General features: G+C 40.8%; 3 protein-coding genes across 4 annotated transcripts; 2 read left to right on the top strand and 1 right to left on the bottom strand.

Annotated features, from left to right (window-relative positions):
* The first annotated feature begins 4,213 nt into the window (after positions 1 to 4,213).
* On the top strand, positions 4,214 to 32,938 carry clip2 (CAP-GLY domain containing linker protein 2). The gene is made up of 18 exons (XM_055226427.1): positions 4,214 to 4,340; positions 10,351 to 10,545; positions 11,861 to 12,348; positions 12,650 to 12,774; positions 12,871 to 13,084; positions 14,121 to 14,318; positions 15,738 to 15,841; positions 16,228 to 16,288; positions 18,158 to 18,451; positions 19,589 to 19,892; positions 22,587 to 22,945; positions 24,729 to 24,786; positions 26,089 to 26,172; positions 27,107 to 27,263; positions 28,368 to 28,512; positions 30,169 to 30,357; positions 31,187 to 31,243; positions 32,864 to 32,938. The coding sequence occupies exons 2-18, from the start codon at positions 10,428 to 10,430 to the stop codon at positions 32,873 to 32,875; spliced, it is 2,967 nt and encodes a 988-aa protein (XP_055082402.1). The 5' UTR covers positions 4,214 to 4,340; positions 10,351 to 10,427; the 3' UTR covers positions 32,876 to 32,938.
* A 4,178-nt stretch (positions 32,939 to 37,116) lies between these two features.
* gtf2ird1 (GTF2I repeat domain containing 1) lies at positions 37,117 to 64,695 on the top strand. The gene is made up of 27 exons (XM_033978460.2): positions 37,117 to 37,483; positions 41,257 to 41,384; positions 41,838 to 41,979; positions 43,561 to 43,728; positions 44,682 to 44,868; positions 46,291 to 46,592; positions 47,113 to 47,205; positions 47,299 to 47,382; positions 48,349 to 48,532; positions 49,145 to 49,170; positions 49,261 to 49,384; positions 49,805 to 49,848; positions 49,961 to 50,035; positions 50,348 to 50,467; positions 53,192 to 53,245; positions 54,025 to 54,105; positions 54,208 to 54,391; positions 54,474 to 54,529; positions 55,613 to 55,681; positions 56,141 to 56,408; positions 56,478 to 56,506; positions 56,594 to 56,641; positions 58,350 to 58,427; positions 60,696 to 60,885; positions 62,128 to 62,165; positions 63,427 to 63,533; positions 64,222 to 64,695. Exons 2-27 carry the CDS (start codon positions 41,259 to 41,261, stop codon positions 64,288 to 64,290), a joined length of 2,946 nt encoding a protein of 981 aa, XP_033834351.1. The 5' UTR covers positions 37,117 to 37,483; positions 41,257 to 41,258; the 3' UTR covers positions 64,291 to 64,695.
* A 1,659-nt stretch (positions 64,696 to 66,354) lies between these two features.
* dtx2 (deltex 2, E3 ubiquitin ligase) lies at positions 66,355 to 76,786 on the bottom strand. Of its 2 annotated transcripts, XM_033978584.2 has the most exons (9): positions 76,212 to 76,786; positions 75,081 to 75,915; positions 74,901 to 74,959; positions 70,731 to 70,961; positions 69,302 to 69,369; positions 69,069 to 69,236; positions 67,912 to 68,073; positions 67,748 to 67,837; positions 67,001 to 67,670 (listed from the first exon to the last, which is right to left on the bottom strand). In XM_033978584.2, the coding sequence occupies exons 1-9, from the start codon at positions 76,519 to 76,521 to the stop codon at positions 67,440 to 67,442; spliced, it is 2,154 nt and encodes a 717-aa protein (XP_033834475.1). In that variant the 5' UTR covers positions 76,522 to 76,786; the 3' UTR covers positions 67,001 to 67,439. The 2 variants fall into 2 exon arrangements, with proteins under 2 accessions (XP_033834476.1, XP_033834475.1); XM_033978585.2 differs by lacking the exon at positions 70,731 to 70,961 and having other exon boundaries at positions 66,355 to 67,670; positions 76,212 to 76,785.
* Between the last annotated feature and the right edge of the window lie 43,601 nt (positions 76,787 to 120,387).

Below are 120,387 nucleotides of genomic sequence, written 5' to 3'. Positions count from 1 at the left end.
GGGACGACATGGCAACACCAAGAAGAAGAGGAGGCGGTGATTCATGTGTTGGACCTAGAGCACCCCCGGGTTCTAACCAGGTCCTAACCAGGTTCGGATCAAGTCTATGGGACCTGTCTGAGCATCTTGACTCGTTTCCACTGCAGAACAGGGCAAGTGGCTAGTCCCTTGGTGTAATCCCTCAGTCGTTCAGATAGTTTCCATAGCAAAAGAAAATTCAATTCTGTCAACTGGATAAAAATTTAAGAGTGAAGATGTTCCCCTCCCCGAACCGCCACCTTAACGTGGTGGAGGGGTTTGAGCACCCGAATGATCCTGGGAGCTATGTTGTCGGGGGCTTCATGCCCCTGGTAGGGTCACCCATGGCAAACAGGTCCTGGGAGACGGGTCTGACTAAGAGCGGTTCAGAAGCCCAACATGGAAAGTAAAAGATCAAGGCCAGTTACGTCGCCCGGACTGGCGTTACCGGGGCCCCACCCTGGAGCCAGGCCTGGGGTGGGTGCTCGGCAGCGAGCGCCTGGTGGCCGGGCCTTTCCCCACGGGGCCCGGTCGGGCCCAGCCCGAAGAAACGACGTGGGGCCGTCCTCCCGTGGACCCACCACCTGCGGGAGGAGCCATGAGGGGCTGGTGCGGAGAGATCCGGGTAGCAGTCGAAGGCGGGGACCTCGACGACCGGATCTCCGGACATGGAGACTAGCTCTGGGGACATGGAATGTCACCTCGCTGGGGGGGAAGGAGCCTGAGCTTGTGCGGGAGGTTGAGCGTTACCGGCTAGATATAGTCGGCCTCACCTCCACGCACAGCTTGGGCTCTGGAACCCATCTTCTTGAGAGGGGTTGGACTCTCCATTTCTCTGGCGTTGCCCGCGGGGAGCGGCGGCGAGCTGGTGTGGGCTTGCTCATTGCCCCACAGCTCAGCCGCTGCGTGTTGGGGTTCACTCCGGTGAACGAGAGGGTCGCGTCCCTGCGCCTTCGGGTCGGGGACAGGTCTCTCACTGTTGTGTCGGCCTACGGGCCAAACAGCAGTGCAGAGTACCCGGCCTTCTTGGAGTCCCTGGGAGGGGTACTAGACAGTGCACCAACCGGGGACTCCGTTGTTCTCCTGGGGGACTTCAACGCCCATGTGGGTAACGACAGTGACACTTGGAGGGGCGTGATTGGGAGGAACGGCCTCCCCGATCTGAACCCGAGCGGTGTTTTGTTATTGGACTTCTGTGCTAGTCACAGCTTGTCCATAACAAACACCATGTTCGAGCACAAGGGTGTCCATCGGTGCTCATGGCACCAGGACACTCTAGGTCGGAGGTCGATGATCGACTTTGTTGTCGTGTCATCTGACCTCCGACCGCGTGTCTTGGACACTCGGGTGAAGAGAGGGGCTGAGCTGTCAACTGATCACCACCTGGTGGTGAGTTGGATCCGCTGGCGGAGGAGGAAGCCGGACAGACCTGGCAGGCCCAAGCGTATTGTGAGGGTCTGCTGGGAACGTCTGGCGGAGCCCTCTGTCAGGGGGGTCTTCAACTCCCACCTCCGGGAGAGCTTCTCCCTGATCCCGGGGGAGGTTGGAGACATGGACTCCGAGTGGGCCATGTTCTCCACCTCTATTGTTGATGCGGCTGCTCGTAGCTGTGGTCGTAAGGTCTGTGGTGCTTGTCGCGGCGGCAATCCCCGAACCCGGTGGTGGACACCGGAAGTAAGGGATGCCGTCAAGCTGAAGAAGGAGTCCTATCGAGCCTTGTTGGCTCGTGGGACTCCTGAGGCAGCTGATGAGTACCGGCAGGCCAAGCGTGCCGCGGCTCGGGCAGTCACAGAGGCAAAAACTCGGGGTTGGGAGGAGTTCGGGGAGGCCATGGAGGAGGACTATCGGACGGCCTCAAAGAGATTCTGGCAAACCGTCCGACGCCTCAGGAGGGGAAAGCAGTGCTTCACCAACACTGTTTACAGTGCGGGTGGAGAGCTGCTGACCTCGACTGGGGATGTTGTCGGGCGGTGGAAGGAATACTTTGAGGATCTCCTCAATCCCACTGTCACGTCTTCCGAGGAGGAAGCAGAAACTGGGGACCCAGAGGCGGACTCGTCCATCACCCTGGCTGAAGTCACTGAGGTGGTTGGCAAGCTCCTCGGTGGCAAGGCTCCGGGGGTGGATGAGATCCGTCCTGAGTACCTCAAGTCTCTGGATGTTGTGGGACTGTCTTGGCTGACACGTCTCTGCAACATCGCGTGGCGGTCGGGGACAGTACCTGTGGAATGGCAGACCGGGGTGGTGGTCCCTCTGTATAAAAAGGGGGACCGGAGGGTGTGTTCCAATTACAGGGGAATCACACTCCTCAGCCTTCCCGGTAAGGTCTATTCCAGGGTGCTGGAGAGGAGAATCCGACCGATAGTCGAACCTCGGATTCAGGAGGAGCAGTGTGGTTTTCGTCCTGGTCGTGGAACACTGGACCAGCTCTATACTCTCCATCGGGTCCTCGAGGGCTCATGGGAGTATGCCCAACCAGTCCACATGTGTTTTGTGGATCTGGAGAAGGCATTCGACCGTGTCCCTCGTGGTGTCCTTTGGGGGGTGCTCTGGGAGTATGGGGTCCGGGGCTCTTTGCTAAGGGCTGTCCGGTCCCTGTATGACCGGAGCAGGAGCTGTGTTCGCATTGCCGGCAGTAAGTCAGACCTGTTCCCAGTGCATGTTGGACTCCGCCAGGGCTGCCCTTTGTCACCGGTTCTGTTCATTATATTTATGGACAGAATTTCTAGGCGCAGTCAGGGGCCGGAGGGGGCCTGGCTTGGGAACCACAGGATTTCATCTCTGCTGTTTGCAGATGATGTTGTCCTGATGGCTTCTTCGAGCCAGGACCTGCAGCAGGCACTGGGGCGGTTTGCAGCCGAGTGTGAAGCGGCTGGGATGAGAATCAGCTCCTCCAAATCCGAGGCCATGGTTCTCGACCGGAAAAAGGTGGTTTGCTCTCTCCGGGTGGGTGGTGAGTCTCTGCCCCAAGTGGAGGAGTTCAAGTATCTCGGGGTCTTGTTCACGAGTGAGGGAAGGATGGAGCGTGAGATTGACAGGCGGATCGGTGCAGCGTCTGCAGTGATGCGGTCGCTGTATCGGTCCGTTGTGGTAAAGAAGGAGCTGAGCCGGAAGGCGAAGCTCTCGATTTACCGGTCAATCTACGTTCCTACCCTCACCTATGGTCATGAGCTTTGGGTAATGACCGAAAGGACAAGATTGCGGATACAAGCGGCTGAAATGGGCTTCCTCCGCAGACTGGCTGGGCGCACCCTTAGGGATAGGGTGAGGAGCTCGGTCACACGGGAGGAGCTCGGAGTAGAGCCGCTGCTCCTACACGTTGAGAGGAACCAGTTGAGGTGGCTCGGGCATCTGCTCAGGATGCCTCCTGGACGCCTCCCTAGGGAGGTGTTCTGGGCATGTCCCACCGGGAGGAGGCCCCGGGGAAGACCCAGGACACGCTGGAGGGACTATGTCTCTCGGCTGGCCTGGGAACGCCTTGGGGTCCCACCGGAGGAGCTGGAGGACGTGTCCGGGGTGAGGGAAGTCTGGGAGTCCCTGCTTAGACTGCTGCCCCCGCGACCCGGCCCCGGATAAGCGGAAGAAAATGGATGGATGGATGGAGTGAAGATGTTCAGTTCATAACTGAAGAAGCCACCACTGTTGAACCTTATCGTTATTTGTTTGGGATTAGCCACACAAACTTGGCAAATCGATCTTATCTTTTTATTTGACAATTTAAAGGATTTAAACACTTTTTCAATGAACCACAAAAACTACGTTGAAATTTCACAATTTATTCATGTTTCAATACAGAAATAAATCATTTCCAATCCAGCCTACATTTTGAAACAGTAAAATGTCTACAAGAGTGTCCAGACTCATTATGGTAGACCTACTTTAGCCCCAATAACATTTTCAGTGTGTTATTAGGTGAATTACAGTTCCTCTTACGATATCATTACAATGTCATTTTTACTTTTTCAATCATCATATTACAACAAGTAAGTTTTAAGTGCATGGAAATGATATTAAAACATATTACAGTCTCAACAATGCACATTACAATAGAGGCTAATTCATATTTGTAAATATGTGTATATTTGAGTGTAAAAAAGAGAGACAGACAGAGACAGAGGATGTAGTGTCCGTGAGAATCAGAGGGAGGAGGGAGTGAGGGCCTGGGTCTGCGTAAACCGCATGCGCTGGTGCTGTGCGCTGCTTCCTGTGCTCCACTCTCTCCCTTTGTTCAAGGCTAACACGACTCATCCACACACCAGGAGGAGAAAGCTAACCACATTAGCATGCCCATGTTCCGATGAATCACGTTTCATCATAGCAAGGTAAATAAATGCTTGTATTTGGTCTAGAATAATGCATTTTACATGCCACGCCTTTAAGTTTTAGCGCATCCCCGTGAGCCGGTGTCCCGGAGGATCGTCCGCATCCGCCTCTGCTCTCTCTGCTCTCTCTGCTCTCCTCTGCTCTCACACTGGCCCTTGTTGCCTCTGTCTGCGCTGCTTATCCTTCTCACTTTTAAGTATCCATATTTGCATCTCAGGGTGTGGCACCCGTGTCTGTTCGAAGTGGCAGAGAAAGAGAAAGTTGAACCGGTCGCTTGGTCAAATGTGCGTAAAGCTTAAAACCTCCAAAGGCGACATGTTTGTAGCTAAATCACAGACCGTGCTCTGAATGTGCAACTTTCTGCTGGAGTGAAGGGCAGACTGGTGCTGTGTCTGCAGCCCGTGCCGCAGTACAAGCGTGTCAAATATATGTGTGGGGGATTATTCTGGACCAAGAGCCTGTCTAAGATTTGGTGGAGCTATGAGGAGATGAGAGTCCTTTGTATTAGGCTATTGTGTCTAATCTTGTCACAGTATCTGGTCTTGTGCTGCTGCTACAGGGCTAATGTTGGGCTCTTCTGTACAATTAGGGTTTGGGGATGACTATTTTTTAAAGGCACATAACCTATTTTTGTCTCCTATTATTCAGCTTACCCGTGGAGGCTCTGCATGTGGACAGATCAGTTTGAGATTCTACACATATAGGTGCAGAAATATTGGACATAAAATGAAGGAAGCCTTATTTAGGCCTAATCAATAATGAGAGTAGATCTGTAGGAGACTTGCCATGTGCTGAGAGGAGGTTTTTGTCCTCATCATCACAGGGTAAGTCATTTAACAGGAGGCCTACAAGAAAGACTTAGGCTATATGTCTGGTTTTAAAGAAAAAAACCCAAAACATTCTTTGTAAATATATGTAAATATCTTGTAAATATCTATTAAGAAGTCCTCATGGGGCCATAGTTGTAGCTTCATTTTAATACAGCAACAACAAAACCAGAGTTTTTAACCATGTTATAGTTGCTTCCTTCTCATTTACCCTCTCAAAGTTGTATTTAGAGTGATTCATGCATGTATGAGTAACCTTTATTCTTCTGCAAGACGACACTGCTCATGACAACACTCAAGAACTCCTCTAGTGTAAACTGAGCTGGAGACAGATCGCATATTTGTTGACCTGGTTTATGGTGAATATCTCTGTAATTACTTGGCCTATCCACATGAAGCAAAAACTGGCACACAATTCAATGTCTTTTCTGTCAGTATAAATAAATAAAAGTTTAATTATTTTTTCACAGTAGCTTCAGAATGTGCCATTATTCAACCCAAAATATATTATTGTTGTCAGCTGAAAGGACTGTGAGATGAGGGGGACAATAAATGATGATATCGAAACCAAACTATAAAGCATGATTATCCTCAAAAAGTGTTCTAAATGTACCATATTGTTAAAAAAAGGTGAGCTCCAAAAATAAATAACAAAATGCAAAATGCAGTTAGTTATAATGAGTCATAAAAGTTCATAATACAACATTCTACAGCTCAAATCTTATCATAGTACAGAAAATTGACCAAATATTTCCCAATCGTACAAAGAAAAAGTTCTCATGATAAATACCGACCCCCAAAAGTGATCGTTCCGTCTGTTATGTGTTGAACGATAAGTTGATAAAGTATTTTTCTTTCCCCAGTACTTAACCCTTTTTTCTCCCATCCAAAATGTAAACAAATGTTTTTTCTCATGTGTACACAATGTTGTGGCAATTTTGTCTCACGAAATGTTGTGGCACAAGATCTTGTCCCATTCCTAGTATTCACATAAGAAATATCCAAAAGATAAATACACAAATGTTGAACTTGATCATTTTTAATCAGTGACCAGAACCTATAAATAGAGATCAACAATATGCTTTTTTTCATGGCTGATACCAATGCAGAGGGTTTAGAATCCAGAGCAACCGATGGCAGATCATTTTTGGATTGTATATGGTCGATTTTGATTATTTCCCTCAAATTCTATAATGTCAGTTTACTACAAAGTCATTTAAAGTTGTAGTACAAACTGGATAAGAGAGCTGTGTAATCATATTTTGTGCATTTATCTCTTTACATTTAAAAGTTCAGATAAAGCTTTATACATTTTCTTTAGGCTTCTGCTTGGCCCAAACAAAATATCAGCCTTTCTTGGTGATTGAAGGTCAATAGCCGATATGATAAAAAGACCAAATATTGGCCTGATATACTGGCCAACCTATATATTAGCCAACTGCATTCTAAACCCGGAATAAATCAGGCCTAAATTAGTGCTGAAATCTAAAATCAGACTGAACCAGGTCTAAAAGGAGACTAAACCATGGATAAGATAGTTCTAAATAATAATTAACCCAGAGGACAAAAGCATTTATAGATTTGTCTCAAAAATAAAACAATACTCACATTGCAGAGATCCCCTCATAACCATTTGTACTGGTACCACAGTTTGAGAAACACTGCTATAGTTTATACTGACAGAACATGTTGAACTTTGTGCCTGTTTTTGTTTCATGTGGATAGGAACAGTAATGACAGATATATTAACCATAAACCAGGGCATTACACCTGCATCATATAAAATTCTAAAATAGATAATAAATAAAAGTTTCCTTTAAATTTTCATTTTCAAAATTGTTATCTAAAATTCACAAATGTTGAACCTTATCATTCAGTAAGAATATTGGCACCTGTGATTAATATGTGAAAAGAAATGAGGGTTGTCAAAATTGAGAGTCACATATTAATCGATACAAAAACTATAATCTAAACCAGACACTCATTTGAGCAGGTATCAATATGAAGTCTGCCACAGGACAGAAAGGAATAGCTTTAAAATGATCTTGAGCCGTATGAGAACAAGTATAAAACACATAGACTAGTACACGCTCATGGGCCACTATCACTACCTGGACGATTGAGAGATCACACAGATATAAGGACACATGGTCATATGAAAGAAAGTACTACTATTTAACGTCGAAAATCACAATCTATTATATGAATGCGTGTTTTTTTTAATTTTTTATTATTATCATTGTGTTATCAGAATTATCAGTCTATTCCTTATTATCAAAATCAAGTTTGAAATTGTAGTATTGTGACAACACTATTCCAAATGACAGTAAACTATATGTAGAAATGTGTTCAAATCTGTCAGTAAATATATTGGTTGAGGTACAAACATTGTACAAAAATTGATGGCTTGTAAATAACAGTGCAGGAATATCACTTTAACACACTTTTTAAAAATGTGGTTGCAAGTTTTTCGTTATTTTTAATTTGGAATCAGATCCCTTGGCACCTACGTTAAAATAAAGTACTTTTGTCTACAATACAGACTTACTAATATTCAAGTTATGCATATCTTCAAAATGTTCATTTAATTTACAGTTTGGAGATTCCACACCACTCTCTCACTACCAAAAAAAAAACAAAAGTTCCAAATACAGAGATTGGTCTGTACATAGTGTCCTCTTTGGCATGTTTACGGGTTTCAGATGACATCATTCTTTAGGCCAACCATATTTAATACAGATGAGGGCAGCTAAAAATGCAGATATGTGTTGTAATATAGTGAATTATAGTTTATACTCTCTAATGGAAATGGCCAATATTTATGAAATAACCTTTTAGATATTTCATAGCAAAGTACAATGTAATCTATCGGGTAAACTGACTCTTGCCTCTGTCTGGGATTATGACATCTTCACATTCTGAAAATCACCAGTAGCTGAGTTTCTATCTCTGTTTCAGATAACATCACAATTTTCTATGGACCAATCATATTTAACACAGATTGGAGGCAGCTAAAATGTAATACAGTGAGTTTTAGGGTCTGCTAAAAAAAAAAACACCCAAAAAACATCATTTTTAAATTTACCTTTTGGATATTTTATAGCCAAGTAAATGTCATCCATAGGAAAATATGTGTCTTGCCCCCCATCTGGGATTATAACATCATCACATTCTCGAATCTGAAAAGCACCAATAACAGCTCTGAGTCGTCTCTTGTTACTGCTGATGAGGCTGCAGAATATAGAGCCAGAGGCTGTCAGAAAAGTGGCTCAGAAAAGTAAAGCTCGGCTGAGCTAAGCCCAGGAGTCTGTGCTTAGTCTGATTCCTTTCACTCAGGGATGTCCTTTTCAGAGTGAACCCTACTATAGCCGGAGTGAGGGTAGATGAGGTCAGCGCAAAGATGCAGAGCTGCCATTCAATAGTCCATCATAATCTCTTTAAAGGCAGTTCATACTTGATTTGATTGAAGTGAACTCTGGTACATTATCAGCTGAGTACACTTTGTTTATGGAGATGTGGTGTGAACAGAGGTCTCAGTGCAGTATACCTCCACATCACAGCTCTCCTGCAGGGAGCGACTTGTGGGAAATCGCCAAGTACAAATATACACACACATGTAACAAGAGAATGTCAGGAAATAGGATTACACATGAGCAGATAGTTTAGAAAAATGCATTTTGCTTACATGTGGCACTATCAAACAAATGACCTTAAATTTTGAATTTAATCTTCTCTGTATTCACAAACCTGTTTCAACCCTAAAAGCCACACATGATGAATACTGAGCTGCAAAGAAATAGTTCCATGTCTCATTTATTGAATGATAAATCCATATAGTTATTATGGCAGTACTGGACATATCCCCATGAGACACAGCTAAATTATCTCAGAATTCTAACTTTATTTGAAGTAAAGCTAAACTAGGGATGGGCAATACTGACAAAAGTTAATAGATGGACATTATTTAGGAGTAACCTGATAATCAGAACAGGTTTGAGAGATTAAAACACAAGTTCCGTTTGAATTTTTAATCAGCTCTTTTATTGCCAGTTTTAGTTTTTTCTCATTATAAACAGTTAAGATTTTGCATAGGCTATCTTCCAAACAAACTGGTATTGGATATTGGCGCTGTTTGTGAAATATTGCTAGATCGGATATGAGCTTCCACATATCGGTTCAGCTAACATACATGACCATTCACACAGACAGTGGCTCGATATTTTCTTCCTCACTCGAGGAAAAACTAAAACTTAAACACAACTCTGCCCACACAAGTCCATCTTTCCCACAATCAGGGAATAATTTAGCTCCATAAATCTATTGTCACGATTGGGCATTTAAATTGATGTAATAAGACTATTTACTGGTCGTAGTTGGTCCAGAAAGTCTCATAATGTTTGCATTTTCATTTACTAATATTCATCATTTACAAGTTAATTTGTTGTTCTGAACAGAACAGAAGAACAGCTGCATAAAGTGTCTGTGTAATCCCTCAGTCATCCAGGTATGATCCATAATAAAAGAAAAATTTAATTCTGTCAACTATCAGCAAAGTTTCTGAGTGAAGATATTTCGATGCTCATCCAAGCTGCTTCTTCAATTCTGGTCAGATCACTGGTGGACACTGCCTTATATCTGGCTGAAGTGAGGAGCTAACTACACAGAAACACACCTGTTGTTTACAGTTTCTGTTTGTTGGCTTGTTTTCCTTGTTTTGATTTAGGTCTGAGGATGGAGTTATAAATAGGAGCTAGATGATGTCTAAGGCCCCCATACCAGTTCAAAGATGGTTTTCCTAACAAAAAATGCCTCTTAACTCCCCTCACAGGCACAGCAATTGTGTAAGGAATGGTTACACCTTTTCTTCTAGGTTTAGATTCTCTGTTGTCTTGTCAAAATCAGAACAGTTGGATCCGGTGCATCTCTAGCTGATACCAAATATTGTCTAGAGGTGGCTGTACCACTGTGAGAATGCTCACTCTGGTTAGTACTGTCAGAGCAGGCCAGTGGGAATTACCAGATGTTGCAGTGGATCTTATGCATCTAGTACTTACTGCCATTACTTTTGGCAAGACTCTTCACCCACCTTGCCAATGTAATAATGTGAAGTGTGTGTGCATGTAACTGATTTGTTTTGTTTTTTTTACTGTTGTCACTGACCATTAACTATTTTGTCTTGCAGATGGGCATGGGCTGCTCCTGTCACGGTTTAATCTAGTGCCTTCGTCATTGAGCCTTCACCCCTTCCCCTGACCTAAGATGATGAACACAGTCAAGTCCAGTGGTCTGAGAATGCCTGGCCGAGCACCCAAACACTCCGGCCAAGTGGTTCGAAGCTCCACAGGGGGCTCGTCCAGTCCTGTGGTCCCTAAAGAAAGTAAGTGTCTCTTCTGTTGTGGTACATTTGTGCCATCTGTAAATGACAAGGAATTCTCTGTCAATAATAGTGTCATATTTTTACTGGTTTGTCCTGTTTCGTGACATTGTAGTAAGGAGAGAAGAAGAGATTTTACGGTGTCAAGATTTTGTTTTACAATCACTGGGAAAAACAACCAACAAAATAAAGGATGCAACTAACAATTATTTGAGTAGTTGACTTGTGATTATTTTTATATTAGTCAAATGATTCATTTTATATTACATTTAGATTTTCAAAACACATTTTTAACCATATAAAGGTTAAAATATGGTAACTGAAGGCTTCTAAATAGAGAATATTTATGAATGTGTATTCTGAAATTCTTTTTGGACATTTAGATTTAATATTGCCACTGTCTTTATTATAAAAAGGCTATTTTGGCATTTGTTTTAGAGTTTGTTTAGTGCAGTTTACAATTTACAATTCAGTTCACAATTAAGATTATCAAAACTTGACTACAAAATACGATTATTTGCGATTACAATATGATTATTTTTACAGTTGATTAATCACGATTAGTTGGTTTATTGTTACAGCCCCGAAAAAGATAACGGCAAGATTCAATTGAACACATGGCTGCTCTGTGTCCCTTTCGTACTTCATGCTCACTTTGTACATTTAGCTAAACTGTACGTGTGTCCATTGAAAGTGTTTTAAAGAAATTTATAGGCATTTTTAGTAAGTATATACATTCAATTTTTTATTTATTTAATTAGTTATTGTTGTAGAATAATTTGTACTAGCCGAGAGTTCAAGAGAGGAGGCATGACACTGGACTTCTAACGCAGAAGTTAATTTACCATTGGCATGGACCCAGCACCTGGAGACATGAATCCTCTAGACATTGTTGTAGGGAGTATTATACCTCTTATACCCCTCAGTACAGCACAGAAATTGACTTTTTCCAACATTTATAATGTATATCACAAAACTTTGTCAAAAGAAAGCTTAATTTTTAATTGTCATCTTAAGATAACAATTTGCAGTGGTGGATAGCGTCCAAATGGTGACAGAGAGGGAGAATTTGGGTATACTCTGCCTTACATATAAATTCACTGTGCCCTAGTTCTATTCTGTCTAAATATTGCTTTGCACGAACTCCTGTGCAGTTCAAGTCTTGAGGGTAGTTTGAGTCACTACTTTTGTTAACTTGAGTAATATTATATTTTAAGTGTTGTAACTGTCCAAATTTGAACTGCTCTACTCTCCTGTGTTTGTGATAGAGCTTTTCAGTGTGCTTGTTTTGAATGTGCATTTACTATTCGGTTCACAGGTACTCCACTGAAGCCCCTCACACCGCCTAAGTTCTCAGAGGAGGGAGATGATGTTTTGGGGGACTACACAGTGGGCGAGTCGGTCTGGGTCAATGGTGTCAAAGCTGGCACCATTGCATATCTTGGAGAGACCCAGTTTGCTCCTGGACAGTGGGCAGGAGTTATCCTCAGTGACCCTGTGGGCAAAAACGATGGTTCTGTGGGCGGTGTGCGCTACTTCGAGTGCCCGGCTCTTCAGGGCATCTTCACCCGACCCTCCAAGCTGACCCGACAGCCTGCGGCCGAGGGGCCAGATGGCCCCGACCCCACCCAGCCTCAGCACGAGACCAACAGCACCCCATCTGCCCAGCGAGTGGTGGTACCCCTCCGAGAGGGACTCCTCAACAGTGCGGTCAAGACAGGCAACGAGTCTGGCTCCAATATGTCCGACAGTGGCTCAGCAAAGCGAGGAGGAGAGAAGGATCTGCGTGTGGGAGATCGGGTTTTGGTACAGCTTTAGTTCTTTATCTACTCCAGCGGCTTTCAAAGAAAAGTTTTGTGTATCAGAGTACCACCAGATCTAAACCAGGTCTAGAACCAGACTATTCTAGGTCTAATCTAGGGCTGAACCAGATCTAAAAGTGTGAAATACTAATCCCAAGATGATGAAAAACATATTTAAAATTGAATTAAAACCACAATAATGCATAATATGTGTTTTGTGATTGTGATCAGTAATTTTACATATATTACACAAGATATTCTTAGTATAAGGTTGTGTCAATACGCAGGCTTTTGTGCTGTCTCAGGTGGGTGGTTCAAAAATGGGAGTCATCAGATACATGGGTGAGACAGACTTTGCCAAAGGAGAGTGGTGTGGAGTGGAGCTGGACGAGCCTCTGGGCAAGAACGATGGAGCTGTGGCAGGGACCAGGTAAGCACAAGTAGCACACATGTATTTCAAAGTTTGATCATCAATTATAAAATAGTTGTGTAATACCTAAACTGCGTTTGCCCTTTCTGTCTCCAGATATTTCCAGTGTCTTCCAAAGTTTGGCCTGTTTGCTCCAATCCACAAAGTGATCCGCATCGGCTTCCCATCCACCAGCCCAGCAAAGGTGAAGAAGAGCAAGCGCATGGCCATGGGGGTGTCGTCTCTGGCCCACAGCCCCAGCAGCTCTTCCATCAGCTCTGTCAGCTCTGTGGCCTCCTCTGTTGGGGGCCGGCCCAGCAGAGCAGGACTGGTATGACTCACTCTACACATCTTAAATTCTATAGGACTACACAGTGTAAATACAGGGATCATGTAGGCACCAGACAAGGTTTGTAATAGGGATTTAGTCGACTAAAGAAATTCTTGTTCGAATGCCCTGCCGATCGATTAGTTGACTAAAAAGGGGGAGTGGCAAAAGCTGTCAAAAATATTACATATCTCTGTGTATCTGACCAAAACTGCACTCATAAGACGGCACAGGAGTTCATGCAAAAACAACTATTTATGCAGAAAAGGTTCTAGGAAGCAATGTGTTTATATAAAGAGAGATTAAAAAGGGGGTATTATGCAAAATTGATTTTTTGAGCTTTCTATCATGTTGTTCCCTCAGGGTTTTAGCGGGTTTTAGATGTCATCCATGCATGTTTGTCTATTTTAGTGATCTCTCTGTTGACTAATATTAATTTTGGTCAACGAAGACACCATCAGCTGATTCATCAGTCAAAGGACTACAGCCCTTGTTTGCCATATTAAGTGTTGTCAAATGATAATCACAATTAATCACTTTGCCATAGGATAGGATTTGTAATAATGAAGAATGTTCCCTTAACATTCTTTGTTTGTTAAAAAGCTTCAAATAACCTAAGTCTATCAAAGCTCACAAGCGCCTGTCTCATCAATACCGTAATGATTACAGAGCAGTTTGTCACTGTAACAGAACGGCATCATATTACATAATTATAATCATTTGTTTTATAGGCATAAATAATAAAATAATTTGAATGAATAGTAGTAAAATAGTTTTTATAGCTGTTGAATAATAACATCATACATCCTTCAGCTTGTTATCACCTACAAGAGCTGTTCCATATCTTAGTGCCAGCCTATGCCGCCCCCTTCATTTTATTAGGGCAGGGGGTGGGGCTAGGCGGAAGGGCTATGAGAAAGGGGTGGGGCTATGAATGAGAGTTAGTTTTGAGCCTAGAGCTCCTTTTGATGAATATAAAAATAAAATGCTTTCTGACGGATGTTTATGTGCTCAACCTTTGTTTGCCTGTCTGCCACAGCTGACAGAGACGTCGTCCCGGTACGCTCGTAAGATCTCAGGCACCACGGCTCTGCAGGAAGCTCTGAAGGAGAAGCAGCAGCACATTGAGCAGCTGCTGGCAGAGAGGGACCTAGAGAGGGCCGAGGTTGCCAAGGCAAACAGTCACATCTGTGAAGTGGAGAAAGAACTAAGCACGCTCAAAGCCTCACACATGCAGGTACTACACCTGCCCCATACTGTCCTGTACACACATGCAGGTACTACACCTTTACCATACTGTCCTGTACACTCATGCAGGTACTACAGCTGCACCATACTGTCCTGTACACACATGCAGGTACTACACCTGCACCATACTGTCCTGTACACACATGCAGGTACTACACCTGCACCATACTGTCCTGTACACACATGCAGGTACTACACCTGCCCCATACTGTCCTGTACACACATGCAGGTACTACACCTTTACCATACTGTCCTGTACACACATGCAGGTACTACACCTTTACCATACTGTCCTGTACACTCATGCAGGTACTACAGCTGCACCATACTGTCCTGTACACACATGCAGGTACTACACCTGTACCATACTGTCCTGTACACACATGCAGGTACTACACCTGCCCCATACTGTCCTGTACACACATGCAGGTACTACACCTGCACCATACTGTCCTTTATACACATGCAGGTACTTCACTTTTATCATACTGTCTCTTACCCACCTCCTCCTGTGGCAAACTATGCGCTGTGCATAACTGTCTGCCACCTGCTTTAACTGTAACACCTGAAAGGGCCACGCTCACACTCACACACAGACATGTGGACACATACAACAACAACAACAAGCTTCCAATGTACTGCTTTTGTAAAATTCTGTATTAACCTCATGTGCAGTGAACATTACTAATATTCTCTGGTATAAATAGGAACTTAACTCATTAAACTGTGCCATGGTTGTGGTGTCTCTTATTCCAGAGTGCATAAATCAGCCTTTTGTGCCATCTATTTAAGGTGCACACCAACATGCTACCATAACCATGAGCCCTAATTGTGGAATCTTGGGTGTCATTAAGAGAAAACACATGCTCCTCTGGATGTGTTCTATTATCTTTGTGCTTGTGTCTGAATGGAATACACTTCTATTTGTAGCCATGGGCTCCATCTGCATTCGCTCTAACAAGTACCTTCTCATTCATACACCAGTGTACATTGGAGGCAAGGTGGGCGTTGTCAAGATGGTAATGACCTGCTGTGTCCCAAGTGTGGATTTAGCTGTAGTTTGAAAACAATATAATTTGTAAACAAATCTAAAATAATTCTAATCTAAAATTGTATTGTTTCTGTTCAGTGCAATGGGATCTATGTCTCAATATTCTGTACTGACTTTGTGTACAAATTGTCCTATAAACTTGCCTGGCCAATGGGAGTTAAATGTCAGCTCACAGCTTCCATATTAATGAAATCTCATTCTGTTAACAGATAAATTAAAGATTAGTGGGTTTTATTGGGATGTTCAAAGTGAAGATGGGTGAGAGGTCTCTGCTCCACTGGAAGTGCAAATTTAACATAACTCATACATGATGTCACATTGACCTGCGAGAGTAAAACTATCTGTTTGTCTTTGCAGTATGTAACGGACAATGAGAGAACCCTGCTGCAGGTCCAAACTCTTCTGGCCAGTACACAGAAAGACAAACAGGAACTCATCAATCAGCTTGAAGAGGAGAAAAGGTACCATTTAACAAAATGAAAGGCATCTGTATTTGAGTGCATTGTTTATACTGTATATCTAGTTTGAAGAAACTGACCTATTTTTATAGACAACTCTTTAATTTTAGGTGTCATGCACATCTGTGCCCGACCCACACAAGTTACATAAACAGAGGACTGCAGACCACTACAGACAGAAAACACACACATATCCTTACAGATCACATACAGGTCATACTGGGTACAGTATGTGTGGCCATCTGTCTGAAGATGCAGACTCATCTCACCTCTCAGCTTTATCAGCTTTATAAATGTTCTTTTGAAAAGCCTTTTACTCTGTGCCGAGTTAGGGTCACGCAAGTGAACTCAAAGCATCTGATGGTCTTTCTGTTTTCTCCTCTGGTCAGAAAGGTGGAGGACCTCCAGTTCAGAGTGGAAGAGGAGTGCATCTTCAAAGGAGACCTGGAGGTACCATTTTCAGTCATATGAAGTGATCCTTATCGACCTATATGCCATTCTCTTGTATGTACTTCATATTATGTACAACAGACACTTTTGAGTTTCAAATCATTCAAAATAGAGTTTCTGAGCATTCTGCCATGCTATAATGTTGTTCCTTCCTGAAGATGTTTTAGTCGTCATCCAGGCATGTTGAGTATTTTAGCAAACTCTCCTGGGCTCTATTCAAACCCTCCTTGGGGTTAACTGTAAAATTCTTTGCAATGCTCAGCCCAGAAGCCTGTGTCATTCAAGCTCCCACACCACCACTGCTGATTGTGTTGTGATAGCGCTCTGAAGGGTGAGTGACTTAGTGTGGAGAGCAAAGGAAGGGGAGACTCAGAGTCTCAAAAAATGAGTAAAAAGTAGAAAATGTCAATATGTTGTTTTCTGCGAATACAACATTTCCCAAACAATAAAAGGTAACATGGTGATCTAATAATAATAATAATAATAATAATAATAATAATAATAATAATAATAATAATAATAATAGAATATAGCAAACAGTATCTGAACAAATCTTGATACTGTTTACTACAGTGCACTTTGTTTTATTACTTTTGACAACTACTATACTCACCATTGTGATCTGTATAGCAAGGTGGGCTGGACCTCACAGCAGATTTATACACACCCACATTTTAATTTACAAAGTTATACTAGTAAAACTTCCACAGTGTCTCACCTCCCTGATTCAGTTCTCATAATTACCATACCAGGTCTTTGGAGAGACTGACCTCAGCAGTACCACAAATCTACACGAAGCAACAGAAAACTGGTTTTAGATTCTATGGCCCTTATTTATGGAACTCTCATAAACCAACTAAAACTAAACAGTGTAATTCCCTTAAGTGAATTTAAAAACGCATCTTTTCACATCTTTATAATTGTTTTAACTGAAGCCTATATATATTTAAATGAGATGAGATCCAATCTCAATGGTACTTACTGATTAAAAAAATAAAAAAATAAACATGAAACTCTCTAAAATAGAACTCACTACTTCTTGTAATTTTCAATATATTTTTCAACTTTTTTACAGATAACTTCTTGATTAGTGTGAAACTGTACTTTGTATTTACAACAGATATTATCCCACCAAATGATGTCAAAAAGAGACAATCATAAAAACCTGTCACTACGCACTTTAACCTACTCTGTGTTTCTCACAGAGACTCAAAGTTCTACCCTTCTAATGACAGAAGTGGATGAAGTATCCACCTCATATGGAAAGTGTTTAACATGTCAGTGACATCCTCCTGCAGCTCCGTCCACTGTCTGATCTGTCAGTACTTGTTGATTTTAGTGCATCTCTGCAAAAACCTCAATAGAAATATCATTAGAGCAGAAATGGTTATTAATACTACTTAAGCAACCAGAACTAGCCAGGTGCTATTGAGTCAATAGCCAATAACCCTAAACCTAACAGTTCTGCAGTGTCCATCTCTGAATAGAAGTGGGTGTCTAAGGTCGAACGTGTTGCCCTTTTACAACTCCATACTCAGACCCAAACCAAAAAACAACAGGGATAGCCAGTATTCTAGCATGGTAAGGAGTTAGATCACCTATTGAACATTATGACTCAGGGACAGTTCACACATTAGGGTAGGTCAATGGAATTAACTAATAATAAATACTACTTACTGTAAACAATCAGGGACTTAGTTTCAGTGCAGTTAGCTCCTCTCTTCAAGCAAATATAAGGCTCAACAGAACACTGTCAGAAATGAAGAAGCCTCTTGGATGAGTGGCCAGACACATTCACTCCAAAACTTTAGTCCATTTGACAGAGTTGAACGTTCTTTTTGTAGTAATGGATTGTGTTTGTCTCATCAGCAAACCACGGTGGAGGAGCAGAGCCGTATCATGCAGCTTGAGAAGGAGCTGGGTCTGAAGAAGGCCGAGCTGGAGCGTGCCCAGGCTCAACTCAGAGGGCCTAACCAGGAGCCCAGAGACCAGGAGGAGCCCAGTGACCAGGGGGAGCAGAGAGCCAGCAGTCCCAGGACAGACACACAGGAGTTGGCCAATCTGCGTGGGCTGGTGGCCAGACAGAACCAGGAGCTCAGTGATCTGAAGCAGAAGATCCAGCAGGTCAACAAAGAGAACATGGACATGATGGACACCTGGAAGGTACAGAGGGCCGCTCTCTTTAGGACTGCTTTGGAGTGGGTTGATGTCATTGGCACTGTCCAAAAAGGTCCCGTTGGCTCTGGTATTGAAAAATACCCTTTGTCTCTGTATTTCCCTAGTCAAAAACATAACATGACTGAAATGACTGATGATGAGTTGACCTGTTCAGGTGTTTGTTTTGTATCTTTAGAAGTCCTATATTAAGCTATTTTCTGATCTAAAAATAGCATAATATAGGACCTTTATAAAAACATATATGAAGTTGTGTTTTGTTTCATTCACACATGCTTAACACACACCTGCATATTTAGTTTTTCTCTTAAACTGAAAACACTGTTCCACCTTATGATGTCATGTGGTAATACTTGCTTATGTGCTCCACTGTGTTCATACACCTTCACTAGAATCATTTGGATAATTTCAGCCCTGGAATGGCCAGTCTTTGCTGAACAAAAGGTAAAAAGTAGATGTTAACATGAAAACTACCGCTTTGTAACATGGTGGAACAAAGCGTATTTAGCTGTGTGTAGTATGTACACAGACAGTAAAGGGTTACTTAAACGTTTGTGAGTAAAACAAAACACAACGTCAGGTATGTTATTGAGGAGGTAACAACATTCTAACATGGGTAAGAGCTCACAATAGTCAATTTTGCATAATATAGGACCTTTGTGTTTATAACAAACTGAAACTCTGCAGATGGATAATGTAATTTTTATTTTTATTGTTTGGTCAATATATAGCTCATTACAGTCTAATATAAGGGGAAATCTGCAATTATTACAAAACTATGCTTAAATTGTATTTACTTTATCTCGGAGTGAACATTGCCTAATCTTTACAGTTTCAGAAAGACTTAAGAGTTTAAGGTTGTGGTATACTTTTGAACCCACACCTTATTGAAACAGGAGTGCTATACTCTCAGCCACCGTGCCACTTGTTCAAGAGCATAAAGCAGTTCACTTATTGCACTCTCAATGCTGGACGAACACAGCCAGGCACGCTGACCATCAGAATGTAATTCTAGAGTTTAATCTCAACTCAACAAATTCAAATAAAATATGTTGTTTTTTTCAGAAATTACATTTCACCGGGCTGTGTTAGGAAATGATCTGTGTACTCTTCCTTGTATTCCAGGTCAAATTTAATGCGCTGGCAATTGATCATGAGAAGTCTTGGGAGGAGCTGAAATCCTCTCTGAAAAGTCCACCCAGTGCTCTATCAGGACAGGAGCCAGATGCACAGGAGCTCCTGGTGTGTGTGGAGAGCATGAAGATGGAGCACCAGCTGGAGATGGAAAACCTCAAGGCTAAGCACAAGATTGAAGCTGCCATTCTGAGCAAGGAGCGGGATGACTTGAGCCTCCGACTGCAGGAGGCCTGGAAGCAGCTGGAGAACAGAATCACAGAGGGAACAGAGGAGGATCACACAGGACAATACAGTGGGTGGACAAAACATCAACAGTTATTTCAAAATTCTCTCTCTCTTTCTCTCTCTCTCTCTCTCTCTCTCTCTCTCTCTCTCTCTCTCTCTCTATATATATATATATATATATATATATATATATATATATATATATATATATATATATATATATATATATATATATATGCATTTGTTTTATGCATGTCTGATGTCAAATCAGGGGCTATGAAATAAACTTCAGATTTAAAAAAAATTATAAAAAAAATTATATAAAAAAAAAAAAATATATATATATATATATATATATATATATATATATATATATATATATATATATATATATATATATATATATATATATATATATATATATATATATATATAATTTTAGACATTATTTTAAGTTCAAAATCATGATGCCAAAGCAAAAGTTCTCAAGAGCATATTTTAAAGAAGAATATTGTGCTTGTGTTTGCTATATAGTTAATAGTTATAGTTCTATGACCCCCATGTATCATTACTGGGAGCTGTTGTCACTGTAAGCGTCATCATAACAAAGAGCTGTGCAGTCGGCCCTTCCGATGGATAGCTGCACATCACAGTGGTGACTGGAAGATTTTTTTTTTTTTTATTCGTGCCAAAATGACTATGTAATGCAGCAGAATCCTATATGTGTTACCGATTAAGAAAATAAAATTGGAGAATCAAGCATGTACGTCACTGTATGTGTGGACTAGTGGCAGTGAAAACGGGGGTTGATCGAAATACAGGAGAATAAAGATTACTCAAACATGCATGAACCACACTAAATACAACTTTGAAAGGATAAATGAGAAGAAAACAACTATAACATAATTAAAAGCTTTAAAATGTTGAATTTACATACCGTAAATTTCGGATTATAAGCCGCTACTTTTTTTCCACGCTTTGAACCCTGCGGCTTGTACAGCAGTGCGGCTTATTTATGGATTTTTTACTGGATAACGGCCCCTGGGTTTTATTTTCACGGACAAGCCTTCTACACGTGGCAGATAAATATGGCAAAAACAACTTAAGTGCTTTAAAAAAATACAACTCACCAAACCGCTGCATCAGAGGGAGCCCTGCGCTGATTATGTGATTATGTCTACTCTGCTCCGCAGTTTCTTTCAAAAAAAAAACAAAAAAACTCTAAAGGCGTATCGTTTAATCCCAGGTGCTTATTCTCCATGTGCCAAAGCAGTTTTGAAGGTTTCATTGCCTTATTTGCTTTTCCCGCATGTTACGCAGAGCGGACTGTGCGTGAGAGTCACCTGCAGCGACAAACCCAGATTTTAAGTAGACATTGTCTGTTAAATTTATCTTTCTTTTTCTTGGAGGTCGTAGTCTCCTCTTCTGGCTCCTCAGTTGTCCTTTTCCCCTTTGTTAAAAGCTCCCCAAAGACTTTTGTTTTGGCTTATTTTCACTCGCTTGTGGCTCTAGTTTTGTGCGTCGTGTCTGATGTGTTATATGTGATACGTCATCGCAGAGACAAGAGCAGATAATAAACTTGCTACAACATCAAATAGATTTCTGTGGCGATTTCCAGCAGGATTTTCATGATACATCTACGGACGAGCTTATTAGTGTGTCATTAGGGACGGGCGAAAGTTGCTCCTGACCCCTGTGCGCACAACGTCTGAAAATCAGGGCTCTTTACGCAGGACTGTGAGCTGTGTCAGTGTCTGTGTCTGTGTGTGTGAGACGTGAGCGGTGTTTGTTTTGAACATTGTTCCGCGAGTGTGACGCTTATTTTGAGCAACGAAAAATAAGAAAATATAATTTTATTTTAAGATCATAATAATCTTCCAATTTAAACTACAACAAAAAAGAGCTAACACAAATAAAATACACTTCAGCCACGCAGAGCCGCAGTATAAGGCTGAAAGAGGCGCATGCGGCTCCGGAGCCGCGGGTTGCAGACTCCTGAAATAGAGCCACTGCACGTAAGCTCGACATCAATGAATCGACAAAAGACGACAAAAGTTTTCAGAGGAAATAAAAGCAGATTTTCCGTTTTGGTGCAGTTTTATTTTCTAAACCTGCAGATGTGTTCATCCCGTGTTGATGTCGTGTTGGTTCCAATTTTCAGGCACAGTTTAAAAAAAAGCGTGTCAGTGCACCGTCTTTCTGTGTAAATATCTCATGTTACAATATGAAAACCTGCGGCTTTTATTCAGGTGCGGCTTATATATGTACAAAATTGATTTTCTCTTCAAATTTAGCTGGTGCGGCTTTTATTCAGGTGCGCTCTGTAGTCCGAAATTTACGGTAATAGGTCAGCTTTAAGGCTACTAATAATACAATGCATAATATTTGTTCTTTAAAGTAAAGTAAACCGATAATGAGTTGTCCAAGTACCAGCTGAAGGAGTTTGCATAGCACCAGTGGTACATGTACCACAATTTGAGAAACACTGTAACACTGTAATAAGTTATAACATTATTGGATGTTTTTAATATCTTTGGTCTGACTTTTGTCTGATGTAATGTAATAACTGCAGCCAATAATGTAGAAATTTTTGTCAAGATAGTATTAGATTATTGGCTTGTTATTGGACTATTAACCTGTTATTACATTTAAACTTGGCCAAAATGTTTATGTTATTAGCTGTTATTACATTATTGGCCATTATTGTGTTATGGGATGCTACGAGCCTGTTAAAGTCTAATATTTTTTGTCGTTTGTGAAGTCTTGAAGCAGGCTCTGAGTGACACTCGTGAGAGGCTGCAGAAGGCTGAGCAGCAGCTACAGGAGGGGAAGAGACTACAGGAGGAGCTACGGGAAGAAAGAGAGAGGAGCGAGGATGTGCTAAGAAGGAGTCTGGACCAGAGGAGCTCTGAGCTGGAGGCGCTGCAGCAGGCTCATACCCACAGTCTGGACACTGTGCGCCGACTGGAGCAGGAGCTAAGTGAGCGGCTGGAGAGCCAGGTCCTTCCTGAGGACTATAACCACAGCAGGGACACGATCCACAGACTGGAGGAGGAGCTGAGAGTGACCACCAACCAGCTCCAGGCTCTGCAGGCTCAGCACACGTCCCAGGAGGCAAATGTGAGTAGGGCTGCAATGAACCATTATTTTAGGAGGGGATTAGTCGGCGATTATTTTTTTATTTCGACGGTTAATTCGATTGTATATATATATATATATATATATATATATATATATATATATATACCGTAAATTTCGGACTACAGAGCGCACCTGAATAAAAGCCGCACCAGCTAAATTTGAAGAGAAAATCAATTTTGTACATATATAAGCCGCACCTGAATAAAAGCCGCAGGTTTTCATATTGTAACATGAGATATTTACACAGAAAGACGGTGCACTGACACGCTTTTTTTTAAACTGTGCCTGAAAATTGGAACCAACACGACATCAACACGGGATGAACACATCTGCAGGTTTAGAAAATAAAACTGCACCAAAACGGAAAATCTGCTTTTATTTCCTCTGAAAACTTTTGTCGTCTTTTGTCGATTCATTGATGTCGAGCTTACGTGCAGTGGCTCTATTTCAGGAGTCTGCAACCCGCGGCTCCGGAGCCGCATGCGCCTCTTTCAGCCTTATACTGCGGCTCTGCGTGGCTGAAGTGTATTTTATTTGTGTTAGCTCTTTTTTGTTGTAGTTTAAATTGGAAGATTATTATGATCTTAAAATAAAATTATATTTTCTTATTTTTCGTTGCTCAAAATAAGCGTCACACTCGCGGAACAATGTTCAAAACAAACACCGCTCACGTCTCACACACACAGACACAGACACTGACACAGCTCACAGTCCTGCGTAAAGAGCCCTGATTTTCAGACGTTGTGCGCACAGGGGTCAGGAGCAACTTTCGCCCGTCCCTAATGACACACTAATAAGCTCGTCCGTAGATGTATCATGAAAATCCTGCTGGAAATCGCCACAGAAATCTATTTGATGTTGTAGCAAGTTTATTATCTGCTCTTGTCTCTGCGATGACGTATCACGTATAACACATCAGACACGACGCACAAAACTAGAGCCACAAGCGAGTGAAAATAAGCCAAAACAAAAGTCTTTGGGGAGCTTTTAACAAAGGGGAAAAGGACAACTGAGGAGCCAGAAGAGGAGACTACGACCTCCAAGAAAAAGAAAGATAAATTTAACAGACAATGTCTACTTAAAATCTGGGTTTGTCGCTGCAGGTGACTCTCACGCACAGTCCGCTCTGCGTAACATGCGGGAAAAGCAAATAAGGCAATGAAACCTTCAAAACTGCTTTGGCACATGGAGAATAAGCACCTGGGATTAAACGATACGCCTTTAGAGTTTTTTTGTTTTTTTTTTTGAAAGAAACTGCGGAGCAGAGTAGACATAATCACATAATCAGCGCAGGGCTCCCTCTGATGCAGCGGTTTGGTGAGTTGTATTTTTTTAATGCACTTAAGTTGTTTTTGCCATATTTATCTGCCACGTGTAGAAGGCTTGTCCGTGAAAATAAAACCCAGGGGCCGTTATCCAGTAAAAAATCCATAAATAAGCCGCACTGCTGTACAAGCCGCAGGGTTCAAAGCGTGGAAAAAAAGTAGCGGCTTATAATCCGAAATTTACGGTATATGGAGACTTTTTAAAGATATTATGGACCAAATAAGGGTTGAAATATGGTGACAGAATTTGCCTCTAGAGAGAGAATATTTACAGATAAGCTGTATTCTCAATGCAATACCTTTTTGCCAAAATAGACTAAAATAAAAACATAATTTTTTACCGATCAATTCGATATTTTCCCAAATTGTCTCTCATTCTTCTCTTTTGATTTTGTAACCCATGTACCTAATGCCATGCTGTATTGTGTATGTTGCAGGTGATAGAAGACCACGACACATCAGAGGAAAAAATGAATCCCAAACACAATATTCAAGGTAATGAGACAGTTCTTTATTACCATCTGACTAATACAAACTGATAAGCTCAGGGGAGGGGCAGTGACACAACTCAAGGTGACAATTAACAGAGAAATGTGTGCTGCCATCATAGACTGTATAAAGAAGTGGACTAAGGGAGTGTGACGTCATCCATAGTGTTCGGCTCCAGTCAAATGAAGTGAAGCTAGCAGTTATAAGAGCAATTTGGACCCAAATTCCATATTTGGAATCCCAACCGTGAGTATCCAAAAAGCCAATCCAGAGTAAGGCTGCTGAAGGTAACGCTCCTTCCCGCCCGCACCGCTGGTTTAGCAGGAGGTGGGTGCTTAGCAATTCTGTCAATCAAACCTGTTGCTAATGCAAGCAGGAACGGGCAGAAGGTGCCTGATTCGTCTGTTATTAATGCTCATTTCTTGATTTACAGACACAATAGCAAAAAAAAATATCAGGATCATGTAGAGCGGGTTAATACAAACATTTTAAGATCAAAATTATGAGCCTTACAGCAGCAGTTACAGAGAGAGGTGCAACAGTTTCTCAATACAAAGTGAATTGGAGCCAGAGTCGATAGACTTCTAATTTGGAATGCTGCGGCTAGCAGGTTAGCTATGTCCGTTTATATATACAGTCTATGGAGGCCACAAGTTTTGCGTGTGGACTTTAAAAATGTTCATTACTTATCTCCCAAACTAACTACCTGACAGTTTGATCAAAGAGACTTGTAAGTGCACAAGTGGTGTCATTAAGCCTACATTGTATATCGGTTATGTTTTTGGGATAACAGAGTGCACTGTTTAGTCAGTATCTTCTGTTTCCTATTGAACCCAGAACGGACCATGATTGGTTAATCTGCTTGTCAATAATGCCCTTTGAAATTGGAGTGACAAGATTCAGTTCCAGACCCACTTGTCTTTGTTAATTTTTCTTAAAGTGCATGTTTTTAGTTGAACAGGTAAGTTTTGGCCTGGTCCGCTTTTTGCAGACGTGATATTCTGTTTGGCTCCATTGCATTCATTGCATAAAGAGTATAAAAATTTATATTTATTGCATTTTCCTTCACAAAGCTTTTTACATCAAGAAGGCATTAAAAACACATATTACATATTATTGTGGCTTTAATTCTCTTTTGAACATATATCTATGCAATGATGTGTCACTTTTCTGTTGTTGGGTCTCCCATCTGCTTGCTTTGTGTATCTTTGTGTAGCTTTAGTTTCATTGTGTTTTCAATCTATTCGTCTATCACCCTGTCTAGTGAATGCCCTCTGCATTTACACATATTCTTTGTGTGTGTTGCAGAAACCACTGAGAAATTGATGAAAAGAGAGAAGGAGGTTTCAGCTCTAATCTCACAGGTGGAAGTCCTCAAATCACAAGTCACCGGTAACTCTCATATCTTTAACAGTACCATCTCTATACTGTAGTTTGTCAGTGTAATTGTACACAACACTTTAGAGCTCTTGACCTAAAACATTCAACATTACGACAGTGTCTGTATAATCTATATGTATTGGAAATAAGTAAAAGCAACTCACCCTTTATATCGGTGTATCCAAAAATAAATATGCAATTTCTAGCAAAGTGTGCAAAGACTGAGGTTCGAAGCTGTTAAGATAAGTCTAAAAATGTTTCTGTAAGTAATACTGCTTGGTGGTGGTAACCATCACTCACACACTGCATTCATACCAGGCATTGTGGGTATAGTGTCTTGCCTAAGGGCACAACAGTTTTTCCACTGGCATCTCACTGTGGCCCCTGGAATTCCCATTGGTCTCACATCCAAGTACAGACCCAGCCCCGCTTAGCTTCTGAGATCTGATGAGATCAGTCTTGAACAAGCCAGTATGGCCAGAAGGTTATTCCATCTCTGATTTATATGATTATATTATTGTCTTATAAATCTGATTTATATAACTATATTATTGTTTAATAAATAATAACAAGTACATGCCCACCTCTTGTGTCCATAATATAAATGTATGGGAAGCCCTCCTGATCTTACTCACTTCAAAAGTAACCCATGAGCCAGGCAGAGTAGAGGCTGTTGGTTTATTTACAAAAATATGCTATTATCAAAGCAATAACACTGGTTATACCCTTTGAACAAGTATAATATTAACAATATTAACATTTAACAAGTCAGTTATTGGTTTACTTTTAACTTTAATTTTCCACTCTATTAACTTATGACGCTTCATACATTTCACATGATCACATGAGTTGAATTTGTGGGGTGTGTGGTGTCAGAATACTCTGCAAGAATTTAAAGGCATGTGCCTTGCCTTTTTGATGTTGACATTTCCACTGTTTTGGGCAGCACTGGAGGGGAAGGTGAGTGCAGGAGAGAGAAAGGCGGAGCTGCTGCTGAAGGAGAAGATGCGCATAGAGGCGGAGCTGGACTCCATAAGCAGGAAATCCCATGATGCATCTGGGCAGCTGGTCAGCATAAGCCAAGAACTGCTCAAGAAAGAGAGGTACTGTTCATGATTGTGCACTGAGACAGGTCTTCTCAGTGCTACACAGTAGAGTCATCACTTGTACGATCACACTACACTTTTAGTTAGCATTGACTGATAGCTCCATTTCGATACTAAGGAACAGACTTAAAACCATGTGCATATATTAGTCTATGTGGTCTTGTTGTTGTTCTGATACAGCTCAAGATCATACTAAAGCTATTCAGGAAAGTCTTCACTTCTGTAACTTTTTGTCCAGTTGACAGATTTGAATTTTTCTTTTACTATGGATCATACCTGGATGACTGGGGGGTTACACAGACATCTATTCCAGAAAGATTCATTTCTGTCCTGTGAATGTAACTTTTTTAGTATCGATACCTGCTCAAATGAGTATGAAATTAGTTTTTAGTATCAATTAGTATTTGATGTTCTTTAGTTATAGAGCAGCTTTTAGTGATGGGCAAATTTAGTTCTTTTGGATTGGCTTCCAGTGAAGAGCCGATTCTTATTCCTGACAGCGGCTCTGGCCTTGTCCACACTCACTGTCTGAAACCCATCATACTTTTCTACAAAGATATTTGTATGCAAACATTGATTCTTGTCTCTCCTCATTTGTGAGTGATTCAAACCATATTTGTGCTATAATGTAGGTTTTGAGCATATGAGCGGAGCACCTGAATGTTGTGCTCTCATTTCAATTCGTTTCAACAAAGAATCAGTTCTTTGACCTGGACCGTAGGGCATGCTTTTGTTTATATGGCTTTATAGTTAGAGTCTATGACACCTATGGATCTTTATGTTGTATTTTGGACATTTTAAATCGCAATATTCATTTAAATGACTTAATAAAAGAAGCAAGTCCACTAACTTCCATGTTAGAAACCTGCGGTGCCCAGTGGGGTATTAGGAGCTAATTCACAACAAAGCTCTGCATGCTGTAAGCTCTTCCCACGGATAGCTGCACAACACAATAGTGAAAACATGCATGAATCACTCTAAATATAACTTTGAGAGGAAATGAGAAGGGTAAACAATTCTAACATGGTTAAAAAATCTGAAAACTCAGTTTGGTATAATAGGTCTGCTTTAAGGTTTCTGAGTCCTTCTTTGTATTTGTAGAAGTCTGAATGAGCTGCGTGTGCTTTTGCTGGAGACCCACCGCCCGCCGCGAGAGGAGCGTGAAGTGTGCAAAGCCGAGTGGAGGGTCAAAGAGCAGAAGCTCCAGGACGACATCAAGAGCCTGAGAGAGAAGCTGCTGCTGCTGGTGAGGACCTGGGCTGCTCCATAGTTTAGAGAGCAAAGAGCTGGAGACTGGAGCATAGTCATACATAATAGGGCTGTTGTCGACTAAATAAATTCTCAGTGAACTAAAGACTATACCTGCAGGAGAGTTCATATATCATACATGTTTCCACACATCCTGTAAATTCTGTAAAACATGGAAAATAATTGGCTTGTTTTCCAGAAATGGAAAATGCATGGAAATTCAGAAAAAAGGGGCAAATGTCGTGGAAAATATATATTTTGTCTTCACACTTTGCTTTGAGGTATTATTAGATATGAAATTAATAGATTAATAGACTTTTACTACCACCTATTAGAGCAAATTCCACCAAAATGCCAGAAATTTATTTTTTCTCCAAAACGTCTCCCGGTAAAGGGCCTCCTCTTGCTTGTCTCCTTTAAAATGATGTTTGTTTGACTATAAAATTCCACAGAATGGCACAAAACTTATCTATCTCCATGTCAAATGTTGGAAGTATGGTTTTAACATTCTATTTCCATGGAATGTTAAAACCATTAACAACTTTCTGGCTTTCCACCTCCAGAAAGTTACATATTGCACCTTTTAATGAAAATAGTTACAGTTTGACTTAATTGTTTGATTAATCACCTAAACGACAAAAGGACTACAGCCCTATATCTGATTATAATGATATATATAGAAAACACCATTATTGCCAAATCAAATGTATTCCTCCACAATATGAACTCTGTCCCAGCCCACATGTTTTTAGTGCCACGGGAATGGCTGAAAGACCACACAGATGGAAAAAGTCCAAGCTAATCTCTGCACTCTGCAACAAACTGATCAGGATTCAATTCAAACTGAATGCATCACACATCTTTTAGGATACTGTTGCTCAACAGCTTATATTATCTTTACATAGTGTCAGATCTGAAACACAGTTCTTAGAAATTATATTTAAGAAATACGAATGTAAAGTTACTCAAAGCCAAGTTTAAAAGCCAATCACTTTATCACAGCCACTTTATTTGGCTTTTTTCATTCTGACTGATACTAAGAGCCTATTTCTTCCTATACACGTCTAAAGCCTCCACATTTTGGACGCATATTTTTAGTCCGCATTAAAAGTGCACATGAATCGAGCAGCACATTGTGCACACAGAGAAAATAGCATCCAGACTATTTTTTTATGTTTGATGTGAGTGTAGCCCACGTATCCCACTCTAAAGACAGAAGAAGGCATGCATCTGATGTTGTATTTCTGCATTTACAATCAGCACAGCATATTGCCGGGGGAGTTATGTATCGTTTGAAGTAGCTCAGGTTCAGAAAGACTGTCAATTTGCTTTCGAATTTACTTGCATTTTTCATGGTCAGCCTGTACAGGCAGTAAATACAAGACTGTTCAGTGATTTTCACTGTAGACCTGTTACAAGTGGCTAAACGTTCCACTTCAAGTTTGACCGGCATTCCCATTGACAAACACAGTGCCACACACATATATGGTATGGTTGTGGTTTCACAAGATTATGCCTGTGAGCCCTGTGGCGTTCAATGTGAGGGCACAACGTTATTACATGGTAGAAAGCTCCAAAAAGTCCATTCTGCCTAACACGCCCTCTTTAAATCTTACCAACATTGGTGATGAACTCACCTCTTGCTGTGTGTTAGGGTCAACAGCGCTCCTCACCTGATCACCGGCGCTATTCCATGTTGGAGCCTTCTGCCCTGGACTCGGAGGTGAGCCGTCTGAGACAGAGACTGCTCAGTACAGAGGACGCCCTGAGAAACGCCCTGGAACACAACCAGAATGTGGACCTCCTAGTGCAAGCCATGTGCAGGAAACCTGATAAGACTCAAGTAAGGACACTCAAATCTGCAGCACAATAGCAGCAGACTTACTATAGTCTTTAAGTAGTAGTACAAAGTAGTGGTCCAAGAGAAATGACTGAAGTAAGAGTAAAAAAACTACCACTGGGAAAAGTACTACTCAAATAACAGTAACTTACGGAGTCACTCTAGGGACGTGACATCTGATAATTTGAAGTTAATAAACTGGAAAAACAAAACATTAAATAATATGCAAAAAGATAGACACACAAATGAGGCAAACAAATGTTCAAACCTTTTCATATTGTCAACATAAAGCTTTGTCACTTGTAGACTTACTCACAGTGGAAAGAGTCAACAAAATATCTACTCAAGTAAGTGTACTGTTAATTCATTCACCTATGGCTATCACTTAGGTGATTAGTGGGTGGTAACCATACGTGAGGGTGGTGCCAGACTCTCCTCTCAGCTCCAGGCACAAAAACACAGGGAGGGAGGGAGGGGGGACAGTATAGGAACACACAGGGAAAAAAATGCGACCCCGACAAACTTCAGATTATAAACCAGTTTCTCTTTTAGTTACTCTTACTTGAGTAATTTCTTGCACCACTACTTTGTACTTCTGCTTGATTAATATTATTTTGAATTTATGTTACTCTTACTTTGGCTACTCTACTCACCTCTGGTCCGATCCCAGAATTAGCTTTATTTTACCAGCAATATTTTACAAGTTAGCAAAAGAAAGCTTTCATAAAAAAATACTGCTTGTGAACAAAATCTTTTAGTTCCAAAACCGACTGTAAGTCTTAAAGTTAGGCTGCATGTCACTTGTATGTCACTGACAGTTGTGTTTCTATAGACGCATGAAGCTCATTCAGCGAATGGAATCCACTGTGAGACAAACACAAACAAACATGTGAGTATTGTCCAGTGTGAAGAGGGCTGTAATGAAGCGTTGTATTCATGATTGTTTAAAAGTCACTCGTCCATGTTTTATTAGTGCACCGACAAAATTATCCTATTTCTGTTGTGCCTTCCATATTCAATACAACAGCTAAAGATTCAAATATCTGATGAAACCTATTTTTCACACAATAGCGTTTTTTTAGTCTGTTTATAGTCCCGTTAAAGACTGGTTGTTAGTTAAAGGTGCTGTACCTATCTTAAAAATGCAAAAAAACAAAAGTAGTTCATTTTAAATGGTTAGCAGTGGTCAAACGTATTCCTCACTTACCTTATGCATTCTGAGCATCCTAATTATTCACCATAATGAGTGAACTCTCAGGGAGCATAGCGGAGTTGATTGTAAAGCTAAGAACAACTAGCAGGCTAACATACACTTCCTCATTATTGGGAAATAAAATGCTTTACAATTGCAGATAGACCGTGGACTTATTTTATAATGCCTTAGTCTTACATAGCACTTTCATGTCACAATTTGATGCATTATTCATTCACTCCACACTCAGACTGACAAAAGTGAAGCTTCCAGTCTGCACCATTGGCCCCTCTAACCACCAACACTCACACAAACACATCACATTCATACTAGACAATGTGGGTGAAATGTCTTGCCTAAGGGAACAACAACTATTTGCCTCTGGTGTCCCACTGTGGGACCTGTTATTCCCACTTGTCTCCCATCCAAGTACTAATCAGGCCCAGCTAGGCCTGTCACGATAATTATTATCGACTTTTAATGTGGAATGTATCAGGCCCGCACAATATGAGAAAAATAATGATATTATTGTGATATGTTATTATACTTTTTGACAAGATCAGTTAATTTAAAACAAAAAATGCACCTACTTTCATTTACAAGTCAAAATAAAAACAAAGAGAAATGTAGAATTTAAAGCAGACCTCATCTGCATTGTCAGCTTTTTAGAGCTTTTAACCATGTTAGTCGTTTCCACTCACTATTTACTCACCTGAAGTTGTATTTGGATTGATTCATGCATGTTTCAGTAATCTTTAATCATTTATTTTCACCATATTGCCTATCAACCCCCATTTTCATAGCCACCTGTGTACGTTCACTGCTCTCTACTTATTTCGTTCTCCAATTTTATTTTCTTAATTGGTGACACATGTAGAATTCGGCAGTGTTGTGTAGTAAAAAAATTGCTGCTTGCTAGTGTGATCTGCAGCTATCCACCAGAGGTGCCGACAACTTCATTGCTCTTTTTTGTGATGACGTTTACAGGCTTGTTTGTTTTATTAAGTTGTTTTAGATGAAGAATGAGATTTAAAATGTGCAAATTATACCATAATGATCCATGGGTGTCACAGATTATAACTATATAGTAGACACAAGCACAATAGGTCTTCTTTAATAAGGAAAATTAATCCAATGTGCCTTTTTATGCAGTTTCAAAAGAAGGTACATTTCTGTAAAATGTAGAACTTTGTCTTGTTGCGATATATTTATTTACTTGCGATATCGATTATTGCATCAGCCATTATTGCAATATTGATATTTTTGCAATATAGTGTGCAGCCCTACAATGTACTGTATGTCTTTTGTGTTTTTCAGGAGCACCTCTGATATGGGAGCAGAGGAGGAGTGAACATGAGGCTCAGTCACCAGAAGAGCCATCCCTTAAACACACACGTTTGTTGGGTTGTCTCTGATGTAACAGGTCATTTCTGGAAGTTACTCGACTTCCTGCTGCCTGAACCTCTGCATGTACGTCAAACCCAGAGCGCCTAAAGCATTTCCTCCTCTTAATTTAATGTAACACTATGGAAAGATGAAGGGACTTGTGTGAGCAAAGGGGTTTGACAAGTTTGTATGATTCACTAATAAGACCTAGATTGTTTAAATTGTTTATTTTAGCAATGTTCTTACTCCATTGGCAGACAATATAACATGAAGTAAGAGGCAGTGTTATGAAACACTTTGGAAATACCTTGTCACATATCAAAAAATCTGATGAATATTAATATTCCAAATTGCAATGTCTCCACTGTTGGACATATACATCTTTTTCTCATTGTGTGCGTCATTTTAACCCCAAATTCTAATGCAAATGTTATCGACATATGTGACTAATGCACTATACAGCCACACACAAGTCACACAATGTGTACATTCCATTAAAGTCCAATACTTGAGAAGGACATGTAAAAAACATAACTTAACTCTTATTTAAGGATTTAATAGTGGTAAAAAAAATAAAATTAGACATTCTGCCGGGCCTTTGGGTTCTGTAGCATGGCCCTGACTGGAGCAGCAGACACAGGACTGTTCATGCTGTGGCCTTTCTTTGCCTGACTGTGGCTTGTTTTTTTTCTTAATTTATTTATTTTTTGGTTTATTAATTATTCTGTGGAATTTGCTTGATTTTTTTTTTTTTTTTTACAAATGTAAAAATGAGCCAGCCGATTTTAAGATGACTGTAGGTGATTTGTTCAAATGTCCAAGCTGATCTGAAAGCTCTCCAGTTTCCTCTGAAAAAGAGGTGCTCTGTGCCTTTTCACCCTGGGCTCAAACTGTATATGGTGCAGCTCTGGTGTAGAGGCCACTCCAAATAGTTAAAAGTAACAAGAGAAGATCAGACCACACGCCATGCTGTCCGGCCCTTTTGAGTCTGTCTGTTAGGAGTCTGTTTTGCCGGAGCCCACCACAGCCTTTTCCCTTAATAAATAAATAGTTATGCCGTGGACACATGGTTTCATGTGGGCAGCTTCAAAGGCAGTGGCACAACAGCACAGCAGAAAACTGTGAGTGTCACACCGCAGTAAAACTGCTCCTACATTGCAGTCACAGCTGGACCGGGCCTAAGCGAAGTGTAGGCAGTGTCTGTGTACCTGGAGTTCATGTCCAACAGGACCTCCAGACATTTGTACACCTCCCCCTGCTCCACTGACCTGCAGGCTCAGAGGAGCAAATCCAGGCCTGCCCCAGCACACTTGAACACAGTCACATCCATGCAGTTGCAGGTTATGTTGTTGGGATCCATAGAAACAGTTTTTCATGCATAGTACATAATCCGGATTGCTGATGTAATACCTGGGATCATTTGCATTGTGAGACATGGTGTGTACATTACAGTAATTACAACATCCATGTGATTTGAACTGGTAAATAAATATTGTTTTGAATGTATATTGTACATAATGACTGTAGATTAGATTTTGAGGGCAGGGAGATTCAGTTGCTCTAAGGCTTGCAGCATACACGATTATAGATGGCACCTTCAGTTCAGAGCTGACAGAGCCTTTTGGATGTGAAGTTAAATGTCCTCAACTCATGCTAATGCTATCATAACTTTTGTTGTGTTACAGTCTCCACTTGATTACATAATTATTGGTTTATTTGGCCAATAATGTCATAACCAGCCAATAACATATACTTATATTTATTTCTCACTAATCTATTTTGATCTTAAATAATTTGACTTATTAATATGGTTGCAACACATTAACACAGCTTTGCAAGTACACTTATCGTTTCCTTATATTAAAGTTCAGAGGTTGAATTGTTGGCCATGTCACTGGAAAGATTACTTACTACTAAACTACTAGTACTACTACCACAGCTAGCAATGTTTACAATGGTTCTTTCCAGCTTTCTGCTTTTCTAATTACACATTTGCAATAGCCATATAATATCTTTATAAACATGCTTGCCTTTTATATTGGATCACATACCTCTAACCTTTGTAAAATGAAAAACGAACACAAAAACAACTACAACTGCTTAAAACAATATTGGAAATGGTTGAATGTTAGGTATTTGTTGTTGTAATAAATGTTCAACTAATGGACTAGTTAAGACATCAGAAACTGGGTAACTACTATGTATTACCATGAATCATATTTGCCTATAAATCCTATCAGTATTCCAAATCTCATTTAATTGACTGGCTGGTTTTGATTGGCTAATATGTCTAGTCCAGAGGTGGGCAGAGTATCCACATTTTTGAGAAAGAGTAACGTTACTTCAAAATAATATTATTCAAGTAGAAGTACAAAATAGTGGTCCAAAAAAAAACTCAAGTCAGAGTAAAAAAGTATTTGGGAAAACTACCGCTCAAGTAAGAGTAACTGTTGAGGGTGTAACATCTGGTTTATATTTTGAAGTTAATGTAATTTGGAGGACAAACCATTAAGTAATGCACAAAATCTGATATTTTCAAAGGAAAGACACAAATGTGAGACTAAATCATATCTGGAGGAGCGGTGCAAAAAAACCCAAATGTTATATTGACAATATGAAAATAATTTCATATTGTCAACATGAAGCTTTTGTCAATTGTAGACTTACAGTGGGAAGAGTAAACAAAAATTTTACTCAAGTACTGAGTAACTGAGTACTGTTACTTTAATAAAAATACTACTCAAGTAGGAGTAAATGTTGGCTAGAAAAGTACTCTGGCTAGAAAAGTACTCTGAAAAGTACAATCTCTTTAAAAAGTCACTCACTGAGTAAATGAGTAGCAACTACCCACCTCTGGTTTAGTCAAAGATCCTTTGAACCCAAACTATTTGTTGTTCATATGAAACAAATTGTCAAATTCAGTCTAATCCCATTCTAATCAAACAAACATTTTTTTTAATCTGAACCCTTTTCCCTGTACCATCCCAAAGGCTATTCGCTTTCACCTGAGCATAAATGACACAGGACTTTCATTAGGCCTGTATCATAACATTTTGAATGCAAGTCTTCCAGTACTGTCGTTCAGCTTGCACTCCACAATGTTACTGTCTGGATCAGTAGATATGGACAGTGGACATTTCCAGATGTTGTCCCGTGGTTTAGCTCCACAGGCCAGCCTCCACTCAAACCCTCTGTACATGCTGTCTATGGTGACTCCACTTCTCTGGATTATGACATGACTTCAAAGCTTATTAAATCTGAACATGATTAACATGAACACCTGTGTTTAATTTCACTCTGGTTAGCTTATTACTGTTTGAGTCTTATGATTTGTATTTATTAATTTTTATTGTGAGAAATGTCATTTGTGCTAGGCCAATCAATGGGATGTATTTCAGGTATAAATCCTGGGTTTCCAAACTATGGCCCGGAGGTAAAATGTGGGCTTCAAACCAATGTTTATTCGTATTATTCAGCAAATTTAAGTAATTCTACCACTAAAACTCCATCACATTTTATTGTGATTCAGACCTAAACTAAATGTTCTTCCTTATCAAAGGTATATCAGGCTACAATGATTAATCAACTAAATGTGACCTGTAATAACAAAGGCAGTCGTATTATTAAATCCAAATGTCAAAAAAATGATAAGACTGTTTCTGATTTTCGTCACTGTCACACAAATAAGACAAATTTCTATAAATGCAAGGTCTGAAACTTCTCTCAAAACCACACGCTTTTTCAAACAGAGGATTGGCTGTAGACTTCTTGATTAAAAAAGCTCCAGCTGACCAGTGACAATTGACAAAATGATTGAATCTCAGTCTGAATATCTCATATGAAGTTCAATTAGGCTCCCCAACCCTAGGCCTGTGCCGTGAAATGAAGACTAGATTATTAACCTAATCTAAACGAAAAATTATAGCAGGATTTATGTTGTTTAAAATTAGCCAATACTGTGTGATTTATTTATTTTTTTAATCTTACATAGTGGGAGACTACAATATATTGGATTGAGCTGTATTATTGTGCCTAACCAGGAGCAGTGTAGAGTAGACCCTCTTTTAATACTGAACCCGTCACCAAAAATGCTGTAGGCCCACATCTGTGCCCCATAATCCTAACCTAATCTGATACCAGCAGCAGAAAACTTTCATAAAAGACGAGTCAAATATTCCACAAGTGTGCAGTAGTCGGAGTGCCTGGAGCTCTGGGATCCCGTGTTAATCCTGTATGGAAATGGCAGCCAATAGATGCTGCTGTTGAGTTGGGCTGGGATTAGCAGGAGGCGAATGAGTTTCAATTTTACTAGATTACAGAACAAAGAAAAGGGAAAGGGACACTCAGTCTGTTATGTAAAAACTCTAATACACTGAGATATTGTAATTACAGCACAGCGATACGAGTCCCTTTAGGAGAGTTGTGTCTTTTACACGGCTTGGATTACACAGGACATCTTTGTGGGCGAAAATTGTCCGCGTTTATCATGGATTAAACAGGAAACAGCCCGGGATTGGCGACAGCATCAAGGCTACTACTTCACTTCTTTAGGTGAGATTTACTCCAATGTCTGGTCATTTATAATCACGTAGTTTGTGCTGTGTTTGTGCGTTTACTTTAGGATTATGCACTGGGAATGTCACGATAACTGAAGCGAGGAGAATACAGGGCAAAGTGCTAACGCTAGCTAGCTAATGGGCTAATGTAAACGAGCTAATGTTAGCAGATTAAACAGACCGCTGGAGCTTCCGTCAGATTAGCCCAAAAATCTGGAATAAAGCAATAAACTGAGCCCGTTAGATACACGTGCGTGGCATAATACACAAAACATTTAAGATTTATACAGTATTACACCCAAGTAGGTAACTCCCCAGAGTATAATTAGATTAGATTAGAATACGCGTCAATCCATCCGTTTTTAACCGTTTAATATCGCCCGTGTGTGAGAAAAGGAGCACTGCCAACAAGAGGAACCTGACACACACCAGCCTGCACACTGCTCCACACTGTCCAGATAAAGTCTGAAACAACTTTTACAATACAACACGTGAAAAGTGTGGAACATGCACTGGAACATTCACTGGGAGTCAGTAAAAGGCTGCAGGGAGAAGGGTCAGTTCAAACACTTGTTCAATCAGGAAAGTGATTTTATTTGCATGTGATGGGACATGATCTGAAGTCAAAGACAGCATCCTTAAAGTAAATCCAGAAAACCCTGTGGGTGTGTGTGTGTGTGTGAGGGAGGGGGTGGGGGGGGGTGTGTGAGTGTGTGTGTGAGGGAGGGTGTGTAGGGGTGCGTGTGTGTGTGTGAGGGGGGGTGTGTAGGGGTGGGTGTGTGTGTGGGTGTGTGTGTGTGTGTGTGTGTGTGTGTGCGTTATATTCATTTTCAAGCATGGTTTTCTGTATTTTAACCAAACACATGACCTCTTCCCTTTTGGCAGAGAACAAATTGGCCAAAAATAGGGACACTTCTTGTATAAAACTGAGACAAATCAATGGTTCTGGATAAATCTACTGGGACAAGAGACACAGGGCTCAAAACTGGGACCATCCCAGGCAAACTGGGAATGTCCTGGTTTACAGTTATGTCTGATCACCCTATTAGACTTATACACTTACACAATTGTAACATAAATAAATGGAACATCATGTCCAATGTACAATATACAAGTGTAACATTGCTTAAGGGAAGATAGCAGCTATATTCTGGTCATTTTGGTTAAGGCTGCATTTCTGATCTGTAGCCCCTTTCATCTCAGGAATGTGTGACCCCAGTCTGGGAGAGTTATAAAATACTGATGCAATCACATTGTTTGACTTTGCTTTAAATTTCTTATCTGTAGAATGTGTAACCCCCATTCTAGGAGTAGTATAAAATATTGGTGCAATCTCACCTTGTTTAGACTCTGCCTTAGGACATTACTCACTTCACTCCACTTTAGACTTTGCTTTGAATTTTATTGCTGTAACCCACAATAAAGAGCTACGGAACGATTCCTGCGCCTGTTCTTCATGCAACAGAATAGAAACCGACATCAGCAATTGTTGTCAGTAAAAGCTATACTTGATTTAAATATGTTTACCTTGTATCAAAGGACACATATGGGTCAGGTTTATGAAATTTAAAATTAAAATCTGACACGCAATTCCTTTAAGTCGTTATGAAAAATTATATTTTACAATGAATTTGTACTTCAATTTTAAGATTTGTGGGGTGCCTGAGTTTACCTATGACAAGTTAATATTTTTAATTTCTCAGGATTTAATCTGGTAGTTCAAAGTACCCCAAGACTTTACTCCTGGGATAAATTGAGTCAAAAGATTTTTTAATGCCACTTTGGAACCTGAAATCATCTTTCTGTGGAACAAAACCATGTCTATATGTACATGCACATCAAAATCGGATTATTATCATATATCTAGACTTTTAAGATTATGTGACATTCAAACCACAACATCTGTTGTAATGTTGCAGTTTATATGTAATTTTAATAAATAATTATAATTCAAAAAATGTGATGGTGACTTAATTTTGAGTGCTCATGTACCCACAGGCACTACCAGGATCTATTTTCTTTAAGGGCTGCAAGTAACAATTAGTTTGGTTAATCGATTAATGCAAGGAATAAATGCTTGGATTTATTTAGATTGTGAAAGGCCTGTGAATATGAGACCCACTAAATTTGATCCGGATAAAGCTGCAGCCAGCCATTTCTTATAGTAACTTACAGTTCAATATGTAAACTGAAACAATATATTTTTGGACACAGAATTTATTGTATGCACATTTTCTTTGCAATAGTGGAGAGATTTTTGATATTTTTGTTGTAATAGGATAATATTTGAGCTGTATAGAGGGTTGGATAATAACTATGACTAATTATTGGTTCGTCCATCATTTGTTGCATCTCAGGCTTTTAATGTTACTGACTATTTTTAAAATGGTTTATTGAACTTATCCTGCTGTATTGTTATTGTATCAGTGGCATAAAGTAGCAGGGCTCCAGACTGCGACCAAATGCTGCATTTTACCCCTGTGCGATTATTTTTTTCAACCACTCGCACAGGTACAACCAGATCTTTTAAATTTTTGAGGTGTGTAAAATTCACATAAGTTAAATAATTTTCTTAGTCAGACCTGCTTAGTGTTTGTATTAAATGTATTAAATTGAGTAATAAGATGAGTCGCATCCAATCAGACTCTCTCTCTCCGCCTCCCCCCTGCCTCCCCTCTGTGCCTCCCCTCTGCAGAGGCAGACACAGCTCAGCTAAGGACCCTGAGTCCGGGTCTGTGTGAGGACTGTACCTACAGCAGCGCTCAGTGCCGTGTGTGACCCGTGGACATTTCTAGTGCCCAGGACTCCTCTGAGGCTTAAATGGAACCACCTAAAAAAACAAATGAAACAAAAAAGATGCTCATGGCACACAGCGTCATCGTGCCGTTCTGTTCATTTCCTCCGTCACTATTTTAATCACTGAAGTTTTACAATGTCCTCAATAAGTAACTTTAGTAACGCAAACGCGCACAGTAATCGTTGTAGGTTCAGTGTGTTGAGACAGTGACAGGATATATACAGTCAGTGGTTGACAGCTGTACAGCTATTCAGTATAATCTGCACCTCTGTGCTTTAAGATGATCCTCATATGAAAGAAGAACAGTGAATACACTGTTACTCACGTTAGACTGTATAGATTATATAGTCTCGGACTAAACTACATAGGAATAATAAAAGAGGGCATTGAGAGAAATTTAGACAATTCTTATTGAAGTCTATAGCAAACTTACATTTACTCAATACATAATTTATTTTCAAGCCAGATCTGTTTTACAGATGACTTGGTACTTGATTCCAGCTCATAATGCATACATTACAATTAAACATTAATAAAGCATATAAACTACATCTATAGTATTAACTAGGAAAAAATATATATCAGTTAATATCATGCCCCTTAAATTTTCTGCTTGTGCTTCTAAAATATTTCAACCAGGGGCTACAAATGCCTGGGGCTTTGAGTAGCTTCAGTATTATCATTTATTGTTATATTTCTTGGCAGCAATATATCGTGGTTCAAAATGTGTTATTGTGACAGTCTTAGCGACAGTGATGCAGCTTGAAGATATTTACAGACAAAGTAGGCTTTCATCAAAAACACAACATTTGGAATATTTTGAAGTCATTGTGTCAGCTCATGGCATGTTTTGGAGTTCAGATAACAATAATTTTATTACTAAATCAATTGATGGTTATCGACTAATTGCAATGATTGAACTGTGTCCCTATTTTGTTGTAAAATGGCTGTCCCTTTACAATTCCACTTAGGCATGGCGCAGTTGAGGAAAGTCACAACTGATGCCTTCAGAAGCAATTCCCGACTAGACCCTGGGCTCCCACTGGTGTCTCTGCGGCAGGAGATCCTCACCAGCCTGGTGTCTGCGTTGGACTCGGTGGTATGTGATGTGCACATGCTAGAGCTGCAAGAGTGGTTGCAATCAAATCAAAAGCAAAATTTGAATGGACGCAATTAACAAATCGCAAAGGCAACTTTTGAAGTACCATAATAATTTACCCCTTGCCTGGCAAATCCAGACTGATTGGTTAATCATGCCTATCTGAAAACAGAGATTCACCGTGACCAGACTCACATCTTCATAAAGTATTGTAGATGTGTGCATTCTGGATTCCAGGCAATCTCCCTACCTCCCAAACAACAAAATCTCTACACTGTATTTGAGATCTGCACAAACATGTTGTGAAATGTGATTCTTGTATTAGTTTGTCAGGTCATATTTCAGTCTTTTTGATAAATATGAACTATAATCACAGTTGCAATATTTGTCAGAAAAAGCCCCTTTTTCCTAAAGTGTTGTGGGAGTGTTTGCATTGTGACCATTGTGTTTCAGTGCACAGCGATGTCCAAGCTGAATGCAGAAGTGGCCTGTGTCACGGTGCACGAGGACAGTGTGATCGCTGTGGGGACAGAGAGAGGCCGGGTATTCCTCAATTCAAGAAGGGAAATCCAGACTGACTTCTTCAAATTTTGCCGTATGTGTCATTTTATTTGGTTTTAAAGTTCCATATTTTCCGGACTATACGTCACTTGGGGGAAATTTATTTTACAAAATCCGAGACCAAGAACGGACATTTTATCTTTAAAGGAAAGTTATAATGACAATAAAATAGAGAACAACAGGCTGAATAGCAGTACAGCACACTAACGGAACATTTATATTTATTCAGCTACAGACAGTGAACTGAATACATGTCTGGTATGTTAATGTACGATATTAACAGTTTATCAGATATCTAAAGCATAAAAAACAAGCTAACAAGCTAACTCTCGATCTCACTCCAAATCACTAAAGCCATTGAATTCTTCATCCTTGGTGTCACTTCTGAACAACTCCGCCAGCTCCAGAAGTAGATGAAGCGCCGCTCCCGTGTGGCTGCCATACTGGCACACAAGTCTAGAGTTCCCTTGCGTTTTTGTCAGTGTGCCAATGACAAAGATATGAAATTATATATTTTAATAATTTCACATATAAGTCACATCTGAGTATAAGTCGCACCCCTGGCCAAACTATGAAAAAAAGTGTGACTTATAGTCTAGAAAATACAGTACATAAAATTACCTGTGCCCCAAGATACCAGATACCAAATATAGGTTTTACTGGTAACTGATTTATTCTTAATTACAAAAACATCAGCATGATGACCAAGTGGTTGTGATGATTTGGTGTTTTGGTTCTCAAGACAATTATCCAATCACAAAGCAGAACGAGCCACACATGAGTCTCTTTAGTTGTCAGGTTCAATGCTGAAATACAGTTGGTTCAAACATAAAAGGACTCTGTTTTGAATCGTCACTACCTATCATTAATCAGTGCTAGTGCCGCCTCTGCAGCTGAATAAGTGAATTCTGGAGGTTCTGAGCTTTTACATGAGGCAAGGCCTGTCCATATACTGAGAATGAGGAAAAACTTGAATGTATACTTTTTATATGCAGGTTAAGGCACTGGTAATGTAGGTTCAATTTTATTTATTTATTTATTTTTATGTATCTTTTTTTATACAGGGGAACCCAACGACAGCACTTGGGCTCTCTTTTTCATGGGCGCTCTGTTTAAAATACAGTCAAGCAGAAAAAGCAGAAAAAACAAACAAGTATACAAGTCCATATAAAACATTAAAAACAGGTGCAGGTGTGTGTAAAAGTTTGTTACCAGATTATTAAATTGTGACTGTGTTACCAGCGTATCCAGTTTTGCTTTTCCTTGGAGTGTATTCCATTTTTGTGAAGCAAAACAGCTAAAAGCTCTCTTTCCCATCTCAGTTTTGGTGCTGCTAGTTCTGAGCCTTATGCAGTCATGTGATCTGGGATGAAATGTTCCGGTATCAATGACTAACAAGCAGGTGATACATTTCTTACAGTGCTGTTCTCTTCAGTGATGGCTAACCCACTTTTTGTAGTTGTGATTGGAGTACCTTTTTTGAAACTGCAAGAGCACAGGCTTTCAAATAGTTAATGTACTGATAAACGTTTCAATCTGAGATGATGTTTTCACATACTTACACACTGTCATTTCTACATGAACCAGTTAAATATGAACACATATATTTCCCCAGGTTTACCCGGTGCTCAAACTGCAAACACTAACCCCCACACCAAAGACCAGGAGGTGGATCAGATCAAACCCACTAAAGGTTCTGAGCAGTGTCAGCCTAGAGCTTCAGAGCAGTCCAACATCGCTGTGTTGAGGAAGATGGTGGAAGAGGTCTTCACGGTTCTCTACAGTAAGTAAACTAACTGTATTGATCCACACGGGGAATGATGTGGACACAGTTGCTCACACATCTATCTATCTATCTATCTATCTATCTATCTATCTATCTATCTATCTATCTATCTATCTATCTATCTATCTCTCTCTCTCTCTCTATATATATATATATATATAACAAATAAAATAATTTATTAATTGAGCATAGATTAGCTTCAGTAGGACTGGATGTTCTGTTCGTACAGGGAATGTGAATTTCTTTGATTGGCCCGTCTAACTGTCCTTCTGTTAATCAGTCTGTGGTGTAATTGCAGATAGAGTTCCATCACAGGGCCTCAGCCTGATATTACCTTAAGCCTTGTGCAGAAGAGTGCAAGCAAGGGGGAGTTTGGGTGAGGGATCAGGTGAGGGCCGAAGGAGCGTTGCAAATGCAACAGTGTTGCTAAGCGTCCACACTGCTGGATTAGCAGGGGGTGGGCGCTTAACAACGATGTTAAACTTGCAACGTGAAAGGGTGTTACCTTCAACCATGTGGCTTCTGATTGGCTCTTTGGTTGCTATGATACTCGCCATCAGAATTCCAAATATGGAACTCGGCTCCACATTTGTCTCTATAACCGCTAGCTTCAATGAGTTTCATTTGACTGAACACTATGGGTGATGTCACACTCCCTTAGTCCACTTTTATACTGTCTATGATCAGGCCTCAGACATGTCACTACACTATCAGTTAATTTTTGTTGATTTATTTAGTCCATATGCTCTAAACTGTAGCCTAGTTATTGTTTTTATTCTGATATTGAGAACAATTTTCTTTTCAGAAAATTGTACATAAATGATGTCTAAATGTTTCATGATCACACAGAATCAAATGATCTTAACCTTAACAATGCCAGATGTGCGTTTTGACTCCAGGTGCATAGCCTGTATTGCTGCGAGTGCTTGAGTGCATGTTGTGTTGTGCAGGTGATGCCGCAGGGAAGAGCAGCCTTGTCTCTGTGCCTTATGAGTGGATCCAGAAAAACCCTGGCTGTGTGGTGGCTTCGGGATTACCAGAAGGAGTGACTCTAAAGAGACCGTCTGAGTACGACAGTAAAACCCTCATGAGGATTCTGGAGCTCAGCCACTGTCTCCACTTCAGTGTCCTCAAGAGGTGAGCAGCAGCACATTTTCAAAACATGTACAAGCTTTTAGGACAATACAGGGCTCTCGTGTCACCTCAGAGACAGTAAAATTAGAGGATCACAGCTGTTTCACTTATATATGAGTTGTGGAGGGGGTGGAAGGGCACGCAACATCAGCACATCATAAATGTGACTACAGCTCAAAAAACTGTGTTTTACCCCTGCAAAGGACAGAGCTGTGTGCCCTGTAGATTCTCTGATAGAAGTTTTCAGAGGAGGAAAATGATTAGCTGCTAACACGTAGCCACAGTATGAGTGATATGCTGTTGTTGAAATCATGTTAGTACTTTGCCATGTACATATGTGTGAGATCCCGTATGTGTAAACAAGTCTTAAAGAAGACATAGTGTGCTTGTGTCTGCTATATAGTTATAATCTACTGTACCTGTGGATCATTATGTTGATGATGTTATAATTTGGACATTTTAAATCACAATACTGATTTAAAATTACTTAATCAAAGAAACAAGTCAGTTGACGTCCTCTGTGCCCAATTTCATCTGAACCAAAATAACTATGCAACGCTGCCAAATCCTACGTGTATCAACAAATTAAGAAAATAAATTTGGAGAACAAAGTAAGTACAGAGAAGTGGGTGTATACCAGGGATGATCAAAATAGGAGTTGATCTGCAATATGGCGTGAAAATAAGCAATTGAAGATTGCTCAGATATGCACAAATCACTCCAAATACAACTTTGAGAGTGTAAATGGTGAGAGGAAATAACTATAAGCTTAGAAAAGTTGATTTTGCATAACATTGATTTTAAGGGGAGGCAACGTTGGCACTGCCTCCCCTGACTTAAATGTGCAAGTGCATTGTACAAAAAGCTGAGGATTTGTGGAGCACAGGGAGGATGCATACTGATCCATTCCCTCAACAATGTTTTATCTGGTTATTAGTGTCCAAACTGTTTTATGTATTAAGTATTTAGAGTTACCATGAGGCATATCCATCCTACATATCCTGCACAACGCAGTTTTTTTTTTTTACGCAATAATAAAAGTCTGTTAGGCTTGGAGACCCAGAGGGCTTCAGTGATTCCAATGCAACATGACAGTCAATAGGCTGTGTACATAGTGTGTACAGTGCAGACACCTCCTTCTAAATGCACGCAGCACCTTTTGTATTTCTGAGCACCACTGTTCGAGCTGTCTGAGGGCAGCTCATCTTTTAAAAAAACTACACATTGAAGTCCATAAGCAATTAATTAATTCACTTTTCTCTGGTATATGAGTGTGTGTGGTTTGAGAGTGGCATGATTATAGGCTATACACTCTATGGGCACGATGGATAAAACGTTTGCCTTCCCCAACACAAAGGTCAAACTCTGCCTAAGATAATAGGACTGCTTTAATATGTTTGCTCATTTAACCTGTACTCTGTAAAGGCCAGCGGAGGATCTAAGTCGGGAAATCCGGTGCAACTCTTCCACGTCTGCTGTGAGCATAAGCAGTCAGAGCCAAGGAAAGAGCTCAGCCCAATGCTCACTGTCAGCTCTGTCAGCAGACCTGCCCCCCTCAAACAGCATGGCCTTGTCCAGCTTCCTCTATGGCATGCCCATGTCCTCCAAACCTCACCACGACAGCAAATCCGACTTCAGCCCTCTGTCTCTGCTGGGGTTGAGCCAAGATAGTATGAGCAGATGCCCCGGAGCCAAGACTATGGCTGTCAAAGACTGTGCCAACAGCGGTAAGAACTTTTTACAAAACTACACTATAGTGTTTTATGTGTAATATCTTTGTGTTGTGTCTTACATTTTTGTTAACTATTGCACCACAACTGAAATTACAACAGAATAACAAAAAGCAAAAATAGTAAAAATCGAATAAGGCACAGATATACATATTTGTATATGTATAAATAGAAACGTGTAGTAGTAAATATAAGGTATATCTAGGGCTATAAACAAGAGGTGGTTTTGTAGGAGATGGAACAGAGCTGCAATTTCTACCAATTTCAGGTGACAAAATATTATCTGCTAAAATAAATAAAAAATATAAAAATAATATATTGTCTTGTAATATTTGTTATTAAATCAATGCAGCTTTATTAAGGCAGAAACATATGAAACCAATAGGTGGGTTTACATGATGTCACAATATTGTATTGTTGCATTCCTACTATTTACAAATCAAATGTAGTATGCAGCCCCTGAAATACTAAAATAGCTGAGCCTGTACAGTTGTTGATGTTATCTGAATATTTTTAGATGAAGTGTCGAGATCTGGAGAGCACTGTCACAGCCCACCCAGCATCCACATCTCCAAGAGACTGCTTTTCTCCATAGTGCATGAGAAATCAGGTAAAGGCACGCACTGTCCACCACACAGTGACCACAGTGGTGTTTCATGACATTAACCAAATGACATCATTTTATTTATTTATTTATCTTTAGAAAAATGGGACACTTTTATTAAAGAAACTGAAGACATCAACACATTAAGAGAATGTGTGCAGATCTTGTTCAACAGCAGATATGGTGAGCAGAAAACATTTAAAGGGCACATATTACTCTGTTTTGTGATTTGATCTATGCTGTTTCCTCATCACAAACATACCCGAAGTTGTGTTTTCATTTCATTCACACATGTTTAACTCACAGATCTTGCATATTTAGGCTGTGTTGTTCTGAAAACACTCTGTTCCACCTTATGATGTCATGTAGTAATACAGCAAGTTCTCCAGTGAGTTTCATCCACCTTCACTTGAGTCAGTTGGATAATTTCTGCCCTGGAATTTCTAGTCTCTACTGAACAAAAGGGAATAGCTAACTGTTAACTAAGAAACTACCACTTCATGACAGGTGGAACAGTGTATTTTAGGCTTTGGACATGTGGACAGACTAATAATTCAGGATTACTCAAATATGTGTGAATGAAATAAAACACAACACTAGGTGTATTTTTATTTTGGTGAGGTAACAACATTCTCACATAGCTTAAAGCTCACAAGAGTCAATTTTATGTAATATAGGACTTTTAATACAGTTTTAATGTGACACATGTATTTGAAGTACCTCCAAAGTCAATTTGCATACTTCTGGGAGAATCTTAGAATCTTACCCCAATTAGGAACTTGTTTCTTGGAGGATACAATACAGTCTATATGTGTGATATTCTTCTCTCGTACTTAGACCAAACAATGCCTTGCAAATTTAATAAAATGCAATGAAAAGTGCTTCAGTTTGTCAACTACGTACAAATATATCTGAGGTGGGTAGAGCATCCAAAAATTGTTCTCAAGTAGCAGTTACGTTACTCAAGCAGAAGTACAAGGACAAGTACAATTTCAAGTTATTCAAGTAAATGTAATTGAGCATTGCACACCTTTGAAAACAATGACTCAGACTCATAACAATGTTTTTTGTTTTGTAACAAAAATGATTACAAAGAATTCTACAATTGAAATGTGGGTCTGACAGTATTACTTTTGCTTCCTGTTGTAGCTGAAGCACTAGGTCTGGATCACATGGTGCCTGTGCCCTACCGTAAAATTGCCTGTGACCCAGGAGCAGTGGAGATAGTTGGCATTCCTGACCAGATCCCCTTTAAGAGGCCATGCACCTACGGAGTTCCCAAACTGAAACGTATCCTGGACGAACGCCACGGAATACGCTTTATTGTTAAACGGTAATAAACCCCACTGTGAGACTTTTTCCCATGGGTTTATGTTTGGTTTGGGTAAAAAGGGTAATTTATTGGTGAGTTACATCTCTTATAGTTACAAAAAGTAGTGTACTAAACTGTAATAAAAATATTAAGTAAATTAAATAAAAAATTGTAGACCAAATTTGGAAACTACACAATTTATATATTATGAATCGTGTCAAAATTTCATCTCATCCTTGTCTCGTGGACCCAATGTCGTATCTCATCTTGTCTTGTCTGGAATTTGTGTCTCGTTCCATCCCTAGAAAATGTATGTAAATTCCAAATGTAGATTCCTCTCCCCAAAAATAAAAAAAAAAACAAGCAGGGTTGCCTCTCCATGGATCTGATCTGTGGCTTGGCCTGATGGTATCACTGCTTGTTTCCATGGGATAGTTACCGGTAAGTTTATGGCCAAACCGTGAAACATTTTAGGGAAAGTAATGACATATCCATGATTCTGTTTCATACCAAATTAAATCAACTGTATAGATAGAATTGATGGTTGATTGAAAAGATAGAATAGTTATAACACCACCCCCACACTCTCACACACTGGAAACTTTACTCAACCGGTTTCCTTCTCTTTTGTAGCATGTTTGATGACCGGATTTTTACAGGTAAACCCTTTTTTCTTTCAAATTTATTTCTTATGCTTATGAGATAAGACAAGACCAGTTTTAAATCCACATTTCAATCTTTTTTTTAAGCTGCTGGCAAGATTGTAAGAGAGGATGTCAAGCATGATTTGGAACCCACATCTGATGAGGGCTTCTCTGACCAGCTGAGTGCTCCGACTGTCACTGAACTGCTGAGCAACCCTCAAAGCAGCAGGTCAGACATAACAGAGCTAACTTATCTTATGTATGGTACACACACATGGAAATACACAGTGTACATATTCATCAGGCTAAATATTAAAGCAGAAGAAGGAAGTATTTATTTTTAATCTGTTTATCTTATCTGTAGCTCACAAACCCTTTAGCACATTGTTAATTTCCACTTGCATAAATTTTCACAGTGGCTCAGGACAAGGTGTGGTATGTTTTGAATAAGATAAAGATGTTAAAAGCCCCCAAAAAGTAAATTTGGCATAATATGTGTTGTTTTAGATCAATATTGTGATTAACAATGAACAAAATGTAAAATTCATTTTTTTTTTTTTTATTTAAACAACAGTTAGCTGTTAGTTATTAAACATATTATAATTTAATACTAGATACCTGACAAAACATGTCTTCTTTCACTTTCCAGATCAACAAGTGAATGTGTGAGTCCTTTGGCAGAGTGTGATTCTGGTGAGTCCCATATACACATTTTATTATTATTTTTATTTTTTGGGGTGCACTATTCTAGTTTTCTTTGTCTCAGTGCATTGGTGAAACAAGTGTACACCTTTGACTTACACAGGTCCTCCAGTAGAGTGCATTTCTCTGAAGAGGATTAAGTCAGAGCCTCCAGACATTTTACAGGTCACACTACCTGGTAAGTCTATTTTGAGTAGTGTCTACAGATTTGTTATGAACAAGATAGAGAAAAAATGTCTGTCTCCATGGTTGTGTTTTTGTGTCTTTTTTTTATTGGTTCAGTTTTAATACTCCAACTGTATATAATTTTCGCACCCCTATTCATTACAACGTTTATATATATATATATATATATATATATATATATATATATATATATATATATATATATATATATATATATATATATATATATATATATATATATATAATATGTGCAGCATACATTGATCTGATAAAGTAGGGGTGACATTGTGTGTTGTGTGTGCAGAGACCAGCAGCAGTGTGGAGGAGACCCCTGAGTCCGTGGAGACTGCATTATGTTTAACAGTTTCCCCCTCCATTTCCCGTGACCCCCCCTCTGCCCCCTGTCAACCACAGTGCCACACAGGTAACTCCTTTATATCTACCCCTGTCCACCCAATGTAAGCCTAAATAGATCCTCTGTGTCCCATATTAGCCTAAAGAGAATCCCTTTGTTAGCTTAAAAAAATCCCCTCTGTCCCCTATTAACCTAAAGAGAACCCCTCTGTTGGCCTAAAGAAAACTCCTCTATCCCCTATTAGCTTAAAAAGGTCCCCCTTTCCCCTCTTGGCCTAAAGAGAATCCCTTTGTTAGCTTAAAGAAATCTCCTCTGTCCCCTATTACCCTAAAGAGAATCCCTCTGTTAGCCTAAAGAAATCTCCTCTGTCCCGTATTAGCCTAAAGAGAACCTGCCTGCTTGTTAGCCCTCTGTTAGCCGAAACAGAACCCCTCTGCTCTCTGTTAATCACAGTGCCACACAGGTAACTATTTTAGATTTACACCTGTCTGCTCCCCTCTGTTAGCCTAAACCACAGCCTGCATGAGAGCATTTGAAAAAACGCCCAAAACCTTTCTCGCTCAAATAGAAGTTCCACCACAGAGTGCTAAGCACCCGCCCCCCGCTAAACCAGGGGTGCGGACATGAAGGGGTGTTACCTTCACCAGTCTTGCTCCAGATTGGCTCTTTGGTTGCTATGATACTTCGGTCAGAATTCAAAATATGTAACTCAGCTCCAAATTTGCCCCATAACCTCTAGCCTCAATAAGCTTCATTTGATTGGAGCCAAATGCTTTGGGTGACGTCACACTCACTTTGTCCACTTCTTTATACAGGCTATGGCCCAAACAGAACCCCTCTGTGAGCCTCAAGAGAACTTCTCTGTTAGCTAACAGAAAACCCTTTAGCTCTCTGTTAGCTTAGAGAACCCTTCTGTGCTTTTTTTTTTTTTTCTTAACACTAGATAGAACACTAGAACTTTCACTCATTCATTTCTAATTTTTTGGTTAAATGTGGTTTATATCATGAATTGGGCAAACCCATTTACTCCCATTTTTAAAAGAATACAGCTTAAACAAAAAGTACTCAAAATTAAGATGGGTATTTTTCCCCAGTAAATGAAACCAATAAAACCAGCTTAGATCAGTAATACACATTTATTTATATATATATATATATATATATATATATATATATATATATATATATATATATATATATATATATATATATATATATATATATATATATATATATATATATATATATATATAAAATTTCCCCTTTATATATTTCCCTAAACATGGCTTTTTTTCCTCATTTGATTATAGAGAAAAAAATATGACCTATTTTTTCAACTGTTAGGTAGGCCTATGTATCAAATGTCCACTGGTTTTATTGGTCAAAAAGAGTGATTGCATTAAACTTTCTTGATGATTTAATTTTGAGCTCATGCTTTACATTCAGGGGGGTAAATGGTCTGTCCCTTGTTCTTTTCAATATGTTTCATCTTTTGTTCATTTTGTTATTTTTTCTTATTATTTAATTATTCTTTTTTCACAAATGACCACAAAGGGAATGTTATACTGGTAAGTGGAGTCAATGTAATTCATAGTTGAATTTAGCCAGCTCAGGGTTGCCAGGTTTCAGTAACCCAACCAGCACAAGAGCGTATGAAAAAACAGCCAGTATTTATAAAAGTACCTCTCCTCCGGTGACACAGACTCACCTCCTCCCCTCTCTCTCACACAAATAGAAGTTCCACAGAGTGCTGATGGCTTTGGATATTTGGATTTGTCTCCAAATATTCAAGACTATCACTATGATTATTCTCAAATCAGTATGTTTTACATAGAAAATGGCTCTGGCCAAACTTGCAGACCAAATTTTTCACGCAGCAGCTCTTATAAAGCTGCCCAATTCCACAAGAAAACCGCATACCTGGCAACCCTGGGCCAGCTGCACGCTAGAGGATATTTTAAGACCAATTTACCAGAATGCGTCAGGCATCCACTGCCTAGTGACAGCTTTTAAACTGTACAAATAGTGCAGAGCACTCCAACACAGACTTTGTCTAAACATTTTCATTAATAATCACCACTTCAATAACTAACAGGCTCTTTACCTTCAGAAAACACTGAACAGTGAGTAGGCCTCTCCTGTGGCCTTTACAACAGGATCTTAGGTGCAGTGGCACTAGATTTAACTCCATTTACTTCACTGGGTTGGTTATTGTTCCCATACACTGCACATCATGAGGGAGGGCAATGTGCTCAGGAGAAAAAAGCTTTTTTGAAGGACATGCAGATAGACCTAGACTCAGCTGTCCATACGTACCCAGTCTCTGCTCACCTGCGCAGACAGACCAAGGCTCGTCCATGCAGATATGTCCAGGCTCAGCTGTGCAGATAGATCCAAGCACAAACAGGCAGGAGTTGACGTGTCACTGATATATAAGAAGACTTTGTGCTTGTGTCTGCTATATAGTTTTAATCTATGACAGCTGTGAATCATTATGTTAGAATTTGGACATTTTGAAATCACAGTATTGCCTGGCTTCAAATTTGCCTTGTAACCGCTAGCCTCACTGAGCTTCATTTGACTGGAGCTGAACACTATGAGTGACGTCACACTCCCTTAGTCCACTTCTTTACATAGTTTATGGGCTATCCTTTATGCGAGCGTGAGACAAATCAGTCTACACACTTCTGAAATGCTCTTTTGTGCAGTCAGCCCATGTGCGATTAAAATGAAATGTAATTGTTTTCTGTACATGATAATCATATATACACCTTCCTGTTTTGTTTTCTGCAGCCAAAGCTCCACCTCCAAACACGCCCCTTCCGAATGTGAGGCCATCCTCTGAAGGTACAGTCATGATTACCGGTACATAATTTAACAAAATTGAGGGCTGCACCATTTGGGAAAAAATAATTGCATTGCAATTGTGATTAGATTTGCCATTTATGTTTTCAAAATTCATTTTTTATTCAAGTTCACATCTAGAAGAATTAACAGAATCATATTTCAGAACATGTTGTGCTACTTAAAAAATGTATTTGTTAATTGCGTCCATTCTAATTCAGTTTGAGTGCGATTTATCTTGCAGCCCTATTGCGTGGTGTGTGCACCAAAAATACTACTATAACCTTAAAGAGGGAGCATTATGCAAAATCTGTTTTTTGAGCTTTCTACCATGTTGTTACTACATTGCTCCCTCACCAAAAACATGCCTGAGGTTTTAGATATCCATGCATGTTTGTATAATTACACACAACAATAATCCATAAATATACAAAATCATGATAAAAAACTGTTCACAACAACTGTTCACAGCTCGAAAGGGGGAGTAACTTAATGTGGGGAGCAAAGGAAGGGGAGACTCAGAGCGTCAAATACGAAAGTGAAACTTATAAAATATGCCAATACATTGTTTTTGGCAAATGTAGCATTTTCAAAACAATAAAAGGTCACATGGTGATCTAAATATGTTATGTGTTAGAAGTTGATACACCATAGAAGTAAAATAGCCTCTCTAACCTTCTTTTGACCAGATATGTTTAATATTACCTTCCGCATCATTTCAGATACAACAGTGTTTCAGAATGTTTTGTCATGGTTATCATGTCATGTGTGTTTTTGTTCAGTTGGCACTTTGGAAGAAGACATCGGAGAGATGATTCTTCAGCTCAGAAGACAGGTGGACAGTCTTTTTAGCACCAAGTATGGTGAGTTACCATCTGAAATATGTCTCTCTGCTATTGTTGCATCTTGTTGCCTTGTTTGTGGTATCAAAAAACTTAATCTTGTGTGTGTTTGTATGTCTTCAGCTGAAGCCCTTGGTCTCAGTCAACCGTGTAAGGTCCCATACTCCAAGTTCCAGATGTATCCAGAAGAGCTCTATGTCACTGGGCTGCCTCCAGGAATCTCCCTACGCAGACCCAACTGCTTTGGCGTGGCTAAGCTAAAGAAGATCCTGGCTGTTAGCTCTGAAATCCAGTTTGTAATCAAAAGGTGAGATGATATATGATGATACGGTCAAAGTGATTTTGGAATAACCATGTTCAAATAACCCTGATGTTTCTTTTATGTGTAGGTCTGAGCTATTGACAGAACAAGTGAAATCGGAGCTTCCGTCTATTCCAGACTCAGGTACTGAACAAAAAAATTATCATGTATGACATATAGCTGTAATTTATCACTTTAATTTTATCTAATCTAATTTACATATTTGTGTAGGTGGTTAATTCAGTGTTAATTAGTATTTTTTCAGCCTTTATTAATGTCCTACTCTGCATAATTGTATTATGCTGCTAATTAGACTCCTAACACTACTACTAACAGTTTCCTATTACTACTCTTCTTTGTATATGAAGTAAGGGTTAATCTTATTGCTGGCGGGACCAGCCCCAGGCCAGAATCCCTGAACACACTACTCAGACAGGTAGGGCTCTGATGCACCTTGGCCCATCCTCCTAGTGTGACACTGTTGTGTTACAAAAGCCTATTAGGATCATAGATCATGTACAAAATGTCCTAACACAGTCTTTATTACCAATAAGCAGTGTTACAAGAGTTTATTAATAGGAAAGTGTTAGTAAATGTCTATTTGGCAGCAGAATGAAGTCATGCAGAATAAGGCATTAAAGAAGACTTATTGTACTTGTGTCTGATATATAGTTATAATCTATGACACCACCCGTAGATTATTATGTTATAATTAGCACATTTTAAATCACAATATTTATCTAAAATGACTAGAAAACTGATGTGCCTGATGGAAGCTGATGTCAGTGTAAACTTCATCACAACAAAGAGTTGGCACTCCAAGGGATAGCTGCAGATCACGCTAGTGAGCAGGAGATTTTTTTTCATTTGATTACACAGTGCTGCTGAATCCTACATGTATCACTGATTAAGGAGATAAAATTGGAGAATGAAGTAAGTACAGAGTACAGTGAGGGTTTGCTGGTAGTGATGAAAATAGGGATTGATCAGCAATATGACTTCTTGAAAATAAGCATTTCACTTGCACTAGTCACTCCAAATACAACTTTAGGTGAGTAAATGGTGAGGGGAAATGACTATGACTCTAAAAAGATTTTGCAGAATAGATTTTGCAGCCTTAATGAAGGCTGAAGAATTCACCACCTAGAAGTATGGCAGTATTAACAGCTACTTCTTTTTTTAATGAAGTCTACTCTTAAGTAAAATAAATCATATTTTTTTGCACAGAACAAGAAGTAAAGAAGACTGCTACAAGTGAGGACGCTACAGCTTACTCCAAGAGGCCTGGTTTCTCTGGTATGTTTTCATTTCAATGTGTTCCTTTTGTTGTGGTAACATTTATGGTGATGCCAGCTCTCATTGGGCAGTGCAATTTTCTAAAGCGGAAGTCAGCAGACTTGTTTCTTGTATTAAGTCCTTTTAGATTAATGTTGTGATTTACAATGTGCACATTAGAACATAATAAGACAAGCTTTTAGTTAATTTACTACTCTTTGTCTTATTTTATCTGTTGAACATTTATTGTTGTTGTTTTATCTATTTTTATCTATTTTTATTTGCACTCTGTAAAGCACTTTGTGATTTTATCTGTGAAAGGTGCTATATAAATAAAAGTTTACTTAATGATCCATGGGTGTAGATTATAACTATATAGCCAGTACAAGCACAATATGTTATCTTTAACCTTAATAAAGCAGTCATTGGAAATATGCTGATCACTGCAGTAACATCCTTCCCATTTGTCTTTTGTCCTAGAGTGCCTAGAATCCAAGCTTTCCCGCATAGACCTGGCCAACACTCTTCGAGAGCAGGTCCAAGATCTCTTCAATCGGAAGTATGGGGAGGCCTTGGGTATCAAGTACCCTGTTCAAGTGCCTTACAAGAGGATCAAGAACAATCCAGACTCAATCATCATAGAGGGCCTACCCCCTGGAATCCCCTTCAGAAAACCCTGTACGTTTGGCTCCCAGAACCTGGAGAGGATTTTGGCTGTGGCGGACAAAATCAACTTCACCATCACTAAGTATGTGCTGCCTTTACTGCACATTTTGTCCTGTCTAAATGTGATTACTATTTACTTTGTTCTTTACAGACCCTTTCAAGGACTCATTCCAAAACCTGGTTTGTCATTGTTTTACATATCTTTTCTCAGATATTAAATGTCACCATGTTATTTTTGAGAAAATAAAAAATCTTTTTTTTTTCCAGCTCCTCGCCGTGTCACTTTAATGAAGAAGGCATATGCTTCGATCGCAGGTAAGAATGAACCCACTTTTTCTCTGTCACTTTAGTCATTGGTCAGGTCAGAGTTAAAATTCTCATAACACATGTACAACCAGAAGTTTGCATACACTGTATAAAAAGAGATACACTTTTTTCCCCTCAGACTAATCTTTTCCTGTTTTAGATCAATTAGGATTACCAAGATTATTTCTATTTGCTAAATAAGAATAATGAGAGAACTTTTTTTTTTTTTAATTTTCAATAAGATTGAGATCAGGGCTTTGTGATGGCCACTCTAAAACATTAACTTAACTTGTTATCCTTAAGCCCCTTTATAACCAGTTTGACAATAAGCTTCGGGTCATTGTCCATTTGGAGGACCCATTTGTGCCCAAGCTTTAACTTCCTGACTGATGTCTTGAGATGCTGCTTCAGTATTTCCACATTATGTTCTTTCCTCATGATGCCATCTATTTTGTCAAGTGCACCAGTCCGTACTGGAGCAAAACAACCCCAAAACATAATGCTGCCACCCCTGTATTTCACAGATGGGATGATGATGTCAAACTTGCAAGCTTCCCCCTTTTTCCTCCAAACGTTACAATGCTCATTTTGGCCAAACAGTTACATTTTCCCACATTGTTTAACTGCATAGTAATCTTATTGTATGTAAACTTCTGACTGATGAAAAAATGTCTAAAAATACCCTTCTGTCACTATTCTGGCAATTAGCAATGAGAAAAAAAGTGTATGTGTCTTTTTATATGGTGTATGTAAACTTCTGGTGTCAACTGTAAAAGACATGGCATTTGATCGACACATGAAAATGAGTTTATTTGACCAACTGGCTTTAGCAATGAGATATTGTAATGGTCACCTGACAAAGGATTGGTAAGTCCAGCATAAAAACAAAAAAAACAAATGTTCTTTTTGGCAAGTACAGTTTTGAAATAGTTACACCTGTTGAGAGTTCATGTCATCTTTCTGCACCAACACTGTGTTTCTCTCATGGTATAGAAACACAGTGTTGGTATAGCCATGGTAAACTATAATAAACATCCAGTTCCAGCAGACATGTTCTGACCATAGTATTCTACTCAAGAACTAATGCAAACTAATTGATATTTGACGGTGACATCGCATTGGGGGTGTTCTGCCTGTACCTCTGTACATTCCTCTTTTTTAATTATCTGTTTAATTATTGGTTGTGTCGTATTTCATACCGACACACAAGCATAACACAACATACAAAGTAGTATTTTTAATTTGGCATGAAACAACCAGTTGCCATGTGTTACACTGTTTTAATCCACCAATGTGAGTCTAGAACACCACAATGAGCAGTGAAGATACTGAAGCCAGGTCTTCTTACTGTAGGCAGTAACTATATTTATGTCCTCCTTTGGGTTATGCTTTGAACAGAACTACTTAGTCTCATTTTAAACCCCTAGTTTCATTTTATAGACCTGGTTTAGATCTGGTACTCGTAAAGCCATCTTTTCTTATGTCGTACTGATTTACAGAACCCTGTCAGAACTGAAAAAGACTTTTGGATGGGTAGCCAAATGTATTGACAAGAATGTTCTTTTGTGATGGAACCTATTATACATGACTCCCTTATGGTGGAGAACAGCTCAAAACAACATTCACCATATCATTGATAATTGGCTTTATTGCCCAAAATGGAATTATTTGTAATTTCCCTGTTCCTAAGAATAGCGTTTTTGTGTGTTTGTTTCAGGTGAAGAAAATGTGAGCCGGATGGGGGAGAAAGGGCTGCTCAGAGAACAAGTCCGAGAGCTCTTCAACACTAAATATGGTCAGTGTGGATTTTTCTGATTATCTGTTGTGATACTTAAATATTGACTTATTTTGGCTTGATGTAGAAAACCTCTTAGAGATACAATAGAAGACTGAGTAGTGACAATAACTGTGAGCTAGCTGAACCCTCCGCTCTAAGAGCTCAGCAAATGTGCCAATTTAGTGAAACTTCCTCCATGGGAATGGAAAGAAGCCCAAGTTTACACAGACAGTGAGACAGAGACAGAGATTCCGCAATGCTTTATTGCATTTAATGCAGTTATGTGCGTGCACATACACTCACCTAAAGGATTATTAGGAACACCTGTTCAATTTCTCCTTAATGCAATTATCTGATCAACCAATCACATGGCAGTTGCTTCATTTAGGGGTGTGGTCCTGGTCAAGACAATCTCCTGAACTCCAAACTGAATGTCAGAATTGTCAGCAATTTTGAGCATGGCATGGTTGTTGGTGCCAGACGGGCCGGTCTGAGTGTTTCACAATCTGCTCAGTTATTGGGATTTTCACGCACAACCATTTTTAGAGTTTACAAAAAATGGTGTGAAAAGGGAAAAACATCCAGTATGCGGCAGTCCTGTGGGCGAAAATGCCTTGTTGATGCTAGAGGTCAGAGGAGAATGGGCCGAGTGATTCAAGCTGATAGAAGAGCAACGTTGACTGAAATAACCACTCTTTACAACCGAGGAATGCAGCAAAGCATTTGTGAAGCCACAACACACACAACCTTGAGGCAGATGGGCTACAACAGCAGAAGACCCCACCGGGTACCACTCATCTCCACTACAAATAGGAAAAAGAGGCTACAATTTGCACGAGCGCAGCAAAATTGGACAGTTGAAGACTGGAAAAATGTTGCCTGGTCTGATGAGTCTCAATTTCTGTTGAGACATTCAAATGGTAGAGTCAGAATTTGGCGTAAACAGAATGAGAACATGGATCCATCATGCCTTGTTACCACTGTGCAGGCTGGTGGTGGTGGTGTAATGGTGTGGGGGATGTTTTCTTGGCACACTTTAGGTCCCTTAGTGCCAATTGGGCATTGTTTAAATGCCACGGGCTACCTGAACATTGTTTGTGACCATGTCCATCCCTTCATGACCACCATGTACCCATCCTCTGATGGCTACTTCCAGCAGGATAATGCACCATATCATAAAGCTCGAATCATTTCACATTGGTTTCTTGAACATGACAGTGAGTTCACTGTACTACAATGGCCCCCACAGTCACCAGATCTCAACCCGATAGAGCATCTTTGGGATGTGGTGGAACAGGAGCTTCGTGCCCTGGATGTGCATCCCACAAATCTCCATCAACTGCAACATGCTATCCTATCAATATGGGCCAACATTTCTAAAGAATGCTTTCAGCACCTTGTTGAATCAATGCCATGTAGAATTAAGGCAGTTCTGAAGGCGAAAGGGGGTCAAACACCGTATTAGTATGGTGTTCCTAATAATCCTTCAGGTGAGTGTATAATATCTTTGTATTGTACTGTTGCATAAACTTGAGGATAAGTTAAGGTCTGCTTTATTTATCTCCCATGGGGGAGAGTTCACTAAAGCATGGCTCGGTCAGGACCACCAAGCTCAGGGGGGTCCAAACTATGGCCAGAGAAACATGCAAACTCCACACAGAACAACCACTTTATAAGAGGATGTACCAACACCGGCGCAAGAGTTCCTCTGGACCCCGGTCTGCCATTCTCCATCTCACAGCCACTAACCACTCCTTTGAAGATAGTGAAGTTCAGATCTTAGCCAGAAAAAAGAAATGGGAGTTTAAGAAGCTATTTTGTTAGGAAAGACAATCCTTCCTTAAACAGGAATGGGGGCCTCAGACATCATCTATCCCCATCTGTAACTCCATCCTCAGACCCAAATAAAGAGAACAACAGCAGGGTTGTTAAAGGTTGAATAGGATAGTTTCAGCTGAAAATGGAGACAATAGCTGTTTACAGTGGCAGTGTAGTTAGCCTCTCCCTTCAGATAGATATAAGGCAGTGTCCACCAGCAATCTGACCAGAACTGAAGAATGAACTTAGATGAGCAGCGAAAGGTCTTCACTCCTACAACATTTTGTCCAGTTGATAGATTTAAACTTCATCCTTTACTATCCACACAGAAAGAAACTTCTTACTGTGAAATATGAGTGTTAATCACATTTGAACTATGTGGCTCTGACAAACACACAGATATGGAGGAGCTGTTTAGAATTGTCAGTAAGTTTGCTTTTCTAGATCTTGTTTTTTTTACCCTTGTAGGTGAGGCGTTGGGCCAGGGCCCGGTCCTGGTGCCATACAAACTGATTAAGGGCAGTCCAGACGCAGTGGAGATTCAGGGACTTCCAGACAACATCCCCTTCAGAAACCCAAACTCCTACGATGTGCCCAGCCTGGAGAGGATCCTCCAGTCCAGCAAGGACGTCTGCTTCAACATCAAACCACATCTCTTGTGAGATATGCTTTAGTTTTAACAGGACAGAAACTGCACCTACGACATTACTGAAATGACCACAGAATGTAGTGACTGCATTTAACCCTCTCTAGTAGCATAAACCTACAAACATTACATTACAGTACATATAAACATTACATTCACAATGAGATGTCAACAGTTAACACAAGAGTAAACCATAGTGAAGTTCATCAGCTAAAGCTGTGGTTCTTAACCCTTTTCTCAGAGTGACCCCTATTTTACCGGTTAATATGTTGGTGGCCCAAATATCCTTCTCCTACCTGATGAACTACTGTACAGTACTGGAAAAAAATCATTATTTTTTGGTTAATAAATGTTATAAAACAGTAGTGATTCTAAACTTTATAGAAGAAATTAAGATGTCATCCTCTCATTAAAATTCACAATCTAGTTTTACCCTCTTTTCTAAGAACTCCTGGGGACGTCCTGGTTGGGAATGACTGAGCTAAGCACATGTCTCTTCTGCCCTCTGCGAGCACCCTGCTGTTGGACTGATTAAAGGCATAGACAAAATGAACAGAAACAAAAACAAGAGTTGTTGGAAAGTTGAGCTTTTGTGAAGAGTCTGTTAATGCAGATACAACAATCTCCAATCATTCTATTTTACTACATTTTGCAGTTATCATTATCTTGGGCATGTACAGTCGCATCATAGAATAATGACTCTTTATTTAAGAATCATCCAAATATATTATTGTCTCTTCTTTACGCAATAAAGCAGCATTTTCTAATAATTTGCTCCATTATCTAGTACTGCACCAGATATTACATATTAAGACAATTAGTGCAAAAAGCTGTACTTTATTCAGGTGAACAGTGTAGTAACAGCACAGGAGCATAACTAGGGATACATGCATCTACAGTTTTCATATAGTAGAGAAGGTTTCAACGGTCCTTTTCATATTATTTCTAAGGGTGCGTTCGCACTTGCACAAATACCACATTAAAATTGGGACTAAAGTGGGACTAAACGAGGAACTAAATTTGGATTAGACTAAACCAAGGACTAAACCAAATCTACAAACCAAAACTAACCAATCATCTGCTGATGATTCAAATTTTACTTTGTTATTATATTATTATATTTTGATGGAAAAATATACTGTCTGCATTTTGTAATTTGTCTTAAAATGTAACTTATTGCTCTATCCTTCTAAACTCTCCCAACAATATTCCTGATTCAAACGGTTGTGTTTGATGTGTTTGTTTCTCACACAGGCCAACTGCAGAGATCAGTGGTCACTCTTATAACACAGGTGGGTAATACTAATAAACTGCCTTTAAGGTCAGTTTTTCTTTCTATTATTGGCTCATCCTTTTATCATTCAGATGGTAACCATAGGCGACGATGTACACTACCAGTCAAACGTCTGGACACATGTTTTCATTTATGTTCCTTCTTTTTTTCATGATTATTTATATTGCAGATTCTCTCTGAAGACATCATCACTATGAATAACACATATGGAATATAGTAAACAAAAAATAAACTCAAATAAAAAAAGGCCTTTGCTTTGAACACTGCTTTGCAATTTTGGAATTTCTTGACCCTGAGATGTGAAGTGAAACCTCTCAGTGAGATTCATAATGAAATCTCCTGAAATGAAGGCCAATGATTTGCAGGATACTTTGAGGATTTGAATATAAAATTTCCATTGTTGCACAGTTCCTTACATCTTGATTCATATATTTGAAATATAGAAAGTAGGAAACATAAAGAAAAAAAAAATTGAATGAGAAGGTGTTGAAACTTTTCAATGGTAGTGTAAGTTACTCGGACCACGCACACACATACGCACACACTCACACACACACCAAATTCACCTGGGTGCAGCCGGGTGAATTTCTTTGTTTATTACTATGTACATTTTGGGTACATATCGAACACATCAGATATATGAAGCAAAATGTATGGAATTCTTAAGCAAACAGTTAAATGAATAACTCAAGATTGTTTTTATATTCAAATTCCCCGAAGTAGCCACCTTTTGATTTGTTGACAGCACTTCAAACCCTTGGCCTTCTCTCAGTGACCTTCATGATGAAGTCTCTTGAAATAGTTTTCACTTTAGATGCGGTTTGTCAGGATGAAGAAATGCCAACAGTGCAAAGCAGTGATAAAAGCAAAGGGCAAAGGCTATGTTTTGTTTTTTTGTTTTTTTTTTACCTAAAAGATTATTTTAGTTCACCTATATTCCATATGCATTCATTCATAGTTTTGATGCCTTCAATGAGAATCTACAATGTAAATAATCATGGAAATAAAGAGGAAACATAAATGAAAAAGTCTGGTAGTGTATATATACAAAAAACTATCCAAGAAATTATAATAGATAATAATGAGAGGCATTTAGCAACTGTTATACTCTTCCCCCAACTCATGACACCTGCCCAAAATCAGTCCTTTAACTTATGATGTACAAATGAAGCCTTGCCCGTGTGATCAGAGCCTCTACAACAACATGCCTTCTATTAAATCTGGGATAAAACCACAGTCATGTCTCTTGTGCTTATCAGGAGCAGACGTTTATTCCAACCAACGGAAACGGAAAAGAGTTCAAGAAAGCAGTCAAGTTCCCTCCTTATCGGAGCGAGGGAAACCAGCCAATGAGATTCCTGTCATGGTAGGTTAAAAGATCTATGTTATGGACATTTTTGATCTGTTATAATACTGTTTCCTGGAGTTGTGTTTTGTTTCATTCACACATGTTTAACACACAAACCCGGCATATTTAAGGTGTGTTCTTCTTTTAAACTGAAAACACTGTTCAACCTTGTGATCTCATTGAGTGGTGATATAGGAAGTACACTCCTGTCTTGTTAAACTTCATACACCTTCACTCGAATCATTTCAATAATGTGCAGCACAGAAATTGACAAACTTTGAAGATACATTTATTGCTTTAGCCTTGTTGAAAAATCTTCACTCCTTGGTACATAGAAGATATTGTAGACTTTCTGTGGCAATCTCAACTGAATAAAAAGACAACAATTTATGTTTTGTACAGGATATTGTAGAGTAAAGCAGCTCAGTTGAGGCTAAAAATAGCTGTTAACTACCACTTGATGACATCACAATTTGAAACAGGAGATTTTGAGCTGTGGAGATGTAGACAGTCTAATAATGCAGGACAAAACACAACTCCAGGTATGTTTTTGAGGAGGTAACAATATTTCAACATTGCTTAAAGAGAGGAATCACTTTTCGGAGTGCTCTAGAGTAGTATTTGGCGTGCCCTTGTTTAGGTTGTGTGTTGGGGACTTGTTTCTTTTTTCCAGTGAATTTAACCATAGTGTTGTTGTGTGTTGCAGCAGTGGCCTATGTACACAGTGGACTACAGTGGAGTCAATGTGTCCGTGTCTGGGAAAGTGAACAACTAAATATATAGAAGTGCACCACTAATAATGTGCTCCACTTTAGTGACAAAAGAACTAAAGGATGCCAGGGCTCATTGTGCCCTCAAATGTCTTCACTAATGTAACGCAGCATTTGGATGACTGAAAATGATCACATGCCAATCTGATTCAAAAGAGATAATTTAATGTTATTTATTCTATTTATTAAGCTATTCAATTGTGTGCAGGGAGCTAAACTAGTCCGAGTGGAGAATGAAGTTACTCACCATTATATGAGCCTTTTGTACTAGTAGAATCAGCTGAATGTATCATTCATGTAAGAAAAGAACAGTATGTTATTCTCTGCACCACCTTTGGACTAACCGTATTTATATGCTGTACCCTAATGCCAGATAGGCCTTTCAATAAAATCTGTTGCCTTGCACTTTTCACTTGCTTGTCTTTCTTCGTTCAGTCTGCAAAACCAACAAAAGGTTTCTCCAAGGACACATGCTCATGTGGGTCAATGCTAAAAAAGTCATATTCATGGGACAGAAATAAACCTTTCTTGAATAGCTTTAGAATGAACTTGAGCTGTATCAGAACAAGTATAAGACCTAAAATACACCCACAGACCACTGTGACACCTAGCTGGATGACAGGGATTACACAGATATAACTCCACATGGTAACATAGAATAAAGTAGTATGATTCAATGTTGAAAATCACAGTATATTGTCTAATTATTATCGTAGTGTCAGAATCTGTATTGAGTTTATCCCTTGGTGTAGAAATTGAGTTTCAAATTTTAGCATCTTGACAACATTATATCAGAGACAAAGGTTGAGTACAACTCAACAAAAATACATGTGACTGAAAAAGAAGCCTCAGTATCTGTTTAAATCAAACAGATATATTGTGTGTTGTACAGGATTCGTTAGTCGAGGGCGGTGCCAGCCTGCGCCACTTCACGCTATTGATTCACATCTCAAGACATAGCACTCAGCTGTATTTAGCTGAAATTAAGTTTGTAGTTAAAAGAACTGTATGTACCGGTATGTTCTCTTAGTTATACAAAAGGGACTGGAATCACTGAACCTGTGTTGCCAGTGTCTTAACCGATATGGACAGGCCATGTCTCGTGAAAGTTCAGGACCTCCAGAATTCACTCACTGAGATGTAGAGGCTGCACTAGCACTGATTAATGATTATCTGCAGGTTCTGGGGTTAAGGTAGTGACGATACAGATCAGAAAGAGTCGTTTTAAGTTTAAACCAACTGGATTTCAGCACTGAAACTGTATTTAAGAAAAAATCTGCATTACAATTGTTATTAGTAAAAGCTATATTTGATTTGAACATGTTTCCATCATATCTGGGGACACAGATGGCTCATGTTTATGAAATTTAAAATCAAAATCTTACATACAGTTACTTTAACCTTAACTAGTTGACACTTCAGTTTACTGGTCAAAGGTCAGGTGGGGGTCAGTCAGTGCCGTTCATGCTAAGAGACAGCACCAAAGACTGTAGTGGAGCTGGCAAGTCACAACCTCCTTGAATCTTTCATTCTAGTATTCCTGCTGCAAATCCACACTAAAAAAGAGGAATATATACAGTCTATGTGGTGTGTGGGGACTTCTCAGAGACTGCAGCGAGATCGCAGTTGAGTGTTAGATGTATCCATATCCTGAAGTAGATTGATGGACACACAGACCCCTCCCTTTTGATCATATATTGGTTTCAAATATAGAGTGGTTGGCAGATATTATGTCCAGAGAAAACCTACTATAACATTTGGAAATGATTTTTACAGAGGCAATACACTTGTAAACAGCATGAGTTGTTGTGTGAGGAGCCTGCTGGCATCTGCTCGGCTGTTTGACTCAGAATTGCTAGATTAACATATTCACACCTTTAACATTTCAATATTACACAATAAAGACACCCTGAGATAGGATTAAGTATGTGTCTACAGGTTATCATCAGTTCTTTTATTTCAAGCTCCTCAGAACTGTGTACAAGCCCCTCCATAACCTACCTTTTTATTATTATATCAATTTGTCTCAGTCAGGGAATTTTTTATTATTATTATTTTTATTTTATTTTATACGACTGGGTCACTGTCCGTACTATAGTAATGTGTGCTGGAACGTGCAACACTGAAACTAACACACCCTAGTTGTTTACCTGATTTTTACTGCCTTCAAAACGTGAAAATCAAAGGTTATTCATCATTTACCATATGCGTTCCAATCATCCTAATGATTTCCCGTGATTAGTTTATAAGCGTTTCACAACTTTAGGAAACAAACTGTAAAATTAGCAACAAGTGGCATTTCCTGATTATCGGACAATAAAACACTTTATAATCAGATGCAAAGAACACAGCGGACGCATCTATCATCACATGTTTACAGCTAAAACCCACACCGAAAAAAACAGTGATGGCAAGACTGTGCCAATAGGAGTTAAGTCATCCGTTAAGGGCTTGAACAATAATGTAAAATAATATGACCGGTCCATTTAACTACCCTATGGTGTGAAATGGCACCTCACTAATAACACATTACAGTAAACTACTAGTGTGTTAGTTTCAATGTAGTTAGCTCCTCCCTTCAGACTGATATAAGGTAGTGACTTATCAGAACCTTGTCAAAACTGAAAAAGCCTCGTGGATGAGTGGCCAAATGTAGCTAGTCAACAAATCTGCAATTATTTTTTTGTCCAGTGAACTAATGAAACAATCATTTTTCAGTATTGTACAGTTTTATTTCTATTGTACATTTTTACCCAGATGAAAAGGTCAAATCTGCTGACTGAAGGCTGCTAGATGGAGAATATTTATGAATTAAGTGTTAATAATGAAAATCATGTTTGTGTTTTTGCCATTTAAATTTAATAATGCCACTTTGTGTGTTATAAAATGTCTTTTGGCATGTGTTTTAGAGTCTGTACAGACCAGATAACAATGAGTGATTATTTAAATAGTCTATTAGTCAGTTATTCCAATTAATTGTTGCAGCCCTGATATGGACACCATCTCTAATCATGAATAAATCCTTGTCATTTGTGTTGGATGCCTTAACAGACTAGTCACATACAGGCAGATTCAGACAAATGCCAGTGCTGTTCATCTAAATCATTGTAAACCTAAAGTGCTTCTTCAAATGTTCCATCAGAGCTCCGAAGGTTCAGCTGTGGGCTCTGAGACAGTCCTCTGTGATTCCCTGCGAGGCCAGCTCGGACAGGACATTGTCCAGGTAGTTGGGGTCGGGATAACCATGTCCAGACAGATTGGACATCATTTCGGTTTTGTGGTGGATGCCGTTCCACACCACAGTATCCGGCTCTCCTGTGGTGTTGGAGGTCCCCACGGTGAAGATCAGACGCCTCATCCAGGCCACTTTTAGCAGCTCCAGCACCTGATGGACAGAGGAGAGCTTTAAACTCTCTGCAGCCTGCTCGGCCCTGCTCCTCTGCGCATTTGATCACACATTACCTTGCGTCCCTTGGCGTTGTCAGGGAGGAAACAGAATCGGGGGAAGCCTCTGCAGGTGTACGGTTGTCCTGGGTTGGGATGCTCTGGGCCCTACACACACGCAAGTTACACTATGGTAGGCAGCAGTGCATTATTAAGTATTGATTGGCGAGGTAGTCTTGTACCTGGATGCCTGGGGGGATGCTGTAAATGATCTGTATGGTGCCACAGTCGGGGTGGCCGGGCAGGGACTGGGAGATGCTGTAGATCTCCATTTTGCCTTTGGGCTGGGTGCCTGTCTTCTCTCCATAGATTGTCTTACACGAGGGACACTGCAGGCTGCCGTCCTGAACCACAAGTCATTTTAAAGTGGACTTATTATTTTGACTTTAGTGTTTTACAAACTAATGTCAAAAGCATGTTTAAACCCTCCCATTTCCAAACAAATAGATGTACATTACAGCTCCCTCTGCTGATATTATTTTTATTGCATCATAGTTTATATTATTATTTTGTGTTTAATGTTGCACCACAAAACCAAAGCAAGTTCCTAGTCTGTGAATTATGTTCAATGGCTTATTTTTATCAGTGAGAGAAGAGAGAAAACTGTTGCCATAGACAGAGGACACACACTCTGCTGCTGTCTGCCTTGATGCCTCTTTTGGTCTTAGTTTATGAGATTCTATCACACGTAAACATAGGTCTATATCCACCTTTACTGGACATTCACATTTGATCTGTGAATGAGCTGTGACAAGATGCATTAATGGTTGTCATATATGCATGTGAAGTACCATGCACGCATATTAATTAGGCTAACGGCACCATTCAGGCCGTTCACGTCAATGGCTAGTCTACTGAAAATGATATAAAAAAATGCAAAAATGTCATCAGGTAAATTAATGTGTATGACGGGTTTTGACAATTCTCTAATTTCTACTTAAATTGGTGGGATTATACCTGTTGCAAATTGCTTCTTGATTGGTGGAAAACTACAATTTGTATTTATAAGTTGAAAAATGTTGAAAACTCATTTTTCTGATTATTTCAGCTAAATAAAGTAGTTTTTCTTATATTTTTTATTTGTATTTCTGTATACATGAAAGTTTTCACCAAGTAGAATTTGAAAAGGAAGAATAATGGCCAAACTCTTTTTGTAAAGCTTCAATATAATGATCTAAACGATGTTCTAGAAATGAGTAGTCCAACCTGTCATAGGCACTTTAAAGACAACTGAGGTGTTTTTATACATAGATGACATTAGTGACGCTATTTGAACAAATGTAATCTGCTCAAGAGCCACTGTCTGCAGTAGGAGTTGTGTCGCTGCAGTGCTCCATACCTTGGTGCCGTTGTTGTACATGGCGAGCATACAGAGCATGTGCAGCGTGTGGCCACACTTGATGAATTTGCCCACAGTGTCAGGTTCAATCACGGGGCATCTGTCCTCTTTGGCTGGGAGCTCGTAAGTGGAAGGATTAGAGAGCTGGTCCATACAGATTATGCAGTCCTGAAAAGATGACAGTCTTAACCCAGGCATAGGTCTGATTTGACCATTTCAGTAAAGATGTATACCTCATCTGGCACTCCAACCACTACCTCCATGTAGCGCTGGATCACCTCCTCTGGCCTCTGAGCACAGGCTGAAAGACAGGACAGACAGATAAGAACGTGAGGGAGGAGGATACAGGCATAAGCCTTACTCACTGAGTGACATGTGGACAGTAACAGTCAGACACTAAGCTGAAAGCAGTTTGTGTGTGCAACACACTTTTTAATCTACTTCTGTCAGAATTTCAAATGTAAATGCTCATTTAAATAATAACATGCAGAACAAAGCTGGAGGACAGTGTTTTGATTATGGAACCTAAAAGGGAGCAGAAATGTGCACTGTGGTCAGTGAAGATGGCACTTTGAATGCACACAAAGCTGACTGCACACAGTATCCAAAACAACTAAAACACAAACACATATTTGGCCTTCCACCATTTACTTGTTTCTGGTCACTCAACTCCATCAATTGTAAATAAATAAAGCTGATTCAATTATGAGTGAACCAACTGGAAACTTAAACTTTCAAGATATACCTTCATGTTATTATCTTGAGACCAAGAAAAATGTAAAATATTGCAATTGCTTAGGGGGAAAAATCTTAATGAGCTTCTAAATGTAAAAAACAACTTTGACGCAGCCAAATACATTATATGTTATATATAAAAACAGCAGATGATCCAAATTGTATAGGCCATAACTTTTTAAGGAGGAAATCTGGGCAAAAATCCTAATATTCTTTGTGAGGCATTCAAAGTCTGACAAAATCATTAGGCAGCAGAAGGTTTCAGGTTCTGAGGAGGAGGTGAACCAGCCCTGTGCTTTCAGGCTCTGAGGACGGCCACAGTTGCGCTTTTACATCGAGTTGAGACAAGCCAAACAATGGGACAAACCCATGCGTGTGAAGTGGACGGTGTACGTCATAATAAGCCTGCACACTTGTTAACAGGGCTATCCTACAGGGCTTCACATCTCCCTTTGGCAGCCCTGTCTTCAACAGATAAGGGCTGGACTTTGGCACATGATGACAAAGCCTGTACAAGCAACTCTGCTCCATAGAAAAAAAAAGGTTGGGTAGGTCAGCAATGCAACTTCCTCGTGCCTTAAACGTCTATCATCAAGAATTGCTTCCACAGTTTTGTTTTCATTGGAATCCAGTGTTGACCCACCTCAGGAATTTCATTTTTTTCTGTAGTCTCATGTTTCTGAGTTGTCCCATTCATCATTTTTTTATTAAGTAGAATTAATAATATTCACACAGAAATGTGTGGATAATGACAGTTCCTAATTCCTTCCATTTTGAACCTATAAATGTTTTTGGAATCCACAATAATTATGATTTTACACACAGACATGAGATCTCCTGACTTGGACAAGAAGCTGCCCACTCAGTGAGTGAATGCCTGACAATGGAGAGTGGGGTGATGGGCGAGAGGCAGTGCATGGTGGCTACCTCTCCTCAGCTGCCTTTTAGTACTTCTAACTGAACTGCTGCTGTGGGGCTGGCTGGGCCTGCCGGCTGGGCCTGGGGGCACTGGCACTGGCACAGGTACGGGCACAGAGAAGGGAGCTGGAGGCTGGAGCACAGGTGCAGGCTGCAGAGGCTGCAGAGGCTGCTGATGTAGGGCCGCACTGTGGAAGTGCACGCCAAGGCCCACCGCCGACATCAAAATGGAGGCCATGCCTGGAGCGGGTGAGATGGAGAGGGAGGGGCAGGAGGGGGCAGTGAGGTGAGAGCGAGCGGTGGTATGCAAGAGGGACAAATCAACAATGAAAAATGTTACAATGGCAACTCTAAGAACACTCATGTCACCTAAAAACAGTGCCCTCCAAAATCTAGTGAGGCAGCGTGAATCTCACTTCAACAGCAAAAAGTCCATTAGTGCAGCAGAGGGCACTAACCCTGCCACTATAACACATTTTCAAGTGCAATATATTGAAGAAAATCTAGAAAATAAACGATCATACTGAATGCCATTATGCCACTGACACTACCCTAAAACAGTATTTTTCCCCCCCAAAAAAACTATTCTGTGTGTACAGTTAAAGAACATGAGCTGCAACAAATAAATGAAAAACTTAAGAGTTCTAAAAGTTATTTATTCAACCCTCTACAGCTCACATGTCATCATAGTTCAGAAAAATAACAAAAAGTTTCCACTATAAAGAAAAAGTATCACAATAAATACTGACCCTCAAAAATGATGGTTCCACCTGTTGTATTGAACAATAAATTGATATAGGGTTTATCGTGACAGACTGACATGACTGTGCGCTCACAGCCAGAGCATAAACCAGTAGTTGGCCAAAGTTAAATATACAGGTGTTTGTCCATGTTTATGCCTCTTGTACAGGTTCAAGGTTAAATCATTCATTTAAATGGAGACAGCTTTGAGAAAGTAAAAGACTGTGGTGATAATTTGCTGGTGTATGCTTAGCTACTTAGCTAAAAAAAAAAGCAATTCAGTAGTGCAAGATGAAAGAATTTTTGGCTTTTTCATGAATGATCTCTAGGTTACATCCCACGTGACTTTAGGCTGCATGTTTACAGTGTATATTTGTCAATATCAAGTGTTAATGATTCATTTCATTTTGCTATGAGCACAAAAGCACTTCAATAAAACACACTCACTTCTCTACAGCACATTTATCAATGAAGACATGTTCAAATGTCGTTTACCTCCCCCATGTTTTAAAGTATGCCAATCTGTCCAAACTCACAATTTGATCAACACAAATTAAGAAAATGTTACTAACAAGGACCAACTGCAATTAATAAATAATTTAAAGGTTCTATATTATGCAAAAATGACTATTGTTTGCTTTAAGCCACATTAGAATATTGTTACCTTAAAATACAGTTGGGTTGTGCGTCATCCACACATGTTTGAGTAATCCTGCATTATGTCTATATCTCCAAAGCTCAAAATTGTTTGGAAGAAAATTTGATTTTATTTCCCCCACTTTCTTGCATTGGAAATACAAAGTGTTCCATCTCCCGCACTCACACCTGCACAACTGAACTGAGCCGGTTGTGCAGGTGACATCATCACATTTTTATTTTATTTTTTTTTACATGTCACTTTAGTGAAGAAATTAAGACCAGAGGCATGAAATATCTCTTAAATTGTGTGTAACTCTCAGAAAATAGAAAAGCAGAGTAATTTAGCACATGGCCAAAGCGGACTTTGAAATCAATGACGTCAGGCTAAATGTTAAAGTGTAAATCATGGCTTTCCCTCACATCACCTCTCGAATCAAAAATCAAATTGAAACACCAAATACATAATAAATAAAAATAGCATACCCTTTAAGCTATCAGTCAATTACCATATAAAAAAATATGACATTATGAAAAATTTACTTTTAAGACATGTAAGTATGTTATAATGGTTTCCCCTCAAAACTTGAAGTTTGTGCCACATTGCAGATTTTAGACACAAACTTTGAGCAGAAAATCTTCTGCTCACTCCCACGAGCTGCAGCCACGATGTGCTTTTGTCTCCAAGTATTTCATACTAAACTATAATAATAGATCATGATTTTACATGGAGTTTAATTGTAAAATACAATTTTGGTCTTAAACTCCTTAATAGAAATAAGTAGGCTTGTCACGATAATTACTGCATTGAGTTATAATTCATTACATGATGCACTTTTTATTTGTACTAGTGGGGAACTTTGTTATTTTTCTGTACTATAAGATTTGAGCTGTGAATACATAACGTCTATGACTCATATATCCCATCTTCCTTCTGCTACTTATTTATTGCAGCTTATATTTTTAAAGAGGGAGTATTTTACTTCCATGGGGTATTAACTGCTAACACATAACATATTTAGATCAGTGTTACTTTTTATTGTTCTGAAAATGCTATATTCGCTGAAAATAACAAACATGTTTTATAAGTTTCACCTTCATTTTTGAGGCTCTGAGTCCTCCCCTCCCTTTGCTCCCTGTGCTAAGCCCTCCCCCTTCATAGCATTATCACAATACAATGTGTGGGAATGCCACTAATGAAACTACTGGACATTGCATCGTTAGTGAACTACAACTGTGTAATTTTGCATCTTGTTTTTGTATATTCATGGAGAACTGTCGTGTGGCATGGGTGACATAGGCTTGTGAGCTGAGCACTGCACAGAATCTTACAGCCAACCATAAGGAGGGTTCGATTAGAGCCCAGAAGAGCACACAAAAATACTCAAACATGTATGGATGACATATAAACATCTTTGCATGTTTTTGATGAGGGATAAAGGTTATAAAATTGTAAAAATCTAAAAAAAAAAAAAAAAAAAAAAAAAAAGGTTTTGCATAATGCCCACTCTTTAACAATATTGTACATTTGGAATAGTCTGAGGGAGTTCTCCTGCTTTAGTGTCATCGTGTCAGTGGCAAAGTTCCAATCATTCATCGTATTTCCTATTCGTTATCTTGATAGATCTAGAAACAGGTCCATTGCCTTCCTGTTCAAAGCTGCAGAGATGAGAGGTGCCTTTCATCGTAACAAGCAGGATGAGCATTTACTCATTTTTATTGTTGAAAAATATTTACAGTCTATTTTCCCTTTATACTCACAAGTACAGAGCAGTGGGCAGAGATAGGGGGTAGGTGAAAACTGAAATTTTCTGAGCACTCAAGCTTCAAATGCAGGACAATACAGGATTAAACTTTAAATTAATTGATCTCTGTTATGATCATACTTTAGATTCTTATATACAGACCTCTGTTTATTTCATACCTTGACAGTTTGGGCTGCACCCCACTGCCTTCTTCAAAAGTGTTACGTGATGTTGCTGTAATGTGTCTGCTCAGCTGATTTAATCCTACTTAATTTAATTCCACTGCTAAAGGCCTATGCATAGCGATCTGTACATAAGAATCTTAAAACTACCCCAACTAAAGGGAGTAGCTTTAAAGATAAGGGAACACCGTTATTACATGGTGAAAAGCTACGAATGTCCACTTTATACACACCACACTCCCATCTGATCAGCACTTTAAGGACATCCATTAATAGAAATCAATAACACTCAGAAACTGTTCATCCTACTAGTCCTACCCCGACTCATTCAGCCAGCTGTTTGACATTATGCCTAACTGTCTAAAGGAATATCTTTTCTAAAGTACACAGTGCTACAACTACACAAAACTCACAACAAAACACACAACAAAACACACTCTGCCAGTTGCATCAATATGTCTCAATACTTTGGAATAATACCAGCATCACAGGGCTATAGACTATGACCAAAATAGTTGAACATGTGATCTTTTTTTTTTAGCTGCATGTCTCTGCAACAATAGAGGTGCTGGATATGTGTGCACTGCCACAACAGTGCATCTCGGTGCAGGGGGGGAGAGAGGAGCAGATTACGCAGTCTCTCCGCTAAACTTCTCATTCCCTCTCCCACTGGGCAGTCTAGTGTTGACCCACTCCCTTCTGTCTCCCAGCACCGTCCCGAGCCACCAGCCAAAATGCAGCCTGATCTGTGTACTCCAGCTGAAAGATCCACTTTGGTCCAGGAGTGCTACTGGCTATTAGTGGAAGTTAGTCTAGTGCCCTACACTGCTCAGGAACAGTCACACAAAGAGTATGGTGAAAGTGAGAGGATTTACCTGCCAGGGCAGAGCTCACACTGGTGGAACCATTTAGGTGCACTGACACAGAGGGAACACTGTGGAAGAGAAAGACAAACACTGAGCACAATGTAGAAGCAACAAGGTACAAATAATTTTTTCACAGAAATGTTACACCTACATTTAACACAACAGCTTAGCATTAGCAGTTTGACTAACCTCATCCCATTGAAGGAGCTGGACGGATGAGGAGAAGGATGACCAGCTGCAGTGGGTGGGAGCCAGGGGCTCCCCCAGGACACGCTTCCCACAGACAGAGGCCTCCTGGGGTACGGCGAGTACACAGATGTGGGGTGAGCGGTCGTAGCTCTTCCACTGCTCTGCACACTGGGCCGGGTCAGATTGCCTGAGGAGAAGGAGTGGCGTGAGCGACTGGACATGGGCCCTGTGGAGCTATGACTCAGACACTGCTGACACGAGCAGGCTAGGGACGAAGGGGTCCCAGGGGCCCCTGCAAGCAGGGAGACAGTTCCGGAGGAAACAGACGTTGGTCCAGACGAGAGTCCGGAGGCGAGTCCAGGGGGGGGCCCAGAGGACAGTCCAGAGGCACCAGTTGAGAGTGCAGGGGGGGCCCCAGATGAAAGGCCAGTGACCCCAGAGGAGAGTCCAGATGCCCCAGAGGGATGTCCCGAAGCCCCTGAGGGGAGTCCAGTGGGGGCCCCAGAGAGGAGGCCAGAGGCTCCAGACAAAAGTCCAGATGGGGGCCCAGAGGGAGCTAGGGGGTATGGGAGGTTACACTGGCGACGCACCTGTCTTCTGAACCCAGTGGACTTGTTAACCTGGGACAGGGACGTGAGGTCTACTATATAGTTATAGCCGTGAGACCCCAGATCGGCAGTCCCCTGGCGGGCCTGGTAGCTATGCTCCAGCAGGATGGAGGTCCGGGTCTCATATGGAGTCCAAGTGCCTTCATCGTTGGCCCATTCCCAGTATACACCACTGCCCAGTCCTGACGACTGGGCAAACAGGGAGCGGCGCACAGAACGGGTTTTACCTGCGTCAAAAAACAGAGGAAGGAATTCACTATCCAAACAGAGCACAATGTTATATGCAGAAGTTCACAATACACTTATACATGCAGTAATTCAATCGTAACCATTAACATAAGACACTACATCTTTTCACTTGCCATCACAACCTTCTATTGAGTAGAAATGTGCCATCCACCTCAATGACATGTTAAACTATAGTGTATTCAACGATAAACTGATGACCATGACGTGCTCGGATGGAGCGGGGCCTACGCTGCTCGCGGGGATTAGACTGCAAACAAACAAAATCACACTTCACCTGTGTCTTGCCGAAACTGCTTCAAGCCCGGGATGTCTATGAGGTACTGCGACAGGCTCGGGTCGGAGTGTCCCAGGCAGATGCTCGTGAGGCCGGCTCCCGCTAACCTCTGTCCCCGAGGGGGGAGACAGCGCTCGATGTAGGCGCTGACCTGTCCGCTGTAGGGCCGCCAAAAGCCCTGATCGTCCTGCCACTCCCACACCACCACCATGGGCTGAGAGGGCACTCCAGACACGGAGCCTGCGCCCGGGACAGAGGGTCCATTTGCGGCGCCGCTTACTCTGCCACACGAGCCAGACACAATCGCCATGTTCACGGGGCTAGCGTCAGTTAGCTTCACAGGCTAACCGTAGCTCGCTCTGCAGTTCCGTGACCAGTGAAACGGAATCACTAACTGTGCACTTTGACTCGGTTCATGTTAAATCAGTGCGTAGGTGAAAGGTCCATTAGGCACGGCGCACAGAGGTGTGGTGGTGCCGGGGACATGTTGGACCATGGTGGACGCTGCGGAGGGACGGGCTGTAGTGTTAGCTTAGCATTAGCAGCAGTGTGCACAGACAGAAGCACTGCGCATGCGCCAGATCAGATCTTTTCTTCGTTTTGTTTGACGGTTTAGTGAGTGCGCCCCCACCTGGGGGGCAAAGAGCAGCAGCGCTGGTTGTTTCAGTGTGTAGTGCTTCGTGGTGTGTTTCAGAAGTAATTTCTCTCTGATCTGATTAAACTAGAACTGCACAAATTAACAATTAAAGAAGCCCTATTGTGCTTGTGTCCACTATATAGTTATAATCTTCGGGACCTGTATAAAATGGGAGTTGATTTTCAAATTGGTGTCTTGAAAATAAGCAATTAAAGATTGCTCTAAAAGCATGAATCACTCCAAGTACAACTTCGGGTGAGTAAATGGTGAGAGGAGACAACTATAACATGGTTAAAAGCTCTGAAAAGTCAATTTTGCATAATAGGTCTGCTTTAACTGAACCCCACAAATGAATTATGTCCAATAAGATAACATGTATTTATCCCACATTGGGGAAATATCAGTGTTGCAATGGCACTCAAAAGTCATGCTAAATATCTATTAGAAAAACCTCTGAACAACGGCTACATCAGGTGTAAAAACACATTTACTCAAAAAAACAAAAAAAATAACATAACATAAAAGGTACAAGAACTAAACTGAATAATGAAACATGTGAAATATAGAGACCAGCTGAGGAGTTCAGTGCTACAGCAGTGAAAGCCTGTGCAGGTGCAGTGTTAAAGTGTGGGGCGCTGTCCATGGTACTGAAAAGTTAACTCTCCAGTCTGTGTGGAAACATGGCTACAACACTGATGTTATTTTACTGGGACTAAAGAATAAATCAAGACTGAACCAGGACTGAACCATTCCAACCCAAAATTGATTCTTGTGAGCTTTAACCCATGTTAGAATGTTAGCCATGTTGTTTCATTCACACGTTTGTTTGTCTGTCTGCACCTGATCAAGATCTGTTCCAAGACTGTGGGTCAGCCATTAGAAGGTCAGTATGAGGCTGCCTATCACAATAACACAATACGGCTGGCAAGAAACATCATTTCTGACTCTAACCATGTTTTGAACTGTGAATATGCAATGCTTCCATCTGGGCGATGGTTCAGTGTTCCACGATTTAATAAGGTTAGGCTGAAGCATTCTTTTGTTTATCAGTCAATCCTTAAAATAAACAAAGAGCTTAATCCATAGCTATTAAAGTGCTAGAAAGTGAGTAAATGTATGTCACTTGAATTAATGTTTGTATAGTGTCTGTGTCGCATGTGTTGTGATGTTAATGTGTAACAATGGAGCCAGTGTTTCATGTGCAAGACAAATTTCAGATCTCTGATCTGACAATAAAGTATCCATCTATCTATCTATCTATCTATCTATCTATCTATCTATCTATCTATCTATCTATCTATCTATCTATCTATCTATCTATCTATCTATCTATCTCCAAAACTCAAAATGCTCTGGTCCACCTTGTGATGTCATATAGTGGTAGTTTTCATGTTAACAGCTTCCTTTTATGTTTTGTTCAGTAGAGATGGGCAATGATTCTAGTGAAGATGGATAGAGTATAAAAACACAGTGCAACTCTTCCTATACTACCACTTAATGACATCACAAAATTCACAAACTCCAGCTATGGTCGATAAGGATAAATGGACATATAATGATGTATTTGTGTATTAATAATGCAGAACTCTACCTGTCTCAGTCAAGACATTTTCTTATGAATTATGAAAATAAATATTCACCTAAAACACTGAACTGGTCAATATTTTATGAATGGACACAACCATTGACAATTAATCTGCTTACTTCACATCTACAACTATAAAAAACAATATTAGGTCAAGTACAAATATGAAAAGTCCAATTATGAAAATATTTAGGAGAAAATTCAAATTAAAAAGTCCAACTCCCTATTGATCAATATTCCTTGGGGGTGTGATTCTAACAGTAGGCACTGCTCTATCTGAGGCTTTGTTAGACTTTAATCTGAGCTTTGTTTTAACACAATATCACCAGAAGGAACTAATTTAGCTGGAATTACAACAGGTGAGATGATTTGTAAACAAGCCTCTTTTGTTGTATTGATCACAAGCTCCTGAAAATGTCTTGTTTAAATCCAATTAGTATTTTGTATTTCTATTTCAGACAATCTTAAAACCTTTTTGGCTGTGTTTGCTAATGTTTACCTTGTTTCTCCATGGTAACTATGAGATATTCTGCCATAGACATACATGTAGAACACCCCCAGCATGATGTCACTGCAAAGTATCAATTAGGTTGCATGAATTAGCCAGTCAAAACATGTTTGCTGGACCCGGATGTTTCTGACTATAGGTTACCATGGTGATGCTCTATATAAGACTGTACACACTATCTGATACTGATATAAAGGCTCTATCCCATTCATATTAAAGAGGGGGTATTTTACTTCTATGGGGTATTAACTGCTAACACATAATGTATTTAGATCACCATGTTACCTTCTATTGTTTTGAAAATGCTATATAAAAAAAGTCAATTTTGGATAATACCCCCTCTTTATTCCCCCCTCTTTAAAAAGTGAATAAAACAAAAGAACAGGTCCCAATTTCTAAGTTTTAAGTTTAAGTTTTGGTACTTACTTAATAAAACAAAGTTTGAGTTTTCAGTTTAAACGCTAGTTTTCAGCCTGGAAGGGTCTATACCATTGTTTGGTTTGTGAGCATCAAATAACATTGCACATGCACTTTTTTCCTCATTTTTCATGTTCATTTATCTTTATGTATACAGGAAGAACCCAATGAGAGCATTTAGACTCTCTTTTTATGGATGCCCTGCTCAAATACAGAAAAATAAGAGAAACAGTCTGGACATAACATCGGTTTATAAACATCAGATAATTTGGAAGGACTGAACATTACATAATGCACAAAACCTGGTAACTTCAAAGAGTAGAAGACATGGCTTTTACTATGGATCAGACCTGGACAATTGAGGGATTACACAGACATCTTCAAAGAATAGACCACAAAAAGAGGATTTTAGGACCATGTTATTTTGATGTTTCGATGTTAGACTTTGGATGCAGAGTTGAGTTTTGCAGCATACATTTGCATATGAAATTAGAAAAGATTTAGCATGAATGCATATTTTAATGATCATTTAAAATTCATTCAGGAGTCATTCACATTTTGTTCTTTCCTCTAGCAGACAAAGAAAGGTTTCTTCCGTAGTCAATATTGCTACAACAGGAGGAGTGACCTGCTTTAGCTACACTCACATCATCTCACAGTTTAGATCAAAAAAGCATCAGCCACAATCAAAAACAGCCAGTGTAATAAACTGACTAACTTGCTATCTTTGTGTCACTCTGACATCTCCTGTTTGTATAATTATACACGTCCAGCTTCACAGGTTTATCCTGAATATCTAATTGTGTAAAGTGGGAAATATTTCAAGTCCTCTCTGAAAAGTCCCTCTTTCCTCTAAACCAGTGGTCCCCAACCACCGGGCCGCGGACCGGTACCGGTCCGTGGATCAATTGGTACCGGGCCGCGGGCCGTCCAAGAAATAATTAATTATTTCTGTTGTATTTATTATCTGAGTCTGAACAATCGTTTATTTTGAAAAATCTTTTATTTTGAAAAATGACCGGATTCTCTCTGTTACATTTCCGTCACTTGAGCGCCGACAACTTAACCACTTAGCGTTCCGACGGCCCGCCCGCGTTACACGTTACAACTTTACAGAATGTACGTGTATTTCTGCGTCACCCACACAAACAATCTACACATCAAATGAAAGCTACGGCATTCATCTTTCTGAATATGTAAACCATTTACACCTGTAATCACCACAGTGCTGACAGAAAAGCCGTTTTAACAGAGAAGTCAGAAATGTGAATCTGGACTTCACTTACCATTGAGCGCTCTGGTTCTGTCAAACATCAACATATTCACACAAAGTTGGGCTCATTCGTTCCGTAAAGGTCCAGAGAATATAATCCAGTCAAGAAATTATGTTCACACAGGAAGTTAGAGCCTCCATGTCCAGCATTTCCTGCAGCATATCTGCTGCAGGAAAGTGAAATCTGTTCCGTCACTTCTCCGCGTAAAAACACGAGACTGGATATAAAGATCTGCGCGTAAAATTATGCGCGCGTATTGCGTAATTTTACGCAGCAGTTTTGCGTTTTAAACATGACGAAACGGACAAAACAAAGGAAGTACGCGACCGAGGACACTGTGGATGTTTGTACAAGTTAAACTAGAGGCATCTCGGACCCGGAGCGGTTCGTGGAACAGAGTGAAGATCTCATGGTGGACTCAGGAGCAGAGGACCTTATGATTTGATGGACTGGATGCTGTTCCTGATCGGTAAGCGTGGTTTATTCTGCTATTAACTTAATTGTGGGTCAAATGTGTATCATGTGTAATCATTAGCATTAGCATTAGCCGCCGCCCCCCCGGTCCGCGGTAAAAATTTTCAAGCGTTGGCCGGTCCGCGGTGATGGGATTGGGATTGGGGACCACTGCTCTAAACGATCTTTCTCTGGGCTCTTTATGCATTGTCTCGTACTTTAGATAAACTTACCTTCACTAACTAAAGTATTTTAGTTTGTAAAACACCCATTCAAATGTACCCAGAGTGCAGTGCACCGCAGCAAATGTTTAGCTACTGGAAATAAAACACATCATTTTCAAGGGATATTTAGACTAGCGTAAACACCTGAGCGCTGTTTAGTTAAAAAAAAACCAAAAAACTTTCCAGTCATTATTTTCAATATAAATGTATGGACTTTTGGGGTGCTCCGGTGGCCTTAAGACCCGAAGAAGCTGCTTAGTCTGTATGGGCTGAGCAGGCCATGGTTACAATGCTGTTACTTCATCAAACACATACCTGGAGTTGTGTGTTTTTCCATTTACATATGTTTGAGTAATCCTTTGTTTTTAATGTGTCTACATCTCCAAAGCTCAAGTTGCTCTGTTCCAAACTGGTAGTTTTCTAGTTAACATCCACTTTTCAGTAGAGAATGGACATTCCAGGCCTGAAATGATCCAAATGTGAAGGTGTGTGGAGTTTCAAAGCTAATCAAAGATGCCATGCCAAAACTAAGCTAAAAGATCAAACGTTTTAAGAAGTGCTCAGTATGGCAGCAAGGCAGCCACAAGAGCAGTTACCACACCCATGTATGTGTTGCCTCTGCATGGCCCATTGTATTAATAGCTCTGATTGTGCTGTCTATAGATTGTTTCACCTCTAATGTACAAATCTCTCCTCTCTCCTACACTCCTTCCTCTTGTGGCTCTCCTACTCTTCTCTCTAATCACTCACTCACTCTCCTCTTATCTCTGCCCTTTCTCCTCTTCTACCCAACCTCCTCATCCATTTCTCTTTTCTCCTCTTCTACACTCTCCTCTTCTGTCCCTCTCTCTTCTTTCCTGCACTTTTTTACTTCATTCCACTTTCCTCTCTTTTTCCTACTCTTTTCCATCATTCCTCTCTCCTCTCCTTCTCTTACTATTTTCCCTCATCCTGCTTTCAACTCTCTCGTACACTTCATCCCCCCTCATCTCCTCCTCTCTCCTTTCCTACACTCGTCTCCCTCGCCTCCTCTTCCACACTCCTCTTTCTCTCCTACACCTCCCTCTCTCCTCTCCAATTCTTCTCCCTCAACCCCCCTCTCTCTACTCCTGTCCTCTCCCCCACTCACCCCCTCATTTCTCTTTCCTCTCCTTCTCTCATCCACTCATCAATCTCATTCTCTCTCACCTCTACTCCACTGATCCCTCTCTCTCCACACTTTTCTCTCACCCCCTCACTCTCCTTCTCTCCTACACTCCTCCCCCCATTCCCCTCTCTACTCCTCTCTCCCCTTAACTCTTCCCTCTCTCCCTTCTCCTCTCAGATGCTCCACTTCCTCATCTCCCTCTCCTACACTCCTCCTCTCATCATCCTTTCTCCTTCTCTCCTCCACTCTTCTCAATCATCCCCCTCTCTTCTTCTCACCCTTATCCCCCTCTTTCCTCCTTCTCCACTCCTACAGTCCTCCCCTCACTCTCTACTCCTTTCCTCTTCTAAACTCCTCTCCCTCACCCCCTTCTCTTCTCCTCCCCTCTCATCACTCTCTTATTATATCTCCCTTTCTCCTCTCCTATACTCTTCTTCCTCATCCCCTCTCTCACCCTTTCTCTTTCCCGTATTCCTCTCCTATACTCTACTCTCTCGCCCCTCCCTCTTCTTCTCTTCTTCTCCCCTTATGTCTTCTCTCTCTCCTTTCTCCTCTCCACTCTCTCCTCTCCTTTCTTCACTCCCCTCCCTCATCCCCCTCTCTCTACTCCTACACTCCTCCTCTACCTCTTCTTCTCTCCCACGCTACTCTCCCTCATACCTATCTCCCCTCCTCTCTCCTTATGTAGACTCCCCTCACTCATCCTCCTCTCCCCTCTCCTCTTCTCCTACACTCCTCTCCCTCATACCCATCAATCCTCCTTTTCCCCACCTACGCTCTTCTCCCTCTCCCCCCTCTTTCTCAAATCAAATCAAATCAAACTTTATTTATATAGCACTTTTCATACAAAAAAAAGTAACACAAAGTGCTTTACAAACCATTAAAATCAGTCCCACCCACCAAACCCACCCAGCCACCCGACAGCCCAACAACCCAACCCCAACACATCAATAATCATAACCAAACAACCCCCCACCCCAACACACACTCCCACCCCCCACCTCAACACATGTTAAAATACCTCAGTTTCATTTAAAATATGTTTAAGTGGAACAGGCTGGATAAAGATGAACCAGATGAGAGAGCGCCACCAGAGGAACCATCTGCACCAGGAACAGGGTCACCCACAGCCACAGGACACCAGCCCAGGGCCCAGAGAAGAGATGAGGTCAAGACCAAACCTCCAGGGCCCACGAGCCAGGGCCCAGCAGCCACAGCCAACCACAGCTCCCGGTGCAGAGGGCTCCTCAGAGGAAACACTGGCAAATCTAAAATGATTAAAAATAATAAAATAAGTCAAACCTAATAAATCAGTCAATAAATAATCAATAAATAATAAAATAATCAATAAATAATAAAATAAGTCAAAACTAAACAAGTAAATAAAACATAAGTAAAACATAAACACACTAGCCAGCCTAAATAAGACTAAATAAATAGAGAAGTAAACTAAAATGATAAATACTAATCAAAAGCTATGCTAAAAAGATGGGTCTTGAGCCTGCTTTTAAAAACCTGAATGTTCTCTGCGGCCCTGAGGTCCTCCGGCAGGCTGTTCCATAGACGGGGGCCATAAAACTGGAAAGAGGCCTCTCCATGCGTGTGTGTCCTGACTTTGGGAATGACTAGGAGCCTGCTGCCGGAGGAGCGCAGGGGCCGCGAGGGTTCATAGGATAAAAGCAGTTCTGTAAGATAAGAAGGCCCAAGACCATTAAGACATTTAAAAACCAGTAAAAGAACTTTAAAATCGATCCTGAAACACACAGGGAGCCAATGCAGGGATTCTAAAACCGGTGTAATGTGGCCCCGCCCCCTGGTCTTAGTCAGGACACGTGCTGCTGAATTTTGTAATAATTGTAGACCTGAAATCGCCTTTTTGGGAAGACCAGAGAGCAGGGCATTACAGTAATCTATACGACTGGTGATAAAAGCATGCATCAGCGTCTCTGTGTTGGCCCGAGAGAGAATGGGACGGACTCTGGCTATGTTTTTCAAATGGTAAAAACCAATTTTTGTGATGTTTTTAATGTGTGGAATAAAAGTCAGCTCAGAGTCAAAAATAACGCCCAGGTTTCTTACTTGTGATGATGGATTAAAAGACTGTGACTGTAATTTGGGTAAAAGTTTCTCTCTCTGGGCCTCAGGACCGATGATTAAAACCTCAGTTTTCTCCTCCTCTTCTACACTCTACTCCTCCTCCCCTCTCCTACACTCCTCCCCTTGACCCTGCAGACCTGTGTTTGTAACCAGAAACACTTGGCTGTAATCAGGGCAATCCTCTGTGATGTCACATAGTACTTGAAATTGCAGAGGCCACTGAAGGGACCAGTAGAGTTTCTAATCATTTAATAATAATAATAATAGTAGTCGCTATCTAAACACCACGTACACACTTCAGTAGAAACAAGCTAAGTTAATGTTTAGTTTCACTTGAGATCTGTATTTTCAAGGTTTTCTTTTCTTTTCTAAGTCTGGATTCATCTCCAGAGCCGTGACAGTAACATTCTTAAAGACACAATACTATGTTACTGTAGGTGGTGGTATACACTTACATTTCAGCATTACAAGTGGCAACCCAAACGGGAGACTCATGTGAGGCTCATTCTGCTGACATATAGAGCAAACCCATAACTTAAAATTGAGAAAATTGAGAGAGAGAAAAAAAGGTTATACCTGTAGTGCCTCGCCTAAGGGTGGCATGAAATAAAGTGTCATAATCCATGGTCAAGTCATAATCTATTTAAAAAGACTACAGCTGATGTCAACCTAATTAAAACATACTAATGACCAAGGGCTTTAACTAAAATTTAATCTAGTTGTAGTCATTCATATTCAAGTCTATGTCAAGCTAAATGCACAAAACCATGACACTATTATGCACTTTATTCTGTTTTTGGTATTGACAGTTTGTTTTATAATGATAACCAAGAAAATAATGGATTAAAGGCCCTGCACTAATTTTTTTCCCATGCATATATACTAGAACATATTGTATAAGCAGCTTTAAATGTCAAAATCAAACTATAAAGCATTTTATTGTCCAATAGTCAGGAAGTGTGCGTTAGCTTGCTAGTTGTTGTTTTCTGTGATGGTAAAACCCCGCTTTACTATGTGAAAGTTGTGAAAAAATGCCTACAAACTCATCAAGGTGAATAATTGGTACATTCAGAATGCATAATGTGAGTGAGGAATAACTTTGAACCACTGCAAACATTTTAAAATGAACTAGTTTGTTTTGTGTTTCATATATGAGGGTTTATCTTTAATCATGATTTATCACAAAACATTTTATTAGATTTGCAGTTTTTGTTTTTAATTCTGTCCCTAAACCTCCATCCCTGTGCCAGAGAAGGTGTAGTTACTGTGTATGACCACTAGAGGTCAGACCTGCTCTGTGACCAGTCCTTCAGTCTGAGCCATGTGTGCCGTCACCTCCCTGAGCCCCCTGGCCTCCTGCCCACTGCAGCTGTACTCTGTGCACTACACTCATGTGGGTATTAAGGTCATGTGTGTGGACCAGGACAATCCGCAGATGACTCTTAATCGGCCCCCATCATTTTGTGTAGCACTTTTATTGTTGGAGGCTTTGGGAGGTCTGTGCGACTTATGTGAGGGAGGATTACGCATGGCTCAAGGGCTGAAACAAAACCATGTAAGGGGAATGGTGATGCAGTTTTTACACAGAGAGTTCAGTTCAAATTAATTTTAAGTCCATTTACTAACAACCTGAGATTCTTAAAAGAGGAGGTGTTAACCACTAACACATAACATATTTAGATCAACATATTACCTTTGATTATTTTGAAAATGCTACATTCACTGCAAACAATCTATTAACATATTTTACTTTCGCTTTTGAGTCTCCATTTCCTGTGCTCCCAGCGTTAAGTCACTCCCCCTTCAGAGCACTAATGAAACTACTGCACATAGCATCAGGTTTGTAAAGTCGAGTATTGCTATCAAGTTTTTGTATATTTATGGAAACGTGATGTACTATTGTGGGCTGAGCATTGAACAGAATCATATTGCTAACCGGAGGGTTTGAATAGAGCCTGGGAGTGATTGCTAATTTACTAAAAAAAAATGCATGATGATATCTAATACCTCTTCAGGCATGTTTTTGATGAGAAAACAATGTTACAAGATGGCAAAAAGCTCCAAAAAAATCTAGTTTAAGGACAAACCTGCGTTTTTGTGTCATGTTTAGGCTGCCTACTTCAGAAATGTCACATGATGCTGAAATATGTCAAAGTATAACACAAAAATACAGGTCTGACTATAGGAGTCTCTACTACTAGGAGGAGTAAAGTTATTGAAACATGAAGATCGAATGAACCTAATGGGGCCATTTCCTAACAATTCAAACATTTACACTGCCCGGCCAAAAAAAAAGGTTGCACACTCTAATATTTTGTTGGACTCCCTTTATCCTTTATTACGGCACACATTCGCTGTGGCATTGTTTCAATAAGTTTCTGCAATGCCACAAGATTCATTTCCATCCAGTGTTGTATAAATTTTTCACCAGGATCTTGCATTGATGATGTTAGAGTCTGACGCTGCACAAAGCTTCTCCAGCACATCCCAAAGATTCTCAGTGGGGTTAAGGTCTGGACTCTGTGGTGGACAATCCATGTGTGAAAATGATGTCTCATGCTCCTGAACCACTCTTTCACAATTTGAGTCCAATGAATCCTGGCATTGTCATCTTGGAATGTGCCCGTGTCATCAGGGAAGAAAAAAATCCATTGATGGAATAACCTGGTCATTCAGTATATTCAGGTGTCAGCTGACTTCATTCTTTGAGCACAGACTGTTGCTGAACCTAGACCTGACCAACTGCAGGAGGAGAGGACCTATTTGCTTAGTTAAATCCAGGTGGCGACTTTTTTTTTTTTGGCCGGGCAGTGTATATAGACTACACCAGGATAAAGTAGAATCCAGAGAGGAGTTAAAACAATGAAGAGACATTGACTTAAGACTATTTTTGCATGTAATCCCTTCTCTTTTAGAAACGTGTAGGTTACTCCTGTTGGGCTTTACAGTACTCTGTCCTATTGCTTTGTGCCTTTTAAAAGGAACTGTGTGTATGATTTCGATTTTAAATTTTATGAGCTTGACCTAACTGTGCAACCAGATTTGAGGTAAACATGTTTTTAATTAGAAAAACTTTGGACGTCATCCCCAAGTTGTTTATGTTATAATTTGGTGTTTTGGTTCTTAAGCCGATTATCCAATCAGAAAACAGAATGAGCCTCACATGAGTCTCTCATTTGAGTTGCCAGTTTCAATGCTGAAATCTAGTTGATTTAAAGCAGACCTATTAAGCAAAATCGACTTTTCAGAGCTTTTAATCATGTTACAGTTGTTTTCCCTTCTCATTTACACTCTTGAAGTTGTACTTGGACTGATTCATGCATGTCTGAGCAATCATCGTTTTAGAGGATTATTGCAATTTAAAATGTGCAGATTATTATGACTTTTAATGATCCACGGGTGTCATAGATTAAAACTATATAGCAGACACAAGCACAATATATCTGCTTTAAACCTAAAAGCGCTCTGTCTGATTCGAATCAGAGACACATGCAGCCAATCATGAATCAGTGCTAGTGCAGCCTCTGCAGCTCAGTGAGTGAATTCTGGAGGTTCTGAGTTTTCACATGAGGCATGACCTGTCCATATACTGAGAATGAGAAAAATGTGTATGTGTCGTCTATCTGCAGGTTACAACATGCAGTTCTGTTAAGACTCAACAATGTGAGAACTGTAAGATTGTCTATACATCCAGGCATTTTTGACAACCTCTTATTTGAGATGTTAGTAAAAGAGTCCTAATACATCCATAGATTCAATAGTGCAAGTATGATGCAGCAAAAAAATTGATTGAATTGCCATGAAAGCAGCATAAAACTTTAAACCAAGAGCTCTCCCCAGCCCAGTGGGTGGCTGCAGCTCACAGACAGAGGTCCTGAAGCTGGAGAGCATTCGACTCTGGGTTCACCATCCACCGTGTATGCCAAACAGTTTCTTTATTTATACAAGTGTCCACTGAGAGTACCAGACTCTTTTTCATGAGCGCTCTGTTTAGACAATACAACCAAAACAAACTAAACAATAATAACACCTACACAGGTCTATTTAAAACATTAAAAACAGGTGTTATTATAAATCTTTATCAACAGATTATTAAAGTACACTAGTGGCACCAGTCTTTTCAGTTTTGCACGTCCTTGAAATGTATTCCATTTGTGGGAAGCAAAATAACCAAAAGCTTTTTCTCATTTCAGCTCTAGTGCAGCCAGTTTTTAGATTCAAACCATGAGATATGACATCTTGTAATAAAAGTCAACAAACAAGTAAGAAATTCAGACAGTCTATCAAGCAGTCCGGTGTAAATACATTTTGCACAGTGTTGTTCTCTTCTGACAGATAGTGATGTCCAATCTACTTTTTCATAGTGTTCAGTGATGGGTTTTAAAGTCACGGCCTGTTATGAAGTGAAAGAGTGCATGTAAAGATATCTGTGTAATGCCTCAATCGTACAGGTCTGATCCATAGCAAAAGTCAAATATAAAATCTGTCAACTGAACAAACGTTGTAAGAGTGAAGACGTTTCGCAGCTAATCCAAGTTAGGTCAATTGTGCTACCCTAAGTGTGCACTATCCCTGAGTCCTACTTAGCATAGTCATTCAAACCCCTAATAAGTGATTTCACACCAAGCCTACAAACAGAAACTGTAAACAATAGGTGTTTTTAGTTTCAGTGTAGTTAGATCCTCCCTTCAGACAGATATAAGACAGTGTCCACCAGCAATCTGACCAGAACTGAAGAAGTGGCCTGGATGAGCAGCTTCTCCAGTTCTGGTCTGAGCTCTTACAAGTTGACAAATTCTATATTTTTCCTTGACAGTGCATCTAAAGGTTTGAAAGTAGAGGCTGTATATTACATATCCATAATCTAGAACAGAAAGAAAGCTTCAACACTTTTTTTCTGTAATTCAATAGGATACAAGATTTGTTTCTGAAATGTTCAGCAGTTACCATGGAGACACAATGCACACATTAGCAAACCTCACCTGTTGTGGTTCAAACTAAGTCAGCCCTTTCTGGTCAGATTGTGTTAAATAAAGCTCAGATTAAAGTATAATAGAGTATCACACCTCCAAGGAATGTTGATGACTTCAGCAGCAGAATCAATGGGTGGTGACTCTTGCCAGCGAGTGTTTCTTTGGGCTCTCCAGCATTTCCTTGAGCTCTTTAGGCACACCATCTCTCACAATGTAGATCTGACTCACAGACTGCTGTTATGTTGTGACATTTATAACTCCACACAGCTGCAGTGCACTGAACAGTTGGCTCCATTTATTAGAGAGAGCAGCAGATGCTAGTGTTCTCTCTCATCAGACCTGCAGATTTCAGCCCAGTCGAGTGGAGTCAGGGCCCTGGTAGTAAACTTTACAATATAAATGACCAAGGGCAAGCACATCTCCTAAAAGAGAGAGAGAGATATACTCTACTGATCCTGAGGGAAATTCAAGTTTAGATGCAGAAACATACTGCGCTTCCCAGTCGCCTTTGACCTCAAAGGTCTCAGTGCAGGTCAACAGGAGGACTGGTCAGGTAGGGTCAGCAGATCCTGTATCAGAACAGTTTGAGGAGAGGCCATCTGGAAAAAAAGCATCTCTCTGTGTCCTCCAGCATCACAACCAGTGTCCAGGGCGAGCCAGATGAACAGGAAAACCTCTTCTAACGCCACGTTCACATGCGACTTGGATGGAACATCAGGAAAAAGGAACATGAGAAACTAGAGAAATACCAGCGGCTCAAAGAAGAGCTGGAGAAGACCTGGAAGGTGAAGGTATCAGTGGTGCCCGTGGTCATCGGAGCACTTGTGGCAGTGACCCCCAAACTGGAGAAATGGCTACAGCAGATATATATATATATATATATATATATATATATATATATATATATATATATATATATATAATTATTCTTTCTTTAGAAGTAGTAACCCACATACACAGTCAGTTTACACTTTAATTCATAGTATATTTGCATTACAAAAATTCAAAAAAAAATTCTTTCTTATTCTTATTGTAGGTTGCAGAATTTTCCTTATTTGAAATTATCTAGTTCTAATAAGGTTGTACTCCATAATAAGATTTTCCAGTGAGTTTTTAATTTTGGCTCCATGCATTTTAGCTACTGTTAATTCCATGTTAATGATAAAACGAAAGGTATTGATCCAGTGACTAGGAGTTTGCTGTTTGCCAGCAAAGGGCCAACAGTTTTTTCACTGCTGTTAAACCTGCCAGCAGTATATTTTTATGAGAAAAGGAACAATTTAATAAGTTTGAAAAATTGTTAATTAAAAAGGTAAGTGGAAAAAAGAAAATTCCACACTTTCTCATTTATTTTGTTTTATGGTGGGTGGCAACCAACCTTCAGATTCTTTCCTCCAGTATCTGCTGTTATAGATTCGAAGAGGAGCTGAATTCTTTTTAAAAGATCTGTTTCCCTTAAAATGCCTCTGAGAGCCATTTACTATACTAGTCAAATTAAATGCAGCCCCTGTCTCTTTTGGAATTCCTGTTTAAAACACTCACTTAATCCAGCGGGGTGTTTATATCTATTAAAACAACGTCCTGTTTAATCTAGTGTCCCAGTCTTAGTCTAGTGATGACTACCTGCTCTCTTCTGTTCATTTCAGGCCTATTCACTGTCCTTACCTTCATTTGAATTTGATACATGTAAAGGTCGGCCCAGCCTATAAACAGACTAACCAGCTGCTTAGGGCCCCGTGGCTAGGAGAGGGCCCCCAAGAACCCATACATTTATATTAAAAATAATATAAAATATCAAGTTTTATTGGACACAGGGCTTGTGTGTTTACAGCAGCCTAAATATCCCTGTAAAACTATTACATTTGTTTTATATCTATAGTAGCAAAATACCTGCTGCCTACTTTTGTTTTTGAGCCGGGCAGAGGTGAGGGCAACTACGTGTTTACACCGGTGCAAGGACAGTTTATAATGTAAATGTAAGTCCACTGTCGCCAACTGGAACACTCACTCAAAAATCTTGACCCCCCCTTATATGTTTGTGTACTGTTGTTGTGACTATGGTGGTTGTGACATTCTGGATGTTTTCAGTCTGATGTTGGTCATATAAATAGAAATACAACTGGTCAAGATGATGAGAGCAGAATCATAATGTTGTCAAATGTGAATCACCAATAGCTGAGCCAGGAGGCATCCGCTGGCGGGAGCCCCAGAGAAAAATTCATCTTAGGGCCCCCTGAAAGCTAGGGCCGGCCCCGTACAGGTGTCTGCCTTTGTGCATGTTATCCCAGTGCCGCTGCCATTCTGATATCACTGGAGTTTTGACAATAGCTTTCTCTTTGTGATGGTAAACGTCTATTGTAACTGCACAACTTCATATAGGCAATGTAACTTTGGTGTCTTGCCCCATGAGGAACAGAGCTGGTATAGAACCACTGACCTTTGGGCATTAAGCAAATGTCACTCAAAAATTAAGCTACATTTGAATTTTTTTATTTTATCTATCAAGCTAGGTGCTAAATGTGCATGTTTATGGGCATGTTGTAAATGATTACTATTAGAAACACTTTTTAGTTATTTTCTACAATTCAATACACAATAAATAAAAGTTAGTGAGTAGGACACACCACAGCCACTAGAGCGGCTCATGTACGAAGCACACAGCAGGTCGCTGCACCTGTCTATGGAGGATTGCAGCAGTGCCGGTGCCAGGCCTGCGATCACTTAGTTAGTTTCACATTGGACATTTGCCAATTTTTATCATGGAAGTATCTTGTCAGACTATGAATACAGCTAAATAAATATATTAACCCCCACTCCAAAATGGTTTTGAATTTTGTACCATCTGTACCTTTATTTGTTTTTTTTTACCCAGTAGATGGCAGATGTGAAACCTGCCCCCCCTCCTCTGATCTGTCAGGTCAAAGCTGGCACACTAACAGACTGCAGTGATGTAGTTAGCATCTAGTTGTGACATGTGAGGATACAACAGGGCTCAGTTGGCCAGTTTATTACAGATGGTAGCTTTAAACCAAAGATCAAACTGAAATATTTAAAACACATAATTTTTGTTTGTTTGTTTAATTTCCCTATCAGACAGGATTGTAGTGAAGTATTGACACAGGAATTGTCTGTGTTGATGAAGTCAGTATTATTTGTAGTGAGTGTTTGTGGAAGCAGCAGCTTGTTCACATGTGCAGTTCTGTTTATCAGGTCCAGCCCCTTGTTTGGATAAGGAGAGTTCGAATATGGCCTGGGAGAGATCACTAAAATACTCAAACATGCATGGATCACATCTAAAAACTTTGGGCATGTTTTTGATGAGATAATAATGTTATAACATAGCAAGCTCAAAAGCTCAGCACTTTTTTAGCACTGTGCTCTGTTACTTGTACATTTTGGGGTGCATCTTTAGTGCAAACTTGATACATTTGCAGCTTTATAGTCAAAAACAACTAAATCTAAATCTACGCTTGTGCTGCCTTCAGTGGCCAGTGGCAATTTCCAGTAGTTGGTGACATCACACATGACTGCTCTGTTTAAAGCCAGGTGTGTGGATACCTGTTAGACCAGTCACCCTCTCCCCTTTAGTCCTCCAGGCAGTGCCCAGTTTAGTAGCTCCATTTGAAATGTGTTTTTTTAGTTGCAGAGTTTGGGTGTTTAGTCCCACTTTAATAAAATCTAAAGTTTGGAGCAGCACTGGAAATTCATTAAATTCAAGTTGACAGGTGACTTTGTTTGATATGCTCAGCGCTACATGTCAAATGGATTTTTTTAAACTGTCTATTTGTCTAGTCTCTTGTTAGAATAGAACATAAATATGCACACATCTATTTCCTACATAAGTCTTTAGTTTGGTCTTTGAGGGCTTAGGTGCGCCCCCTTCAGGAGAGCTGCGGGGAAGCATTTCAAATGCACCAGATGTGCACTTGTTTGGTGAATCTGGTTTGATTTCGCATTCACATCTCTACAAGCAAAGTGTGCTTAGCCAGGAGTGAAACAAGTGTGAACACGACATTAGTAACTATGTTTTAATTAGGCTTCAGTTCTGTCTTTTACCTTTAACCAGGATAACCGCATTCATCCAATTTGCATTTGTTCTGTGTGGACATCAAAGCAGACGCTGACCTGCCTTTTGCTGAACCATTTGAAACACCATAAGACCAAATCTCAGCGCAGTAATTTAACTGTGAAAGTACAGTGTTTTTATGACATCTGCAGCCATGTTGAGGGGGTAACAAATGGAAGGACCTTCTAATTCCACTTCCATACGTGACTATCGTTACTTTTTGTAATTCTAACGGAAATTAATTTGTGTATATAGAAAACAGAAGTGTCCCTACCCAGCTTCCCTATGGTATGTCATGGCAAATATAGATTTATTCTAGTTCAGTGTTTCTCAAACTGTGGTATTAAATTTATACTACTAGTGATACACAAGCTCCTTCAGATGGTTCTTGGACAGCTCTTCAATTTGTAGGTTTGCCTGATTTTAGAATAATTTTGTCCACATTTTTGTACTTCTTTTGATCATTTCTTGCTTAGAACTACAATGGAAAGGATTTAGGCCTAGTTTAGCTCTAGATCAGACCTACAAAAGTCCTGCTATATTCTTGATTTAGTTCTGGTGGTACTTGGGAAGCCAAATCTTTTTTTTGGTGGTACTTTTTTATGGTTTAGTTGCCTGTAAAGTCCTGTCTTACTTTGATCTGTATCTTTATATCCCAGACAGCGGTAATGTAGTCATATCTTTCTCCAGCCCACACACCTCGTCAGCGCCTCTTGTTAACCCAGTGTGAATATGTCAACACATTCCTGAAGTCCAAATCAGAAATCTAATGTAGTTCAAGTGCCTGATTTTAGTACGTGTGTAGTTGTCTGGGGCTGTGGTTTAAGAATCATGTTTAGATTTTGTACTACTCTCAAAACACTTTGCAGTAGACTATGGCTTGCTTTCTGTCTGCAGAGACTTGGAGAACCTCAAGAACAAATTATTTTGGATTGGACTGGCCCATACTACCCAGAGTGACTGTGTTGTTTTCAAATGCAAACAATAAAACATAATCATTAGAAGGCTGCTGTCTTCTAAGCGCCACAAACCTTGTACGCTCAGTTGAATCTGGTTGATGTAGGTAAAAGCTTCATATTGAGAAGATTGAAATAGAAAGCTTTCTGCGCTGATGTTTCCACAGCCTCTTCTGAAGGCACTTGCTGGCTCTTCCCCGTGGCTCTTTGCGCTCTTCTCTTTCACACAGACCCATTTCAAAGCGCTGCTTGGGCATTAATGTTTAACGTTCCTTCTGACCACAGGCGAGGAATATTCATACTCTCTGCTGCAGATACCTGATCTGTGCCATTTCATCTTTAAGGAGAGGAGCTCTGTGTTTACTGAACGCATGTTTAAATGCAGCAGTGGAATGACTGCAACTTGATCCCATTCAAGCAAAACTCTAGTGCACTTCTGGCTAAGCACACTTTGTGGATACGTGAACACGCTATCAAGCCAGATTCACAACAGTGCACATCTGATCTACTTGAAATCAGAGGCCTCAGTGCTGATGAGATGAACTGAAACTTATTCAATATTTTCAAAACAATAAAAGGTAACATGGTAATCTAATTATGCAATGTGTTACCAATTAATACCCCATGGCATCAGTTCAGGAATAGTGAGCATTACAGCTGAACCAGCCAGTCCTTCTACATTCTATTTGGATCCAGGGTTTAGAACCAGACCATAAAGTGTGAAAAACTTGGGACAGCCCAACCACAGCCCCTAATTTGTATCAAATTCAGAAGACGTCTCCTCTTGAAAATGCTCGTATCATACAGAACAAAATGTATAACTTATTTTACTTCAGATAAATAAGAGTTTGGTGTTCATATTGTTGATTCTGCAGAAATATATGTTGTTTCTCAGTCCTTTGTTATTTCTTCCGCTTTTTAACATAAGACGCAATGTTTGTTTTATACCCAAACAGAGCATGCGTCTCTAACTGGTTAATTTGCCCGTCAGCATGCCCTCTGAAGTCAATGAGACAAGATATGGTTTTAGACCCAGTCTTTGTAAAATTTGGTCAATGTATGTGGTTCTGGCTGGTCAGGAATCATGAATCATTCAAAATGGGGAAACGTAACAGGCCTGAGAGTGGTGCTGTGATGCTGCCCCAGAATGTCACCAAAACAGAAGAAGAGCTGACATAGGGAATGTGCAGAAAAGTTGTAAAATGCAAACACAAACTTAGCTGAGATTCTAGATGTAATACTGAATGTAACATGGACCCAACATCTACAGAAAACACAACGAAAGGGGATTTATGCTTCAGATGTCACTGGAGTATGACAATAAAGCTTCAGAGTGGACTAAAACAGACAATGGAGACTGTTCTTTGCAGTGGATTTATCTGTTTTCTGTGTGTCACCTGTGGCTTGTGGAGCAGTGGAGGAGTGAGGATTATACAGGTTATATCATATAAAGGGCAGCCAATTGTGCAGAATATACACAATGCCTGTGCTGTCATGTCATCTAAATCTATCTAAAAACAAAGATGCAGATACATTGTAATTATGGAGATGCCTAAACAGCATTTTGAGATATTTGTACTCTGGGAGCTGTTTTTTCAGAGCCCTGAAATGCCTGCTCTATTTGACTGATACATTCTTAAAATAAAACATGTTTGCGGATACAGCTGTGCTCTGCTCTGTCTGGACAGGGCCTTAGACAGTGCCTATAGTTAAATATATGACTTTGACAGAAATTTTAATTATCAAACATTTTTAAACAGTGTTATTTTAACATAATAATTTATTTTGACCATGCTTGTGATGCGGACTTGCTGAAATTGAAAACTGTTGTCAAATCTATGAGTGCTGAAAGTGTTGTGCTGAGTGCCTCATCCTTCAGAGTCTATGGACCTGCTCCACTATGGCTCTATGTAAATGGCTTTGGGAGCACTGCTTGCACAGGGATAACCTTTTCCTGGCCATCTGTTACCTGTACCTTTTGTCAATAAGTCCCTCTCTCTTCCTGTCTGACCTTTGGAGGTCTGTGGCAGTCACTGTTCCGGGAATGTGCTTAATGTATGCCAACAGCTGCTCCGCCTCACATCCCTGCTGAATAACAAGTGTGTTATTACACAGCCCTTGGTGTGTGACATCAACATATTCCTACAAATTAGATGAGCACCCACTATATTAAGCTGCACTTTTCCTATAATTTCTTTTAAAAAATGTCCTTGAAATGTGAGACTTATGATGCAAAATCTGTTTTTAAAGTGCCATAATGGTTTTCTCTCATTGTATTGTTTTTGTTATCTGGCAAATCCAGAATGATGTCTCTGTATTTTTTATACAGACTCATATCAGTCTGGTCCCCACACCCTTCACTGATCCCGGCCAAACGTGATCATGCAGACAGAAAGACCGGTGTCCAAAAACCCATGTAGTTGTGACCCCTGAGACTGATGACAGGTGAGGCTGAGCACAGGTGAGACTAATGACAGGTGAGGTTGAGTAGAGGCGAGGCTGAGTACAGGTGAGGCTGAGTACAGGTGTTTAGCATGAGCTTGGGCACTTGGTCCTCCTATACACTGGTTCAGATAGGGTTGCGTGAGAGACAGAGAAGTAGTGAAAAGGTCTGGTTAGTCTTATTAAACGGGACTCATAATCAATAATGAGGTAATGGGCTAAATGAGGCAGGGTATCCAGAGTTATGACTGCGCCTACACATCTACAACCTCAGCATAAGTGGACTGTGGCATCAAATCAATAGGATATATTCTGTGGATTTGTCATGGATGGTGAGATGAATATCCACTGCACTATATCACCCTGCACCACCCGGAGGAGGCTGAGTGTGTCTAAACTGGATGGTTCATATGCGTAAGTCAGGTTACAAATTTCACTTAAACATCCTTGAAGAGGGGGTATGCAATGACTGTGTTGTGAAAACATGTTAATATGTTATTTTCTGCAAATATAGCAGTATGCCGACTGCACTCTTACAGTTATTATAAAAAAGTGTAACAATCACAACTGAACCTGAAACACACTGCTTCTTTGTGTAACACTATGGGAAAGTCAAAAGAAATCAGCCAAGACATTAGCAGGAAGAGAAATGTGGACTTGCACAAGGGTTGTGTCCCAGAGATGAACATACTTTGGTCCGAAATGTGCATATCAACCCAAGAACAAAAGACCTTGTGAAGATGCTGCTGAAGCTGTAAGAGTGTGTCATTATCCACAGTGAAACGAGGACTGTACCGACATGGGCTGAAAGGCCACTCTGCAGGAAGAAGCCATTACTCCAAAAGAAACATGCAGTTTGCAAATGGACACAGGGGCAAAGACATACATTTTTGGAGTCATGTCCTGAGGTGTGACAAAACTAAAATTTAACTGTTTGGCCATATATTAAGGCTTGGACACAAATGAGTCTTCCAAATGGACAATGACCTGAATCATACTGCCAAACTGGTTACAAAGTGGCTTGAGGATAACAAAGTCAGTGTTTTGGAGTGGCCATCACAAAGCCCTGATCTCAATGCTATTGAAAATTTATGGGCAGACCTGAAAAGGCATGTGTGAGTGAGTATTTATTTATTTATTTCATAGGGACAATGCACATTAATGAACACCAGTATAAAACAGATGTATGCCGAATTTTAGCTACAAAGCTAGTTTTCATCCGTAGTCCCTAGGCAGGCAAATACATAAAAAATACAACATGCAATATAAGCAGCACAAACAAAAGTCTAGTGGTCACATGACTGGTTTGTTTTCAGCCATAGTTTCAGTTGTGTTTTAAAGCTGATCAGTGTAGGGCTCTCCTTTATATGCAGAGGAAGACTGTTCCAGATGTTAGTGGTCCTCACAGAGAGAGTGTTCTGTCCAAAGGCGGTTCTTCTGTGGGGGACCTCACAGTGTCCTTTGAATGAGGCCCTGGTTTTCGGACCACTTGAAGTCTTGAGTTTAAAAAAGACAGACATGGGGGGTGGGGCAGGTCCATGTAGCCCTTTGTATATGAAGCATACATACTTAAAGTTTATAAAATTTCCCCCAAAAAAAAAAAAAAATGTACTTGTTTAAAATATTACATACATGAAATGAATTAGGTTTTTGGTAAAAAAAAAAAAAAATTGTTTGTCTTATTTTTGTGTCTGTCCTTTAAAAATACCAAATTTCTTTCCAATTACATTAACTTCAAATTATAAATCAAATGTTACGTACTGACTTAAGAAGTATTGTATATTGTAAGTATTGTATAATTTTTGGCTGCTGTGTCCACCTCTGCTGTTATGTGCAACTGTAATTTAATGTCTGATGTGTGTTGCTATCTGAAAATGCAGTTGTCTAATCTACACTCTTTGTATCCCTCATGTCCCAGAGCCCTTTGTCCCTTCATCTCACTGTCCACACGTGCTTGTGTAAGGCTCTCTGCACTAGAGTTAACTTAATACATATTTAGAGTCAAACATCATAAGGCCTTTGTGTCAGACGGCCCGCCCTGCACAGAGGAGGATTACAGAGGAGATTGAACAGAGATTATCTTTGAGGAGTTTGAGTCTGGGAAAGTCATGTACAAAGTTCCAGATCAGAGAAAACAGTCAGTGCAGCAGGGAATGGGGGAGGGTGGGAGGGGGGATTGCACTTACTTTATTATAAACAGAGGTAGGATTGTCAGAAGTATCAAAAATTAGATGCCAATCAAAACTAAAACTAGTACTGAAACTAGATACTTATTTGAGCAGTCATCTGTTGTAGGAATGGTGGTAAAGTAAAAAGGCTGACCAACTGGACGTCTTAAGTACGAGAAGAGCATTTACCATCAATATGGGCCCGGAGGGACTTTAAAAGTCAGCATAATCTCAAAAGTGAACATGATTTTTACAATTTAGAAAGTGCCATGCCAATGATATGCCAAGGGAAAATGATAGTGTAAATATGGCTCCTGTGAGAGAAGACTGCGTTAAACTGACAATGTTAAATTGAGAAATGTAAGTGGGAAATAAATTATTTAAATTCTTTTACAGTCTTGATACTAAAAAAGTCATTCACAGTACAGCAAGGAACCCTTCTTGAGCTATACCAGAACAAATATAAGACCTCATAGACGAGTATATGTCAATGGACCACTCTGGAACCTAAATGAACGGCTGAGGGATTACACAGATATAAGGCCACATGGTCATATAAAAGTACTACAATTTAATATTGAAAACCACATCCTATTCTCTAAAGAAAGAGTTTAAAAAATGTCATTGTGGTACTGGGATTTAAGTTTATGTAAATTGAGTTTTACATTTTTGTGTACAATGTATTTACAGATTTTTGTTAGAGATTAACAAAAATCAAAACATCTAATTGTGATTTTTCCGACAAGTGTTGTGATTTTGATTAGATTTGTGATTTATATAAAAAAAAATAGGACTCAAAGTTTAAAGTTCACATTTCAAAGGTGCCCAGAAGAAATGACAAAAAGAGTACAGCTCTAACCTACAGGGTTAGCAGTTTTTATGCAGAATAAGACAGGAGACTGGATTGTGGAGGAAATTATGGTACTTAAAAATTTGCCGCCTTGGTGATTTTCATTACATATATTCAAATTGTGATTTCCATTAGACTGCAATTCATCTTGCAGACACAATTTTTCTACTTCCTCTGTAGAAAACTGCCAGTATTCACCTTCTTTATAAACTCACCAATACAACTCTATAAGGGACGAAGTTATTTATGGTGCACTGCTTTGTTGAGAACGTTCCATAGCTTGGCATTAAATCTATCTATCTCCATGGAGACAAGCACCCACCGTAGGAATGTATTTTTATTAGATTTTTAGTTTGCTGTTGTTTTAATATAGACTATAATCACCTGTAATTGAATCAATGCAAGACAGAAGTGTAATGTCATACCAAGTCAAGTAACATCGGTGTAATTAGTAGACACAATGTTCGTTAATAAAGCTATAATCCACTTAATATCTTGGCTAGTCTGGCAAGATTTTAGAACAGCACAGCCAGTACCCTGTGTTTTTTCCTAGAGCCGTGAGCATTAGCCCTTAAAAACACAATTTATGAATAATCCAAATGGTGACAGCTGGTACCAACCCATGGACCACATTTGCAACGTCTTGTTTGAAGTCTTTGTTAAGTGTGTAACCCTTTTGTGTTGTATTTGAGATCATAATTAGCGTAAAACTGGCATCTGAGCTAAAAGCTAACTGAGTTTAAGTTGAGATTTGAGACCTTGGATGCTTCTGATGCTTCTAGTGCCCACCAAACACACTCTTTTACATGCTACAGGTGACCAGATAAATGGAATAAAAAACATGATATATAAGCTTGAACATATTGGCTTCTTCATTCATTTGTATCTGATGGAACATTTGAATCAGGGTCTGAATTGTAGCTAAAGGCAGAGACTTAATATCATCACCTTTACCATAAGTGGCAGATGAGAACAATTCAATCTAAAATCTCACTGCTGTTGAACTAGATTATCTGTTGAGATTGGAGCCACATTAATCTTGTGGCTAAAAGGTCTTTAAAATAACAATCATTATGCCTTTCTCTTTAATCAATGGCACCTCTTTCTTTTTTTTGCAATATTGCCAATTATGCCGTTTTAACATCATCACCACCTCCAGCTCCATATTAAACTATAGGCAGATTAGAGTGTGATAACAACACAGGACTGTAACTCAGATGAAGTGGGTCACAAACAAATGACTCCCCGCCCGCCCAGTCCCTGTTTCCAACAGTATGAATCTGCAGCTCTGAAGCCTGCATTCTAAAGACTGCACTGAGACGACTGCACTCACATGTCCCTTCTCCTCTCGCTTTTTTGTTAGTCATGATTAAAGTGGAACTAAACACTAAATCCACTTTTTTGCTACTAAACTGTATTTATAACTTTGAATAGCATTGTCTATTGCTCCAAGTTGTTTTTTGTTTTTTTTGGCAACTTCAGTGCAAACTACACAAGTGCGTGCTGCCTCCAATGGCCACTGCAATTTCAAGTACTACATGACAGATGTTTCTCATTACAAACACCTGAGTTTCTGTGGATAGCTCTTATGGTGCAAGTATTTTTCTCCATCCATGACACGCATCAGAGGCGTTTGTCCTAAAATGCAAAGGCGTCCAACTAGAGACGTCCAACAAGAGACGTCCAACAAGAGACGTCCAACGTGTTTTTGACACCCTGATCTGAATGCAACATTAAACAAAAAAATTATAATTTTTGTGTCTTCAACCTTCTCCACAGCAGTGCCACTTACTGTCATATTTATGATTGGTTTTGCATTCTTATTTAATTTCAAACTGAATACAAAACCCTTTTTTGATAACATTTAAAACTAACTTGTTTAAATGTACTAATGTTTGGATGGATGGACTTAAATCCTCTGGTGTAGCTGCACACATGTATACTGTGGAATCATCTGCATACATTGATGTTTTTGCTCCCTTTAGTACATAAGTCATTTGTATAAATTATGTACAATAAAGGCCTGAGGCAGCTACCTTGCGGACCTCCAGAGTTCACAGGTCTAACATCAAAATATGACCCACTGAAAAACACTTTCTGTTTCCTGTTTGTTAAATAACTTCTGAACCAATACAATGAACATGTTTAAAAGCCATAACATCAAAGTTGACTTAAAAGCAGTCCAGCAAATCAAAAGCAGCAGTAAAATCAAACATGATGGCCTCCACTACCCTCTTTTAATCTATGTCCTCCATCCACTCATCTGTCATTTGAACCAGAGCTGTCGACTGTCCTGCTCTGAATGCATGTGGGTAATCAAAGTAACATTTTAAGTCCCACTAAACACTGCTATACAGTCAATTTTATTAACATACTCAAATCAAATAAATGTAATATTAATTATTAATTCTAACCTCTTTACAATAATAATCACTTGTCACATTTAGAATCATGTGTTAAACTACACAGGAAATAAGGAAATAAACTGTCAACACTTAATGTATCAATAATATCTCAGCTCTGTGTCAGGACATTTTAGATTTGGTGTTTACCCTGTTAATCCAATCCTTGTCCTGTCCAGTCCAGGTGGCTATGTTAGCAAATGCATCACAACCAGGTTATGGTAAGAGATCTATTACTACTGGGTGCCAAAATAATAATCAAGTGGACAAAGATGTTATTTGAACAATATTACAGTTCCCCCAATGTTTTACTGTATCACTTTTATGGTTGTAAAAATCAGATAATAATCAATACTAAAACTAATATCAAAACTAGATTATTTGAGCAGATATCAATGCTAAAAAAGTTACATTCACAGGACAGAAATGAACTTTTCCTGAATAGCTGTAGAATGATCTTGAGCTGTATTAGAACAAGTATAAGACACATAGACTAGTATACACCCATTGACCACTATGGAACTTATCTGGACCACTGAGGGATTACACAGATAGAAGGTCACATGGTAATATGGTCACATGGTTCAATGTTGAAAATCACATTCTATTGTCTAAATAAAGAGTGTTTTTAATATCACTGCGTTGTCAGAGTGCAGGCTGCAGATTGACTTCACCTGCTGTTATCAGGCTTGGACATGCTCATGTATGGCACCGGGAGCACAACCCAGAGCCCACAGGGTTATCAGGGGACGTGACCAGGCTGTCAGGTGTAATCCTCTACAAGATTTAGGACATTTCACACCAGCTTCTGTGCAAGTGTGTGCTCAGCTCAAAGAGGCACTGCAGGGTGGCCTGTGGCGGCATTTAACCCTAACATCACTAAGGTCGCAAAAGTAAAATGATGCAATAATAGATTTTGATTTTGTTACAATGATGAGTAAAAATAAATTTGTTTAGACAATAGAATGTAATTTTTAAGTTCCTTTTCAAGTGTCACTACCATGTGCAAGGGTTTGAATAGCAAAGCAAAACACCAGCAGTGAAGGGGATAAAATGCAGAATCACAAAATTTACTAAAGCCTTTTTGTTCAAACTTCAATGGTGGACAAAGAAACTGACAACTGTGGCACAGAAATGGACAAGGACAAGGTTTTAGAGGCAGAGCCGAGCAGCTGAGTGAAAGTAAAAATGTAAGACGTATACTTTTCGGCGTGACTCAGGCTTCTGCGGCTGTGATATGATGCAGCAACCAAAGTAATGCACCGTACATACTGTAAGCAATGCAGACTATAGCGGGGAACAGTGCATTTGTCACCAGTGCATCAACATTTCCAATTGAAACTTTGAAAATATAGTCTAGTATATATAAATGATCACAGCTAACCTGCTAGCCACTGTGTTCCAAATAGGAAGTGAACATCAGTGCAAAGTGGTTCCTTACAAGTCTGATTCCAATTGACTTCTACTGAAAAATTGGCTTCCCTCTCTCTGTAACTGCTGCTGTGAAGGTTATTATGCTGCTCTACATGCTCCTGGTGCGTTTGTTTCACTGTTTTGTCCCTAAATCAAGATATGAACGTTAGGTGCCTTCTTTACTCGATATCCTGTTAGTGTTAGCAACAGGTTTCACTGACAGTGCTGCTAAATGGCCAACCCAGCGGTGCAGATGGGAAGGACTTTGCTTCTGATTGGCTCTTTCGTTGCTATGATACATGTGTTCAGATTTCCAAATATGATCCCTGGCTGCAGATGAGCCGCTATAACTGCTAGCATCGATTGGCTTCATTTGTCTAGAGTGTGAAGAGAGGTGTCAGAAATGATAATAAAATTCAATGTTGCATGTAACATAGCAAAAGAAGTCTTTTACAAAATTAAAATCTCAAATAATATTAATGAGGGAAACTTAATACTTAGATGTTAACCCAATGTGCAACAATGCCACACTTTATACGCAATTTATTAAGGTGATTGCCGACGCTCTCTTGCACAAAAGAACTGGAATTTTGAATGGCTCATATATGTCCTCACGATTGATGGAGACGCAGACATAGTAACTAAGGAGTGCATTGTGTACTCTTTCATTTTACACACGGGGAGGCCTCTATATGTGCGATTTATACACTAATCGCACATATAGAGGTGTAGGATACGAATGCAGAAGGTAAGCTGTCTGTCGTCTAACAAGTTTGGACTCTATTGGGGTGCTGAATAAGTTGCGTTTTATAGGAATCTTTGCTGTCTCAAAAAGCCATTGAGCAGTCTTGCGGAGAGCTGTGGTGACTGGATGAAAAAGACTGTCGCCCTGGGTGCTGACGGGGCTGCAGTCAATCACAAAGTAATCCTCCCAAATGGGCTGTAATCCTGTGTGAATCCTGAAGGGTGAGCTGTGTGGAGTGTAGCTCTGAGATTAGGAGGAGACAGATGAGCCGCGTGAAGATCTGAGCAGAGAAGATACTGTTCCTCTGGAGGATCTACTGTACCTTACCTGAGGACCTCCCAACTGCTGCCTATAAGTTGAATTGCAATGTATTTTCCTTTGCATTTCAGCTAGTCTTATTTTTTAAGAAACAACAGAAATGGCCAAAGTTCAAAATGCTCTCAATGTGCAGGGTTTTATGAGTTAAACATGTGTGAATGAAACAAAAAAACAATCTCAGGTATGTTTTTTTTAATGAGGAAACAACACTATAACATAGATCAGAAAATAGTGTAATATGCGTGCTTAAAATAAACGCGAAATGGAAAACACAAATCAATGCAAATTAGAAAAAAGTATAAGAGGTGATCATCTGGATACTTGAAATCAGGACGTTTCAGCTCTCATTCAGAAGGGAAGAGTTTAGTCCTGAATCCAGAAACTCCTCCCTTTAGGGCAGGGCTTATCTGGTTTATCTAGTTTTTCAGACTGGATCGGATTAAAAATGACTTTATAATAGGAGTCGAAATGTCTTGATTTCAAAAACGATGTCCAGATGCTTACAGTTTTCTACCTTGGATCACTGGATGAATGAGGGATTACACAGACTCAGTAACACAAATACTTGTTTTATAATTGTGATGGTCAAAAGTAGTATAAAGGAGAGTAAATCGTATTAGACAACAACTTAACAACAACTACCTTTTACATTTTGTTCAGTAGTCATAGGGAATTTCAGGGATGAAATCATCCACATGGTTTTAATGAAGATGTATCTATCTCTAACTATTTTCAGATCAAAAACTTTTTCTCAGCTCAAAATCCTTCAGTTAGCTTGTTAGCGTCAGCTCGCTTTGCTCTGCTCTCGGTCCGCTCTACTTGCTCTTGCTCTGATTGGTCAGAGCGTGGGATAAGAGCACTACTGCACATGGTCGGTGGGCAGGAGAGCCACGAGATGTACCTAGCTGCTAAAGGCTAATCTAGAGACATGCACTATTGAACTTGACCCATTTGCTTGAATGTGCAGCCATGTTTAGGCCCTTGGACTTCAGGGGTATGGAATTGATAGGCTCAGCTCTGCCAAAGCAAATGGCATTGGGCCTCATGTATGAAGGTCTTCTTGAGAAACTTGCGCAAAATCCATTTTAAGAAGCACAAGAATGAGTTCTGCACCAGATTCACAAAGCGTTCCCAAGTAGGAGAATTCATGGACACCTGTGTTGGTATGAATCGATGAATCCCAATAATGGCGTAAACTAAATGCAGGTGCAAGTCTGGCCAAGTTACTGCCATTTTTACCAAAGATGAAGAGAAGTGTGCCTTGAGCAACAGGTAGGAGCAGTGCTGGCTATAGTCAACTGACCCGCGCATGCGTATGAGGCTTGTACAGTCCCAGGATGAAAGAAGAATTTTAGTAGTTCAGAAAAAGAAACTCTTTTTTGAGGAGTAACACACTGGAAAAACTTACTGTTTAGTAGCTTGTCAACTGGACATACTGGCAGCCAATAAAGAACTGTATGTGAGGAAATTAAATCTATCGTCAATGCAGTTTGTCAGACCCCAAGAAAAATCTAGCTACACAGGAGACAGAGACTACTGGAGGAGGTCACTCATCTCAACGATTGACTATAGATGAGAAAATGGCGTCTATAATTGGAACCATAGCTGTAAGTGGGGTCCTAAAAACATCTGACTTGGATGAGGATCTGGATTTCACATTACTGATCTTTGAAAGTGATGCTAAGTTTGGCCTTTGATCAATTTTTATTTAATGTATATCACATATGTCAATTTAATTATCTTAACCAAAATTGTTATTTTGGCTAAATAAGTCCTGTTTGGGTAGAGCTAGCAGAGGATGGAGAATTATATTGTGTAAAAACAGCAGGCCATAATCATTCAGCAGAAAATTACAATGACTACATTTGATTAAGGTTCATATAAATTACCCGAATTAGTAATGACCATATCCCTGTTCTGGTTTATACAGGAGTTTTCCACCTGCAGAGTCCAATCACATTCAGCAGCCTTTGTGCATTCTACACGAGTGCATCAGTGCATGTTTCAGATTGTAGGCCTGCTCCTGCTTAGTCTGAGGACCTATTAGTGGTGTCATGAGCTAGAAGAATAGAGCATGCCCTCTGTCAACTAGTAAAGCTAAATCAACACAGACTATTAGTTCCTGAATGAAATTGATTATCCTCAACCTTTACTCACCAATAAGCTGTGTGTCTTCAACTGCCTTGTTTCTAAGACACAAGCCAAAAGTTGTGTTCTGCGGAATCAATGAATTTTGTGTAGCTCCAGGGAAACGTGAGTAGTATCTTTTACAGTTTAGATATGGAAATTAATCAGGTGAGTGTCTCAGTTTCTATCTATGATATTTGGTAAGCCTGACACAGTGTGAAAGTCATTTTTAACAGCAACCCGTTGTTCTGCTATATATGGAAATTGTATGTATTGCTGAACAATGTTGATAATTGCAGACACAACACCTGTGTGACTTATGGAGGACTGGGACACAATTTCCAATCTCATGCTGAAAAGTGCCCATTGGTTTTGGAGAGTTTGCTACACATTATAAATGTTTTTGTGAAAGTGGTTTGCAACATGCCTGCTCCCAAAATGTGTGTGCACAAGAGCCCTTGTTCGTGTTCTTAGGATTTGTTCATCCAGAAGAACATTTCTGTCAGAGAAAAAGTTCATGAATGCCAAAAATCTTTATAAGAAGGCCTTAAGTACAGAATTGTTTCTAAGAAAGCTTGAGGCACTCACATGCCCCCCTCAATGCTCGCACAGCCTCTAGGCCCTGAGCGGAGGAGTGTTTCCCAAACAAGCTTTTGGCCCTCCATCTGTTGCAGACCATCCAAACCCTGATCCAACCACAGCACGAGACCAGAGCACCTCATCTCCTGTGGGTGAAGTAGTGCTTTCTAGACAAGGGACCCCAAAGCCCACAGTTACAAGACAACTCTCCAATTGCTCACCCTTCCGCAAGCATTGGGCACACAGAGTCATTCTACGAGTGCTGAAGCCTTTCCACAGGCTGCCACTGTGAATCAGCTTCAGATGAACAGGGACGTTTCTTCCTTGTCTGTGTTGTGTGTGTTGTGTGTGTTGAGCCTTGCCCAAAGGACAGGAGGGTGCAGCATTTTCACTGTGAGCAGTGGGCACAGAGGAGTGCACACCTGGACAGACAGTCTACATGTGTCACAACTGTGAGTGTGATGATGCATTTTAATGCATCCACAATAAAGAGAGATTGAAATATGAACTGACTAATACAACAATCACATTTCAGAACCTGTTTGTACAGATCAAAACTACAGGGTTAGCAGTTTTTATACAGAATAAAATTATTATGTAGAGTAGGGGTGTCCAAACTTTTCTCATGAAGTGCCACATATAAAAACACAAACAAAGCTGAGGGCCGATTGAGGGCCATAGACTGATCACCAATACAGTGACTACTTCAAATCTGCATTTTTATTACAAGTCAGACTAAACCACTAGACCTTTATTCATGCTTACATCCTCAGTGGGACACATTAAATATTTGATATGGCCTTGTTAAAGTAGATTTAGTTCCGTTTAAGGTAATATGGGTGAAAAGCTTGAGGGCCGCTTTTGGCCCCCGGGCCACAGTTTGGGCATGCCTGACGTAGAGGAATGTATGCTATATAAAAAAGCCCTTTCAATAACCCGAAAGGTGACCATTATATATTTCTTCCCCTTCATTTGTTGTTGGTTTTGTTTTCTGGATTAAGCAGAAATTTTAAAAAGGGGAGAGAGAGAGAAAAAAAAATTGAGTTAGAATCCAGTGTGAAATATGACACCTTAATCGAGTTTTGTTGTTTATTTGCACTGATTGCAGAATATGATGAATGTATCTTAAAATTAATATTAGGATCTAAATTAATTTTTTTACCAAAATGGCTATGCAACAAATTCTACATATCACATCAATTAAGAAAAATGTAAATGATTGCTATTGAAGAACTAAGTAAGTTAAGAGGAGTAGGTGTGTATGTACGGGAAAATTTAACATTTTTATAATGGTGTTTTGAATGCAGAAAAGATAAAAAATAGAAATACTCAAACATTCATGAATCACTCTAAATACAATGTCAAGTCAGTAAATGAGAAGGGAAAACTATTACAACATGGTTAAGTAGTCTTAAATGTAAATTTTGCCCAATATATCGCCTTAAAGCGTGGGCATTTTGCAGAGCTTTTACCTTATTATAACAGTGTTCCCTCATCTAATCCATGCCTGAAGAGGATTTAGATGTTATCCATGTATGCTCTCATGGGCCCTGTGGGACCTCTCTTTAAGGTTACCTGTAAGATTCTGTGCAATGCATCGCCCACAAGCCTACGTCATCCATGCTCCCACATGACATGAATATACAAAATCATGATACAAAACGGTACACAACTTAACAAAACCTGACGTGATTTGCAGTAGCTTCATTAGTGGGATGCATGTTGATTGTGTTGTGATAGGGCTGTGAAGGGAAAGTGACTTGGTGAGGGAAGCAAAGGGAAGGGTATGGAAGGCCATTTCCTCCATGGAAAAAAAATAAAAGCCCCACAGGAAGCCAACATTTTGAGTTTTAAACTCGTAATTAGGAGTTATAATCTCCTAATTACGAGTTTAAAACTCAAAATGTTGACTTCCTATGGGGCTTTTATTTTTTTCCATGGCGGAAACAGGCTTCCATAGACGGGAGACAGAGAGCAACAAAAATAAAAGTGAAACTTATAAAACATGTTAATGTGTTGTTTTCAGCAAATATAGCATTTTTAAAACAATAAAAAGTAACATGGTGATCTAAATATGTTGTGTGTTAACAGTTAATACCACATAGATGTAAAATACCTCTCTTTAAAGTCCTCACATGTACATGTAAAGGACATAGGCCTCTTCCAATGGTACATCAGCTGGTCTGATGTATCGTGGTGGGGGACATGTAAGTGTGTGGGACCCTGAGGACTCCTGTTGCTCCTCAGATTGATCCATGATGATAGTGTTTCTGTAGGTTCACAGGGGGAGAGGCCAGAGTCCACTAAACGGCCCTGTGCTCGGACTAAGTGAGTTATGACTCCTCTGGACGCTTATGTCCACCGCTCTAATGTGATTTGGAGATAATGCTGTTGATTCATTTGGCCGGAGCTGCAGCTGTGAATGGATGTGCTTGTCATCAGTAAAAGCTGTAGGCTCACCCCGGACTCCCAGTGTGGGGCCACCGCAGCTATGCCGGATGATGTCATTCAGAAGGTTAGACTAGTGCTGTATCCTGGCATCCTCACACTGCAACTGTTACATGTTAAAGCAAAATTTTGTTTTTTGAGCTCTTAATCATGTTATAGTATTGTTCACTCATCAAAAACACACCGGAACATTCACACTGGTTTCTGTAATTCTTAGTAAAAAGAAAGTCCTATGGGGTTGAATTTTCCTAGGATTGTTGCAGGTAGAAAAGACTCAATTCTAAGCATTTCTGACATCAAATAATGTTTGCATAACTGCACGCTTGGATTAACATGTTGATTTGAAAAATAATGTCTCGCCATTTATGGATATCAGTCAATCAATATCACTTTTTTTTGTTGTCCCTGTGGGCAGCTCAACAGGAAGTGTCATTAGACCCTGTGTCAGGGCAGTTTGTGGTGAGTAGTGTCCCTCAGGACAAAAGTGTCCATCCTCTGTGTCCTGCAGCCTGGGCATCGCAGCATTGTCCAGAGGGAGCCAAGTGTTAAGTCAGTCTATCTTCCACAAGCCGCCATTATTGCTGTGTGTGAGAGGAGATGGTGTGGCTGAGAGGTGGAGGGTGTGTGGCTGATACAAGGGGGTATGGCTAAGAGGAGGCCATGTGGCTGACAAAAGGGGTGTTGCTAAGAGCAGAAGGGATTGTGGCTGAGGGGAAGAGGTGTGGCTTTGAGGAGAAGCGGGTGTGGCTGAGAGGAGAGGGCAGATGTGCCTAAATATGGCCAACCATTGAAGTCAATGAGCCGTGCTCAATGGCACATGTCGCTTCTGAACCTTGTTCTAAACCTGCTGCTCATTCACATCATTCACATGCTTGTTCATGTCGTACCACATAACTGCTCTAAATAATCTGTGTGTGAGCTTAGCTAGAGTGGACATAGAGCAGACGTAGAGAGTAGCTGAAGCTAGCGATCAAAAAATGTTTTTTAAGACAGATTTTGCCACAAAATTCAACCTTTGTGAAAGTAGTAGGTGCCCTGTCAGCCGAACATGAGCAGGTTGTGATTGCATTGTTCTCTATAAGAAAAATCCTCTCTGGTCAGAAGACAATTTTGTTGTAGTACCAATGAGGCGCCACCAATCCAACTCGAGGCAGCTCTAAACAGCAATACCCTATCCACCTTTCTTAATAGATCCATGTTCTTTCACTGACTTGGACTCTATCTGCAAATGGATACACATCAGTCCTGGTTCTGGTTCAGTCCTGGTTTAGTCCATGGAGTTGGATCTCTCCTGAACTGTAGTTCCTTGAGATTTTTCTTTTTCCTACTGGGTTTGTTGAAAGTGTTCATTGCAGAAGTAGAGGGTCTAAGAACAGGGGGCGCTCTGGGACAGTTCTCCATTTGGTTAATCTGCCTGACTGTTCTGTTTCTAACTTTATGTTGAGAAAAGATTTTTATTTTTTATTTATTTATTTATTTTTTTTCCTGTACATCTACAGGGTGACAGTAACTCAGCTGGTAGAGTGTTTGTCCACTGATCCGAAGGTTGGCAGTTCAAATCCCGCTCTCGGTCAGATCCACTGATCCATAGGTTGGCTGTGTGATTCTAGCTCACACAGATGAATGCTGTCGTTGTGTCCTTAACCTACCACTTAACCTACCTCACCCTCAGTGTCTGCGCACACTGGTGTGTGAATGGGTGAGTGGTTCCTTGTTGTAAAGTGCTTTGAGTGCCTTGAAGGTAGAAAAGCGCTATAGAAAAATGTGACCATCTACCATCTATGGTGCATTAACTGCTGACACATAATATATTTAGATCACCATATTTGAGGAAAACAATTTACTAACATGATTTATAAGTTTCTCTTTTGTGTCTGACGGTTGGAGAACCCCCTCTCTTTGCTCCTCGCGCAAAGTCACTCCCCCTTCAGAGTGTTATCACAACATAATCAGCGTGCATCCTCTTAATGGAAATACTGCACATTGCACCAAGCTTGTCAAGTTGCTGTGTACAGTTTTGTGTCATGTTGTTGTATATTTATGGAGAATTGTTGTGTGGGAGCATGGATGATGTAGGCTTGTGGGCTGAGCATTGCACAGAATTTTACAGCTTACAGGTTAGAAAAGAGGCCGGGAGAGATCGCTAAAATTACTCAAACATCCGTAGATGACATCTAAAACATCTTCAAGTATGTTTCTGATGAGGGAACAATATTATAACATGGTGGAAAGGTTAAAAAAAGATTTTGCATAATACCTTCTCTCTAAATCAACAATTTTGTTAAGCTCTGAGAGACAGCTGCTGTTGCACTATACAAATATACATTGATTTGAGAAGGAGGTGTGGCTGAGAGGCTAAAAGGAGAAGGGGGTGGGACTGAGAGGAGAGCATTGCTCTGCATACTTCATCTAACCCTACAAATGGATACACGTCAGTCCTGTCTATGGTTTAGTCCTTGTTGAATGCATGGAGGTGGATCTCTCCTTCTCTGTTGTTCCTCGTAGTTTTTCTTTTTCCCACTGGGTTTTTGAAGTTGTTCTAGGACAGTTCTCCATTTTCTTGTTTCCTCTGAATGTAGGTTGATCTGCCTGTCTGTCATTGTTCTAACTATTTCTGACTTTCTGTTGGTTAAATCAATAATTTGAAGCCCTGCGAGATGACTGCTGTTGGGCTATACAAAAATAAACTGAATACAGAAAGGGGTGTGGCTGAGATGAGAAGGGGGTGTGGCTTAGTGTAGAGGGTGTGGCTTAGAGAAGGGACTATGGTTGAGAGAAGGGACTATGGTTGAGAGAAGGAGAGGGCCTTCGGGTTGGGGGACCAACACTCTAACCACTGAGCCACTGTCTATGCCCTGTGTCAACAAACAAGCCTAGGGACTTTGGATGCACTGGGCTGACGCGATGTGAGGTAGACGAGGCAGTATCCAGGCAACAGTGGAGTCAAGAACAGTTAAAAACATCGTGATTATTGTGACGTGGGAGATATTTGTGGAGGCGCAATTGTTCCTGAAAATTTTCGGGGGTGTAGGTACACGGCGCAGTCTGACACAGCTGAGAATAAGCGTCCAAACAGCCCATCGCACACACTCTCATCATGTGTCACACTCCTAAAGGGAGGATCGCAGGACCCTAAGATTTGGGTTGCAAAATGATTTCAAGATATACAAATTATGACACTGTAGTTAAAGAGGACATTATGCACAATTGAAACTGGTAATACATTGTTTTTTGGCAAATATAGCTTTTTCAGAAAAATAAAAGGTAATATGGTGATCTAAATTTGTTATGTCTAAGCAATTAATACCCCATAAAATATAATGCCCCCTCATTTTGTTTATACCCCCTTCAAATAAACAAAATGCTACACGGTTTGACACTGGGTTAATTTCGGCAGTTACAATTTCAGATTCTGGAGCCGCAGCCCGACAAATAGTGGTAACAGAATTGCACTAACCCACAGACATGAGAAATGCCACCATAAAACACATGTGGAGAGCCAAACCATGCTTATTATTGGGCAAAAATTCTCTTGTGTGCAGTTTATCCGCCTTGACTTTAGCTGAGGACAATCATACGATTTTAACATTTAATATTTATAAGAAGATTTTAAAGGTGAAGGTGTATTATTTTAGAATTTTTAATAACAGTATGATTGGTTAATTTGTGACACACATTTTAGTGTTGTTTGGTGTCCTATTTGAGCGATAGCCTCGGTCTCCTAAAGTAAGAATCCAGAGCAGCAGTGTAAAACGCTCTTCTGTTACTGTCGCTGAGCTCTCACAAATCAAGTTTTCAGACTCAGCATATAGAGACAAGGAACAACAATAAGTCACGTCTCAAAAATGCTATTGCAGGAGTCAGACCAAAAAACTTCATAAAAATACCAACTTGTGATATTAACAAAGAAACAGATACGCATGTTACATGTGGACTACTAAACAGGTACATTTAATCATAATTCTTTTTAGTAAATGAGTTATAGCATAGATGTTTGAGCTTTAACTGAAACATGGCTCCAAGATAACTATTACAACTTAATGTAATGAGCGCTAACAAAGTAAAGAGATTATCTCAGTAAAGTGTGGACTTTCTGTCATACAATGATGTTCTAAAAATACTTTAACAATATGATTTGTTAATTTGTGACACATGAATTTTAGTGCATGAGTTGATAAAAGATCATTGTTGTAAGAGATTAGAGTAAAATAAGTATGTATACACATAGTATTGGTCAGGACTCTTTGGGTTTGGGCAGTGGTTGTATGGTTAAACCCTCGTCACATAGAATCACTTACACACAAATATAAACATTTTAACAGGGGTTTGGACTCACCAAGGCAGCATTAGCCAGTCTTCAGTCCTTTATAAATAGTTTTCTTTGGTTCTCTGAGAAAAAGTCTGTCTAAATTCATAAGTTTGTATTCCACTGTATCTTCATCGCAGATCACGTCACTCATCCTCCCGGAGCCACGGGAAAATCCCACTTTGCTCCTGGTTCATTTGTGCACTGGCAGTGATGCATGTAGAGCAGGGTTGTCCAAACTATGACTCAGGGGCCAAATGTGGCCCTCAAACCAGTTTTTGTTGGCCCCCTGTTGAATTGGCCCAACTTATCATAGGCACAACATTTTACTACAAATGTAACTAATCCTGCCCCTATTACCTCATAACTTCACATTATATTGTGATAGAGACCCAAAATGATTGTTCCATGCATTATTAAAAGGCACGGCGGCTCTGTCAAAGCTATGTAAAATGCAAATGAGTCTGAATGACTCACTGAATCGACACTGCTCTATGGCCCTCGGCTTCAAAAATATTTAAATTTGCAGCCCTCGGTGAAAAAAGTTTGGATACCCCTGGTGTAGAGTATTACATTTCTGTCATGATGTCAGTTTCCCTGTCCTCCCGTGCTCTCTCCCCCTCCCCTACCTGTGTGTCTGGAGCTGGGTGGAGTGCCTGACTCCTCCCGTGCACACCTGGGGTGCATCAGCCTAATCACCACCACCTGCTGCTGAGTACAAGAAGGCTTGGCAGTCTACACTCGGTGCCAGACCGTCCGCGTGTAAAACGTGAATGTTTCTTGCTAAGCTTTGTTATATGGTACTTTCCTGCAAATGCTCATTTGGATTTATGCACCCTCCAGATTCCTGCCTCTACTCGCCCAGCTCCTGCCGCCACGTTCCAGTCCCGGTATCGCTTCCAGCTCGTCTTGTCTCCTGCTCGTCTCGTCTCCTGCTCGTCTCGTCTCCAGCTCGTCTCGTCTCCTGCTCGTCTCGTCTCCTGCTCGTCTCGTCTCCTGCTCGTCTCGTCTCCTGTCCGGTCCTGGTCTCTGGTTTGTCACCCGCTCCCCGCTCTGGTCTTCGTCTGCTCCGCCCGCCCTGGTACCGCACCTGCTTCTATCCCCGTCCTGGTCCTGTCCTGCCCGCCTCTACCTGCACCGCACCCGCCTGACCCGTCTCCCGCTCCCCGGTTCCTGTACCTGCTCTTGTGACCTGTTTAAAGACTGCATTTTCACCGCTGTAAATAAACACTGTTAAAACTGCTCTGGTCTGCATCCTTTGGTCCTATCCGCACCGTTACGACAGAACGGTCTGGCCACTATGGACCAAGCAGGCTCAGATCCGGACCAGACGCGCCGCCTCACGCACTCTCACCCCGAGGCGGTGCTGGGTCAGCATGAACAATCCATTCGGACTCTATTGGAGCTAAATCAGACATTGTCCCAGCAGGTGGCACAGCTTAACCACCAGGTGGCCGCGCTCCTCGTCACCCCGCCTGCTGCAGCCGGAGCGCCGCCACGCCTCCCGGAGCCGAGAGGCACGGATCCGGAGCCGTATGCTGGACAACCTCACCTCTGTCGCGGATTCCTGTTCCAGTGCGAGTTCATGTTCCAGCAATGCCCTTCTCGTTTCAGCTCGGGGGCCACCAAGATCCGATATATATGTGGATTACTCCGGGGCAGAGCTCTCCAGTGGGCAGAGGCGCGCCTAATGAAGACGTCTGTGGATAGCCTGGATTTTAATGAATTTGTGTCCACGTTTAAGCTGGTGTTTGACCACCCGCACTACCAGGACAATGCTGCCTCCCGGTTATTGACTCTCAGCCAGGGCTCCAGGACGGTAGCGGATTATTCCATTGAATTCTGGACACATGCGGCGGAGCTGGACTGGACGGACAGCGCGCTGCGGGCTGTGTTTGTGCGGGGCCTGAACGAGACTTTGAAAGATGAATTGGTTTCCCGGGACGAACCCCCCGACCTGCGGACCCTCATCTCCCTCACTCACCGTATAGACAACCGCCTACGGGCTCGTCGCCGAGAGAGACGCCGGTCACCGGTCCCGCCGGAGCCACGCGCTGCCCCGCCCCCGCCGGATGAGCCCATGCAACTCGACAGGACCCTTGTGTCGGCCGAGGAGCGTCAACGGAGGCGTCGTCTGGCCGGGGCTTGCCTCTACTGCGGTGAGCGCGGACATTATGTGGTCACTTGCCCAGTTCGGCCAAAAGGGGGGGCCCACCAGTAGCACTGGGAGTACTGGTGGGCGAGCAACACATCCTGGACTCTTCTAATAGACTGCGGCTCAGCGCCACCCTGTGCGTTCGCACAGAGACCTTATGCGTTTCCGCCCTTATCGACTCCGGGGCTGAGAGGGACTTTATTGATGCCCAAGTCGCGGAGCAGCTCGGGGTCTACCTGGAGCCCCTCGAACGCCCCTTAAATGCCCAGGGGCTCAATGGACGTTTTCTGGGGCACATCACTCACATCACAGAACCTGTCACCGTGATTCTGTCCGGCAACCACCAAGAGAACCGTCAGTTTCATGTCCTGTCCTCCTCCGCTTCTCCTCTGGTCCTTGGTTACCCCTGGCTACGCGCCCACAACCCTGTTTTCGATTGGGCCAGGGGCGGAGTTTCGGGCTGGAGTCCCGATTGCCACGCCAAGTGCCTTCGGTCCGCCCTCCCTCCGGCCGGGAGGTCCGTTCCTGTCGCTGATCCGTCCCCAGACACCCCCAATCTGTCCTCGGTGCCTGCTGAATATCACGACCTGGGGGAGGTTTTTAGCAAGAGCAAGGCCCTCTCTTTACCGCCCCACCGTCCATATGACTGCGCCATTGACCTCCTGCCGGGTGCCCCACTACCATCTAGCAGGCTATATAACCTGTCTAAACCTGAACGCGAGTCAATGGAGGACTATATCCGTGGGTCCCTGGCTGCCGGAATCATCCGCCCGTCCACTTCACCCGTGGGAGCGGGGTTCTTCTTTGTGGCTAAGAAGGACAAATCCCTGCGGCCTTGCATTGATTACCGGGGTCTGAACAATATAACTGTAAAGAATAAATACCCGCTTCCCTTACTGGACTCGGCATTTACGCCCCTCCACGGTGCGACCATCTTCTCAAAGTTGGATTTGCGGAATGCGTACCACCTGGTGCGCATCAGGGAGGGAGACGAATGGAAGACGGCCTTCAAGACACCCCTGGGACATTTCGAATACTTGGTTATGCCCTTCGGTCTCACCAACGCCCCTGCCGTATTCCAAGCCCTCATCAACGATGTGCTCCGTGATTTCCTTAACCGATTCGTCTTTGTTTACTTGGATGACATCTTGATTTTCTCGCGGTCCCCCCAGGAGCATCATCAGCACGTTCGCCAGGTTCTCCAGCGCCTCCTCGAGAATAAACTGTTCGTGAAAGCTGAGAAATGCGAGTTTCACGCAGAGGAGGTCAGCTTTTTGGGCTTCATTGTGGGGCGGGGCCAAGTAAGAGCTGACCCTGAAAAGATCCAGGCTGTCACTGAGTGGCCCGTTCCTACCAGCCGGAGACAGCTCCAGAGATTTATCGGCTTTGCCAATTTTTATAGACGTTTCATCCGGGATTTTAGTAGGGTTATCTCGCCCTTAACTAAACTCACCTCTCCTGCTTTGCCGTTTGCCTGGTCTCCTGAGGCGCAGACAGCCTTCGAGAAGCTTAAGAGACTATTTACCTCCGCTCCCATCCTGCACCAGCCCGACCCTTCACGGCAATTCATCGTGGAGGTCGACGCCTCCGACTCGGGAGTGGGGGCCGTGCTTTCGCAGAGGTTCGACCCCCACAACCGCCTCTGTCCCTGCGCCTTCTTTTCCCGGCGATTGTCCTCGGCCGAGGTCAATTATGACGTGGGGGATCGGGAGCTCCTTGCCGTAAAGCTGGCCTTGGAGGAGTGGCGCCACTGGCTCGAAGGGGCGGAGCAACCATTCATCGTCTGGACCGACCATAAAAACTTGGAGTACATCCAGTCCGCCAGGCGCCTCAATCCCCGTCAAGCTCGTTGGTCCCTCTTCTTCAGCCGCTTCAACTTTCTCCTCACCTACCGCCCCGGATCTCGGAACGTCAAACCCGATGCCCTCTCCCGCCAGTTCGCCCTGGAGGATAGCCCGGTCACCGCAGAAACAATTATTCCCTCCTCGTGTGTGGTGGCCGCGGTCCATTGGGATATCGAGGACACCGTCCGAGAGGCCCAGACCAACGACCCCGACCCAGGTAACGGCCCTCCAGGTAAACTGTTTGTTCCCGATTCTGTCCGGTCTCAGGTGCTCCAGTGGGTCCATGCCTCCCGTTTCGCCTGCCATCCTGGTGCCGGTCGCTCTCTCTCCCTCCTCAGGAGACGCTTCTGGTGGCCCACGATGGACACAGACACCCGGGCTTATGTCGCCGCCTGCCAGGTATGTGCTCGGGCCAAGGCCTCCCACTCACCCCCTTCTGGTCTCTTGCATCCTCTCCCAGTTCCTCGTCGCCCTTGGTCCCACATCGCCTTGGACTTCGTGACGGGCCTTCCCCCTTCCCAGGGGAACACGGTGGTTCTCACCATTGTGGACCGCTTCTCCAAGGCCGCCCATTTCGTTGCCCTGCCTAAGCTCCCCACAGCCAAAGAAACTGCCGACCAGCTGACCAGTCATGTCTTCCGACTCCACGGCATCCCGGTGGACATCGTGTCCGACAGAGGGACCCAATTCACCTCTCAGGTATGGCGGTCTTTCTGCGACGGTTTGGGGGCCACGGTTAGCCTCACGTCCGGGTTCCATCCACAATCTAATGGGCAGACGGAGCGGGCCAACCAAGACCTGGAGTCGGCCCTACGGTGCACAGCCTCCGCCAACCCCGCGACCTGGAGTACTCACCTGCCCTGGATAGAGTATGCTCACAACTCCCTCGTGAGTTCCGCCACTGGTATGTCCCCCTTCGAGGCATCGCTGGGATATCAACCCCCTCTCTTTCCCACGGAGGAGAGGGACCTCGCCGTCCCGTCTGTTCAGCGCCATCTCCAGCGCTGTCGCCGGATCTGGAAGAAGGCCAGGGCGGCCCTTCTTCGGGCTGGAGCGCGCACTAAGGCGACGGCCGATCGCCACCGTGTCCCGGCGCCCGTATACCAACCTGGCCAGATGGTTTGGCTCTCCGCCAAGACGGTCCCGCTGAAGACGGACTCCCGTAAGCTGTCCCCCCGATTCCTGGGACCGTTTAAGATCATGAGGATCATAAATCCATCGGCGGTGCGCCTCCAGTTACCCCCGTCTCTCCGGATTCATCCGACCTTTCACGTCTCCCAGGTTAAACCAGTCCGGACCAGCGACCTGTGCCCTCCGGCCGATCCCCCACCGCCCGCCCGAGTCATTGACGGCCACCCGGCGTTCACCGTCCGCCGCCTGATTGACGTTCGTCGCCGTGGTAGGGGCCTCCAGTACCTCGTCGATTGGGAGGGTTACGGTCCGGAGGAGCGATCCTGGGTGCCCAGGGCACGCATTCTGGACCCCGACATGGTGAGAGACTTCCACCGCGCTCATCCTGACAAGCCTGGGGGTCCACCAGGAGGTGGACCTTAGGGGGGGGGTACTGTCATGATGTCAGTTTCCCTGTCCTCCCGTGCTCTCTCCCCCTCCCCTACCTGTGTGTCTGGAGCTGGGTGGAGTGCCTGACTCCTCCCGTGCACACCTGGGGTGCATCAGCCTAATCACCACCACCTGCTGCTGAGTACAAGAAGGCTTGGCAGTCTACACTCGGTGCCAGACCGTCCGCGTGTAAAACGTGAATGTTTCTTGCTAAGCTTTGTTATATGGTACTTTCCTGCAAATGCTCATTTGGATTTATGCACCCTCCAGATTCCTGCCTCTACTCGCCCAGCTCCTGCCGCCACGTTCCAGTCCCGGTATCGCTTCCAGCTCGTCTTGTCTCCTGCTCGTCTCGTCTCCTGCTCGTCTCGTCTCCAGCTCGTCTCGTCTCCTGCTCGTCTCGTCTCCTGCTCGTCTCGTCTCCTGCTCGTCTCGTCTCCTGTCCGGTCCTGGTCTCTGGTTTGTCACCCGCTCCCCGCTCT

Source organism: Periophthalmus magnuspinnatus, chromosome 14, assembly GCF_009829125.3.
Source record: "Periophthalmus magnuspinnatus isolate fPerMag1 chromosome 14, fPerMag1.2.pri, whole genome shotgun sequence".
Lineage (NCBI taxonomy): Eukaryota > Metazoa > Chordata > Actinopteri > Gobiiformes > Gobiidae > Periophthalmus > Periophthalmus magnuspinnatus.
The sequence above is the reverse complement of the archived record's forward strand: the minus strand, read 5'-3'. Positions and strand labels throughout refer to the sequence as shown.

Excerpts from the sequence above, each read along its gene's own strand:
- clip2 (XM_055226427.1), top strand. The coding sequence starts at position 10,428 with ATGATGAACACAGTCAAGTCCAGTGGTCTGAGAATGCCTGGCCGAGCA. Across the intron at positions 16,289-18,157 it reads TCTTCAAAGGAGACCTGGAG|CAAACCACGGTGGAGGAGCA; the intron begins GTACCATTTTCA and ends TTGTCTCATCAG. Across the intron at positions 27,264-28,367 it reads GAACTGCTCAAGAAAGAGAG|AAGTCTGAATGAGCTGCGTG; the intron begins GTACTGTTCATG and ends TTGTATTTGTAG.
- gtf2ird1 (XM_033978460.2), top strand. The coding sequence starts at position 41,259 with ATGGCGCAGTTGAGGAAAGTCACAACTGATGCCTTCAGAAGCAATTCC. Across the intron at positions 54,392-54,473 it reads ATCCAGTTTGTAATCAAAAG|GTCTGAGCTATTGACAGAAC; the intron begins GTGAGATGATAT and ends TTTTATGTGTAG. Across the intron at positions 54,530-55,612 it reads TCCGTCTATTCCAGACTCAG|AACAAGAAGTAAAGAAGACT; the intron begins GTACTGAACAAA and ends TTTTTTGCACAG.
- dtx2 (XM_033978584.2), bottom strand. The coding sequence starts at position 76,521 with ATGGCGATTGTGTCTGGCTCGTGTGGCAGAGTAAGCGGCGCCGCAAAT. Across the intron at positions 69,370-70,730 it reads TAAAAGGCAGCTGAGGAGAG|CCTGTGCTCAGAGGCCAGAG; the intron begins GTAGCCACCATG and ends CCTGTCTTTCAG. Across the intron at positions 68,074-69,068 it reads TGTACAACAACGGCACCAAG|GACGGCAGCCTGCAGTGTCC; the intron begins GTATGGAGCACT and ends CTTGTGGTTCAG.